Source organism: Nyctereutes procyonoides, unplaced genomic scaffold (genome assembly GCF_905146905.1).
Source record: "Nyctereutes procyonoides isolate TBG_1078 unplaced genomic scaffold, NYPRO_anot_genome, whole genome shotgun sequence".
NCBI lineage: Eukaryota > Metazoa > Chordata > Mammalia > Carnivora > Canidae > Nyctereutes > Nyctereutes procyonoides.
The window spans coordinates 15,661,828-15,793,554 of record NW_026575133.1 but is presented as its reverse complement, the minus strand read 5'-3'; the positions used below and the strand labels follow the sequence as shown (position 1 = coordinate 15,793,554).

At 44.0% G+C, this 131,727-nt stretch overlaps 1 protein-coding gene and 1 long non-coding RNA gene across 7 annotated transcripts; one reads left to right on the top strand and one right to left on the bottom strand.

Moving 5' to 3' along the window:
• The first annotated feature begins 13,400 nt into the window (after positions 1-13,400).
• On the top strand, positions 13,401-75,911 carry GPAM (glycerol-3-phosphate acyltransferase, mitochondrial). Of its 6 annotated transcripts, none has more exons than XM_055346065.1 (23): positions 13,401-13,600; positions 39,518-39,596; positions 39,911-39,935; positions 40,774-40,904; positions 42,024-42,146; positions 45,821-45,894; positions 48,143-48,256; positions 49,944-50,090; positions 51,072-51,168; positions 51,824-51,960; positions 54,243-54,342; positions 54,861-55,073; positions 58,726-58,839; positions 60,126-60,211; positions 61,622-61,737; positions 63,643-63,713; positions 65,270-65,534; positions 66,090-66,232; positions 67,568-67,645; positions 68,280-68,420; positions 69,690-69,879; positions 71,379-71,437; positions 72,120-75,911. In XM_055346065.1, the coding sequence occupies exons 4-23, from the start codon at positions 40,803-40,805 to the stop codon at positions 72,234-72,236; spliced, it is 2,487 nt and encodes an 828-aa protein (XP_055202040.1). In that variant the 5' UTR covers positions 13,401-13,600; positions 39,518-39,596; positions 39,911-39,935; positions 40,774-40,802; the 3' UTR covers positions 72,237-75,911. The 6 variants fall into 6 exon arrangements, with proteins under 6 accessions (XP_055202040.1, XP_055202041.1, XP_055202042.1 ...); XM_055346063.1 differs by lacking the exon at positions 13,401-13,600 and adding an exon at positions 39,066-39,211; XM_055346066.1 differs by lacking the exon at positions 39,911-39,935.
• On the bottom strand, positions 23,083-39,900 carry LOC129523317 (uncharacterized). The gene is made up of 3 exons (XR_008667093.1): positions 39,720-39,900; positions 26,835-26,929; positions 23,083-23,807 (listed from the first exon to the last, which is right to left on the bottom strand). It is a non-coding gene; the product is annotated as an uncharacterized LOC129523317 (long non-coding RNA).
• Positions 75,912-131,727: the final 55,816 nt, after the last annotated feature.

Sequence of the window (131,727 nt, the reverse complement as noted above, 5' to 3'; positions counted from 1 at the left end):
ATCCTCAAGTAAAATACTCTTGTGAAGTGGACAGATGGATGAGTAAGTGAATGCTCAAAGAATGGGCTGTCTGGCTTTGAGGTTGATCCAGTAGGAGAACCCTTTTACCAGATTATTAATTTCCCAGACCTCTGGGATTATGGCCTCTTGCTCTGCAAACTCAGGAGATTTATAGATGGCCTCTTGCTTTCTGGAAGAAAGCAAGAAAAAAAAAAAAAAACCCTTACACCACAAGGCAAAGAGAATGGCTCCTGGGTTGTATGTGGACCGGGCTCCCTGAAAGGCAGAGGATCCATTGGCCACCTTTCTGCTCCCAGCTTCTCCAGCCTCCTGGGAAGAAAAGAGGCCATGAAAGGGCCCTTCCTGTGGCCATATTTGCTAGAAAATAAGGAGCCACGTTTCCCAGCTGACTCCCCGGGAAGGAACAAATACCCTTCTGTGGATCTCTGAGCCTTGGACTTGAGAATCCCCTGAAGAATGTTAAGGGGGTTTAATGTTTCTCAGCAGAAAGTGCTTTAGGAGAAGGGGAAATAGGGACAGAGGGAGGCATTTTCCTGTATCCTTTTTGGTCTTAACAAACAAGGCCTGTTCCCCAGGAGAATGTCTTGTTCTTTTTTTTTTTCTTGGCTGCAATTTTTATCCTCCAAGCCTATTGTCCAGTGTGTCAGTAGTGTATGCCTGAGGGTAGATGGCTGTCTTTTAGGTCCAGGTGGAGAACCACTTGCCTGTGGCTGCTGTGTGTTCCTAAGATTTCTTACTGGGATCAATTTGGAAAATGTCAAAAAACAGAAGGAAAAAAACCGAAAAACTATATTCCCAACACTCAGAGGCAACTCTCTAGGCTTTTGTTTCTCTCATATACATATTATTTGTTTCTCTTCCATGTATTTATGAAAATTTGGAACAGTTCATATACTGCTTTTTCATATGACAGTGTATCGTAAACAACCATGAATGTTCTTTAAGAAAACTTATTTATTTCCTGATTACACGACAATATACTCCTGTTACAGAAAACTCAGAAATGAAATTTAAAAAAAAACTAGCACAGAAAATATATTTTTAAAAACCTATCATTTCACCATTCAAGGATAATCACTATAAAAGGTGTACCTAACTATTCTTTAAAAATATAGTCTTAAAAACATAACTACATTTAAAAGCCTATTCTTAAAAAGATAAATATGGGGTATATCGCACATTCAGTGAGGCCAGGGACATCGTGTCTTATAATATGGCTATTTAAGATTGAATATAGTTCATATATTATAGGTTTAGTGAAACCTATATAATCACCTTCTCCCTTGCCCTTCTCTGCTATGAAGGCTGGAAAGTGAAAAATACCCAGCTTCCCTTGCAGCTAGGGATGGCCATACGTTTTCTTCTGGTCAATGAGATAAAGACAGATACCCAAGGAAAGCTTCTCTTCCCAATTGAAAAATTATTAGCTTAAAAAGAGAAGAGAAGAAGAAGAAGAAGAAGAAGAAGAAGAAGAAGAAGAAGAAGAAGAAGAAGAAGAAGAAGATTTTTGCCATTTCTACTTCCCTTGTTTTGTCTTCTAAAACATGGATATGATGCCTGGGGTGCAGCAGCCATTTTGAAAACAAGAGGATAAAATCCACAAAGGACAGTACAGCAGGGAAATACAAACTGTTGATGATTTTCATAACAACTTCTCCAGCTCTGAGTTGTCTCCCTTTGGAATTCTTACTGAGTGAGAAATATGCCCTGTACTAGTTCAAACTACTTTTTGTGAGTATTTTGTTACTTACAGCTGAATGCCTTTCTAACTGATTTGAGATGCATATGAAACCCAGCATTATTCATGTCTATCCCTTACCATTTTACGCTCTATGTAAAATTACCAAATCTTACATCAGAACTTGGTGGATCTGTTTTGACAGTAATAGGCTTAATCCAACCAAGGACCTATTTCAGATGTTCATTTCAGTGTGAGTTTATAACATCTGGCTATTTTCACTCAATCATTTTTAAAAAGATTGCATGTATGTATGTACTTATTTCAGAAAGAAATAGAGAGAGAGAGCTTGAGCAGGGAGAGAGGCAGAGAGAGAAGGAGAGAGAGAGAATCTCAATAAGACTCTTCACTGAGCATGGAGCGTGACACAGGGCTTGATCACAAGACCCAGGGATCATTACCTGAGCCAAAATTAAGAGTTAGACACTTAACAGCCTGAGCCACCCATGTGTTCCCTCACTCCATCACTTTGATGTAGGTTTATAACTTCTGTTCCTAAACCTTCTTCAGTGACCAACTCACATCTGGAAGTCAAGGTCTGAACTTTATATTTCTACGTATCAACATAATGCAGCATTTTGAGAGTGGTAGACACTCAATCAATATTAGGGGTTTGATTGTCTGTAACTCTGAATTCTTGATTACAGAACATGTAAGAATTTCTGAGACTATTGGTTTAGACAACTTTACAGGATCCACAAACACAAAATGATGCTTGTTTTTTTTAAATGCTAGCAGAATAGTCAAAATGATGCATTTATACTGTTTTGTTTATGGAGTATTTTCAGCTGCCCATCATTCATCATTTCACTATTGTTAGTGAAAACTTATCTCAGCCCAGTGGTAAGATTACCCTTTTGAAAGAGAGGTTGTATTTCAAAAGACCTGGAAATGATTAGTCAGGAGGCTTTGATACTGTTCATATCATCTCATGATTGCAAATGGAATGTGGTCAATTAGTTGCCCTATGCTCAGTGTACCCAGACCCTTGTAATTGAGGGGCTGGTGTGGTGTTCTTGCCTGTTGGAGCAAGGAGCCTCATAGTCAGATAGACAAAGAGGGAAGACAGCAGTATGGTTGTCCAATGAGCCTTTGAAACAAATTGATTCAGAATGTTTGTGGTTTCAAAAGCCACCAGGTACTTGTCATGCAGTTCTCCTTGGTATGTAATTGGTCGTGGTTAGAGTGGGGGCGGGGACCTTGACCTCTGCTTGTCCACTTGCAGCAGCAGGATGAGAACCAACAGCTTAATGAATGTCATCAGCTCATGTCTTCATTTACCTGGCTCAACCCATCTTCTTCAGCTATGGAGATCAGCACAATGCAGAAAAAGTCACTTGAGACCATAGTCTTGTTGGCTTCTGTCCAATGGGTGGCCAGAGGGCCAGAAGCCAAGGACTCTTGGTGAGTGCAGGAGCTTATTGAGCTTTGGCCTCATATCCAATCAGGTGAGTCAATTGAGCAAGAGAAGAACCAGGACAGCCAATGGCTGAGCTCCAGGATGGAGAGATGCCAGAGGAGAAGGTAGAGCATGAGAGAGAGAGAGAGGAGAGAGAGAGAGCTCCAGGTTAGTTGGAAAGAGTAGAACAGAGAAACCATTGAGCTCTTTTATTCTCCTTCATTCTCCAAAGTAATTTTCCCTAAGAAGCAAAATTTCAGATTTAATGGACTGTCCCTTACAAAAATCACATTTATGAAAACACCGTGAAGTCATTTTTCCATGAGGAGACATTAGAAAAAGGTCCACAGGAAGCAAAGGAGGGAGACACTGTGTGGGTTAGGAAAGATAATAGATGTTTACACATAAAGAAATTTGGAGGTTGTTTGGGCCACCATTTGCCTTTACTGATGTGAAGAGGCCAAGAGAAGAAGAGTGGTATGCCCAAGGTTGCATGGGTACAGGGTATAACCTGGCTTCTTTTCACCAGGCCTGGTGATCTTTTCCTATATTCTTTTTTTTTAAATTTTTTTTATTTATTTATGATAGTCACAGATTGAGAGAGAGAGAGGCAGAGACACAGGCAGAGGGAGAAGCAGGCTCCATGCACCAGGAGCCCGATGTGGGACTCGATCCCGGGCTTCCAGGATCACGCCCTGGGCCAAAGGCAGGCGCCAAACTGCTGCGCCACCCAGGGATCCCTCCTATATTCTTTTTGAGTCTCCTTTTATATTTCTAATAGGAAATGACTGTCTATTCACCTCAACCTCTGGGTTCTGACTCCTGTGCTCTGCAAGGCCCTTCTCCATTCCTTTCCCATCATTGGCCCATGAATGACCCTCTTTTTAGGGTCAGACCACCTGGTTGCAGAAGAGTGCATATGACCACACTGGGAATGTGCTGATGCTCAGCAATGTCAGCTTTCTGTCTTCTTCAGCAACCTCTTGCTTCTTGGGTAGAAAAAGCTATCAGGAAGCAACTAGAAACCCAAACTAGATGCTTCGTATGTACTAAACTAAATTGCAAACTGCTTGAAGGCTAGGACTTTCCTTAGTCTCTCCTGTAAATCCAGGGCCTAATATATAATTTGGCACATCATAGGTGTTCAATAAGAATTGTTGAAAAGAAATGAATGAGTGTCCACAGGAAAAATGGAATGATCTTCAGAGTAGTCAGAGGAGGTTCCCAGAGTAGGTGTGCCTAAGCCAGGCTCCAAAAACATGGCTACTGGTAATTCCTTTATTTATTTATTAAATGTACTTAATGAAGCATTTATTGGGCCAGGCATTCTTCTAAGTGGGGAAGGAGTTGCCATTGTTTATGTAGAGGTCAGTTAAGGTTTCATTTATGAAGAGAGAAGTGTGTCCTGTTCTATGAGAGATCACAGTGCCGGGATCCTACTAAGAATCTTCCTGCCCCCAACCCCTTGCTCCCTAGAACATTCTTTTTATTTTATTTCCCTCCATAGACATCCTGGTAGTGAATTGGGCTGGCTGGCTGACACACCTGGGAGGGTGAAATTGTGGAGTGCAAAGGTGTGGCAGTGACAGCTGGGCAACTCAGTGTCCTGATGCTTTGAACCTCAGGCCCCAACTTTCCCTGGAGTCTTTTCTCCAGGAGCCAGTGGCCTTCAGATGGCTTATCCAATGCGGGGCTCTCCTCCAGGATTTTGAAATTGTAGGCAAATTTGTGCCTGTGTAGCAGGAACCTGGATTCTGCATTCTAGATTAGAAGCTTAAATCTGTTCTAGGGCAGCATCCACCTGTTCTGGGAGATATCCCTGGGGACTTCCCTAGGAGGCAGTTGTGAAGTTGGCAAAGTCATCCTAAGGCACATGCTCCAACCTAAGCTTATAAATGTTCTGCTTGATGACACAGAGGACTATGTGCATTCTGTGGAAATGATAATGATATTAACTAGTGTGGGGCTGTCATTTGGATATAAAGAGGTGACCCTGGAGAGTGGGAAAGTTGGGGTGACCACAGTACATGTGCCTTTCCCATGGAGAAGATCCATGGATATCATCAGATTCCAAAATGGGTGGTTGATCCCAAATGGTGGAGTTGACCTATCCAGTGTGTATAAGGGAAGTTGGCTTCTTAGGGGCAGAGATGTACATTGTCAGTCCTATAAAGGAAAAATCAGTCTCCCATGTGTCTCCACTCTCAAAACTCATGACAACACCTCTTCACTTCTGACACACTTCTGTCCCACACATCAATTTGGTGACACCAGCTAGGTGTCCTACAATGTAACTCAGTTCTGATACTCCCTGGTATTATTGTCAGATCCTACTGGTGAAGGGCGCAGTTCCACAACACTACCCTCCTTCTACTTCAGACACCAATCCCAAATTCAAATTATCACCTCTATTTCTGACTGAATGGCTATAAATTAGAGGTTCCCATGACTCCCTCATCTGGTTCAATCAATTTACTAGAGTGGCTTACAGAATTCAGGAAAAACAATTTACTAACTAGATTATAGATTTATTATAAAAGATACAACTCAGAAAGAGCCAAGTGAAAGAGATGTTTAGGGCAAGGTGTGCGGGAAGGGGCAAGAAGCTTCCATACCTTCTCTGAGTCTACTGTTCTACCAGCACCTTGGTGAGATTACCAACCTGGAAGTTCACCCAACCCAGTCCTGTGTTTCTGTGGAAGCCTTATTACATAGGCATGATTGATTAAACCATTAGCTATTGGTGACTGAACTTGAATCTCCAGCCTCTCCTCTCCCCAACCCCCCAACACCCTGGTCTGATTGCGAGGAGGAGCTAAAGTTTCAACCAACTAATGGTGGCTCTCCCAGGCAACCAGTCCACCTCCTAGGGGCTTTCCCCCCAAATACATGTGCGGTGTGGTTGAAAAGGGCTTATTAGGATTAATGAAAGACAACTTTATCTTTCATTGCCTTTTTGCTTCAGAAACTTCAAGGGTTTTAGGAACTCTGTGCCAGAAATGGGGATGAAGACGAAAACATACATTTCTTATAAATCACAGTATCACAAATCCTGTGTAGTTGTATATTTTATAGAAGGCTTTGATCTTTCTGCTGAACAAGTTGAGAGAAAATGTCAAGGTTGTCCTCCCAGAATGCAATGACAAAGCAGCTTCAAGGAGAGGCCAGCCAAAGGAGCACCTGGTGGTGCCCATGTGGGCTCTGCTTTGGACAGACCCTTGCTGAGAGGGCATCTAAGACAGCTGGCAACCCTGTTCCAGCACCTGTGTGGTCCTGCAGGGGAAAGGTGCAGACCTGTCTCATGCCTCCAGCCCAGGGCCAGAGAGCCCAGCCCATCTCCTGCCAGTGGAAAAATAGACATTTGTCTGTGCAAACTAAGATGGTGAAGCCCTACTTTCCATGAGATAGGAATAGGGCAATAGAAAATTCTGACCCAGTTGTTCCCGCTGCAGAAAATCATGATCATTTTGTATGCAATTATTTAATGTATTATTATTTAAATATTGTTTAAATGGCTGGTTTTTAGCTCAGTACCGATACATTTTGCATCGAAGAAGGGCAGTACACATTTTAAAACACTTTTATATATATTGTCATGAAACACTGGCCTCAGTTCTCTCATTTAGGAGTCGTGGGGACTGAACAAGAGTGAGGGAAATGATAGACATGCCAGCTCAGCTTGATCTACAGCCCTGTGTTAAGAAGGATTCTGAGGCCACTGGTGAGTGCTATAGGAAGATGCTTCCTGATTGGTCAACTCTGCCAGGAGTATAGGAGGAAGGTTGTTGGTACCTTAAGCCTCATAATGTTTATTATCTTTTCCAACCATGAGATTCCGTGACTCTAGGGTAAGGGTCAGCAAATTGCAGCCCTTGGACCCAATGCAGTCCACTACAAGTTTTCATCTAAATAAAATTTTGTTGAAACACAATTGCACTGCTTTTTCACACTATCTATGGCAGCTTTTGCCTACATGGCAGCTGAGTAGCTGTGACAGACACCATAAAGCCCACAAAGCCTAAAATATTTACTATTTAGCTCTTTACAGATAGAGCTTGTCAATTTTGTTTTACGGTACTTAAGACATGTTTTAAAAATGTATACATTCAGGGAAGAAGTGTTAACAATGATTAAGTAAGTCAGTTCAATTGATACAGACAACATTTATTTAACACTTCATGAAGCAGGCAGTCTCTGTTCCCAAGGGGCTGGAGAACTGCACAACGGTGTAGAAGGATGAAGAATAAGGTATAAGGAAGGGACAAATAGAAAATGAATAAAGAACGAAAAAGTAAGCGTAGAGCCCAGAGGTAACTTCACACTTGGGGATTGGCTGAGTGGATATACTACATTTCTGGCTGAGCAGAGCATTTACAGGGAAATGAACTTTATTGAAGATTTGGTTTCCTGCTGTGGCACCTGGGAACATCTCCAACTGGGGCCTAGAAATGTCTTTCAACCTTAGGAAGACCTTAGTAGCTTTATTAAGCAAATGAGGCACCCCCATAATGCTGGTCTGAGCCCTGTGAAGGGAGAGGAGGGAGGAAAGAAGAGCCTCAGACGCCATGGCAGCTCCAAGAATGTCTTATCTGGGCTGATGGAGCAACGTTGCATGGGCAGAAAAAGATTGGCTCAGTCCCCTATCATGCCCAGCCATTGACCAACAGGAACCTATGGAAATGTGGCCTTGGCTGAAATGTGTAGTGGATTTTTAGGGGCAGCATCTAGAGGATGTTTGCCAACTATGCTCCTGTAGCAGGTTCTCTTGAAGAGGAGGCTGGGGAGTACATCTCTATGATGCTACAGCATGCATTGTTTGCCTGCACACCCTTGCCAGGGTCTGTGTCAGGCCTGGAAGCTATGGGGATCTAAGGAACATTGTTCCCATCACCAGGGAGCTCATGATCTAACCAGGAAGATCAATTTGCACACCTGGACAAGGGAATGTGCATCAAATCATGGCACAGGCAATAATAAAAGAAGAATGACAGAGCAGTCTGAGATTGGCAGGAACAATGTGTGGTAGTGGTTCGAAGAGGCATCCTTGGAGGAGAGCTTGGAATGTTCTCATTAGGCATTAAGACAGGCGTGTGTGCTGGGTGTTCTGCATCATTTTCAGCCTTGCCCACGCCCACGGGTTGCCTCCACCTATTCAGCATTCACTGAGTATCTAACCAAGTACTAGGCTCCATGCCAGCTACTGTGATTATGTGGGTCCCTGGTCACAAGCAAGCTCATGATATAGAGGGGCCTCACAGACACGGATGAGTCATTCAAAAAAAAATCTACGGAAATATGCGTGGGTTTGTGTGGGATTCCTAATGACTGGAATCCAGCTACTATTCACAGTGAGGCACAAACAATGGGCAATTCCTGGTTTCTGTTCCTAGGGCTTCCAGGGTGGTGTCTGGAGATCTGTGTGGTTATGATGCACCTGGAGACTTCTGATAAAAGAGTGCTCTGACCACACTTTAATGACTCTAGGGAGGCAAGAGAGAGAAACCCACAAGCCACTTGGAGGTTTGGCTGTTACAGTCTATTTAAAAACTTGGTAACTGTAAAAAAGTATTAGTAAGTAAATATATGTGAATATGTATTTTGTTTATGTTATGGGGCAAAAACTGGCAGCCATAGGCTGAATTATCTTGAAAATCTGTGGGGATCTTTTTGGCCTGAACAGTTGCCAAATTTTAAAAAATTTTGGAGGTTTCCATAAAAGTTCATCTTTCCTGTCTCTCATGAAGATAAAGAGCCCTGACAACACAGCCTACATTTTCCATGCAATGTTTGGCTGGAGATGGTAGATGCCCTTAGATGGGTTATGCACCCCCCATTTGACCTCAGCCCCCGCTACACCCTATTAATTACACCTAACCCATTTTTCTCATTTATATTACCTGCCTGGTGCTAAGATGCTTTTGGATTTGTGATACATTGGACAGACTCCCCAATTCAATTGACAAGCGTGTTTGTCTCTGTGTGGTTCTGCCCTTAAGTAGTGCAGACCGAGCCCAAATGGAAAAGGGTTTTTATCTGGCCACGACACAGCCATCAATGGTATGCATCACTGGGCACCTCCATTAACAGAAGTTTGCACAGATCTTCTCTGGGATAAAAGACTCATCCCAGGACCAGGTACTCAGAAAATGCCTGCAGTAGGAAGATTTACCTGGTCACAGGAGCCAATTTCTCTACTTAAGACTATCATCAACCAACTATTTAAGGACAAACTTTGACATAGCCTTAAGGAAATTAAAGCTAAAGCTACTATTCTCTGAAGGCAACAGAACTCATAGAGTCAAAAGCAAGGAAACACACACGCAGATATGTACATAGATATTCTCACAGATATGTATGATATGGATCTAGATGCACATATGTATTAACATACACATGATTTGGGGAATGCCAGAGAAATCACTGAAAGGAGAATGGGAATAAGCGGTAGTTTGTGAGAAACAGAACGGAAATGAAACTAAAAACTCTCTCTCTGTTTTAAAGGGTTATTTATTTATTTGGGAGAGAGAGAGCGCGCACATGCGCACACGTGCGAGCGAGCGCGTGAATGGGCAGAGAGGCAGAGGGAGAGAATCTTCAAGCAGACTCCCCGGTGGTCATGGAGCCTAACTTGGGCTCAATCTCACAACCCATGAGATCACAACCTGAGCTGACACTGAGAGTCAGACACCTAACTGATTGAGCCGCCCAGGTGCCCCTAAGAATAAGAATAAGAGAATAAGAATTCTGTTATGAGTGCTAACATGAAATCACAGGAAGATAGGTTTTGGAGTCAGATGGCCTTAGGTTTAAGTCCCAACTGCACCACATGTTAACTGTGTGACCTCAAGCATTTTAGTTAACTTCTCTGAGCTCTACTATTTCTTTCTCTGAAATGGGTGTACGTATTCCTACCCTTTGGGTTTTCATGGGCCTGGCCTATGGTAGGTGCCAAAAGATACTGTTTCTTTTCACCAAGTTGAACCTACTGCCTTGTTTTGCACCCCGATGCCCAATACTCTCTGGGACTCTGAAGGGGGAGCAGATCTAAAGATACACTTTCCTTTTCCATAAGTGGATCTTATAGCTAGCTCAGAGATATGAGGGACCTGGTACTAGCTTGGGACTGCTTCGTGTTCTTAGAGCATTTTCTAATCAACACTTTCTGGTTTTCCTGGTGCATACTGTATTCTGCGAGTAATGGGCCCAAGGAAACCCATGCAGGTGGCATGATCTGGATGCAATGGGTCAAGATCCAGGAGCCCATGAGATACCTGGCTGGTTCCAGACTTCTGGTACTTTCACACCCCTCTGCCCACTCCATGATTCCTACTCTCAGGTAAGGAGCACTTTGCACCGGAATCTCCACTTCAGAGATGAGCTGTGGCCATGCCCATCACTTGTGCTCTCCTGGCCCACGAGACCGCCCTTCCCCCATGGAGAGTTTTGCCCTCCTGCTCCCAGGAGGATCCCTCATGGGTGGTGCTCACCAGGTCTGTGCTCTTTGGTTGGGGCTGGACCAGTGATAAGAAGCTGGGAGGGCTCTGTACTCTAATACCACACTTGCTATCCCTGGTTAATGTTTTTCTCACATCATTCCACCTGGAGCATCTGTTTGTATTGTTTATCAAACCTTAGGGTTTGGATGAAACATTGCTGGCCACGGGACAAGCTGGGAAAATGGCCAGCCTTTGAACAGGACTCTCCCCACATTCTCTCTGTTACCCTTGGCTCTTCTCTTTCTAGCCATCTTTCACTGCATCTTCAGACTTTCATGTTCCCTAATTCCCTGTGATGCCCAGCACCTTCCTCACCTTGGTCTTCCCTCACCTGCTGTGCCTCCTATGGGTTACCCTTCCTCCCACCTGAACATCCGAGACCTCAACTGCTCTCAGTTAAATGTTAGCAATAGAGCAAGCTGATCTAGCCCGTGTTTGGGAATCACATAACTGCCTTTCAATTGTTCATGTGTGGTTTACTAGGTCTGTGTCCTTAGAAAAAGTATGTAATATTTCTGGGCTGAATGTACACATTTTTAAAATGTGAATACTAACATCTATTTGTTGGTCTAACTGCCATTTTCTCCATAAATAATAGTGAAGTTCTTTTATTTCTTTCTTCTTCTTTCTCGTTGAACTCCACATCCTGGAAGCCAAGGCTGAGTCTGCAAGAGAAGATTAAAGATGTTTTGTGTGTGATGAACTGAAGTAGAAAAAAAGCATAGGACTTAATTCTGGCTTCAATTTTCAGATGGGTGACTTTTGGCAAGTTACTGAAACTTTCTAATTTTTTTTATGGTGTCATCTTTAAAATAATAAAAATAATATCTCCCTCATGCCTATGATTGTGGGGACAATTACACGAGAGGGAATGTGTGACGGTGCTTCTGCATGGTAAAAATCTGTGCAAACATCAGACTCAGTTGCTGTTATGATATTCTAACTTCTGCCTGGAGAGAAGCCCTGTGAAGGCTAGTTCTCGCACCTGCTTTGCTGCCTTCTTGCTTTTCTGCTATGGGGTTGTGAATTTGTGGATAAAGGGGAGTGGAGACTTGTACGTGAATGTCCATGACAGCATTATTCAAAACAACAAAAATGTGGAAACCATACAAATGAACACCAAGCAGTGAATGGATAAACAAATTGCAGTATATTTTCACAATGGAATATTATTAGCAATAAAAAGGAATGGAGCGAACCTTGAAAACATTATGCTAAATGAAAGAGGCCAGTCACAAAAGCCACATAGTATATGATTCCATTTAAATGAAATGTCTAGAATAGGCAAATCCACGGGAGACACCGCGTGGACGAGTGGTTCCCTAGAATGGGTAGAGGTGGGGATGGGGGATGGAGAAAACAGGAAGAGGTTTTTTTCTGGGGTGCCGAAAGGTTATAAAATGGACTCTGCTGATGGCCACACAACTGTGTGAAGATGCTAGAAATTGTTGAATTATATCATTTAAATGGGTGAGTTGTACGTTATGTAAATTATATCTTAAGGAGGCTACTTTATATATAAGTATATATATTTTTGAAGTGGGGATACAACCTTGCTTTTCTTCTTTTTCCCCCTAGTTGGAGCCCTGCAGGGAACCCACTGACTTGAGTCCACTTCTCGTCCATCGTTACTGGTTTTCTGCTGCTCCCTTTGGAGGGGCCAAACTGTCTGTGACAAGTTGCCTTCACTGGCCCCTTCCTTTGGCTTGACTGCACAAAGGACTCTAATGAACTTCTGCCTCCTGTGCTGTAACAGTTTCATGAGGGCAGGGGACTCACCTTGGTGCTCCTTCCCAAGCCCTCTCTGCCATCCCCACCCCAGGGATTACCTCAGTCCCTGATACAGTAGAAGCAAAATAAATCTCTGTTGAACAAATGGTTGATGGAGAGGTTGGAGTGGGGGTAAGGGGAAATGACTGCTAATGGGAAGGGGTTTCTTTCTGATGTCACTTGAAGTGTCCTAAAATTTCAAGTGATGGGTAAGTGTTATTCGCCTAGCAAAAGGGTTCTGAGATTCCTTCATGGAAGAGTTCTACTGTATCAATACCATTATCCATTCTCAGGCCTGTTTAGCTGCCAACACCCACCCTCCTCATGATGCCCCTGTGGCATCATCTCACTGACAGTGTGAGGGGGAGAGTGATTGGGAAGGATGAAGGATATAGAGAAGTTAAAGTCAATGCCAAGGAAGGACCCAAGGAAAGGCATGTAAAGCATCTCCAACATGTGGGAACAAGTCACTAGGGTCTCCATGACTTCTTCAGGGTCGCAGTCAATAAGTTGCTCATCTGGTGCCAAATACACTCACTCCTACTCCCCTACCCTCTCACGACCCAGCCCTGCTCAGCCCCACTCAGGCTTGGTTTCTTAGGAGCAGTGAGAGCTCTCTTGGCATCATGGAAGCATCCAGGCTGGGAGCTGAGTGCCCCCATGTGATTTCTCAGGATACTTAGCTGCAGCCCCTGGGTCGGGCTCCTCTACTGAGAATGAGGCTCCTGAGCTCAAAGCTTCACTCCCAAGTCAGAGAATCCCCACCAGGCAAAGCCAAGATGACACCACTTACAGCATCATTAAATTATAACCAGGCCTGAAACTCACTCCAGAAGCCTGGGTCTGTTTGTCCTTGCGGTGGGAAGGAAGCAGGTGATTGGCTGGCCAAGCTCGGCCTAGCAGGCCTTATCTCTGGCTGGTTATTATTTGATTAAAGAGGCTTCCTCCTCCTGTGGTGTTTCAAAACTGTGCTGGGAGAGGTTTGCTGCTGCCTGGGGAGTTTTTCTGAGGTTACTCCCGAGCACCCAAAGTCCTTCGGTCTGCAGCCATACAGACACCCAGAGAAGCTACAGGCAGGCAGAGGCTATTTTCTGATGAGTCTTCATCAGCTTTGCTAATCAGCTGGTTGAAAATAATCCCTCAAACACTACAGAGTCAAGGATACAGGTATTACAGGTAACTTTTTTTTTTTTTTTTTTTTTTTTTTGCGGGGGAGGTCTAATTTCCTAGAATGTCATAACATTTGAAATGGGGGGGTAGGGTGGAGCTTTGGGGCCCAGAGTGGAAAGCAGGAGAGGCAGAGAAAGTGGAAAAAGAAAGTGCAAGAAAAAAAGACTCAGAATCTTGGAATTCTACAGAAAGGCAAAGCCAAGATGTGAGTTATTTGCAGCTGGAAAGAGGTGTGAGCATGATTGCGACGTATCACTGGCATTTGAGTGTTTTGTTCCCTATGAAGTCCTTCCTGGAGGTCTGTCCCCTCCATTGGCATGTCTGTCATCGTCTCCCACTGACTCAGAACCCCAAAGTTCTGATAGGATTTGGGGCACCATATGAGGAATTCAGTTGCCTTAGCTTGAAACTTACCCGATCTGATTTGCAAATAAGACACGGCCTTTGAAGGTCCTGCTGGGTGACCCCAATCCTTGTGCTGTTGACCACAGAGAAAAGAGTGGGGCCCAGCACTGCATTTATGAGAATTTGTCTCCACTTTGTCAGAGATCTCTGTGTGAAGTACACTGTTCTCATCCCCACCAAGCTCCCAGCTCAGCAGTGTTTTCTGCACTTGGGCTGGTTGGATGGAGGACAAGTCAGAGAACTTCCTCGCTACAGATGCAAACTGAGCTCCATGTGGTGGCGGCAGGGATTGAACCACTTGGAATGAGGACAGAACTGTCCTCTCTAATTGTGAGGTTTGGCTGGACATAGTCAAGAAGGGGAGGATATGATGCAAAATAAGAAAAACATCATTTTATTTTAGCATTAAGTGGAAAAAGAGGCTTTTAAAGTAAGTTGGTATTAAAACTGGGTTTTCCCTCTGCATTTTTCTAATTTTTTTAAAAAAGATTTTATTTTATTTCAGAAAGAGCAGAATGTGAGAGAGCACGAGCTGGAGAGGGGGATGGTGCAGAGGGAGAGGGAGAAGCAGAATCCCTGCTCAGCAGGGAGCCTGATGCCAAACTCGATCCCAGGACCCTGAGATCATGACCTGAGCTGAAGGGAGACGCGTCACCGACTAAACCACCCAGGCGCCCCTTCCTGTGCATTTTAGATTACTGTGTTTCCTCTCTCTAGTCACAGCAGTTGTTTTAACTTCCAAATGTTTCCATCCAGGCTGTTCTAATTTTGAACTCTTTGTACCCGGGTTGTGCTTTGTTGGTCTCAGTGGGATGTAATCGTCACCTTGCCCTGCAAAGCTTCTCCACAGGGTGGTGGGAGGACCCTTCTTCTTGTTGGTGACTCTGTGGCCCCCAGGGAATTATCTCTGCTGGGGACACATTGGATTTCCTGAGACTCTTCAGAGCAATGGTCTGAGTTGCTGATCACAGTAAATCCTGCTTCCCCCTCATAATTTTAAGGGAAATAACAAGAGGGAAGAAAAGCCCAGGGCCGCAGATTTTACCCCCGGAGCTGGACTCTTTCCTGCTCTCTTGGGAGAACTTCTTCCATTTACCATCGTCTAGGTCCTGCTCACCTCTCCGTCCTTCTCCCTCACCGTTTTCCATCCCTGTCCTGCCACACAGACACTTGTTCTTCACACCCACCCCTGCTCCCTGCTCTGGCCAAGTCAACATATTAGTTGCGTCTTTGAGTAAAGCCTCTTGCTCTGGAACTGGGTTAGGGCCCCTTGCACCTCATTGGGCCCTAATTATATTGCCTTAAGATGTCTTGCATCCTTATCCATTGGCTCCCCTACACTGGGAGCTCTGTGGAGCATGGGGTCTTGCTTCCAGCTGGGCCCCCAAGGCCTAGTGGCATGTGACACCCAGTAAACTCTTACTGGTAATAGCAGGTAACACCGATGGAGTGTTTTCTCCCTGTCTGGCCCTGTTCCAACTGCTTTACACTTATTAACTCAATCCTCACAACAAGTCTGTGAGGTGAGTGTCAGCCCATTTAATGGACAAGGGGGCTATATCAAGAAACAAGTTCAGCCCATGTTTCCCCTCCTGTGCTGCCCGCCAATCTGGTGCTGAGTGAGTCCATGAAAACCCAATGAGTGATATCAGGGTAATGAGCAGAACACTAGGCAACTCTCCCATCTGCTCTGTTGACCTGTGTGCCCAGCTGAGCGAATTGCACATGAACCACAGCACAGGTTGTGAGCAAGGCTTTGAGGACATGGTAGCTAAGTGGGCACAGACCCTGACCTGAGTGGGTTTAATTTTAAGTTTTGTCCTCTCTGTCAGGATCTGCTTTCCCTCTCAGCCTCTTGCCTACCTTTGTAGCCAGGTTTAACCACTTATGAGCTCCAAATCAACAATTTGGTCCAGCCTTGAAGGAAGAACTTAAGGAAACATTCACTGGATGCTCAGAGTTGATTAGGGGCTGTACTAAGGGCTCCCTCTGCCCGATCTCATTCATCCTCCTTCTAGGGGTGGGGCGGGGGGAGCGGTTAGCATCATTCTGTATCTTAGAGGAACCAACTAAGGCTAAGAGAATTAACTTGCCCAAGCTGGTAAGTGTGAAAGTCGAGACTCAATTTCTGATGTGTCTAGCCTCAAAGCCAGAACTCTCCCCACATACCAGGGGTTTTCACAAACACTTAGCTTTGGGCTCACTGCCGTCTGGTGATGGGTCCCCTCTGAAATTCCTGTTGGGCAGATATTCCTGTTCCACTGTCTGCCTTCCCAGTTGCTGAGTGGGGCTCTCCTCACTGCTATGTGTGGTCCTCCCCATCATCTTCCCTGCCTAGACCACAATCTAGCATGGGGCTTGACAAGGCCAGGGACTGGCCTTGGGGGCATCTGGATCTAGAGCCTCATAGCCAAAAAAGCCTAAGCCAAGGCCCCCTGGCCTAAGGGAATCTACAAAGTCTGAAAACCTGTGTTAGAAGAGTCGTAAGCCATTGAAGGGCAGGGGGGCAGGATCATTCAGATCCACTGCTGAATTTTGCTTTTTTCCCCACTTGTTATTTACATTGTTTAAACTCTAGTTTCCATCATCTGGAAATAGGTATAATACATCTCTCGTGGGGTTACTTTGCGAATAGAGCTTCTGTTCTCACTGAATGTGCATGTGTGCCTGCCATGTGAGAGACCCTGGGATACAGTGGAGAATCAGGCAGAGGAAACTCTCTTCCCTTTAGAAGTTATAGTCGAATTGGAGGCAATAGGGATTTTTTAAAAAGTCACACAAATAACTAGGCCATTCTTGTTAGTGGTGAGAAAAAGAACAAAGGACCTAATTTGGATGGAGGTGGAGAGCTAGACAGGAAAGACTTCTCTGATGAATCAATTGTATAGAAGCACCTAACATGTCCCCTGGACCAGAATGCAGTAGGTGCTCAGTATGTGTAACCCTGGCCAACCACCTGCAGCTCTCTGGGATTCAGAGGCTGTGAGTATAAAGTATAGCATATAGACTGGATGATTTCCTTTTTTTTTTTTTTAAGATTTTATTTATTTATTCACGAGAGACACAGAGAGAGAGAGAGAGACAGAGAGAGACAGAGACACAGGCAGAGGGAGAAGCAGGCTCCATGCAAGGAGCCTGATGTGGGATCCCGGGTCTCCAGGATCACGCCCTGGGCCAAAGGCAGGCGCTCAACCGCTCAGCCACCCAGGGATCCCCTGGACTGGATGATTCCTAAGACTGAGTTTTCAATCTCTGGTATTTAAAATTCCCTTGATCCACAGCAAGATAGAGTTAGAGTAAAGGAGAATCCCCTGACTTCCTGTCCAGTGCTCTTCTACCCAGTTTTCTCCATGGATGGAGAAAGTCTGAAATCCAAAATCAAGGAAGCCAGGAGGAAGACTTGGGTGATTCTGTCTCCTGGAAGCCTCTTTCTCTAGCACCTCCTTCCACTCCCCAGCTGGAGCCCAGCATCCTCACTCCCCATCCTCGATCCTCCTAGACGGAAATCTCTAAGCCCCTTCCTAGGGACAGAAACAAGTTCTCCATGTCCTTGTCCTCCAGATTCCTACATGTCCAGCTTGAATGATTCACTGGCCTGAGGCAATCCTCTCTGGTGAAATTCCAAGCACAGAGCTGCAAGTTGAGGATTTGGGGATGTGTGCATCGTCTTCCTTGACTGCCCATGAGTGCTCCCAAGGCTACCCCCTCCCCCACCCACTCAACCCCCCCCACCCCACCCTGCCCCGGGAGCACCATGTTCCTTTTGCACTGCACACAGTGTCTTTTGTGAGCTCTCTGGCCAGGGATTTAGTGACAGCCCTTGTGAAGAGCTGGTTAGCATTTTTTCCAGACAAAGCCAGAAGCTCTGAGAGGTGATGGAAAGGCTAAGCTTGCCAAGCGAGATGAAAGGAAATGATTAGTTTCGGGCTCCTGAAAGAATGGTCTTCAATCCTCTCCCACCTTCCCCATGGGGGATCCTGTCCCCTCCACCTCCAGGGGCATATCAACTCTCTACCTCCTCTTCCTTACCTGGGGCCTCACTCTTGCCTTCAGCTGCCTGTTAGCCAATCCCTACCTACTGCTTGCTGGCCAGGATGCATAGTAAAGACCTCCCAGGGACATCAGAGTTTTAGCCAGTGACGCCTAAGGGAGCAATGATGGCAGAGAGACAGGCTATAGGATTGAAACTTCACACAACTGTCTTCACATGAAATCAGGGTTTGAAAACCTTTATTTGGTAGGGGAGTCAAAGAGGACTGGATGGATATTGAGAAAGGCACAAAAATGCTGTGCAATAATACATCATGCCAAGAGCATTTCCAAAGAGACTTTGAATAGCAAGTTGAACCCTGAGGCAAATGCTCCCCAAAGGGTCATAAAAGGAAAGTGGCAGGATATTTGCAATGGAAAGCATACCCTCACCATTCAGTTCCCAGAACTTGAAGTCTTGCTAATCTTACAAGGTGAAGCTGGGTTCTCCAGTCATGAAGAGAATTTCAGCTGTGTAATGGGGCTCTAAGTTAGCATGCTGAGCCAGTGCTAATGAAGATGCTCCATCGTTCCTGAGCTCTCAAGCAACAGGGGGCCAGGAGCCCTCTCCCCACCCCATCCTCTCCTAGCCTCATGCACTTGCTTAGTGAACTTTACATTTGGCCTCCAACACGCCCTACGGGTTTGGCAGGAAGTTTAGCTGAGGTTGGCTCTGTGCATTGAGAGCCTTGACCTCTTGCCAGAAATCAAGTTGGCTAAAAAAAATCTACCCAAAACGAGTTTTAAGAGAAAGCAACATCCATTTCCCCATGAGCTGGACTTTCTCTGCAGGGAGGAGTGGTTGCTGTGGAACTTACGGTGGGGCTGCTTGCTAACAATGTGGATGATGTTTGCTTTGTGTCGATTCCAGATTAAGAGTGCCTATGAGGAGCAAGGGCCTGGGAAAATGCAAAATCTTGGGACTGAAAGCTCTTCTTCAACTCGGCAATGGGAAAACCAAGGGCATCAAGCAGCAGGCAGGAGGCGGTGGCTCCACACTCCAGCCCTGCTTCTGCCCAGGCAGCTCAGGGACACGGGAGAGTTGCTGAACCTTCACTCAGCGGTCCCCTGGCAACTCCCTGGGGCAGTAGCAGTCTTAACCCCCATCGCACTCCCCTTGGGGCTCATTTTAATTATCTTGTGGGATGATGCTCGGGGTGAGCCTGTTGGGTAGGATGGAGGTGAAGCTCCCTATCCACTGCACTAGCCAGAAACAGCATGCATGATTTAGATCATAGAAAATGTGCCCTCTAATTGCCAATCGTGAGGTCGTATAGGTTCATGAAGCAGGACTGCGTGTTCCTGGTGCTTCGCCATCGCTCTTTCGAATGCCCTTTCCCTACACTGTCACCTCTGCCCCCCCCAACTAATTAGTTCCGTGACTCAGGCAACAAGGCACAGCCACTGCTCTTAAGGAACTCAAGCAGAGTGGAAAAGATGGGTAATTAAACAAGCAGTTTAGGGGAGCATTACCACGTGTAGAGAGCCACCATAAAGCAGAGTGGCTTATTCTCAGGGCAACTTCTATCCTTCCACCTCTACTCCTCCCTCCTCCCCGTCCTTGCCCTGAAATGCCTCCTCTGTTCAATCTGGGTCTCAAACATAATTTTTCTCCCAGCAACTCCAGTGACTACTCCCTGTACCCACATTCCAGACTGCAGATGAGTGCTGGTCTATGATGTTTTTCTAATCCATGGGCATTTAAGAGCTAAGGAGAAAGTAGCCAACCTTTAGTACTATGTATTTAGCTGGAGGAACTTCCTTCTGAGAGTCTATCCCTCCTGTTTGTTGGGATGTCAAAACATTCTTTTTTTTTTTTATGAGAGGATGGCATTTGTAGATCATCAATTTATGTTGTGTTTAATTTTAATGTTATGACCAAGAAGAATAAAAAAGTCCACATCCATTGTTTAGTGATAGCTAAACACCCATGATACTCAAGGTCTGGGAAGCACTGCCTAACAAACCGCTTGTCACCAAGGTTAAAACCTACATCCAAACCCAAGTGGGAGCCCCTGGGGTATCTTTCTTAATGTCTGTTTCTCAGTCTGTAGCAGACTGGTGGAGCTGATGTATTCAAATTCTACCCACCTCCCAAAGACACTTAGCTGGCCGTGGAGGCCAAATCCTTAAATAGACACTGCTGTTTTCTTGGCATCCCAAGCTGCTGTATGTTTAATACCTTGAGTATCCAATTTCTGGGCCAAACTCATGAAAATCTAAAGGGGAATTATCTGTCTCAGAAAGTAGTTGCAATGGAAATAAAAGCGGTTCGTACTCAGCGTTATCAGGATGTTTAATTTTTCATTGAAATTGCAAGATAAAAGTTGATCTTCAGAGTTGTGTTAACCCAGATCTCCATCTCCCACTGAGGTGCAGCTTAGAAACTGCTGGAAAAGATGCCCGTACCTTGGCCTGGAATAGCCTTTTAAGGGGTTTCCATCCATCTGCTGAGGTTAGGAAATCTTGGGGTCAAAGGATCTCATCTAGTTAAATTAAATCCCATACTGCATTTGGTTATCCCACCTTTTAGATATGGTAGAGGGCATCAGAAGTCCCCAAGAAGCTTGACAGATAAAAGAAAATGCCCATCAGGCAAGCCAAATCTCAATACTCTATGTGGTAAAATCCAAGTTCTTGGGCTATAGTTGAATGTTTCTGTGTTGAAGGTTATTACAGGGGCACCTGGGTGGCAAAAGTCAGTTGGACAACAACTCTTGGTTTTGGCTCAGCTCATAATCTCAGGGTTGTGAGATTGAGCCCCATGTTGGGCTCTGCACTGAACACCGAGTCTCCTTGAGATTCTCTCTCCCTCTTCCTCTACCCCTTCTGCTTGTGCTCTCTCTCTCTCTAAAATAAATAAATAAATCTTTTAAAATGGGTTATTTAAAATAAATGATTGTTGCTGGGTTTAGATAATTTAGCTGTAAGGAAGATTTTCCTTTACCATTCCGCAATGTTGGTTTTGGTCTGTGATGGCCAATACAAAAGGAGACTCTCATGCTTGGACTGAGTGCTTCTTGAGGTCAAGGATGTACCTTGTGCATGATATTGGTGAACACACTTTTCTTCCTATCTCTCTTCTAGGACCTAACCCATCTCTTGGCATGTAAGATGCCAAAAAATTGTTGCTGGTGATAACAGTAATGCAAATAACTAGTATCTTTTGGAGAGAATCAGTTTCCGGCAATTTCTACCTTGACCTGATACCAACACTTAATCATTAATATTTTAACTTGCCTATTTAATTATTAGAAGAAAATTATTTTTTAAAAATTTTATTTATTCATGAGAGACCAGAGAAAGAGAGAGGCTGAGACACAGGCAGAGGGAGAAGCAGGTTCCATGCAGGGAGCCCGATGTGGGACTCGATCCTGGGTCTCCAGGATCACACCCTGGGCTGAAGGCGGCAGGCACTAAACCACTGAGCCACCAGGGCTGCCCCTAGAAGAAAATTCTTTCCTTGACTTGATAATTACGTTTTGGTTTGCAACACTAAGAAAAAGAAAAAGTGGGGGTGTGCAACTGGTAGGCAACAAAGGCTTCTAGTGAGCACTCTGTGTTCCAAGCGTTGGTCCCTAGTTTTCTGGAATCTGCCCTGGCTGCTTATTCAGGGTATGATCCAGACTGGGGGGCAATAGGCTTGGTCCACTTGAACTTACGTAATTGTATTTGGTTTGCCTGGACTATTTGGCCAGCACATTCTTTTCCACTGAACTCATCCCTCTTGTAGCAGGCAGCCTCTGGCTGGTCAGCAGCTTGAGGTCTGGCAAGAACAATGTAGAAAGCTTAAGCATGTTTCTCATCACAGATTTGCCATCAATCAATTATATGGTCCTGGGCAAGTCATCTATCTGTCACGGTCATGGTTTCTTCATCTGTAAAATATGTTGGAATAGATCAGGATTTCCCACCTTGGCACTATTGACATTATGGGCCAGATAATTTTTTTTTGTTGTGGGGCTGGCTGTCCTGTGCATTGTAGGATGCTTAGCAGCAAACTGGCTTCTACCCACTGGGTGCCAGTAGTATTCTTGTCCTGTTTTGTAACAACTGAAAGTATCTGAAAACATTTCCAAATGTCTCCCTGGGGGCAAAATCATCCCCAGTTGAGAACTATTGGATCAGATTATACTTATCTCAGTTTGAGAAACCACACTGAGTTGTTAATCCATCCTGTTTTATTGAACACCTACTATATACTAGGCACTATATTAGATTTTGTAGCCTAAATATTTTTTACAGACACTCCATAAAGTAAGTGCTACTACTACTTCATGAAAATCTGGGTAAGAGCTAGAATGGTGTCTATTCAGGCATTGAGATAGAATAAAAAAAAGAGAGAATCTCTCTTTGTATTCTTACTAACCTCATCTATAAAACATCAACCTTGCACACTGTTGTCAAGACCTAATGCTTACTGTATATAAAAGGCCTTAGATCATAATAGACATTCAATAATTAAGCTCATTCTCTTTTCTTCCCCACCCCTGAGATAATCAGATCTGCCTGAATTGTTAACTTCATCAGCCTTGCTCTGCCATCTCTAAGAATCTTCCCTTCTTATACCACATGCCCGCTCCCTGATTCCTGGTCAGGCCAATACTGATATGTCTTCTTAAAAATCTCCAACTGTCCATCTGCCTTTCTCTTTCTCTATCATGAATAAATAAATAAAATCTTTAAGAAAAAAAAAACCCTCCAACTGTTTGTTTAAAGGAGAGCCCCCCATCCCAATCTCTTCTATTACCAGATTGTTTATTTGGTCCATTTTGTTTTTTTTTTTGTTTTGTTTTTTTAATAAATTAATTTTTATTGGTGTTCAATTTACCAACATACAGAATAACACCCAGTGCTCATCCCGTCAAGTGTCCCCCTCAGTGCCCGTCACCCATTCACCCCCACCCCCCGCCCTCCTCCCTCTCCACCACCCCTAGTTCATTTCCCAGAGTTAGGAGTCTTTATGTTCTGTCTCCCTTTCTGATATTTCCCACACATTTCTTCTCCCTTCCCTTATATTCCCTTTCATATTTGGTCCATTTTGAAGGAGTTGCCTTTCTCTAGCGAAGAAAAAGATTCTCCAGATCTGGAGAATCACCAGAGATTTGCAGAGGCCATTGTTTCATGTTTGCTTCTGCATGGTGACAATAAGGAACTGAGGAAGGGGGAGCTCATGCTCTGTGACTTATCAGCGTTGCTCTTCGTCTCCTGTCAGATTCTGACCAGGGGCTAGGGCAACATGAAGAAAATGAAGTTCTTGGGGGAAAAAATAGGTTCAGGCTCAAATCCCAGCTCTGTCACTTATTCTTTGTCTCACTTTGGGACATTTATGTTACTACTCTGAACCTCAGCTGTTGTATCTGAGAAGTATGCAATCACTAGGGTCTCTCTGAGAATGAAATGTTAGAATACATGGATGAAATGAATGAATGAAATGTTAGAATATATGGTGTAATCCTAGTAAATATTAAGCACTCAATAGAAATCCACTTTTATTAATACCTATCAATCTAAATAATAACTATAAACAATAATAAATATGACAGGTATTAGATAACAAAAACATGGACTAGACTGGGTGAAAAGATATGTATGAGATTGACTTGTTCTGTTGGTAATGAGAAAACAGGCTCAGACAGGGGAAGGGAAGGGAAGGGAAGGGAAGGGAAGGGAAGGGAAGGGAAGGGAAGGGCGCCCAGGTTAATGGCAGAGCTGGGGCAGATCTTGCATCTGTAGGTTCTCCTTCACATGCTGAGTCTTCCATGCTAGGGCTGCTTTCCTGTGTTAAAGAAACAAAATATTCAATGACACTTGTAAACATGGTATGGCAGATGCTTTAGGACTCTCACCAGAGCATAAGGACCACCATGATGGGGTTTTTACAGTGGGGAACACAGATTGGACTCAACTCCACATACAGCCTGGGCAAGGAGCAGGGTAGCAGTGAGCAGATGGAAAAGTACTAAGAGGGAACAGCAAGGTGGGGGTGGGGGTGGGGGGACTCTGGCTAAACTGACCTAACAGGATTCTTCACTAAAGACAGGCTGGGGTGGTCAGACAACACCTGTGGGATGGTGGAGGCCGAGGAGCCTGATCAGATATGGGAGGTTGGGGACCTGGTGAAACTGATTTAGCAGCGTTCTCGCTAAAACTGGATTTTACAAAGAGGGGCACCGATGGGCTTAGGAGAAGATTCAGGAGAACTAACTAAAGTTTGAATTTTTGTCACTTGCCCAAAATTTAAAACCCAAGTTTGGAAAATTGCATACAAATTGAGGAAAATGTGCCTATTGGTTTAAGCACCACGTGCTGTTTCCACAGGCACTCTTTCTTCAGGGTAAGAGAGAAATGAATATTTGTCTAATGGGTTTCTGATGACCTAGGATTTCCTGAGAGAAAAGCCGAGCAGGAGAGGAGGCCTAACCCCCCAGGGCACCCCAGCCACACTAGCCTGTCCTGATGCACAGCCAAGCGCTATAAAAACGACTGCCTTTGTCCTTCTACGTCCCACCTTCTCAAAGCTCAGCCCTTACCGTCTAGCCCAGGCCCAAGGGACTGGTGAGTTGATCTTTTGCTTTAATGCTGATATTCAGTCTCAAGAGCTCCTATGAATGACCATAAGCACAAATAGTGTGCCCCTTCCCAATGGGCTGGCTCAGAGCTGTGATTCATATCGAATCTTTCATCTCTTGCCAATAACTCATAAGCTTGCTTGAGAAGGAAAGACCAAAGGTTTTAGGCTCGCTATTGAAAAGAATTTTAAGAGTGGCTTGCTACACTTGGTCCTTCAATGTTGACTCTTTGGAGCTTGCTTGCAATGGGAGGTTATGTGGTTCTGTTCAGATGCTGGCATCACGTATACTTCCCATGATGCGAAATCAGGTGTAATTACACTGTGAATGGAACCTTGGTAAAAATGGAATAGCTTAATTGAACTAAACTCTACTGTATTTGTAGATGATGGCCATAATTCAGTCAAGAAGTTGAATCAGTAGAGTCCTGTTTCCTACCAGGACTCTTCTATTCCACCTTTTTTTTTTTCTTTTAACTAAGTTAAAACTTAACTGAAAATGGCCGTCTTTCTTATCTGAAAGGGGCTCACCATGCACAGAGCACATATTTTAATTTTTTCTTTTATCCCCCTCTTTTGTTTAACCCCCTTCTGCCATAGCATATATCAAATAATGATTTAAAGAACAGGTCTGAGACTATGGCCCTTGGGCCAAATCCTATCTACCACTTGTTTTGTAAATAAAGTTTTATGGGCACACAGAGCATCCATTTGTTTATGTATGGTCTATGCCTGTTCTCATACTGCTTCAGAGTTGCATAGTTGTGACAAGGACCATATAGCCTCCAAAGGTTTAAATGTTTACTGGCTGGCCCTTTATAGAAAAAGTGTGCTGACTCCTGATTTAGTGTATGTGTTGGAGTCAAACATGCCTAAATTCAAATCAGATCTTGGTTACTTGCTAGCTTGTAACAAGCTAGCTTTGACGTTGGAAAAGCGCATGACCTCTCTGAAACCTAATCTGTACCATGGGGATAATAGAGAAATACCTACCTTGGAGGGTTGGTGTGAGAATTCAGTGAGATAGTATTTGTAAAAACTACAACCCTGTGCCTGGCACAGAGCAAATGCTAATCCTATGCATTCATTCCTTTAGCTCACAAATGTATAGCTAGTGGTTTCTCTGTGTTAAGCTGGCAGGACGGGAGAGAGGGGTGGCCATGACAGTGATTGACATAGAAGCTCCCTGTTCTCATTATGCTTACATTCTAACAGGGAAGATGGGCAATATAAAGAAAACAAATCACAGATTGTTATCAGATAGTGACACGTGCTATAAATAAAGTAAAATAGGATAGCACAGAAGAAAGTGATGAGGGAGGGAACAGGAAGTTGCTAAATAAGCTAAGACCTAAACATAAGACTGAGTCATGTGCATATCCAGAAAAGGAATGTTCCTAACAGCAGAGACAAATAAGAAATCCCCGAGCCAGGGATGAGCTTGGGATGGTTCAAGAAGAGGGGTGGCCTTGGAGACTGGAGCTGTGATGGAGAGGAGGATGGCAGATGTCCACAGTGGTAACAGCATGTCAACACTTTTGGGCCTTGGGAAGATTTTAGAGGCAGAGGTGCAATCTGAGACCATAATGGAGCAGAAATGAGGTCCTTGGCCTCATTCTCTGACCTTTGTTGTAAATATATTATTCTTCCTCTTTGGTCTCTGGCATTTGTCGCTGTTGGAAACTGGAGATGAGGAGGGGCCTAGGGAGCCCAGGTCAAAGTGGAAGCTTTTGGTTGTAGCAAGCCCATCCCACCACCTGGCTGATCCCAGTCACCTCACTTGGGCTTTTCTCCTTACAGTACCCCTGACTCACCCGAAAGATCTTTTGGCTGATGCCATTACCTCTTTGAAATTTTTCTAATCTTTCTTATCAGGAGCCTTTAATGCTTCTCCAGGCAGAGCACTTAAGGTGAAAACCAGTTAATGTAATCTTAAAACACTCTAATAAATTTCCAGCAACATAAGACCACCAGATAATCATTTTGTCCCTAGGGTCTCTCAGAATTCACAGCCCAGTTCTCATAATTAGCATTTCTTTTGTGTCTGAATCATTGAACAGGCGTGAAGAGCCCCAGTGATAATATTTTGCCTGTTGGAGGTTTTAAAGAAAGCCATAGATATAATCAGTTATTCAAACTGCCTCTAGAGTTGCTAATAATAACAGCCACGCAGTTTCAAAGCCCTGCTGCATACTTAGCTTACTTAAATTCAAAGTCTACCTTTAGTTTACCTACCTTTATCCATTTTGGAAGACTCCTCCTCTTCTTCATTCTTCTTCTTCATCTTCTTCATCATCATCAAAATCCTTTATTGGAAAGTACTTGCCTGGCTAATAGTAATTAATTCTTCCTTTACAATGTGCAAATGTATATTTCTGTCTCATCTTGCTTTAGACATTGTTAAAAGAACAAGATCCCAAATGCGGCTGTCTTCCAAGCCATGCTTTCAAACACTGCTTCTTAATCTGGGGTCCATGAATGACCTCTGGGGGGCGGGGGTGATGAACTCCCTGAAACCAAATGCACACTTTTACATGTACTTTTTCCCCCCTCAGGAGAGAGTCTAGAGTTTCATCAGATTCTCAAAGTGTTCCCCTGACTCCAAGAAATTAGGAACTACTGCTTTCAAGATTTTAGTGACATAATCCATAGGGTAGTCATTGAAGGAAAACTCTATTTGTAATTGGAAAAGAGAAGCTGTTGGGGTTGGAGTTGGGGAAGCCTGGGATTCTGAACTACCACACTGATTGATTATGAACCTAGATCAAATGAAGCCTCCTGGACTAGATGTTTCCCAAGAAACTCTTATGATGATTGCAAACATTGTATTTTGCTTGCTATACACCAGACACTGTCCATCAATGCCTTACATATTTTAACTCTTAATCTTCACAACTCCCATATAAAGCAGATACGATTACTAGTTTTGTTGTATAGATGAGGAAAATGAGACATAGAGAGATTAAAACCATAGATTTAGTTTGTATTTAATATTCCAAGATCCTTCATGGTTCTGGGTAATGTAGTTTGTCAAGCTGTAGTTAGTAGTTGAGAATAATTACCATTTCAGACGTGTCTTAATGGTAGTCATGTTGTAATCTTCAAGCACATGCCTAATTAATAATAGGATTCCTGTAGGTGCCACTTCTGGTTTTGTGAATAGGAACAGATTGCAGGTCATGTGCAGAGGAGAGGCAGCTACTACTCTTTTAATTAGGATTTGTCTAAGCATCACTGTGTTTATAAAATGGGGTTACTAACTATGTAGATAATTTTATTGTTATTATCACTACTAAAAAATTCAGGTCATGTACCTAAGGTATGCGATGACCCTATAGAGCTTTAAGTTGACTAAGTCTTATCTCTGGGAGGTTAAAATTTCATTCATTCCAGGATTTGATTAATTTATGGGGCTTTAGATATAATTCATCTGTTACCTAGATTATATTTTTCAACAATTAATGATCAGGTGACCCAGAATTTATGGACTATCTTCTAAAAACATTATTTATAATTAAGCTAGAGAAAACCAACATTGTGAATATTAAGGGTTTGTTTAAACCCTTCTGTGGCCTATAGTGGTTCCTAGCAATTCTACAATTCATGGATGCATGCTAAATCTACATATGTGTGCCAGTGATTTATGGAGGTAAAGTAGGAACCCTGGACCAGAACCAACAGTCTTTGGAAAAAGTAACTATAGAAAAATTTGATAAAGAGGAAAGCTGTTTAGCCATATCCTAACAGAATTGGAGGTACAGAGGAATGGGTGAGGTGTAAGTCACCCTGAGTGAAGGGTCAAACTCATTGACCTGTGCAATCATTGGTATAACCAAATGGGGCTACCAGAGGGATTGTACCTTGTGACTCTGGATTATGGAAAGCCTATTAAACAATTTCTTACTTTCATGTTAGAGATCATCCTTGTAATCCATTTCAAATATTTTATGGAATAATATGATGACGACCATCAGGAAAGATTTGGTAAAAATCACGGCTAATCATTAATACTATGCTTGTTCCAGTTTTGCTTTATATCAGGTAATTTAGAAAATTGAAAACTGTGTTGATAACAATCTTTGTAAACCTTTCATTTGGGGAAATCTGTAAGTTAAAAGCTAAAGACAGTTTAAGGAGTATGTTTAGAACATCCAAGAGAATACATTTTCTAAAAGAAAATCTTGGAGCTTCTATGTCTCCAAAAGTAATAAGACTAGATGTCTTTAAAAGTATTCTAAAGCTTACTTTGATCTCATTAGAATTCAATGTAGTTCTGCTTCTCTTTGTCCTCTTCATGAAAACTTTTTTCCTTTTAGACAAAAACTGATTCTAAGGAGGAAATAAAAGTAAGTCTATCTCCAGCCACGTCTAGCTATCAAGTATTTTCAAATTCCTTCCTTCAAGTGTCCTGGGCACATGTGTGTTTGCCTCCCAGCCTCTGCTTTGCCTTGTTCTCAATTGCAGATACTCATCCATGGAAGACCATCACCCATTGTGTTACTGGGCACCACTGGAGAACTGGGACCCTATTCTCCTTGGTATTTATGTTGTTCCCTCTCCTCTGACCCAGGGAATGGGAGTGGGAGTGGGGGTGGGGAGCATGAGTAATCTGCTTCCTACTTCTCTGCCAAGCTTGGATACATGCTTCTCAAGACCCATGGAGTCCTGAGCCCCTAAAACTCTATGGTTCATGTATTGCTCCTTGAATGCTTCCACTCTTAAAGTTATACTTGTCTGTGACTATTAATAATTATAATAGCCACTTACACTCTCCTTTATTAAATAATTTATCACATCTTAGACACTCAACAAACATCTGGAACATCTATTTTGTGCAAGGCACTGTTAGGTACTAGGAAATAAAAAAGGAAATGAGAGAGGTCAAGAATTTAAGATGGACAGGTAGATGTTAAATAATAGTTTTATAGTGGAGTCTTTAATTATAATTATGATAGGTCCCATGGGGAAGAAGCACATGACAAGGGGTCTGACAGTCTGAGGATCCACGAAGATTGTCATGAGGAGGTGGGAACTGAGCTGTGTTACGAGGCATGAACCGTAGAGAAAAAAGGGGGTTGTGGTGGGGGCCACTGCCAGCAGAGGAAGCAGTATGTGCAAGAGAAGAGCAGAGCCATCTTTTGTAAGGAAATGAAAGCAAGCCAGTGTGGACAAAGTCAGAGAGAAAGAGCAAGTGGGAGGAGATGAGGGTGGTAAGGCTGGCAAGTGTGGGCTGGGCCAGGGCTTAGAGGCCATGTTGAAGAATTTTTCTTAAAGTCTCTGTCCTAAAAGTCCAAAGCCTTTGTCCTTAAACTGCAAGAACAATAGAAAGGATTTTAATCACTCGTAGTGGGGATCAGGCGGAGAAATGCAGTGTTTGAAATGCTCGGTGTTGCACACTCTGGCTGATGTGTGGGATGTTTGGGAAAGTGGTGGGTGGGAAGCTGACAACCAAGCAGGAGTCTTGGTAGTAAGTTTTGTGCTTCCCAGGGAACATGGTGATGGCCTGCATTAGGAGAGTGCAGGTAGAAGGAAGCAAATGGATGATGGGTTTAAAGCTATTTAGAAGGTTAAATTGCTAGAAGTTGGTGTTGGATTGGATGCAGGAAGAGGTTAAGAATGACTCCTAGGTTCCTGGTGTGCTGAGAGAGTAGGGAATAAGAATAAAGGAGGGCCTTGAGCCAACAAAAGTTGCCAGAAAAAGCACCCAGGTAGGGAGAAAGAAATCCAGGAGAGCATGGGGTTGTGAAAGCCAAGGGAAGGCCCTGCTCCTTCTACTAGAACTTGAAGTTGCTCAGCAAGCCCTCAGTATCTGATAATCTGACATCAGGTTGTGTAATAGTAGACGGGCTCTGGATAAGTCTGGGCACTCACAATCTAGTTCACATTCAGATCCCTCTTCCGGAAGACAAGATGCCTTGTTTCCAGGTAGCATCTCAACTCCAGAAACCACCTTTGACAATACCTTTCAGAAGCCAACAGTGATTTTCAGACAAGTGACCCTAAGCAATATGTAGGAACAAAACTATATGTCTTCAGAAATGCAAACTTTTATGATGTCCTATAGGATAGTCTGGCCTGTCAGAAGCTCCAAAATATTTTCATTCCAGATTGGGAATTTTGTTTTATTCATCCCAACCAGAAGTTTCACTGAGGTTGTTCTGAAGGTCATTAGGGTTGTTCATAAATATTTATCTTGTTTGCAACACATAGTAGGATTATATTTCTTTACCCACTTGCTTTATATAAGGCTTTAGCTAATGCAATGGGAACACAAGCAATGTATGGATTAAGAGCCATTGCACGGTTTATAGTCTGTTCTTGGCCTCAGCAAAAAAGGAAGTCTGTGTCAACAAGGAGCCTCCATCAGTGACTTTTATGAGCAGAGCTTCTATAATAAGCTGCAGTTTACATGTAGCATAGGCAAAAAAAATAAACTTTGTTATCTTAAGACTCTGAAACATTTGTTACTGAATCATAACCTAGCCCATCCTGACTGATACAGAGACACCCTTTCTAGAACAAAGTAACCTTAAGAGTTCATATGAGTTCCAGAGACTTGATGACAAATTCTTTGCCAGGATTTAAGCTCAGAGAATTTGGATCTCTCTTTTCTCTCCAAAAGTCTCTGCAAAAGGAGACTACTAACACTCATAATAATAGATACTGTTTAGTAAATCTTAACCATGTGGCAGGTGCTATGCTAATTATCTTGCACACATTATTCCATATAATCTCAAAATAACCCAATAAGGTAGTGGACATGACCAAATCCACTTTGAAAATGAGAGGCTCAGTGAAGTTAAATATCTTGCCCAGGGTCACACAGCTGGTAAATGGCAGAACCAAGATTGGAACCCAGGATGCCTGGCTCCAAAGTCCTTGCAGAGTTCTCAGACATTCTGCTAGAAGGAATCAGGGTTGGTTCACTGATGCCCTCACTCAGCTCAGTTCTTAAGCCAACCCCATCTGAGTATCTTATCTTTATAGAGTGGGATTTAACATTACAATATGCTTTTCAGACCTGGGACCTGTCCACTCTAACTACCAGGCTCTCATCTAAGCTGGCTGAAAATGTATGTTATGTGTTTGTTCTCTAGAATCAGATAGATCTGAATTCAAATTGAGGTTCTCCCAGGTACTGGATTCACCTAACCTTTCCACATGCCTCAGTTTCTCCATTTGAAAAATGAAGGTAATAATTATTCCTGGCTCATGGGGCTGTGAGGAGGATGGGAACCTTGTTTTTCTGTTTGCTCTCAGATCCATTCTCCATCCTTCTCTGCTCTACTTTATGTCTGGGAGAGAAGTGGTTCCTGCAAACTCATTCCTTAAGCTTCTTTACAGTTTGCTTCAACCAATAGGAGGGTCTTTCAGGTGGAGGGAGGGCAGAAAGTGTCCCTCCCTTTGCCCGGTGGCACCTCCAGCAGTGGCAGCTCTGTGGTTTTGGGTCCTCCTAAGCAGCCCCTCTCTCCTTGGTCCCAGATGTTGCTCAGGTGGCTCTGGCTCCCAGTTCTGTTAAGATCTTACTTTGTTGCTCCAGTCCTAGAGTCCTGATCTGTTGTTGCTAATCTCTGGGCTGCCTCACAGTCCCCTTTTGCTCTTTCAGCTCTCCCAAGACCTTTCTAAGAAGTGTAGGAAAATCACACTTCCGGTGGTCCAGCATAGGCTCTTTTCCAGATTGTCATGGCTGATACAGAGGATTGCTGGAGATAATGCCTATGGATTCCTTGGAGTAGTGCTTAGCACATAAAAAGTACCCAACCAATGGTACCTTACAAAATGTGCTTTCCTCTTACCTAGATTCTTTGCAGTCAGTTTGCCCCAGGCAGGCCCCAGCCTGCATCACAGCTCCTGAGTCATGGCCTCTTCCTTCCACATTGGCCAGGACCAAGAACCCAGGATTCTGTTTGGATTCATCCTTCTCAGAGGCCTGTGAATTCCTCCATGATATTTTAAACACATCTCACAATGTTATTTTTAGTTTTCAAAACTTCTTACTATGGCTTAAAAAGCCCTGCTTTATCTGGCCCCTCTGGCCTTCCAACACCTCCCTCTGCCACTTTCTCACTTGTCCAACTCCTGCCCACACTGCTCACTTGTGTATGCCAGCTCTGTCTTCCCGCAGGGCTTTGGCACACGTAGTCCCCCTTCTTGGAAAGGTCCTCTCTGGGCTCTTATCAGATGAGGTCCTTCTCACACCACAGCCTTGGGGTTGCTGCCTCTTCTGCAGAGAGGCCCTCCTTGACCACCTTCTCTAATGCTGGTCACCTCTTTTGTCCTGTGACAGAGGCTGTTTGGTTCTTCATTGTCCTTTCCATAACTTGTATCCCTCCCAACCTGCCAGAGGCTATTAGACTATTAACCTCACAAGAGCAGGATCTACGTGTGACCTCCCCATATCTTCATCTTGTATCCTCAGTGACTAAAAAGACTGGCATAAAAGGGGCTCTCAGTTAGTATGTTATGAAAGAAAGAATGTTGAAATAATTTCCTGTTGCGGATCCGTAGAAGTCCAATAGTGATCATTTTGGGGGTTCCCCTCTTCTCCCTTATCCTGGCACTTGGGTAGTGCTGAAAGCCTGACAGCCAGTTTCCTTCACGATTGTTCCATGCCCAGGCCCCTTGGTAGGTGAAGCTCCCTTCTCTCTACAACACATTTGGCTACTGGGATCTTCACTGAGGCTCTCAAGAATCTAGACTTCCAGTCCTTTGGGTCCTCCCATAGTGACCCTCCTTCTGCAGACTGGCCACCTCCATGGCCCTGCATGAAGCAATCTCATACAGAATCCAGGACCAGCACCCTCAACATTTAGCCCCTTCTCAGTGCTTGGGCCATGTTGGTCCCTGTCCCCTTCTCAGACAACCTCTTCTCACACAGCCCAGCTTGATTCTACAAGAAAAACAAAAGACCCATTCATGTTTTGTCTTCTTGGTTACCAACCCAATCAATAGTTTTTCATTTTTTGACTTTCAGTAATAAAAAGGCAGTGAATTGCAATTACTCAGCCTCCCTTAAGAGCTTGGGGAATCTCGAGACCTAAACCAAAGAGCCTAGCTACACTCCTGGGAGAAAGGGAAAAAAATACCTTCCATTTCTTAGGAATGAACTAACAGCTATAAAATCAATCAATCAATCAATCAATCAAACCAAACCTCGATTTACGAGCTAATTTCTTAATTACCTTGCTCCACGAGTTATCTGATCCAGTGCCCCAGATCCCTTCTGGAACTGATGCACAGCTAATGGCTGAAAGACAGTCCAGAACCCCACCTAGTTCCTGCTGGCCTGCCTTCTTGGGGGTAGGAGGCAGGGGACTGAGTATTATCAGGTAGCCTATCCTGTAGGAGATGGCAAGGCAGTTCTCCCAGAAGCCTGCCTGCATCCTGTTTAGATTATTGCAATTTATTTATAGCTTCATTACTAATAAGGCAGTTTTGAGTAGAATTGAAGTCCTTATTCTGCCACAAATGTCATAAAAATGAGTCAGAGGTGTTCCATTCTCTTCTGGCCTAACGTACTTTCTAAATGACATGCTCTAAGGCCACTTTCATTGCCATAAACCCCAGCAAGATACACTGGTAGGGATTACTTCATAACTCCTTTTTTTTTTCTTTTCTCCCTACATATTTGAGTCTTTCTAGTGGCTAGAATTGTGGTCAAGATTAAACATGAGTCAGAAAACAAGATCTATGGGATTAAACAGATAGAGATTTAACAAAAATCCAGTGATGTGTGGCTGGTGGTGTTGGGTTTGTCACAGAACAAATGGGGAATATAGTGAAAAAGAAGTAGTATCAGCTGCCTGTTCCCTTTTACTAAGAAAGAAAACCTTCTCTGGAAATCCTTAATTTGATTTTCTCTTAGGTCACATTGCCCAGAACTGAGTCACACGACCATCTTGTCTATAGTTTGTCTTGTTTTTGAAACAAGACATATATATATATGTTATATATAAACATATATATGATATATTTTATTATATATTTCATATATATATTTCATATATATATATGGTAAAGAATTCTAGATTGACAGTTTTTTCTTTGAGTATTTTAAAGATGCTGCTTCCCTGACTTCTTGTTTGCAAATTTCTTATGAGAAATCTGGTGTCATTTTATCTTCCTTCCTTTGCATAATGATGTATCTTTTTCTCTCTGCTTTTAAGATTTTCATTTTATCACTGGTTCTAAGCAATTTAATTATGATGTTCCTTGGTATAGTGTTCTTCATATTTCTATTAGGAGTTTGTTGAGCTTCTTGGATTTGTGAGTTTATAGTTTTTATCAAATTTGGGAAGTTTTCAGCTACTATTTCTTCAACTTTTTTTTTCCTGTCCTCCCTTGACTCCTCCTCATTCCCATATTTCTCCTGTCCTTCACAGACTCCAGTTATGTGTATGTTAAGCTCATTGATACCCTATTTTTGTATATATTAAGGCTTTTTATTCCCTGTGTTTCATTTTGGATAGTTTCTACTGCAATGTTTTCAGGTTCTTTAACCTCTTTTTTTTTTCCCCAGTAATGTCTAATCTGCTCTTCATCCCAAAGAAATGTAGTGGTGTGTGTGTTAAAAATCCCAGACAACGTTTTTATGATTCCTAGGTATTTGCTTTGGGGCTTTTCAAAGATTTTCCATATTTCTACTTCCTTGGCCATATAGAATGTGGCTATTATTATTTTTTAGTGTCCTATGTTACTAATTCTATAATTTCTGTGACTCCATTGATTTAGTTTTCTTTTTATTTATTTATTTAGTATGTTTTTATTGGAGTTCAATTTCCCAACATATAGCAAAATACCCAGTGCTCATCCTGTCAAGTACCCCCCCAGTGCCCATCATCCAGTTATTTTTCTTTTTAAAAATTTGAGAGAGAGAGAGAGAGAGAGAGAGAGAGAGAGAGAGAGAGAGAGAATGGAGGGGGGAGGGGCAGAGAGAGAGGGACAAGCAGACTCCCTGCTGAGCCAGGATCCCATTGTGGGGTTCCATCCCAGGACTCCTGGGATCACGACCTGACCCAAAGGCAGGGGCTTAATTGACTGAGCCACCCAGGGACCCCTCTAAGACTGTTTCAATTGATTGATTTTTCTCCTTATATGGGCCATTTTTTCCTACTTTTTTTTTGTATGCCTGATCATTTTTGATTAGATGCCAGACATTGTGCGTTTTACCTTGTTGGATACTGGATATTTCTGATTTCCTATAAGTACTGTTGTGCTCTGTTTTGGGACACTTTGTTCTTGGAAACAGTTCAATCCTTTTGGGGCTGGCTTTTAAGATTTGTTTGGTAGGACCAGAGTAGCATTTACTCTGTCATTGTTTTTATCTCACTACTGAGACAAGACCTATTGAGCCATGAATTTTTTTTAAAGATTTTATTTATTTATTCATGAGAGAGAGAGAGAGAGAGAGAGAGGCAGAGACACAGGCAGAGAGAAAAGCAGGCTCCATGCAGGAAGCCCGATGCAGGACTCGATCCTGGGTCTCCAGGATCACACCCTGGGCTGAAGGCAGCACTAAACCACTGAGCACCTGGGCTGCCCATAAGCCATGAATTATGAGGTTTCTGATCTGGGTCCCAGGCTCAGGTCCTCTTCCTTGTCCTGTATGATCACTGGGTATCTCTCCACTCTGATTTGTGGGAACAGAAACAATTCCCTGCCCTGTGCAAGCTTTGGTGATTGTTCTCTCTATCTAGGTGGCTCTTACTCTGGGGTAGCTTACACTCACGTGCTAAACAGTTGAAGACTGGAGCAAGATCTTCTGTGGGTCTCCGGAGCTCCCCATTTCACTGTATAGTTCTCTTCTCTCCAGCAATCTACTCCCAGCTCCCACTGTTTCAGCTTCCCGATCTCCCAGTTCTATCTCAACTAAAGGAGACTGTCTAGGTCTTCCTGGCTTCCCTTCTCTGCACTGCTACCTGGCAGCTCTCTTAGGCAGTAAGCAGAGGTAGTCAGAGTGCTCACTGCATGCATCTGCTCTCCCTTATTGACCACTGTTCTGCACTGCTGAATTAATTAATTAATTAATTAATTAATTAAGTTGTTTTAGTAGGAGAGTAAATTTAGTCAATGTTGCTCCATCCTGGCTGGTCAGACTGGATTATATAAATTATTATTGTTCTGTTGATAAAACATATTGTTATGACAACTGTTTTTAAAAACAATTCTCATTATGTAACCTGAAACACTTGTACTGCAATCCACATCTCCTACAAGTACAGGATATTCTTGTGCAATGGGTATTACAGAGGAGTTGCCTACAAATAAACTCTGTGTAAATTAATCTGATTTTCCCCTCTGGATTCCATTTTCATTCCTGCAATGCTCTCTGTACTTAATTTCTCATCACTTTCTCTTTAGTAGTGACTTCAAACCCTGAGACTGTCCTCGGTTTTCTCCTCTCCTTGTTTCTTTCTCTTTTTGGTCAGGGACCAGTAGTCCTTTTTTTTTAAGATTTTATTTATTTATTCATAGACACACACACACACACACACACAGAGAGAGAGAGAGAGAGAGAGAGAGAGAGAGAGAGAGGCAGAGACACAGGCAGAGGGAGAAGCAGGCTCCAAGCAAGGAGCCCGATGTGGGACTCGATCTAGGTCTCCAGGATCGTGCCCTGGGCTGAAGGCAGCGCTAAACCGCTGAGCCACCTGGGCTGCCCAGGGACCAGTAATCTATACACAAAATGTCATGATGTTTTGGGATTAGAATTCATCGTATTCTCATCAATACAGTCCTTGAGTACTTAGGTGTGTGCTTGGAGTTAAGGGGTATGTTGGGTTGAATAAAGGCAGGGTCTTTGGCTTTAAGCAGCTCAATCTTTTTTTTTTTTTAATGCTCCTACAGTTTGGATTGGTTTAAAAGGATATCTCTCCATTTTGAGATGGATTTAGGAATACAAGCAGAAAGTTCAAGAAAAGGAATTCTTGTTTTTCTTCTTGCTCCACAGCTTCAACAGTATTTACTGAGTGTTTGCAATAACAAAGTGTTGTTGTTATTACCTAAGAGATTGAGACAAATCACTGACATTGATAAATTCATAATATTTTGGAAGAACGACACATATTGATAAAGACCGAAGGTGTGGCACCACAGTAAATCTGAGATTTCACAGAAGGGTGTGATTACTGAGGGCAGGAGAGATGAGGGAAGGCTTGGAGATCTAGTTCAGGGAAGAACTATAGAATTTAGGAAAAAGTGGTGTGAGCATGAGAGTATGGGAGCCCATGGCTTAACTAGGGAATAGAGAAGTTGAAGTGGGAGCTCCTCCTGGAGAACAGTGGGGAAAATAGAGCTCTACCAGGGGAGGCCTTATGTGCCAGGCTCAGGCATTTGGACTGTGGAGAGCTCTGGATGGTGTTTGATGGGAGGACATGGAAGATGTGTTTCCAAGAGACCGTTAGGGTTAATGTGCACAGAGGAGATGAGGACTGGTGGCAGAGGTGTGAGAGCAGGGATTTATACCGTCTTAATTATGTCTGTATTCCCATCTGTTGGTTCAAACTTAATGCTTGTTGCTACGCTGCGTGTAAAAGGTTGTCTTTTGCTTTCCAAATTGCTAATATTCTTCATAACCATCGGCCTCGCCAACGGCATGACAAATACCGTGAAGTATTTGCCCCAGGAAGAACTAAAGGTAGGCCAATTTGGACTCCAGCTCTTTCAAAGCCTTATTTCTTTTTCAACTCATTTTATTCCATTGCTTGAGTCCATTCCACTGTGACTCAGCCACTGTCCCAGAAATTACACAACCGGGTCGTTCCCAAACCCCACCTCCCCCAAGCCTGACGACTTGTGTATACGCTTCGAAACCTCACGAAGAGTGAAATAAGTCAATCGGAGAACGACAAACATTATATGGTCTCATTCATTTGGGGAATTAAAAAATAGTGAAAGGGAATAAAGGGGAAAGGAGAAAAAATGAGTGGGAAATGTCAGAGAGGGAGACAGAACATGAGAGACTCCTAACTCTGGGAAAGGAACAAAGGGGTGGTGGAAGGGAGGTGGGGGTGACTGGGTGACGGGCACTGAGGGGGGCACCTGATGGGATGAGCACTGGGTGTTACGCTCTATGTTGGCAATTTGAACTCCAATAAAATATAACTTAAAAAAAAAGAGAGACCTCACGAAGGCTGACCGCACAGGCCTATGGGACCCCCAGAGGCCCGGCGAAGGCTCCCAGCAGGGCCGCGGCAGGTGCAGACCTCCAGCTGCGCGGAAGGGATACAATGTAGCCCTAGGCGCACGTGCACCAGCGCGCAGGCGCGCGCCACACGCTCACGTGACTCGGCGCCTAGGCGGAGTGAGCGTCGGGTTAGGCGCCCCCGCCGCAGCCTTGGCCCCGCCGGGCTCTGTGCGCGCACGCTCGGCGCCGTCGGCACGCGGAGCCCGGGCGCCCCCCCGCCCCCCCCGCCCCCCCCGCCCGGGGCCGGCTGCGCTCACTCGCGGGCGCCCGTTGCGTCATCCCGCCGCGACGTTGCAGCAGCGCCGGCGGAGGCTTGAAGTGCCGGCAGCCGCAGGAGCCCGAGCCGGAGCGGGCGGAGCCGCCGGGCGTGCCCTGCGAGGACGAGCGCGGCCGCGGGAGGCTGCTCGGGCCCGGGGCGCCGCGACAGGTGCGTCGTCGCCCTCCCCGCAGCTCCAGGGGCCCCTCTGACAAGTGGGCCCGGCTCGTGCCGCCCGGGGGTCGGGGGGCTGGGCTGCGGCGGGCGCCCCTGGGGCGGAGGGAGGCTCCCGTGGATGGAGCAGCCTGCGCGCCGGAGAGAGTCGTGGGGGCTCGGGCAGCCCCAGGACACAGGAGGGGGGCGGGGGCTGAGCGCACACCGCGTGCCACGCGCCGTGTAAGGCGCTTTGTGAGTACCGTCCAGCCCTCCCAGCAACTCCAGGAGGTAAGAGCAACTCATCTTGTGCCCATTTTCCAGATGGGGAAACCAAGGCATAGAAGTTACCCAACTTGCTCAAAGTCACACATGTGATCAGCAGTGGGGGATTCGAACTCGGGTATGTTGTGCTTCAGAGCTGACCCTCCTCTCTCTTTCTCTCTCTGTTCTTTTCAAAACCCAGAGCGGGTTCCTCCCCCCCCCCCCCCCCGAGTCTGGCGCCCCCAGATCTTGTTTTACTGACCTTGGATAAACGCTGTAGGGAGGGAGGAGCGTAGCGTGACTTCCTATTGGCACAAGACTCCTTCTCCCCCTCACTACTCTCCCATCCCCGGGGCCAGCAGCGACTTTCTGGGGCGGCAGCGGGGCTCCCCCTGTTGTAGCCACGTCCTGCATCCTGCAAGTGAAACTAATAGCTGATTTTTTTTTTTCCAGAAGCGTGAAGAGCTTTCTGGGCCAGGTGCGTTGCTTTGCTGTTCTCTCAACTGGCCAATTAAGCTAGGTTGATGCGTTACATTGTTAAGGACTACCGGGTGGTTGTGGCAAGGATACAGGTTACCGCAGCAAACCCATCTGGGGAGTGACACTGTTACCCTGGACGTGACCTTTCAGAGTTTTAAGGGAATAATTTAAGGACTGGTGAGAAATAGCCGAGAGCTAAGGCAATTTGAGAATTCTGTTAGGGAGTTTTTGTATTTTAGGTTAATCTCTGTTTTCTTTAGCAGCTCACTGTTCATGAACATTTTCCCTTAGGGTACGAAAAGGCTTATTGAAAAGGGGGAAAGCTTTTAAATCAGGTTATTTCAAGACAGTGTTGGTTTTGACTTAGAGCCCTGTAGGTGTATTAAAAGTGCAAATATTGCATTTAAGGCAAAACAAGAAAACTGGCCGCTTAATTCAAGTGGGAAACTTGAGAGTATGTAAGACCAAAAATTCCCAGCACATAATTTTAAAAAAGTGCTTGTGTGCATACACATAACTTTTATTTAATTAAGTAAGCACATGCCTTCATCCTTCCGGAATTCTTGGTCACGTACCTGAAATAAGCTGTTATTTACCCTTGCACATTCATGGCTATTTTTTTCAGGAAGTCTAAGGACACAAATGTTGATTTAAAAAAAAAATCAGAATAGTTTACTGGAGTTGTTGAGTTTAAACACATCAAAGTCTACCTTTACACATTGACTGAACATGGTAGAAGTACACCAGTAGTTCACTTGGCATCCTATGATGGAACAAAATAATTTGCCACCTGGATTAGTCATTAAATTTAAATGGTGTATTTTTTTTTTTAATAGCACATGATTTGGAAGTTACTCTTTGTGACATGGATGAATCTGCACTGACCCTTGGCACAATAGATGTTTCTTATTTGCCAAATTCATCTGAATACAGTGTGGGTCGATGTAAGCATGCAAATGAGGAATGGGTAAGTTTAATATGGTAAAAATTCAACCTAAAGATGTTTGTTTCAATGTTGTTTATGAAGGAAGCTGGAAGCAACATAATATCAAATAGAAGTTAATAGCCAAAGAAACTGCCTCCAGCTGTTAGAAGATATGTTTATGAAGCCTAATATTTAAACATTCTTACGGTTTTATGTTAATTGGGAAGGGAAAAATTGGGTGGGATATTTAAGCACCGTGGTTATGTTAAAAAGCAAAATATTTTGCATAGAAAAAAAAAACAACTAGGAGTTGTTTTGGATGGTGTCCTATAAGATACTTTCTGTGTCTATTTCCATAATGTAATAATGGATTTTGCAATGGAAATAAAGTTTAAAAAAAATAAAAGCAGGAAATAAATATTAGTATGAATCTCAATTCAAAGGACATGCATTTTCTTGTATTGTTTTTGTTTTGACGTAACGTGGCATGTTTAAAATGTTTCCTGAACACTATCTGCTTTAATATAAAAAATGATGTCAGAGTTTTGGGGCTTTTTGGCTTATTTTTGAGAATACTATATCCATGGGATTTGAGCTACTTACGAACTCAATGAGCAAAATGTTTAGAACAATGAGTAGAATTTGACCCCAATTGGACAGTATGGCTATGATCTAAATTCCAGCCTTTAAACTCTGTTGTCAGGATAAAGGAATGTTATATAAGTTTACCTTGTTTTTTGTTTAAAATATTTTAAGCTGTAAATGACAAGTTACTTGCTGTTTAAGGCTTTGTAGTGGTTTTGTGGGAGTCTGTGATTGGAGAGGGATAAGGTTGATTATTAGCATATGGATCAGGAGTCTGGTTTTGTTCATCCTGGTGTTGTCACAGGCTGCTTAACCTTGTACAACTGTTTTTGAACCTCTGTGCAGTGGACCTTGCTATTACTCTTAGGTGCTTGCTTTTTGCTTGTGTTCCAAGTTTTGTTCCAAGTGTTGATGATGGAGGGGAAGTACCATGAAGGAAAATTACTCTGAGAAACTTACTACCCGAACTAAGTCCTAGGTTTCTCTTCTATCTGAAATATCTTAGTTTTAGAGACCAAGTGGACAAATAGAGTTCTCTTGCCATTCAGACCCTTTTTTTTCATTAACATTTATTAGGCTGAGTGTGGTTTCAGACCTACTGTCTTCAGATCTGCAACCTTAAAATGGAAAGAAAGCCTAATGAGCCGGAAAAGGCCATTTGTTGGAAGATGTTGTTACTCCTGTACTCCCCAGAGCTGGGTAAGAATGTTACTGCTTGTTGACCTTTAATAAACACAGTGAAATTCCAGCTTTGTGTGAATTTTATCATTGGATAGTTTGAATGGACTTAGTTCATTTTTAGAATTTAGGCCCATTTTTTTTTTTTTTTATTTATGATAGTCATACAGAGAGAGAGAGAGGCAGAGACATAGGCAGAGGGAGAAGCAGGCTCCATGCACCGGGAGCCTGACATGGGATTCGATCCCGGGTCTCCAGGATCGCGCCCTGGGCCAAAGGCAGGCGCCAAACCGCTGCGCCACCCAGGGATCCCTAGGCCCATGTTTTTAAACCAAATATTCCAAGTAACGATGTTGACTCAATTTTTCTTTCCATTCATTTTTTTTTTTTTTAGTAAATATTGGTCAAACAGTTGATGATAAGTGATAATTTGGTTCTTTTTTAGTTTTTTTTTTTTTTAAAGATTTATTTATTTGAGAGAGAAAAATGTGTGCCTGAGAGCCTATGAGACGGAGAGCAGTGGGAGGAGGAGGAGGAGCACTTGGAGAAACTGACTTCTTGCTGAGCTCCATTCTGGAGTCATGATGTTAGCTGAAGATGGACTCTTAACTAACTGAGCCACTTAGGTTCCCCAGTTCTTTTTAAGTTTAGCAGGACTTTAGGGGAAGAGTAGATCTTTTAAATTACTCTTTCTAAAGAGTTTAATAGGAACCTTCATATAACTTCTAGATGTTGAACTTTAACTTAATCTTAAAATCCTAGCAAGATGAGCAAGAGATAGCAGGACAGAGTAAAGTTTTAAAGATGTGGCTCTGTCCTACTCTCCTTTTGCTAAGTTTCTGTTGAGGGGGAGGACAGGTAGGGAGGATGGGTATCTGTTGACTATGATAGTGAAGGATGGTTATGAAAATGTTAGGATGGGGTGCCTGAGTGACTCATTCAGATAGACATATGACTCCTGATTTCTGCTCAGGTCATGATCTCAGGGTTGTGAGATCGAGCTCTGCTTCATGCTCTGCTCAGTGTAGTCTTTGGAGTCTGAGATTCTCTCTCTCTCTCCCCCTCAATAAATAAATAAATAAATAAAAATCTTTTAAAACATAAGGGGTGCCTGGGTGGCTCAGTAGGTTAAGCATCTGCTTTTGGCTCAGGTCGTGATCTCAGGGTCCTGGGATCCAGTCCTGTGTCTGGCTCCCTGCTCAAAGGGGAATCTGCTTCTCCCTCTCCCTCTTCTCCTCCCCCCCCCCATTTATGCTCATTCGCACGTGTGCTCACTCTCTCAAATACATAAATAAAATTTTCAAAAAAGTGTTAGGATAAAATTTTATTTTTTAAAAGATTTTATTTATTCGTAAGAGACACACACAGAGAGGCAGAGGCACTGGCAGAGGGAGAAGTAGGCTCCTTGCAAGGAGCCTGATGTGGGACTTGATTTCAGATCCCGGGATCATGTCCTGAGCCGAAGGCAGGCACTCAACCTCTGAGCCACCTAGCATCCCAGGATGAAAATTTTAAATAGAATGTGTATGGGTTTGTTGCTTGCATTTTGGTAAAATAAGCACATCATGCAAAATCTTCCACATTACAGTTTAAGTATTTGAATAATCAGTTGGATGAAAAGCAAGCCTCTGTTGCTAATTTGCTAGAGGGATGAATTAGCACAGGAATGTAAAATCTAATGTGCCTGTGTTCTTGGGCAGTAGAATTACCTTTTATTTATTTTTTATTTTTTATTTTATTTTATTTTATTTTATTTTTTTTTTAATTTTTTAAATTTTATTTAATTTTATTATTTTATTTTTTATTTTATTTTATTTTATTTTATTTTATTTTATTTTATTTTATTTTAATTTTTTTTAGAATTACCTTTTAAAAGGTATGCCTGGTGGATGCCTGGGTGGCTCAGTGGTTGAGCGCCCACCTTCAGCCCAGGGCATGATCCTGGAGTCCCAGGATCGAGTCCCATATTGGGCTCCCCGCATAGTGTCTGCTTCTCCCTCTGCCTGTGTCTCTGCCTCTCTCTCTCTCTCTCTCTCTCTCTCTCTCTCTCTCTGTCTCTCATGAATAAATAAATAAAATCTTTAAAAAAGAAAAAAAGGTATGCCTGTATGTTAAGCTCTCTCTGGGATGGGATAGTTACCAGGATAGAAATTCTGCCTTTTGAGTGCCTTTCATTTATTGACATTGCTTATAATCTGTGTAGAGAGCTAACTGTGCTATGTGAGTTTTCTACTCAGGGTTGTAGATTCTGAGTTGTATAAAGGGATTCACTAATTTGGGAGAGATTTGTGTGGGACCCAGGCAGTTTATGTTCAATATTCTGGTCTGCTCAAGAATATCTTAGTTATAGATACTGTTCCTCTTAAATCACAAGTGCCTTGTTGGAGGAATTTAGTAGTATTGAAGGACCATGATATTTCTAGTCTAGAAGTAAGGCTAGTTCAGATGAATAGGCCAGTTGAAATACAAATTTAAATAAACGGTCATGTGGCTTTGACTTTAATGCATTCTTTTTTTAAAGATTTTTTTGAAAAGAGAGCGAGAGAGAGTGAGCGAGTGCACACGTATGCACAAGCATGAAAAAGGGGCAGAGACAGAAGGAGGGAGAGCCCCAAGCAGATTCTTTGCTGAGCACGGAGCCTCATGGAGCTTGATCCCATGACACAGAAATCAGGGACTGGGCCAAAAACAAGAGTCCAAAGCTCAATTGACTGAGCCACCTAGAGGCCCTGACTCTAATATGTTCTTAAGTCAAGAGATAGTATAGGAAATTATTTGGTGGTGGGAGGGGTGTTTTGGGGAGGCATAGATGAATTGTATAGTAAATAACTGATTTTTGTGCTTAAATACAGAACCTGATGGAGTTGAACATAAAGTTCTTCCTTTGGCATGTTTATTCAAAATAATTTTAAACAGTATTTAAATAGTGATTTTTTGATATTTGTTATCCTTTCTCTGATATCTTGTTTTCCTTATCTCTAAAGAGATTCCACATATTTTTATATTTTCTATCGAAGGTACATTATGCTTTCCCAGCATTTATTTGTGGAATGTTTTCTTTTTGTCCACACTGCTAAAGCTACAGACTCTCTTTTCAGCAGAACTATCTCTGAATTACCCTTTAAGGTTTCCTGTACAGAGTGACATCTAGCCATACACTTTCCAATTAAGTAAACAGTCATTTTAAAGAACTAGAAAGACCATACTTTTTCGAGCAAGATGTAGATTTGAAAATTAAAGTGTCTGTCAGCCTCAATTTTCCTATCTGTAAAATGGGGATAATAATTATTGTGTCAGGATTATTACCAGATTCAGTAATCTAATGATAACTACATGGTACTTAGCATAATATTTTTGCATTTGGAGAACACTGAAATCTCCAGTATTCCTGGCAGTGATTTAACAAGCTTTCAGTAGTTTCAACCCTTGTGGGTTGGAGGTAAGGGAGTGAGGCAGGAAAGGGAGGCACAATTTCCTTTGCAAGGTAGTAGCCTTAGTTCTGAGCTTGTGACCTTCTTTGAAGGCTGACAAGTACTTTTTTTTTTTTCAACAAAACATAAATTTTCTTCATCACTTAGATTTTTGAAGCAATGCTTAACTTTAAACTGAGTTATAAAGGTTATCAAGAAGTAGTAATGTGAGCTCTTCACCAGCAGTCCAGTTGTATACTTACGTCTACATTTTGTTTCATGTAGGATAAATTTTTCAACTCCAGTATCCCATCTTTGGGTTTGCGGAATGTTATTTATATCAATGAAACTCACACAAGGTAAAAAGCAATTTCTTTTATTTCTAATACCTCTCAAAAGAAATACTATAATAATGAATGGATATATTCTAAGAGGAATCTCTTCATCTTTTTTAAAGCTAATAGAATTGAGCTTTGGATACAAGGGGCTTTATCTAAAAACTGGAAGCAGCACAGCCCCCTGAGCAGCCTGTTACTATTACACTTTGTAATGATTTAGTAACTATTTTGGGAGAGTAACTATTTTAAGATTCTCTTAATAGCTTTCTTTTTTTATTTGTATATTGATTTTATATCTGAAGTGTGCCAAAACGATAAAAGATTTGTCTGAGGAAAGAGTTTCAAATGTCTTATCTATTATTATTTTATACTCAAAAATTGAAATCAGCCTAATTTATGGAGTTTTAAAAGATGTGTTCCTGCATTGAGCAAATGTTCTTTGATTTATTAGGTTAAGATTTTCTTTAGAATTCTTCGAGACTTCAGGCACACTGAAGATGGAGATGGGCTGTTAGGCATCCGAGCCAGAGAAAAGAGGCTTTGTTTTATGTGAATCTAGGCTAGGGGGAAGGGAGGGGGAGGGGAAGGTTGTGTGAATGTCTGTGAGGCAGAAGAGAATGGCAGCCAAAAATGCTGCCAGTCCTTACAACTAATTCTAAGAGTAAATGCCTGGAGTGGGTCAGCAAGTAGGTTCAGGTGATGAGACATGCTTGAAATTCTGGGAAAAATTGATCCAAAAAAGTCAAGTACTTAAATTTGAAGGCTTTCTGATGTTACTGCTCATATTTTGGTGATGAGATCATAAGTGAGCTTGACAATACCTGCATATAAAAGTTCTTTTTTTTTTTTTTTAATCGAATCAAAGTCAAGGGATGTATTTTTCCCCATTCCCATGCTATCTTTTTTCTCTGTCTTAAGTTTAAAGGAGAGGGGAGAAATTCTGGCCCACTATTTTTTTTTTCCCTCCCTATTTGACTTAAGGAAAATCTCATAGGGTCTCTTCTTGTTTAAGTAGCCATTTTATGTATAAAGCCAAGGGTTCATTTGTTGTCCTCAGTTGGAGGCAGTTAAGGAAAAAGAAAAAAAAAAAAAGCATATGCTGTACTGACTAGGCAATTGGAAACCAGTCTGTGTGATGAGCTGCCTCTGCAGTTGAGCTGGCTACCTAGCTTTTCTCTGCATGTTACATGGAGCAAAGCCTAGACAGTTTTATAAACACACACACCACCCTCCCTCCCCCCACAACTCAATCCATTGCAAAAGGATTTCATCAGGAACTGGGACTTTGCACATTCTAATAACAGTTCTGAAAGTGCTCACTCAAGGAAGAATTTAGAAGTAAACACTTAACATAGTGGGTCAAGTTTGCAGAGAAATGAGAGGATAGGAGGTAGAAATAGAATATCCGGAAAAAAGGTGAAGGAATGAGTGATTCATCAATAGTTCTTCCTCCAGTTACTTTCCTCAACTGAGGGCTTTTCAAAATTCATGAATTTATATTTGAAATCCATTTGAATGTGCTTATGAGGAAATGATAGTGAGGCATTATATAATCATTACAAATGATTTCAAATCCTTGCATGTGAAGGTTTGTAGCATTCTTATTTTGTGGTCTCTGTCCCCAAAGCCCTAATAAGTAACACATAGTCAGCAACACTGATGGGAATGTGTCCTAGGCCTAAGATATGTCAAATGTCGGGGGTGGGGAAAGGTAAGAATTTCTGGCTTCGTAAGCCCAGTATACAAATGTTCAGACCGTACTTGAGCTATCCTTGACTTTTCTCAACTAGTCAGCCTTGTCAATTCAATATGAGAGTCAGTGATACCTTAGATTAAAAAAAAAAATTAACTTTAATAAAAAATAGCCCTTTGTGTAGAAAAGACTTCCAAACTTTTTCTTTATAGCTCACAGTTAAATATATAGATCTCATTCAACATACTTGCTTTTAACAATGTTTTAATAAAGTAAGACATTTTTATTTCTTTTGTTTTTATATTTGGTTTATTTTTGGCAGAGTAAAAACCAGGCATTTTTTTTTTTTAAACCAAGCATTTTAGTACACAAATTCCAAGTTGAAATTTTAGTTGAGAGTACATGAAAGAAATCTGGAATGAAACTGTCTATGCAAATCATTCTGAACTACTACGGAGAATTTGCTATAGTATGCCACATTTCAGGAATAGATGAAACAAGGGAAACTACTGTATACTTCAATTTTTTTTAGGTCTTCCTAGTCTACTCTCTGCTAAGTCTTTTTTCACATTGCAGGCACCGAGGATGGCTTGCAAGACGTCTTTCTTATGTGCTTTTTATTCAAGAGCGAGATGTCCATAGAGGCATGTTTGCCACCAATGTGGCTGAAAATGTACTGAACAGCAGTAGGTAAGGGTAAGGATACTCTTGTAAGGGGAAGAGGCAGGGATGGGGTGAGGGAGTGGGGGGATCAATTCCTTTATTAACCTTTAGTTTCTCTGGGACTCTGTTTTAAGTGGGATTTCCATTTCCAAATGTTAAATGTTAAACTACAAGGGAAAGCAAGGAAAGGCAGGAAAACAGGTGGTTTTGTGAATAGTAGTCTTGTTTATGCATTAACAATCAAATGGGCTTCTAATATGTGAAAGGTGAGTTAGAATTCAGAGATGCACATACCTAGTTCTGTTTTCTTTAATATGAATATTTGGGACATTATGTTTCCTATCTTATAGCTGAAAGAGAAGTGCATTTGCTATTTCAGTTATTGAGTACGTAGGTACAAATTTTTCTGCTAGAAAATCCTTCCTAGAAATTTTAAGAGAATAAAATTCTGTCCTTGGTCTTAGAAGAGCTTGCTTACAAATGGGAGTGACTTGAACTCAGTGGGGAAATAAATCATTCTCAAGTTTAAGTGTTAGAGTATGGGAGTTTGCAGGAAGGTCAGTCTCTGCTCCACCTCATTGGTGTGGCCCATGTAGATATCTAGCTGGATTTAGGGACCAGAAATCAGAGTGGTTAGAAAGACCGCTTTGAAATGCAGGCCCTATGCTGTGGTTGTTGAGGCCTGAACAGTGGTGGCACATAGTAGGTACTCAGTAAAGAATGAATGAATGAATGAATGAATGAATGAATGAATGAGAAAATAGTTGATCTGGAGATTTAGTTATCTTCTCAATTACTTGTAAAAAACATGCCTGGCCAGATTGAAATGAAGGTATTAAAGGAATAGGCTGAAGGTGCATTAGTGTCCTATGGAATTGATCTTTTGTATTAATGAATTATGGGACTATGTGGGGTTTTGCTGTGTACTAGTATGAAATCAGTAGCAACGGTGGGAGAAAAATGTAATTATTTGAAATTCCTTTGGGTTATTGTGTATTCTGTTTTCTAGGTAAAAACCTTTAAGTATGTTTCATTCCATTGCCTGTTTTGACTAGTAACTAGGATATTAAAAGTGATTTAAGTGTTCCCTAAGTCACATGGAAGATTTACAAAAACTAGGTTAAATCTTACCTCTTACTTTACCACTTATCACTGTGTGTTGTTTTAATCTTGAGCTATGACTTTCTTATATTAGTAAATTGATATGGGAAACACTTGTAAATATTTAAATTCCTCTTTGATCCCTCCTAGAGAGTTCTACATAGAGTTCTAATAAAGTCACAATATAAATGAGTAGTAAAGTCTTCAAGAAGAAAAATCACACTTCACCTTGGCAGGGGGCTTTGGATACCTCTGAATTATATTCCTGAAAGGATAACCTTTCTTTCTCTCCCTCTGCTAGACTGCAACTTTGTATCCCTTGCAGGATACCTGGAACATTCAATTCATGTAGTTGTTAACCCAATGAATTTGAGTTAGATTCTTAAATCTGCCTTCCAGATACCTCAGAGATTCCTTGATTTAGGAGTGTAATATCCTTAATATTTAGTGGGCAGTCAAACAAAACATATCTAATTTGAGCTTACTTTCAGGTTCTATAAGTATATTAAGGAGATTTATAGCTTTTCTTGTGATTTATAGCTGTGATTTAGAAAATACTGAATGCAGAATGTATCCTAGAACCAGTTACATTGTCTTTCTGTTTTAAAATCAGAGTTCAAGAGGCAATTGCAGAAGTGGCTGCTGAATTAAATCCTGATGGTTCTGCTCAGCAGCAATCAAAAGCCATCAGTAAAGTGAAAAAGAAAGCCAAAAGGATCCTTCAAGAAATGGTTGCCACCGTCTCACCAACAATGATCAGGTATTAAAAGTCAAAGCAAAAAGCTTTCCTTCAGAGCCATCCGGTTTTGAGCAAACAGGGACTGAACCATTGGACTTTCCTAGTGCAATGGTTTCCGTCCAAAGGAAGTTTGAGCATGTTCTGATGTTAAAACTAACTCCTTTTTATATTCTTATTCAGCTTCCATAGGAAGTAGCACTGTGGTAGGATTTGAGGTGCCTTGATCTTTGTTAATTGATAGCAACCATTGTACAACAGCTGACATCTCTCTAGACTTGTGTGGTAGATTTCACATATCCATATCTTACAGAGTGTTTTTTTTTTTTTAAAGATTTTATTTATTTATTCATGAGAGACAGAGAGAGAGAGACAGAGAGACAGAGAGGCAGAGACACAGGCAGGCAGAGGGAGAAGCAGGCTCCATGCAGGGAGCCCGACGTGGGACTTGATCCTGGGTCTCCAGGATCACGCCCTGGGCTGAAGGCGGCACTAAATCACTGAGCCACCCAGGCTGCCCCCTCCCTCCCCCTTTTTAAAAAGATTTTATTTATTCATGAGAGACACAGAGGTAGAGACATAGGCAGAGGGAGAAGTAGGCTCCCTGGGGGAGCCTGATGCTGGACTCGATTCCAGGACCCCAGGATCATGAGCAGAGCCAAAGGCAGATGCTCAACCACTGAGCCACCCAGGTGCCCCAAAAGGGAGTAGTTTTGTACAGCATTCTGCTCACCTAAATATTCAGTTGATGATTTGCTTCTAAAGTGTAAAGTATGCTATTTGAGTGAAATGTAAGATTTAGTCTTTAATAAATACATGTATCTATACGTATACATGTAAAAATCAGCTCTTTAATTCAGAAGTTCAGATACAGACATACACACTAAGTTGTTTATGAGCACTTTTAGGTTGTAGGTTCAGAAACTTTAGACAAAAGTCAGTTCTCTCTCAATGTATATATGCACATTTAAATTCCTTTTTTTTTCCTTTTTAAATTTTTTTTAGACTGACAGGATGGGTGTTGCTTAAACTGTTCAACAGCTTCTTTTGGAATATTCAGATCCACAAAGGCCAACTTGAGATGGTTAAAGCTGCAACTGAGGCAAGAATTTGTGTTATCTGTCATTCTGTTATCCCCATGTTTGTGGAGTGATGTTAGAGTCTTTTGTATGGAAATGTTCTCTTGTGTCCTATGTGCATCCAACCCATTTGGAAGATTTCCCCCATGTGAGGTGACCACAGTAGTTGTACATTTGGGGAGGTGTGAGTAAAGGAGGACCTGCCAGTAATATGCTGGATTCCTTTTGTAAGTTACCTTGCAACAACTCTGAAATCAGGTAAAACAATCCGTATTTTTAATGAAGAAATAGAAGTGCAGATAAGGATTTCCCAATCGTGGCTAGTGAGTGACTGCCCACGATTTCAACCCAAGCCAGGCTTGACTCTAAACCCTCTGCTCTTTTGACATGATCAGAGCTGCCTCTCCGAAGGTACATAAAGTCCATTTGAATTCTCGACTGCACTTCTCCTTTCCTAACTCATTGTTACTGTGGTGGTTGTTGCTTTCAGCTGTGGAAGTATTAAATTGGGAGAAATTAGTGGAAAATGTTTTTAAAGAATGAGTCATTGATCAATGAGCATTTGAGTGATTCTAACCAAATATAAAATTGCAATTGTACACAGATCAATGACTCATTGATTTGACATTCACATTTGAATTTTAAATTTGGCTTTTTTTTTTTTTTTTTTTTTACTAGATGAATTTGCCACTTATATTCCTGCCAGTTCACAGATCACATATTGACTATCTCCTGCTGACTTTCATTCTCTTCTGTCATAACATCAAAGCACCATACATTGCTTCAGGCAATAATCTTAACATTCCCATCTTCAGGTAAGACCAGCTTATTTTGAATTTTAGGGTAGTGGAAAGACTGTATGTTGAATATTTTTTCATTATATGTCTTGAAACATGAAACCTGTTATTGTAAAGATGGTATTAGCTTTTTTACTTTCGCTATATAAGTAATGCATGTTTATTGTGAAAATTTGAAAAGTACAAAAAAGCATTAAGATTATTAACCATTATTTCTATGTTTTATGTGGGGTACTTGGTGAACTGTGAATACCTCAACTTCATTGGCAATATTTATCAAATGGTTAAAAGGCCATTAGAAAAATGAGCTAGCATATTGTATAAAGCTTGGCAGTAGGGGAAGGTGGGGTGGGTATGAGGGTTGTGGTGATGGTAGGAAGTACGTAAGAAGAACCATACCTGTTAACTTTGCCCCAATAATTTAGTACTGCTAGAACATGTAATAATTACAGCATGACACGAAAAGTATAAATTAGAGGTTTTTGGGAGAATGCAAGGCATTCCATTCAGAGGAAATAGTATGTGAAGAGGCTGAGAGGTTCAAATGCATGGTATGGTCAGAAGGGCAGGCGATTCAGTGGGATTAGAATATGAGATGCAGTTAAATGGTCAAAGGCCAGAAGTGGTCATTGCATAGGGAGTGAGAGCTAGATCAGAACCAAGAGTTTTTAAGCCAATTGTTTATAGAGTGTATCCTGTAGTTGGGAAGTGGTCAGATTTGCATTTTGGAAAGTCATTCTGGATTAGAGGGATTTAGAACAATTCTGGCTCTATTGTAACCATTGCAATAGTTTAGGCAAAAGGTAATGAAGGCTTAAAATTTGTCGTGGTGCTCTTGGTAAGGAAGGCATAGAGTGGCCACTAAGAGTACTTAGGTGAATTTATAAGATGAAATGCTAGTCCACAGTGGGAGAGGGGGAAATGAGGGAAGAAGCCTCCCAGATATTTACCACCTGGTGACTGGGTAGACAGTAGAGCTGATCACCAATGGGGAATGGGTGAGGAGTAGGTTTAGTTGGTTTAGGACATTGAAGGCTCAAATTTCAAAGCATAGAGCATCTCTGAGGTCAGCTCTGAGCAGTCGGGAATAGAACGAGGATGGATTCACAGTAATTGGTGGGGGAGTGCACTGGCAGATTGTGCATGTAAGGAAGGTCTCACAAAGTGGCAGTGTGATTACCTTTGTGTGCTGTGAAGTTTTACCCTCAGTCCGAGGAGCTCCTTCTTAATCCTTTGCTCAAAGTTCTATGGCTGACCAGACTCATGTGAATGGCTGAAGGGAGGCCATTCATTCATGTGTCAGTTGATACTTACCCAGCTATGTTTTAGATAAGAGTGAAGAAGGTAACATAGTCCTTGCCTTCAAATAGCTCTGTAGTTTTGCTCTCAGAGGATATTGAAAATGTATGTTGATATTGATATTAATATCACTCTATTTGAAAAGGGGGATGCTCTGAGTTTGGAAAGGTTGACTTAAGTATTACAAAATTTCATTTTAATGTCAGAATCCATCAGTGTCATAGAAAGAACCATAGGGTTGAGAAAAGAATCGTTTTATCCCCCTGTAAGGGTACATGAAGCACATTTTTGTTTCATGTTTTGGGAAAATGGTTATGCTTGGTTTTGGTTTGATAAGATTATCCTTGTCTTACTGAGGCACTCTCTAAGCAGTACTTTCTTTTTTAAAAAAGATTTTATTTGAGAGAGATTGCACACAAGCAGGGGAAGGGGCAAAGGGAGAGGGAGAAGCAGACTAAGCAGGGAGCCTGACATGGGGCTCAGTCCTAGGACCCTGGGATCATGACCTGAGCTGAAGGCAGATGCTTACCAACTGAGGGACCTAGGTGTCCCTAAGCAGTACTTTCCGAGAACATTTGCCCAAAGAGCTTCTGCCACATCACATTCATTTTGTAGTAAATGTGCCAAAGGTAGATTTCAGGATATCTAACAGTCAATGTCCTGAGATCTTTGACAGTTTTAAGATTTATCAGTATTTCATCATCCTCTTTAAATCTATAACACCATCTTTGCAGGGTAATATATTGTACAAACTTCTTTTAGTTTGGAACAGATGTTATTAGAGCTTCAGTACATGAAGTGATATTCTAAAGGCTGACAAATGATGCAAATGATGGAAACATGTCAATAACATGGAAAATGGAAAAAGGCTTATGTTTTCACTGTCAGCTCAAACAACACATGTGGTTTATATTCATGTGGCATATGTTTTGAAGTAACCTAGAATTTGTGTATCCTTACGTTTTTCTTTATAAATAACTAATGCATTCCTTAATTTGCAGTACCTTGATCCATAAGCTTGGAGGCTTTTTCATACGACGGAGGCTGGATGAGACGCCAGATGGACGGAAGGATATTCTTTATAGAGCTTTGCTCCATGGGGTATGTACATTCGCTCATTCTTTTTTTTTTTTTTTTTAAAAAGGTTTTATTTATTTATTCATGAGAGATACAGGGAGAGAGAGAGGCAGAGACACAGGCAGAGGGAGAAGCAGGCTCCATGCAGGGAGCTGGACATGGGACCTGATCCCGGGTCTCCAGGATCACACCCTGGGCCAAAGGCAGCACTAAACCACTGAGCCACCTGGGCTGCCCACGTTCTCTCATTCTTAAAGCCCTTATCGTAGTTGTCACAGTAGAAGGAAAAAGAGACTTGATTGAGATTTAAAAAATTGTCTGAGAAATTATTTAAGTGGTTACTGTTTGGATATGGGGCTGATGATTATTTCTGTTATCACCAAAATAGAGCATTGGAGGAGCTGGCTTGCTGCTATTCATGAGTAAAATATTTTGTCAGTAGTGAAGTTACAGGTTTCTGTTTGTTTTAAGATTTAATTGGGTAAGCTTCATCTAAGTTGGGTGGTCTTGAATTCACATTTTACATTCTCCTTCCATTCCAGCATATAGTTGAGCTACTTCGACAGCAGCAATTCTTAGAGATTTTTCTGGAAGGCACACGCTCTAGGAGTGGAAAAACGTCCTGTGCTCGGGCAGGACTTTTGTCAGTTGTGGTAGATACTCTGTCTACTAATACTATCCCAGACATCTTGATAATACCTGTTGGAATCTCCTATGATCGTATTATTGAAGGTCACTACAATGGCGAACAACTGGTAAGAGGCCTGCTTACCCAAAAGTGTTCTTCACTGTCAACTCTTTTGCTTTTAGATACAAGCTTTTGGAATCAATTAGGAATTTTTTTGCTATTATTTTATTTAAAGCACTGTGGGAGACATGGTAGTGTGGTCATACTGAGTAGCTCTTATCTTTTGTGTCAGTCTGATTGGTAGTGCTGACCTGCTGTTTCCCTGCACTTGGAGGGACTGACATGGTTAGATTTTCAGTGCTGGCCATGACTGTGGAATTGGGAAAGGCAAGAGCACTTGGCACTGAGTTGCCATCTCTACCACGGAGGGTTAAATGTAGTTCTCCCCAGGGTTTATGGTTTTTGTGTGGGTTTTAAGTTCAGCCCGAAGGAGTGGTGGGATCACATCGAAAAAGCAACTGTGAACTCATTTGATAAGTGGCAGTAATTTTTTAGTAAACTTTTTATTGAAGTAAGTGTAATATTTGGAGAAGAATGCACAATCAGAAGCATGTAGGTTGAATGATTGCAAAGTGATCACACTCGTGTAACTGGTATGCACAGCAAGGAACAGTATGATCATGCCCCTAGGAACTGCCCCCCGCCCACCATGCCCCTGTCATCACTGTCCTCTCAGGGGTAACCACTTATCTGCTTATAGAACAGATTAATTTTGCCTATTTTTGAACTCTTACGTAAATGAAATTATGTAATATATGGATGATCTTTTGCTTCTGGTTTTCTTTGCTCAAGCAGGCATTTGTGAGATGCATCCGTGTTGTTGTGTTTAGCCATGTTCCATGATCTGTTGAAAAGCAATTTGGTTTCTGGTTTTTGACTATGGTCAATCTTGTAGATTTCTCTTGATGACCATGTATATGCATTTTGTTGGGTATGTACCTACAAGTGGAATTGCTGGGTCATTAGGTATATGTATGTTTGGCTTTAGCAGATAATGCCAGTTTTCCAGATTGCTTTTATCGACTTACCCCCATTATGAGAATTCCAGAGGGATTTTGTTTTGCTCTGATTTAGTGTAGAAGTCTTGGATAAAGTATTGGTTTTGAGCTTAACTGCCCCTAAAATGCCAGAAGTTCAAGGATATTAGATAATTAGAGGTTTTATTACTTTTTTAAAGATTTTATTTATTTATTTGACAGAGCGCACAAACAGGCAGAGTGGTAGGCAGAGGCAGAAGGAGAGGGAGAAGCAGGCTCCTGGCTGAGCAGGGAGCCTGACTCTGGACTTGATCCCAAGACCATGACCTGAGCCGAAGACAGATGTTTAACTGACTGAGCCACCCAGGCACCCCGATAATTAGAGGCTTTAAAGATGAAGTGACAGACCGGATTATCATCTGTGTTCCTCTTAGGAGACCCTTCCTTGAATTGGTCTGTGTTGAATATGTACACCAGTCACCCTGTTTCATGAGGCCATATCTGTATCCTGTGTCCGTTAGAGGCCATCATTGTGCCCTATGTATATTAATATTCAGTAAATGTTACTAAATGAATAATTGGATTAAAGGCCACTGTGGGGCTAGATTTGGCATTCACTTGCCTAATATTGGATATGTGGGCTCTGGTGATCATCAGGCTTCATATAAATGGCACCTGACCTATTTTTATCTGAGAACTGCAGAACAGTTCTCCAGCCTGTTGCATAATTTTTATCCTTCGTTAGTTTGCAATGGTATTTTTTCTTTTTTGTGTGTTTTAAATTTCAATTCCAGTATAATTAACATAGTATTATATTAGTTTCAGGTGTACAGAATGGTGATTCAGCAGTTCTGTACCTTCCTTAGTGCTCATTATGTTAAGTGTACTCTTAATCCCCTTTATCTATTTCTCCCATCCCCCCCCCCACCTATCTCCCCTCTGGCAACCATCTGTTCTGTGTAGTTGAGGATCTGTTTGTTTCTTTGCCTCTCCTTCTCGCTCTTTTCCTTTTGTTCATTTATTTTGTTTCTTAAATTCCACATGTGAGTGAAATCATATGTATTTCTCTGGTTTATTTTGCTTATAATTATACTCTATAGTATAATTATAAGCTACATCCTTGTTGCAAATGGCAAGATTTCATTTCTTTTTTATGGCTGAATGACATTCTATTATGTATATATGCTGCATCTTCTTTCTCCATTCAGCAGTCTATAGGGATTTAGGCTGCTTCCATACTTTGGCTGTTGTAAATAATGCTGCAATAAACATTAGGGTGCATCTATCCTTTTGAATTAGTGCTTTTGTATTTTGGGGTAAGTTCCCAGTAGTGTGTGATTATGGGATTGTAGGCTAATTCTGTGTTTAATTTTTTGAGGAACCTCCAATGGCTGCACAAGTTTGCATTCCCATCACCAGTACATGAGGGTTCTTTTATCTCCACATCGTTGACAAAAGTTGTTTCTCGTTTTGTTGCTAGCCATTCTGACAGGTGTGATACCTCATTGCAGTTTTGATTTGAACTTCCTGATGATGTGTTGTTGGCATCTGCATGTCTTCTTTGGAGAACTATCTGTTCATATCTTCTGCCATTTTTTTTTTTTTTAAGGATTGATTCATTTATTTGAGAGAGAGAATGTATGTACCCCTACAGGGGGGAGGGGAAGGGGCAGAGGGAGAGGGAAAAAGAATCAAGTAGACTCTGTGCTGAGCCTGGAGCCTGATGAAGGGCTTGATCGTATGATCCTGAGATCATGACTTGAGCCAAAACTAAGAGTTGGATGTTCAATGGACTGTGCCACCTAGGCATCTCTGCCCATTTTTAATTTTTTTTCTGTTTTTGGTGTTGAGTTGTTTAAGTTCTTTTATACATTTTGAATATTAACCCTTTATCTCATATGTCATTTTGCAAATATCTTCTTCCATGTAGTAGGTTGTCATTTAGTTTTGTTCAGTGTTTCCTTTGCTGTGCAGAAACTTTTTTACTTTCACATAGCCCTAATAGTTTATTTTTGTCTTTATTTACCTTGTCTTGAGACCTGTCTAGAAAAATATTGGTATGAACAGTGACAGAGAAATTATTGCCTGTGCTCTCCTCAAGGATTTTTATCATTTCAGGTCTCACGTTTAGTTCTTTAATGCATTTTGAGTTTATTTTTTGTGTATTTTTTTGTGTATGGTGTAAGAAAGAGATCCAGTTTTAATTATTTTGCAAGTAGTTGTCCGGTTTTCCCAGCACAATTTGTTGAAGACAGTTTTTTTTACCATTGCATATTCTTGCTTCCTTTGTTGAAGATTAATTGACCATATAATTATGGGTTTATTTCTGGACACTCTATTTTGTTCATCTATGTGTCTGTTTTTGTGCCAGTACCATATTTTGCAGAGGTGTTTTTGTGAGTGGTGTAAACAGTGTGCTAAATGAATTAGTGTTCTGGTTTTCACTGACCAAACTGTCTCTCCCCATAAAAGGATTACGTCTTTTTGTGTCTTTGCATGCTAAGCATTTATGACAGGTCTCAGTCAATGAACACTTTTCCTTCTTTATCCAATGTTGTCTCTTTTAATACAAACATCTAGTTTCCATAAAAAAAAAAATGGTGGGCACCTGGGCTCAGTTGATTTAAGTGTCCGAGTAATAAGTGAATGAATGAATGAATGAATGAATGGCATTTTTTGGGTAACAGAATACCTTGTTAGCTTTATTTCTTACCATGCTGTTCTTTCAAAATTGGCATTCAGGGAAAACCTAAGAAGAATGAGAGCCTTTGGAGCGTAGCTAGAGGAGTTATCAGAATGTTACGAAAAAACTATGGATGTGTCAGAGTGGATTTTGCACAACCATTTTCCTTAAAGGTGAGTATTTATTGGAACGAAGCAGTATTAAAGTGCTGGCATAGCTCTGTGTCAGAAGATGTGGGCTTTGGTTCTGTCTCTGCTGCCTCCTCTCTCTCTGACCTTGGTATCTTCTCTTATAAAATGAGGGCTATGTCAAAATTGGCATTTCCTAAATTTTCCCACCCAAGTGTGCCTATTGACAAAGGACAGTAAATGTCTATCTCTGGGCGATGCCAGCATCAACATTTTTTGCTATTGTTTCTTTCATAGTTCATGAGAACTATGCACATTGATATACATTGGTATCTTATAGTATGTTTTAAAATTGTCTTTAGAGGAAATTTTTTCAAAACCTACCCCTAAAACCTGGGTAAAATCGACAGTCTAGGACCATGTTCTGTTCTACTGAGTGGAATGCAGCATGCATACTATCAAAGGCATGGTACCGTTTGTGTAGAAGCCTGGTGCTGGCGGGTCCCTGAGGTCCTGGCAGTTTTACTTTCCTGAGATCACTGAAATCAGTCCAGGAGAAGGGAGAAGAACGAGTAAGGGAATCGGGAGCCCAGGGACAAGGAGCAGAGGCCTCCTTTTCTTTTTCGTAGTTTTTCTTTAAAGATTCTGACTGTGGTGCTAGGTGCTTTCTGGCCTTATGTTGCTTTCAAGAATCTTGTCCTTTCTTAACCACTTTATCCTCTTCAAAATTATTGTACAGCTTCTCTATACTGTTAGGATTTGCTTTTGGATTAAGGTTCTTTTGAATATTATGTGACTTTCAGGTTGTCAGATTTCCTTTAAAAAGCAGGGTTGTGTTGATTATCATTATGATTATTATCACTATCCTTATGATAACACAACCATGATTTTTAAAAGCATGGTTATAAGCATTATATTTTTAAATATAATATTGGGAATGTCAGATAGTTTTGTGTAGATATGAGAAAAGTTCTTGGTAGGGCATGCAACTCTTGATCTCAGAGTTGGGAGTTCAAGCCCCACATTGGGTGTGGAGCCTACTTAAAAAAATTTTTTTTAACTAAAAAATATGTAATTTTGCTTAAGCATTCATTGTCCCATCCTTTGTATCATCAGTCCTTAGATTTCATGCTTGCCAACATTGTAGGTGTCGTTCTACATTTTCGAAGGTAGTTAGGATATAGAAAGTACTTCTCCTACTCTGTAGCATGGCTCATTTTATAAACCACTCCCTTTTTATTTTTTGAAGATTGAATTATATTTTATATAGGCTTATGTAAGCAAGAACAATGGAAGTTAATGATTGTATTGTATTCCCTCCCCACCCCCAGGAATATTTAGAAAGCCAAAGTCAGAAACCTTTATCTGCTCCACTTTCTCTAGAGCAAGCATTGTTACCAGCTATACTTCCTTTAAGGTAAGATTTGTGGACATTTTTTATACTACCTAAACTATCAGATAATCTGTTACTTCTGGCATTGTACAGAAAGATAGATTTTTTTCTTTTTGTTACAATTTGCTTGTTTGTACAACGTTTATTTTCCCTGGAGTTAATTATAGCTTAAATTTGTCAATGTTTACTTCTTTATGCACTAAACTCAAACTCATCCCCAAATTCTTCTAAAGAATTTTTTTAAATAATAAATTTATTTTTTATTGGTGTTCAATTTGCCAATATACAGAATAACACCCAGTGCTCATCCCGTCAAGTGCCCCCCTCAGTGCCCGTCACCCATTCACCCCCACCCCCCGCCCTCCTCCCCTTCCACCACCCCCAGTTCACTTCCCAGAGTTAGGAGTCTTTATGTTCTGTCTCCCTTTCTGACATTTCCCACACATTTCTTCTCCTTTCCCTTCCATTCCCTTTCACTATTATTTATATTCCCCAAATGAATGAGAACATATACTGTTTGTCCTTCTCCGACTGACTTACTTCACTCAGCATAATACCCTCCAGTTCCATCCACGTCGAAGCAAATGGCGGGTATTTGTCGTTTCTAATGGTTGAGGAATAGTCCATTGTATACATAGACCACATCTTCTTTATCCATTCATCTTTCGATGGACACCGAGGCTCCTTCCACAGTTTGGCTATTGTGGACATTGCTGCTAGAAACATCGGGGTGCAGGTGTCCCGGCGTTTCATTGCATCTGTATCTTTGGGGTAAATCCCCAGCAGTGCAATTGTTGGGTCGTAGGGCGGGTATGAAGAATGAGCACATTCTCATTTTCACATCCTCACTTTGGGTAATTCTCTTGGTCTGTTAAAGGATAGTGAAGTAACGCATTTTCATATCAGTCTGGAGGCTTTTGATTATTTGTGTTCTAACATCTTTTTGATTGTGTGAATCAGGTATGAGTTCTTACTTGATTTATACTTTTGAATGTTGGAACTGAATTCCATAGTAGCATAGGTTATGTGTATTGTACCTAAGTGCAGTGTATAGAAGAGTTCCTAGTAGATTTTCTAGAATTTAAGTTGAATCGTAACTTAGCAAAATTAAATATTAAGCCCTTCCCTTAATGTGTTCAATTTTAGAAATGTCTTAAAATGAGGTATCTTGCTTTTTTCAGCCAGTGGATTTTGGAAGTGATGTATCAATAGATTATCTAGTCATGACTCAATAAAATCTTTTGGTCAGGAGAGTATACTACATATATAAATATAGTAAGGCATATTGTGGAGGGAAACAATGCATATAAATCTATTTGTGATTTAAATTTACATTATAGAGTAATTGAAAGTATTTAAGACATTTATGCCTTAGTTTTGGATAGTTTGGTTATAAAAGAGCTTGTAGAGTCTAATTAAAACAATTCTTTTCAGACCCAGTGATGCTGCTGATGAAGGTGCAGACACATCCATCGATGAGTCCAGAAATGTAACCGATGAATCCTTCCGAAGAAGGCTGATTGCAAATCTGGCTGAGCACATTCTCTTCAGTAAGTACAGTACCAAACCCTTTAATTCTGCAGTTGAGACCCAGCGTGGGGCAGGGCGCACCACACTGATTTTGGAACCTGCTGTAGTTAGGTTCTGCTTCTGGTGCCATTACCTACTACATAGGTGGTGATGGCAAGTTATTAGAAGGTGATGCTTTGGGGATTTGAAATAATCGGGTAAAACATCACACACAGTGCCTGATAATTAGTAGGTGCTCATATGATGAGTCTTATGCTTTTTACAAATGAGTACTGTCACAATGATTTATTGCCTCTTTTGTTCATGAATTTGTTTCTTTGAACTAATTAGTAGTATATTGCATGTGGGTTTATAGTTGCATGTCCCTTTCCCCTGCTGACCCCATGATCATTTTTATCCAGCAAATATTGAGGGACTGTCGTGTGTGCATACAGCTTTGTTTCAGCCATGGGGGATACAAATGGAATAATTAGCAGTTCTGCATGAGCTTATGCTCTTCTTGGTGGCATAGCCGTGCACACGTAATTCAAGTGGATGTGAGCCAGAGCAGAGTGAGTTGAATGCAGAATTAACCGTCTCTGAGTCCCAAATGACAGTGTGTATCATGTGGTATAGTCTGCTTTAAAATCCTGTGGCAGTGGCAGTGGTAGTGGTGAGGTCCCTTGGTGCACAGCCCAGTTGGGCTCTCCTTGTTATTCTCTGAGCCTCACTCCCAGTGAGGCCAGACTCTCAGCACTTCCTGGCAACACCAGTGTGGGGGCTTCCTCACCTCCTCTCGCTCCTGCCACTCCAGCTGCTCCTGCTCTTGCTTCACCCAAGGTCGGGGTATTCTTTCTTATGCACCTCTATTTGCGTCTCTTTCTTGTTTAAATTCTGATGCTAGAAATAATTCACCTATAATGCGGAAAAGTTGGAAGATAAATAAAAAATCCCGTAGATAACCAGGGGTGTTGCTGTGTAGTCTCTAAAAATGTTTTGTATTGCACTGTTTTGCATTTATAACACAAATATTTATTCATGTTTTTTAAAAACTATGAATATTCTTTTTAATGGCTATAAATGTGGTAGTTGGTACTTTTTTTTTGTTTTTCAAATGCTAGAGACAGCACTGACTGTGAGTGAAGTATTCGTGAATTCCTTATCATCTCAGAAAACTCACAGTGTGTTTGTTTCGGATTATTCCATAGATGTTCTCATATTTGATTTATGTAATTATTTCCTACAAATTCTGAGTATTGGGTTATGGACTATGGTCATTCTCAAATATATTTTTGCCCTCTCCCTCCATATCTCTACCTGGCAGGTGGGTCATTTCCTCCTCAGCCCAATGAGCGAGGCAGCATTTTCATCTTACCAATGAGGAAGCTACGGCACGGGGGTTGAAGTAATTTCCCCCCAAGTTATGAAATTAGTTTTAGAAATTAGATTTTAGTCCAGATTATCTGACTTCAAATCTACTACCCCTTCTCCCACTGCACATCTGTTTTACTGTGATGGTGAATCTGCCTGCAAGAGGAAGGCTGTAGTGGTGCAGCTACTAGAACAGTAGAGATGCAGCTACTAGAGTACTAAGTCAAACTCAAAAGTGGGAGACCCTGTAGAACTGCCAAAACGGCTTCTGCTTTGGGTCTTGGTATTTCCATAAAGGTGTCTCTCGGTCATTCAGTAACTAAATTCCACTGGCCTGTTTGGAAAGTGGAGCTGTCTTAGGCCGGATTCTGTTACATCATCATAGTGATCTCTACTGAGGATCTGTTGGCCAGAGCATGGTGTAATGCTGTAATTTCCCTTTGGTAAATTATAGTGACAGGAAACATAGAGGTATTTATAGTTTTAAATCCTCCTATTTAAGGTTTAGGTACTTTTTAGAGACTTTCAGTGGTATTAAAAAAAAGGGACCCTAAAGCTTTGTGTTTGCCTTCCAGCTGCTAGCAAGTCCTGTGCCATTATGTCAACACACATCGTGGCCTGCCTGCTCCTCTACAGACACAGGCAGGTATGTCTGCAGTGTCACCTGCAGTTAAGGGGAAGCAGAGGATGCCGTGTCTGCTGTTTAAATACTTGTTTGCTAATAAGTGTGGCCTGATCCTGGCTTGTGCTTCTGAGATAACCAGTAAAATAAGCTAAGCACTCTGCCCACAGGAGCTTATAGATCTGATGGAGGAAGAAGTCTATGTTAAAAAAAAAAAAAATCTCAGAGACTGCGTAATACAGATGACAGTAGGACACTCTTTGAGTAATATAGTTCACGTAAATAAGGCATATTGCATGGACATGCAGTAAGTGTTCTGACAACTATTTGACTTAAATTAGGGTCACATTCCCTTCATGCACTTGTCTAAGTACTGTGATGGAAAAGACCACATCTGTTCCACTTAACACCAAACATAGTGCCTACGTGTGTGTATGTGTATATATATTGTAAGCACCAAATAAGTAGTTGTCAGATAGATAGATAAATAAATATTTATTTATTATTTTTAAAGAATTTATTTATTCATGAGAAACAGAGAGAGAGAGGCAGAGACACAGGCAGAGGGAGAAGCAGGCTTCATGTAGGGAGCCTGATGTGGGACTCGATCCCGGGTCTCCAGGATAATGCTCTGGGCCAAAGGCAGTGCTAAACCGCTAAGCCACCCGGACTGCCCCAGATAAATATTTAAAATGAGGGCGCCTTAGTAGCTTAGTTGTTAAGCGTCTGCTTTTGCCTCAGGTCATGATTCCAGAGTCCTAGGATTGAGCCCCATGATGGGCTACCTGCATAGCAAGGAGTCTTCTCCATCTCCCTCTACTCCCCCCTGCTCGTGCTGTCTCTCACTCCCTCTCTCTTAAATAAACAAAATGTTAAAAAAAAAAAAATACAATAAGGGCAGCCCGGGTGGCTCAGTGGTTTAGCGCTGCCTTCAGTCCAGGTTGTGATCTTGGAGACCCGGGATCAAGTCCCATGTCAGGCTTCCAGCATGAAGCCTGCTTCTCCCTCTGCCTGTGTCTCTGCCTCTCTCTCTCTGTGTCTCTCATGAATAAATAAATAAAATCTTTAATTAAAAAAATACAATAAAATGAGGGAAAGTGGGGCACCTAGGTGGCTCAGTCAGTTACGTGTCAGCCTTTGGCTCAGGTCATGATCCCGGGGTCTGGGGATCAAGCCCTGCATTGGGCTTCCTGCTCAGTGGGAAATCTGTTTGTCCCTCTTCCACTCCTGCTCTCCCTGCTTGTGTTCTCTCGTGCTCTCAAATAATAAAATTGTTAAATAAAATGAGGGGAATAATTGCTAAAACATAAGCACTTCTTACTTTTAGATGGCTGCTTCTCCCCTTTGTGATCATATCATGTGTTGTGACCAGAGCATTTTCTGGATGTATCTTGACTTTCTGGAGGACCAGCTTTTTCACCAGTATTTTGATATCCTGTGCCCTGATATTCTGGCCACTATATGACCAACAGTGGGCTACAGGAAAGCCAAGGCAAGAAATAAAATCCTTGGACTGGCCTCTTGGCCTTTTGGGAAGCAGTTTTCCACTGTTGTGAGACCATTTCTGTCTTTTTCTTTAGGGAATTGATCTCTCCACATTGGTGGAGGACTTCTTTGTGATGAAGGAGGAAGTCCTGGCTCGTGATTTTGACCTGGGCTTCTCAGGAAACTCAGAAGATGTAGTCATGCACGCCATACAGCTGCTTGGAAATTGCGTCACGATCACCCACACTAGTAGGAATGATGAGTTTTTTATTACTCCCAGCACAACTGTCCCATCAGTCTTTGAACTCAACTTCTACAGCAACGGAGTGCTCCATGTCTTCATCATGGAGGCCATCATAGGTACGGCTTGCCCTGAAATGGCTTCGTGGAAGCTGAAAGGGCCTAAAGCACATGGTGGTGTCTGTTGATTTGGATGGTAGCCCCTTGCTGGAAGGGATGTGTTGCTGTACTTTTAGTTTTCAAATTATGTAATCTGCTAAATCACTGTAACTTATTTTTACATTTATTTATGGATGAGTTGTTACTGAATCACTGTTTGCATAGTGTTACACTTATTACTAAGGAGGAGAGGGAAGGTATTTTGCTATCAGAAGCTGAAAATCTGAGTGAGAAGTCCACATGGCAGTGAAGTGAGTGTAGGGGATCCAGAGGGAACAGAGAAGGAGAGCAGGAGGGATTGAAGCCCCTGAGAAAGATGTTGGATGGCATTGGAATCACATGGAATTGTGAGGAGTGAATCCTGCAGGGATTTACTTACATTTTTCCCCAGTGAATGCAAACTGTTATTTCTGATTTGTTCATGATCTATTAAGGTAATTCAAGTTTTCTGAGCCGGTTGAAGTTTTCCTTGGAACTGTAAGGCTGCCGGCTTCATTGATGTTTTCCTTTCCTTAGCCTGCAGCCTTTACGCAGTTCTGAACAAGAGAGGCACAGGAGGGCCTTCAGGTACATCCCCCAGCCTGGTCAGCCAGGAACAGCTGGTGCGGAAGGCTGCCAGCCTCTGCTGTCTTCTCTCTAACGAAGGCACCATATCCCTCGTAAGTGAAGACTTTTTAGTGTTGCCTCTTCTCTTTTCCTTGAGAACTTTAATGCAAACATAAGCCACCTTTGTTCTCGCAGAGAATGTTTGGTCTGTTATTGAAGCTTTACATTCTACTCCTGGGTGTCAGTGACCCTCGGGCCAGTATGTTGTTTACTATCTTTGTTTGCCATTGGGGTCACTGCTCCAGTGAACCCTTCATGTAGTTATAAGGCATGATAGGACAGATTACTCAACATTCTCCATCAGATGGATCCCAAGTGACTGAGCTCTTATTGTACATAAGGCACTGGGTTAGAGGCTTGTAAATAATTAACACGCCCAGAAGATAAGAGCCAGAAAGTCTTAAAAATCATCTGTTCAACCCCTTGTCATTTTACAAATGGGAAACCTAAGTCTCTGCAGGGCTGCTGAGCATTTGTTACATTCAGTTACCATTAAACATCCATAATGAGGCATACATATTAAGCAATAGAATCTTGTTTCTCAGAATCATCAACAATTCATATTCTATTTGAAGTCTTGCACTCTCTCTCACTTATTTGAATGTGTCCTGGGACATTTATGAGTATGTGTATTGTGAGTACAGTGATCTTTGCATATGGTATATTGTCATCCTGTTGTGGAATCTGTTTTGCATGAACTTTGAGGGACAGGGTGGGATGGGATGGGGTGGATAAAGCTCCCAAGATTGACTTTGTCCTTTTCCTGGGTCATTTTTGAATGACTTGAATAGCATGTTTCCTCTTCCACCACCTTTACGTACGTGTGTTTACTGTAAGGTAGCATTTGCAGAGAAGTTGTCTTATGAAGGAAAAGAAAGACTTTAGGGGCCTGATGAGCAACCCTTCTGAGAGTTGCCCCACTGTGGGAGGAGACAGTTTCAGGGCATCTGTGCAGGTGGTGCCGGTGCCACACTGGGTGCTCTACCAGATACAGAACAAGGGCTCTTCTTGAACATTGCCCTTGACCATGGAGGGTGGGCCTCAGGAATCTTAGGACTTGCCCAATGGAGTAAGTTGGTTGATATGGAAGCATTTAGCAGTTACTTTGTGCAGTGTTTTCTGTCTTTAAAAAAGGTCAGTGATGGGGTACCTGGTTGGCTCAGTTGGGTTAAGCATCTGCCTTCAGCTCAGGTCATGATCCCGGGGTCCTGGGATTGAGCCCTGGTGTCAGGCTCCCGCTCAGTGGGAAATCTGCTTCTCCCTCTCTCTCTCTCTCTCGCTGTCCTCCCCCCTGCACTGGTGTTCTCTGTGTCTCTCAAATAAATAAAATCTTAAAAAAAAAATTTTAAGAAGGTCAGTGACATTATTTAAATGCCTTTTCTTTTCAGCCTTGCCAGACATTTTACCAAATTTGCCATGAAACAGTAGGAAGGTTTATCCAGTATGGCATTCTCGTTGTGGCAGAGGTAAGAAGAATGGCTTTCCTTTATTTGCCTTTATTTAATTTCTGGCTCTTCCTTATCTTTTCTACCAGTTATTTTAACCAGTGTTACAACCAATGATTTTAGCCAATAATTACATCTTGATATATATATAGTCAAGTCCACATGAACAGGAAAGAATAGGGAGAGCGAACATCTTTTGGGATTGTTTTTAATATTTTGGTTTCTTTTGTGTAACTGGTGTCTAGAACATACCTTGACTTGACTCAGTGACACCCGAAAGTGTTCATTCCAAGATGAGATGTGTCTCATATCCATGTGCTTGTAGCTTGCACACACGCATTTTTCTCTTTTGAGATTTTAATTTTTGTACTGGGTATAGCAGGTATGGCCTGGGAAAGTAGATATCAGTTTAGGGGAGGTCAGGGTATTTTTATTTGCTCTACCTGGTAGCTTCCCCTGCTACCTCTTTCTTTCCTTCTTTCCCTCCCCACTGTCTCCCGAGTGACTGTTTGGAGCGGGAGGTGGGCTGATGCTGTAGGGGCTAACAGAGGGGAGTTGGGAGGCCCGGGCGAGAGGATGCTGGTCTGACATCCAGCCACGCAGATGTCTGTGTGCCCACGCATGTTTGTTTGCTGTTTGCTATCTTTTGGCATAGCAAGATGACCAGGAAGATATCAGTCCCAGTCTTGCTGAGCAGCAGTGGGACAAGAAGCTTCCTGAGCCTTTGTCTTGGAGAAGTGATGAAGAAGATGAAGACAGTGATTTTGGTGAGGAGCAGCGAGATTGCTACCTGAAGGTACTTCGGTGAAGAATTCTGGTGGACGTTATAGTGAGGAGCTGAGGTTTATGTTGCCCCTAGTCAATGAGGTTCTTAGCAACTGGGACTCTGCTGACTTACCCACATTTCTGGTACCCACAAACCAGCTGTGGTCCTTGCTGCCTAGTAAAGACACTCAAATGTTCGCGGTGAGCAAATACCCCCCAGTTGCTCAGTTTGGGTGCAGATAATGGAAAAGGAAACAAAATTTGGGAAGATGAGCACGAGTGAGACCCTTCCCGACCCTCTCATCAAAATGCACAGGGAGCAAAGCTTTTTTTCCAACACCTTCACTTCCTCCCGTAGAGGGGGACAGTGTTCGGTCTTCCGCAAAGCCAGCAGCGCTGGACCAGGTGGTAGAGGGAGTAGGTCTCAGCTGCCACACAGCCCGTGGCTCTGAGTCATGCTCAGTCTTGTCAAGCCTCCCCAAATTTCATATGTTGAGCTCTTTGCCTTCAATCAAAACAAATCCCATCACGGGAAACTTCAGATTTATGAAAGATTGATTGTCCCTGATTTGTAATATTATGTTAATGACCCATTTTTTCTGAATATCTTAAATGGATTACTCAGTAACACCCCTAATTTACACAAACACACAGAGATTCAGGAGGTGTCACTTCTGGAAAGTCCACCTGAGCTTTAGAAGTTTCTGCATTTTGGGTATTATCATCATTAAGATGGGGCAGTGATCTTGCTGCCACACTGCAGAGGGGCTTAGCTGAATGTACCTGTTTTGGGGGGTACAGTGAGAGCCCCCTCTGCCACCCAGCACCCCATCAGCACTACTGTCACTCCCCACTGTCCCGGGATATGGGCCAAAGGCCATGTGGGGTAGCAGGAAGTGAGGGCTGGGGAGGATTGAGGTGACCTTGGTGGTCTTGCCATGTGCCCTCTTTCACACTGGAGTGAAACCCTGCAGGGTCTGGCCTCAGGACCAGCTATGTTCAGTGATGACGATATGTTGTAACTCTGTCATTCAGGTATCCCAGTTTCTTCTAGGGAGCTGTGTAGGGAGTGCAAACCTCAAATACTATAGAAAGCAGTGACTCCCAATAAAAGAGCCCATTTCAAAGCCACAGTCCCTTTTGAGCAGAGGGTCTGTGCCCCTGGAGCGGCCAGCTGTTTCTGTGAAGGGGCCAGAAGAGGCTGCCCGCTCCACTTCTGCCTCTGAGGAGGTTGCTGTGTCACAGGCTCGTTTCTTCTGTCCCTGCTCCATGACTTCATCTCCCACCCTCGCACTCCCAGGTGAGCCAGTCCAAGGAGCACCAGCAGTTCATCACCTTCCTCCAGCGGCTGCTCGGGCCTTTGCTCGAGGCCTACAGCTCGGCTGCCATCTTCATCCACAACTTCAGCGGGCCTGTCCCGGAGCCTGAGTATCTGCAGAAGTTGCACAAGTACTTGATCACCAGGACGGAGAGAAGTGTTGCTGTCTATGGTATGTAGGGCTCTACTTTGGTGTCTTTTAAAAGTTAGGCCTTTTTATTTCTATTTATTTATTTATCTATTTATTTATTTATTTATTTATTTATTTATTTATTTATTTATTTATTCATTCATTCATTCATTCATTCATGAGAGACAGAGAGAGAGAAGCAGAGACACAGGCAGAGGGAGAAGCAGGCTCCATGCAGGGAGCCCGACATGGGACTCAGTCCCGGGTGTCCAGGATCAGGCCCTGGGCTGAAGGCAGGTGCTAAACCGCTGAGCCACCCAGGGATCCCCAAAAGTTAGGCCTTTTTTGATCACAGGAATCTGCTAATGGTAGACAAAAGGGAAAAAATGCAAACTTATCCTGACCTCTAACTTCCTAGATTGCTATTATTATCTGTGTGGGGATGTTACATAAATGGAATGATACAGGTACTGTCCTGTGTGGCTTCCTTCACTTAACATTGTAAGTGAGAGCATACATGATAGCACAGGTGGTTGTTTGGTTATTATTGTTGTTGCTGTATAGTCCTCCCCGGCAGAAACATTTACTATGTTTCATTTATTTCCATCATTGACGGAGAGTTGGGTTGTCTGCACCTTGGAGATACGGTGACTAGTACTACTGGGAACATGTTTGAACACTGGGCAAACATATGCCCTCATTTACACCAGGCTGCATCTAGGAATAGAGTTGCCTGTCACAGCTTCTGAGGGTACTGTGGCTGGTCCTGGGGTGATGTGCCAGTTTGCACGCCTGCAGTGATGTGTTTCCGGTGCTCCCCATCCAGCCACTGCTTAGTAGAGTCCATGTTTATGGGAGTGTGACTAGGGTGGGAGTAGTGTTTTATACAGTGATGGCTTAGGACTGAAACTGCTTGGAATCAATACTTTTTAGAGGCAGAAGGGACCTAGAGGTAATTTCTCTCTAGACTTATATCTCTCTCTCCCTCCCTCTCCCCATAGTCTTATAGACCTATATAGTTATAGATTTATCTCTATCTAGATAGATATCTAGAGATCGAGTACTCACTTTATAGATGAGGAAACTATCGTAGGTCACACAGCTAGTTCATGGGCACACCTGGATTCAGAACTCTTTTTCTGACCTCTAGATTTGTGCTCTTTCTCACTCCACTGGTATGGGAACATCTGTGCATCACTGTGCAGATTAACAGAATTTCTCCCCACTGTCTTGTTTACTTCTCTCAAAAAACCCTTCAAGATGGATGTTATAGGTATTTCTCCTTCTTTTCCTTTCTTTCTCGTTTCCTTTCCTCCCTCTTTCTTGCTCTTTTTGCCTTAAAAGATGACAGAATGGGTTTAAAGAAACGGCAAATCCTTTGAGACCTCACAGGTTGCCAGTAGCAGAAATGGAGCTCGAGCCCGGTCTGCTGACTTGCTCACACCCTCTCCAGGGCCTCCCACACTTTCATACTGTGGATGTTGGGGTTTTTGAGTTTGTTAGGATTGAACTTTTGACAAGGTCTTATCCTTTCTCTACAGCGGAGAGTGCCACTTACTGCCTTGTGAAGAATGCTGTGAAAATGTTTAAGGATATTGGGGTGAGTACCCACCGCTTATGGTATGAAGGCATGTGTTAACTTCTCTTTCTGCTCAGCTCTGGTCTGTTTGAGCCACCTGCATCTGGGGTGGGCCCTGAGAAAAGCAGGTTGTGCTGGACTAGTCATGACCACATTTCTGGGGATTGGGAGGGGGACAGGTATGTTAAAAGTGCCCATCAGTACAGATTTATTCTAATGTTCTAGAATTGCCCTGGCTTTCATTTTTATCCCAAGACCATTTATATATAACTGGTGGCAGTGTGTTTCAAGATGCTACTACAAGTTTTGACAGGGATGTTAGTTATGCCATATGATTTTCAGTTACTGGGTTTTTACCAGTATTGCCAGACATACCCTCCAGCGTACTTACCTTCCTTCATGTGTCATATGGGACATGAGTTCCATGGAGGTACTAATGGCATTTGTAAGGAACTATTTGTGACTATCCTAACATAGATTTTAAAGTACAGTGTACTGATTGGACTCTACCCCAAAGAACACGACACCTACATCCATAACCTCTCCACCCCATACTTGTGAAAACCCGTAGTACATTTACTTAAAGGCAAGATACAGTTTTATATGCCTTTGTGCCTTTTGGGGTCTAGAACAGAGGTCAGGGTTGGTAATAGGAATGTCTCTTTTTTTTTAGGTTTGTCTTTAATTTAAACTTTCTCTCTAGGTTTTCAAAGAGACCAAACAAAAGAGAGTGTCTGTTTTAGAACTCAGCAGCACGTTTCTACCTCAACGCAACCGGCAAAAACTCCTAGAATACATTCTGAGTTTTGTGGTGCTGTAGGTAACTCCTGGCACCTCTGGCAAGTTAAGGGCATGGGACGAGTCCCTGGTAGGCTCCAGCTTCTGGCTTGAGAGTTGAAGGTGCCAGCGTGTGGTCAGGCCTGACCTGTCCTAATCTGACGTGCTGGAAGACAAGTGCCTTCCCCTCCGTGGGTCTGTGCTTATCCCTACTCCGAGATGACACAGCAGCCTCCGCTTGCAACTCATCATCAATAGATGACAAAATTAAATCTCAAAAAATTATTTTGGAGTTTATATTAAAAGATTTACCTTTTAAGTATAGGACTAAACTACTGTGATGGGCACAAAAATGTAGATTCGTTCTAGAACTGAATCTTGTATACTTAATACTGTCGGATAATTTGTCGGTATACTTTCTGATTAATGGTTAATACTTCCTTTAAACATAATTGAGTCATTCATTCACTGTTGATTTTTTTTTTTTTCAGTTTTTGTCAATAGTAGCTAAGTCTTAAAGGGGACACCTTTCATCCCAAAGTGCTTTACAAATAATGGGCTGATCTTTATCACACCCAGGTATCACTGTGCTGTCCTTCGCAGTCAGATTTAGAAAGTTTTTTAAAAGCTACCTGAAAACACAATATTAGTTTATGTCAGAAATAGAGCTAATGTGATCAAACTGTTACCATCAGGAGGTAAATTTGGCTGGCAAAATTCAAGGTGAACTTGGCCAGAACACTGACTTTGAACTTTTGCTCATGTAAAAAAAGTGCCATTGAGTTTTAAATGACCAGCAAGGATTTAGGAACGAGTCCTGTTTTATGTCTGTACCCCTTCCCACCCTCGGGTGGCACCCGCCTGTCACAGGTGCAGCTCTTTCTTGGAGATTCTCCAACCAAATAGCAGTTGTCCTAACCTGATTAGCTTGGCCTGAGAGACTGTTTTAGGGTAAAGTGCTGTGGTGATAGGCTGCTGCCCCGGGGCTCATGTACCTTGTACAGATTGTGCACTGCATCCAGTCCAGGTGACTGGTGCCCACTCAAGTCGTGTGGTGTACAACCTGTGCCATATATGTCGTAGCCCTATTGACTAGTCAGCGGTTCGAGGCATGTATGGATTTTTAGCTATGAGGAAAAACCATGGTTTTTAAAAAATGTATGTGGGTTACATGCCTACACCCTGATGCCACATAGTGGCAAATTGTCATGAAAAATTGTCTGTTCATAATGGGTAGGTGCCTTTTTATGAGCAGGGAGCATAACTGTGCATTGTAATTATGGTGATTTCATAAAGATCATGTGATATGAAAATATTTTCTAGCATCTTACTGTTCTTTCTCTCCACGGTATTATGGAATTAGGAATTTTTCTTGAAGAATATTGCATATAGTCTTTGAATTAGAAAGTACTGAGAATTTAGTTTGTACTTTTATAAGCTTGGACTTTAAACACTAATTGTATCGTCCTCTGTGTGTGTCAGGAGAGGGAAGGGTACCGATCGGTACTTCATGTTGTATGAAATATCTCCTTTGAAACTCATAGCAATAATGCTGTGCTGTGGTGATCTTTTTCCAGTCTTCTCAAATTCCGTGTGTAGGTTATATTTGTTCTTGATAGGAACTCATGTACCCTTAAGCCATTGTCAGTGTTGTAGCGGCTCTGGTGTGGAGCGGGGTCTCCACCTTGTAGCACTCCGTTTGACTAACGGGGACAGAGGAGCACTTCTGTGGACTGGAGCTGTGCCTGTGGAGGAACACCCAGGGAGACTTACTAATCCCCACGGGCGTTCCTTTTCTCGACTGGCCGTCATCGCACTAGTCTCGCTCATTCTCCCTCTAAATCATAGATCAAGGATCGCTCAGATTCTCTCAGTTACCTGGGAAGTCAAGGTTGGGAGTGACTTTGAGTGGAGTCTGCTGCCCTACCTGAGACTTCTGCTAAGAGCCACTGCTGTGCTGCCTGAGCAGGGAACAGTGGCTCCTCTGGCTTTATTTTCCTTTTCAGTTGGTTTGTTTTCTGGAAATATAATCAGATGCTTTGAGGAATGCGATGTATGATTTGCTAGCTCTCTCGCAACTTAACTCACTGTGAGAATAAATATGCATGCTTTTTGTAATTAACTGGTGCTTTGAAAACCTTTTTTAAGGAAGAATAATCTCAACCAAAGTTATGCTCATCCAGACAAGCTGACCCTGAGTTAATTTTAGCACAACTCATTCTTCAGTGCCTCATTACTGAAAAAAACATACATCATCACAGTAAGGCTTCCAGGTAGCACTGTTTTTGCTTAAAGATTTATTTTCACTGTTTTCCAAAAGCAAATGGCTTCCATGTAAGATTAAACAAACTAGGTGCTTGTAAATAATTTATTACAGTTTACTCTCCTGCATTTCTCTAACACTGAAATGCATGCCCTCCAGGGGAAGACTGTGAGTCAAATTAAAAAACAAACAAAGTCCAATAATAAGCAATATGAATCTGCACGCTTTCCAACTGAGAATGTCCTAAGTGATTTCAGAAAGAGGAAGGAATTTTTTTCTCCCTTAAATTTCAAGAAAAAACAAAGGGAAGGAATTTGTGTGCAACATGGAGAACTAGTAACAGAGAAAGTACTCCCGAGTCTTTCTTCTCAGACCTGTTCAGTCTCTCAAAGTCACGAGGACGAGTGGAGAAAATACATCAGGGATTGCCATGAATGTAAACTCAGATTGTGAAGCTTCCAGGCACCTGAAGGGGCAAAGCATTTCCTATGGTTCTCCATGTGATCTCAGTGCTCTGTGAGATGTTCATAGGCGTTTTGTAGAAGAAGTGTTGGTGATAAAATAAATGTGGATCCTCTTTTTTTTTTTTTAAAGAAACTCCCATTGTGCACTAGCGTGGTGAGGGCTCAGGATATGCGAGTCCCAAGCCTGTTTAACCCAGCATTTCCAAACCGTTGTGACCCTCTTTTCCCCTAGGCACCCCTATGAACCTCTCACTAATATGCCATGGAAAACATTTTGGGAACCACTACATTAGGTAGTTCTTTAAGGGGACAAAACAGAATGAGAAGGCAGGGAGGCAGAGTTTGCATGCATTGTGTATAGTCACGTTCTAGTTAGTGGGTGTATGTTTTCTCCCCTGGAGACAATAAGCACAGAAAACTAATATAGGCGGTCAGAGCTCTTTCCTTTGATGGAGAGATTGGCCGTCAATGATCCTGGGTTTTCCCCCCGAAAGTAGCAAAACTAACACAAGGATTAACTGGGGTAAATAATTAAGATTTTAATTCAGATCTAGAAGAAAATAATGCACAACTGAATGCAGATTTTTATCCACAGGTAGTTCTAGTGTTTAGAAATGATAAGATCTATCATTGAAGTTTCTAAGACTTAATTTGGATGTAAATCTGTTTTTTAAAACACTCTTTTTAGGAACTTGAGACTTGGCATCTGGTGTTCTAGTTTAATACAAACTAATGATTGCATTTGAAAGAATTTTGACTTTATTTCTAAACATCTAAAGCTCTGAAATGCCTTGATGGAAGGTGTTATTTTCCTGTTGTACAAAGAAATGTTAAATTGTTGTAAAAAGAATTACTATAAAGTACTGTGAAATAATACTATGTGATTTTGTGAGCGAAACTTATTTGGAAACGTTGATTGATTTTTATGCCTGTTAATGTATTGTAAGAAGCACAGAAGTGTAGTTTTCTTTTAATAAACCAAAAAAATGAATACATTCTTGATGTCTTGCATTTGTAGTTAAAAGTTCCTGACATAATTCATTATACAGTTGTTCTTGTTTGATTTTATATAGCACTTTATTAAAATGCTTATAGGAAATGATCTTACATAAATTTATGAGCCTGCATGCAGTGCATGGTTTTATTACGGACCCAGAACTCTCCCAACTGCGATCAAGCATTTGCTCTCCTTAGTAAATATTCACATCACAGAGATAGACTTTGAGTTTCTGTAAAGATCCCTTTAAACTGGGTGCTTCTGTCATATTTTTATGTACTGAAGTGTTTGGTTTTTTTTCCCAGTAGTTCATAATATTTGCTCAAAGAATATTAGTTGACTTTTTTGACAAGGCAAGTATTTTCTTATAGCACATTTTTCTGTGGATCCTTCACAATCACTCCATTGCAGCCTTTCCAGGAGCATGCCCTTTGGAAAGGGAGCAAACACGTGCCTGGCCATGCTGTCCCTGTCCTTTGGGCACACGACATGGCTGTGAACCTGACATTCAAGGCCGTCTCCTCTGTTCTCCACCAGACCCTCTATCCGAATGTTGTACTCTGCCCTCTGTGATTTGGTCGGGTTGTTGCCAGGACTGTGCCCTTGCCCTTTGATGCATTCATTCTTTCTCTGCATTAGCAGCTCTCTCGCTGCAGCCAAGTGTGACCTTCCCTCTATCATACAAAATTCCATTTTTTACAACCACTCACTCTAAGTGGATGTTAGTTTTGAAGGCTAATCTCTAGATCTTCAGTTCTGCACCCACTCATTTTAGTCTGTTTATTCCCTTTTGTACCACCTAGTCTGTCTCCTACACACATATCTAGTAAAATTCTAATGTCCCTCCTTGGCAAATAGATGTTTTTGTAATGTTGTCCACCACAGCATCCGCACTGTCCATACCGCAGCCTGACCCCTCATTGAGATGCTACTTTTGCTCTTCAAGTGTCCTTGGCCCTCTGGTCTTCTCTCTCCTTCAGAACTCCACCCTCTCCAACTCTTCCTTGCCTCCCACCCTTTATCAGATGGTCCAGGCATTGTTGCTGGAGCCTCTGAGTATTAAGAAGCCAATTTTGTCTGAAATTTGTATTTTTTCAATATGAAAGTACCCAATTTTTATATGTTGGTACAACAAAGTATGTGGATCGTGTGTACTGCCTTGCTGGCCATTTCTGTCTTGTCAGCTGCCAGTTCATGCCTTCTGATTTTGGAGAAAGCAGCTATGAAAACACCAGTTCTAGATGCCCCTTCCAGGAGCCAGAAAAGGTTCTGTTGTTGGGGAAAGGTTGATCTTGCTCATCTGAGTTAGGCAGGGATGAAGTGTCAAAGCAAGGCTTTGATGAGGACCACTGGGTAATGTTTAACCAGGCAGGCAATGGGCAATTGAGTCAGCCTTTGATGTTGGGCTCACTGCTGTGCCCACATCAAGGAAAGTGTACATCAAAACAAGCCAGTGTTGCCACTGCCAGTGGCTCTGGTGTTCCTGCCAAAGCTACTTCTGACAGGAAATGGTTAGAATAGGTGCACAAGCTCAATTTCCAAACTTCTGGGAAAACATCTTGCCACCTTCACATTGCAGGTCAGTTGAAAATTAGAAGGAAAAGAGCCCATACAGACTCCTGCAGACACCTGTTGGAAGTCCTTAATTTACATAGCCAAGATACAGAATGTAGAAGAAGTGAGGGGTCTACATAAGACAATAGCAGATATAGATAACCTTTCCTCGGGACGCCCAGGTGGCTCAGCGGTTTAGGGCCTGCCTTCGGCCTGGGGTGTGATCCTGGAGCCCCGGGGTCGAGTCCCGCGTCGGGCTCCCTGCATGGAGCCTGCTTCTCCCTCTGCCTGTGTCTCTGCCCCTCTCTCTCTCTGTGTCTCTCACGAATAAATAAATTTTAAAAAAATCTTAAAAATAACTTGCTTCCACCTGCTTCCTTTTGGGTTCTTTATTGGTGGGCCCATCTGATACCTAGATTCCCATTTGCCTGCCATAGTCCCTTTGTGATTATTAATAATGCCCTTTTTGGCTCTCAGAAGAGTCTAGGTGAGTAATAGATTATATGGTCACTGTATCCATGGGACATCCATCTGCCAGTCAGTGACAGGATCCCACTAGAGTTGAGAAAGGCGCTTCTTTTTGGGCGTACCATTAGTTTATTATAAAAGAGACACAAATTATTTACATGATAAAAGATTTCACAACTTCCCTGGAATGGGCAGCTTCACTGGATGCCATTTCAATAATGGTTTACTTTAGTCTACATGGTCTCTGAGAACGTCACCATCTCTATTCAGTGTCACGTAGAACTACTTTGGTGTCTCCATATTCTGGGCAAAGAACTATACCTACAACTTTCACACTCACTGGTTGAATCTCTCCCACTTTTTCCTTTAGAATCTGATCCATCTGCTACTACTGTTGCTTGCAGTATTTTTCCTTGAGATTTTTCTGGAAGCGTAATGCCTCCTTTGGTTACAGTTTTGGCTACACTCTTTCAACTAAAACTTGGTCAAAGAGGGGAAGAAACTTTCTAAACACTGTCCCACCAAGACTGGCCACTGTTGTTAGTACTCTACTACTTTCTTCTTTTTTTTTTTTCTCAAATACACTCGGGGGTTTACCACCTGAGAACTTTAACCATCTTCAAATTTACTTGTAAGGAAATGTTTATAATTGAACTGATCTGAGCACTTATGGAGAGACTGTGGAGAAACAGCCCGGGAGTTCTCCAAGGAATCTCTCAATTTTTCAGAGCTCCATTAAGTCCATCTCTTCTAGTACTTTTGGAGGGTTTGAGGCCAAATGAATATGCTTCATTATTTCTCTATGGTTCAAAGGGTGAGCAAAATATCCCTGTTTCTATTTGTATGATCCTAGGCATGCATGGTGGGTGGAGAAGAGAGCTACCAGTCTCTTTTTACCTAATAAGGAAAAACCAGAACAACATGGGGCCTGTGATGAGGATTTCAAGGAGGGACTGAATATGGCTGTTCTCTGTTGATCAGTGGTTTTCAAGAAGATCACCAGACAAGTAGCATCAGCACCACTTGGGAACTTGTTGGAAAAACAAATACTTTTGGCTCCACCCCAGTGCCCAGCAATCTGTTTTGACAAACTCTCATTGATTCATAGGGTTTGAGAACCCCTGCTTTAGATACACAGCCTTGGCAAAAATTGGGAGTTTCACTTTGTACTCAGGAAATGGAAACAAGGGACAGAGATGGGTAATAAATACCCTTTCCAAAATGGGTTCTCAGGGAAGCATGAAAGCCATCAAGTCAGCTTGTCCAAACTGGGCTATGGGATAATGGGCCTTGGCCCCTCTATGCATGTTGGGGTGTATCTACCTTGGGCAATGGTGATACTGAGCCTTGTCATTGCTCAGCCATCTCTGCAGGTGAGGGCAGGCATACCTTCTGCCTTGTGTGACTTGTCATCTGGGGGATTCTCAGCACTCAATTTATCCAAAGGAAGGCTTGTCCAAGTTTTGTTCTGTGTGCAAATTTTATACAGCCCTTCAAATCAGTATTTATTGTTTTTCATAATAAGTGTTCTCCATTGTTTTGCTGGAGCCAATAAACTTTCTTCTCGTTTCACTTTGTCATGTCGTTTTCCAAGTTTCACACTAAGTGCAGGAATCACCTTGACATTACTGCAGGGCCTTTGGGTCATTTCACTTACTGGTTTGCATTCCATGTGGCTGGTGGTCAGATGATGTCATTTCTGTTCCAGATTCTTCCATCACCTTCCTGTGTGAGCACTCCAGAGGAGGGCAACTTCCTCCTCTGGAAAATGGGGCTGAATGCTGGGTGACTCCTCATTTCCCTTTCAGAACTAAACTTTTCTGTCCTCAATCGGAAGCAGAGAAGAGCAAATCCCACCCAAGTGCAACATTTCCAATTCACAAAACACTTCCACATTCATTCCACCTAAGGTCTTCTTCGAGAATGCATTGTGAGGGTGTCCCTGTGCACTGAGGAGATGTGACTCACTCAGAGGATTTTGCACAAGCCCTCTCCCACCATGCTTCTTGCACACAGTGAGGCAGGAGGAGAGCCTCTGAGAATGAAGATGGCTCGAGTTGGCTACACGTATTGTGTATTTGTTATGGTGCAGAGCCAAAACTCAGCAGTGATTGCCATACATGTCGGAGGTTATTGAAAGAACATGATCTCCAGTTGACCTGCAGGCTGAACTGGGGCAATGGGAGGCTCCTTCCCCTCTTGCTGTCCCCTCCTTTGTCTCTGGAAAGTACATTTCCCCTACTATTGCCACCCGAGCAGCCATCTCAAGGATGTAGCATTGAGAGGAAAAGGTGTTGTTCAGATTGTCTGGAGGGCTTCTGTGAACCCAGTGAAGGTCTCTATGTGAGCTTTTAAGATTCCCACAGGTGAGTGTAGAGATCTCCCATTCTTGCCATTGCCCAGGACAAGCCTCCTAAGTTCCCTTGCTTGTTGAAGGCGGCCACCTACCAATCTGGAGTGCTCTGCCTCTTTCTTCGGTGTCTCCTGGCCTGTAGTATACAAGGGCCAGTGTGCAAACGGATCCTATGAAAGTACTTTTAGGATCCTGTATGTCAAGAGCCATGCGGATCCCTTGGTGGTGGTTCTCAGGACCCTCAGAGGTAAGCAATGTAAGCACTTAGTCCAGGTCGTGTTGCCAGCAGGCTGTGGGACCGGTTTTCAAATGCGATCCTCAGCACTGTGTTTTTCAAATGCTCCTGAGGGCACTCAGCCTCCCTGGCCAGTCCATGTCTAGAAGAGAGAACTAATAACACTGAAAGCGTATCTGCAGATGGCATTTATTTGGGAGGCGTTTTGAGCACCGGGCAGGCTTTGGTTGGGCTCACTGTGAAGTCTTCTGCTGTGTTCACCAGGTTGGAAAAGTCACTGTCTCTGATGCAGAGAGGAGGTGGCGTTTCCACCCTGCCCTCCCCCAGCACAGCCTGCAGCCCTGGCCCCTCCGTCTGGGGTCAGGAGACATCCCCTCCCCTATGGAATCAATCACTTCTAAATCTGACTCCTGGGCCAGTAATGATATCAACAGGGTCAGAGCTACGTAATGCTATAAGGCTCAAAAACCACAAGTCATTTTTCATGGAGAGTTTGTTTCTATCCGAATTGGGCAGTTGTATGAAATCTGCTCGGTGGGAGCCTTCTGGCCTCATTAACTTTTCCCCCACTGACCTTCCCGCTCACGGTAGGCACTAAGCAGGCAAATTAATTTGGAACGACTATCTCAGATGGGGAGTGGAACACAGCCATTGTTTTTGATCAAGGAGGAAACTTAATTTTTATTGGCAGCAGCCTTCCATTGAGGTCATTCTCAATGAAAATTCTTTGCGCTCTCTCATCTGTTGTCCCGGGAAGGTCAGCATCAGCTGCTGTTTTAATTCAATTTTATTAACAACTAAATCTTGCCACTGCCCAAGGAATAGTTTTACATAAATTAAGGTGAAGTGTAAAGGTGGAAAGAGTACTTGTCAGAAAGGGCATTCGGATTTCAAGACCCTGGAAGGGGCCAGAATGGGCCAGACACCCAATACAGGGTTTCTATAACAAAGAGGACCCGCCAGCATACCGAGACGGATGACACCAAGAACCAGACACGTTCCCGAAAAGATGTGAGGAAATCAACTTAAAAATTACAAAATAATTTGCAAGGATGAAACGCTTTGCTATGTGAAGTAACCCCCTGGCAAGGCCTTTAGTGATATAAAGTTCAGCAAATCTGCAAATTAGAGTCAGTGACCATTTATATCAATCTGGGCAAACGGTTTCTCCCATTTGCCAACTCCAGCAAAGGGTCACAGCCCCATGCCTATCATGGGGAAGCAAGATGGGCCAGAGGACGATGCTTTGCAAGTATAATTCATTCTCTCAGTGTCATGAATGGGGTCTTCTGGAGGCAGAGTTCTTGTAGAGATTCTGTAGGACTCTGCCTATACCCTCCTGGCCACCCGGGGGTCATCCCCGAATGTTCCGGCACCCCTTGTCTGCCTGTATCTTCCTGCTGAGGGCAATCTCTGACTGGGAAGTGTGAGGGCCCACAGAGCAAGCCAGAAGTGCTGGGGTGTTAACATCCCAAGAGTGACCCTCAACCAAGAAGGGGTGGGAACCAGAAGATAAGAGGTTGACTTTTTTGCCCCTCATGGGAACAATTCAGAGGATTTCCAGTGGGCTTAACCTCCACTGACCATGGCAGTGACCACTCATTATACTTTTCTCTTGGCTTTCTCTCTTCCCTGTCTCCCTTTGCCCATCCCTTGCTGGTGCTTCCTGGTGTCAGCTCACACGTAAATGACTTGTAGACCAGTTCTTGTCTCAGGAGCTGCTCTTAGGGGAGCCCAGACTAAGACAGCCATCATGACTACATGTCGTTGGCTAGATGCTGAGCTACAAGGCAATGTGAAGAGTGTTTCCAAAGACTGGTGAATCCGACTAACCAATGCGTTGGCATACCAGCGAGTGGAGCAATTAGAGAACCTGACGTTGCTAGTTCCCAGTTTGAGATCCGTGTTCAGAGATGGTGATGAGGAATGATCTATAAACATTGCCCTGCCTCTTTTGCTGCTTGCCAGTGAGAAAGATCAACAAGGTGCTTGGAGAGATCAGAACTCAGGGTGGCAAATGTTCGGGGAGTGTTACTGTTATCTGCAGCCAACACTGACAGAGTTTAATAGGCAGGGGACAGGATACAAAGTGCAAAGTGTGGCACTCACCCTGGAGCAGCTCCCTGTCTCCTAGAAGACACAGGACTTTTCCCAAGAAAAGTTACTTGGAGGCAAATGCAGGAGCTGCTGTGGGAGGTTGAGTGGTAGTGCCCGAGGGGGTCGCTGGCAGAGTCAGTCTTCAACTGGGTCTGGAAGGAAAGGTGAGAATCAGGCGGTGGGAACAGGAATCCTTGTAAAATCTCACTTGATAATTAAATTTCACAGAACTATGAAGTTGCTCACGTGCAAGGCCCATGCCCATGGGTCACCTGTGGGCTTAATTCATCCCGCAGACCCGCCTAGCTTGGTAACTGTGAAGTGCCAAACAAATGGAGTCAATGTTCAAGGTATCAAAAGATTTCTAAATTCTGAAATACTGGCTTTTGTTGAGATTACTAGAAGATCTCTCAGCACTGGGTCTGCATTCCAGTGGGTTGAACAATGGGTTGAAGTGAATAGAGGCCATCTACTTATTTTTTAATTCTTATTTTATTTTTATTCATTTTTTATTGGAGTTCAATTTGCCAACATATAGCATAACACCCAGTGCTCATCCCATCAAGCGGAATAGAGGCCATTTAGATGAGGCCTGTGGCTTTTAGTTTGCTATAGCTCCCCCCCTGCCAACCTGATTGTCCCCTGACCAAGGGTCAGGGGTCACTGTGGCCAATGGTCAGGGGTCACTGAATCACAGTGTTTGCAGTTTTAAAATTTTTCCCCCTCAATACTGAGTAATGCCTCTAAATGCATGTCTTTACTTAAAATGACAAAAAGAAAGCCATCTGAATGTGCAGATGGGAAATTTATTTTTTTCAGGGGAGAATAAAATGGTACATATTGAGCATGAACTAACTGCCAGTCGCTGAGCTAACAGCTTTCCAGGCATAGCCAGCCCCTCCCCATTTTACAGATGAAGAAGTGGAGGCTTGAATGTCTCCAGAAACATCTCAAGCTTCTTAAGGGAAACATGGCCCTGCCCTGGTGCTCGAACCTCTGCTCTTTCCACCAAGCCCCAGGGCTTCCTTGACCGTGAGCGTCTTCCTGAGTGCCTGACTTTCACAGTCTGGGTGTGGTAAGTCCCCAGGGTCACCACATTCGGGGGTGGGTTAGGGGTGAGGGTGGTGGGAGGGAGATCAGGGTGATACACCCAGAATGGGGCCTTATGGTCACCCCTTAGGTTTGAAGCCTGCCTCCCAGGACCCACACGTCTGCCTCAGGACTTAATCCCGCCCACTCAGGGCCACAGAGGTATTTCAAGAGGGGAAGTGAGGGCTGGTATTGAGTGTGACAGATGGGCCAATCCCAAATCTGGGGCCTCTGGATGAGGAAAAGAAGGCCATGACCAGGAAGTCATGAGTTACTCCACGTTCATGGCTTTCTTCACATCTCTTGAACTGCCAACAGAGTTTTGAACAGGTAGGGTCCCACCCAGGAGTCTGGGGGCTTCTTGGTTCACGGTCTTCCTGCCATGACTGCTCCTGAGGTGTCCACAGCTTTGTGATTCAGTCAGCACCTAGAATCTGCCCAGGCTCCCTGGGTTCAAGTCTCAGCTTCCTACTCAGGAGCCCAGAGACCTCCCACCTGTTCCTTGATTCCCCCTCTCCACCCATAGGGGATGCTGTGAAATAATGCAGCTTCAGGAAGCAGTTAGCACCAAGTCTGGCACCTAGAAAATGTTTTCTGTTAGCTCGGGGGAGCCTGGGTGGCTCAGTCGGTTAGGCGTCTGCCTTCAGCTCAGGTCATGATCCCAGGGTCCTGGGATGGAGCACTGAGTTGGGCCCCCTGCCTCTTCCTCTGCCGCTCCCTGCTTGTGCTCTCTCTCTCTCTCTCTCTCTCTCTCTCTCTCAGTCAAATAAATAAAATCTTAAAAAATAATAAATGCTAATTCTGTAAAGGATGTGTCCCTTTCCAGATGACTCGGAAACTTTCCCCGGGACCCTTGGCTTTATCTACTTGCATCTGCCCACTCTCTCCCTCAGCCGGGGACCTCGGGAGCACTCTACGCAGATGATCTATGCCAGCCCCAGTGACAGAGGCAGCGTGTTCAGGAAGAGTGGTCTGTGCTTCCCAAGCGCCCTCAGCCTTCCTGAGGTCCCGGGTCTGGGGGCCCCGGAATCCGGCCCCACCTGGACCAGGATGCAGCACGTTCCAGCTCTGTCCACGAGGTGGTGCTAGAACCTCACCTAGGGCTCCGGGGCCCGGGATTAGCCGCCAGGGCCGCAGGTGGGACCTCAGGGCGGATCCTCCAAGTGGAGGAAAGGGGAGGGCAGAGACAGCCCCGGGCCGGTGGGATATGAGGGGCGGCCTCGCTCCCGGTCTCCCTTTGCCTCTCTCCTGTCTGCTGTCCCACAGGACAAGGATGTGGATGGGTGAGGCCCGAGGGAGACGGGGCACCGCCGCCTTGGCCTTATGTCTGTAGCTGAGTCTCTGCTCGTCCTCTGTGTTGGGTCAGGCTCTGGCCCCTCTGTCACTCTCTCTGGTCCCCCTGTGGGTTTTCCAGGAGCCTTTCTGCTCCTCTGCTAACACCTCCCAGAGCCCTCCGAGACCGCCTGCCCTGTCCTTGCCCTCACCTCCAGCATAGTCAAGCCCAACCACTCGAGCCACCCCTGCTCTGTGCCTTCGCTTCTGCAGCCTTGCCACCACCTCTGCACCGTCAGATCTTATCTTTTCCCCTTGGGTGCCCTGGAATGAGTGTTCCTTCTTCCCAAACCTCGTTGCATCTCTCCTATGGCACTGGACACTTTCAACCACTCCACTGAGCACCTTCTTTGTGCAATGGGGTGCTGGGGATACAATGGTGAACGACCCTGGCATCCCGGACCTCACGGAGCTTATGTTCCAGGTGCTGAGTTAGGTCTAAAAGGAGTGAGTGGGAGTGTCAATAAAGCACAGACGAGGATGTGTGCAGTGAACCAAGCTAATGGGGTGCTGTGAGAGAACGTCACTGTGGGGTGTAGACTGGGGGAGTCTTCTCTGAGCAAGTGGACAGCTAAGCTGAGAGCCTTATGGCTGACAAGAGCCAGCTTTGCAAGGGGGCTCAGGAGTGGGGTGCTCCTGCCCAGGGGACACCACGAGGAGGGCTCGAGGACGGGAAGGTACTGGGCTGTAGAGAGGAGGGATGAAGGCTGGAGCCCAGCACCGGAGCACAAGGCAGGAAGTCACCGAAGGGAAATCAATAGAATTTAGACCTTTTTGAGGGTACTGTTGCTGCTTGGTGTGCAGTGGCCTGGGGGAGGGAAGGAAACCACACCGCACCGAGGATGATGGTATCTGGGACATGGTGGGGAGGAGCTGGGGAAGCAGGCCCATTGGGGTATGCTCTAGAGATTGACAGGCAGCTCTTCCCTATCACAAAGGGATGGGGTCTCCTGTCAAGTCGAATACCAACTCTGTTGGCTTGGGCTGGGGTGGAGGGGACATAGCCTCCTGGAGTACTGAGAGGGAGGTGTTCTGGGAAGCGAAGGGTGGCATGATGGAGACGCCAGCTCTGGGATGGGTGCAAAGGGGCAGTGTGGCCTGGACCATCGACTTGACATTTGATTCGTAGACTCAAAACTTCCAGAAGGCACTTCCAGAAGTGCTTGATGAATTGTGTCCCAGAAAGCATTTTCTGGGGGGGGGGGTTCCCTTGGGCAAAGCAAGCAGCAAGGGTTGATACTGTTGGGGTCATGGGTGCCAATGGGGCTGGAGCAGTGTCCCCTTCGCTGCCTGCCACCAGCCAAGGAATGTTTGCGGTGGCTGCAGAGAGTGAGGGGCCAGGCTCGGCATCTCTTTCGGCCTTTGCTCTGTGCTCCCCGGGGGCTCAGCCCAGTTGGCCCTCAACGCTACTGCGTAAGCAGTGGGCTCCAGGCCCCTGGTGTTCTCCCTTTGTGGCGCCACCTGCATGCTTCTTCCCCTGGGGAGAGTCAGTGCTCTAGGAATCGTGTAGTCCAGACTGCCCTGCAGAAGGGGACAGTGGGTGCCTCCCACGCTGCCCAGGAACACTTCCTGGACGCCTGCATCATACCCCAACTTCACTCCTCACCAAGCTTTTGCTGGCTGTAAACTGCCTTCCTGTTGAGAAGGCCTGTTGGGCGTTGTTTACGGTAATTTTGCACCTTCCTAAAACTGCGATCCACCGAGCAAGCTGGCGATGGTGGGAGCGAGGACGGGGAACTTTGCATCTGGGATCTGCGGGAAGGTGGCAATCGCGGCGGAGGGGACGGGGGAGGGACTGGAAGCCCCAAGGGCAGTGTCCCAGCTGCACAGTGCTGTGGCCCTGCCTCTGGGAGGGGGACTGTCCTCCCCGCTGCAGGGAAGGGGCCGCGGCACTTGCGCCGCTAGAGGGCACCAGCACCCTGCAGCGGGGGCTTGCAAGGCCCGCTGGTAGGGGTGAGATTTGGGGTGTCTCAGGGACCTCAGGATGGAAATACTGTAGTGCCTGGACCTGCTGCCTGGCATGCCCTGCACCCCCTCCTCCGCTCTGGTGCTCAAACGTGGCTGCTGCTTCCTTGGGCCTCCCGCAGCCCAGCAGGGGCCCCACTATTGGCTGGGGAGCCCTAGAGTGGGGACCCCTGGCCAGGACCACCTCTCGGGGGCTTTGGCTGCTGTGGTGGACACTAGCAGGGCTCCGCAAGTTAGCTCCTGTGAGTGTAGTCGGATCTGCCTGTCCAGGATCCTGTGGTGCCTCCGTCCTCCTCCCTGCAGGGTGAGATTCCCCGGGGAGCCCCTGCCCCAGGCCTGTCTGTCCTTCTGTCCTACGGCCGAGCTGGGTGCTGCACTCAGTTGGAGCTCATCTGATGCACTAGACCTGTGCATCTCCTGGAGGCCGGCTCCCGGTGCACCGCCTGGGGTGGTGGCAAGGCCCTGGCAGACGATGCGAGGGTGAGAAGGTGGTGTGGCCGGGGCTCAGATGCAGCTGAAGGGCTGGGGACACTGGGGCGGGAGGAGGGCCCGGCGGCGGGGGGGGGGGACCTTAGGGGGCGGGTGGGACCACAGCACCTACAGGAGGACGGAGAGCCGGAGGAGGTGGGGAGGGCAGTGAGCTGCCCTCGACAGCAAGGAGGAGGACTCAGACAGGCCGGGAGGACTATGGGATGAGAAGGTTTGGCCCGGTGGCCACCCTGGCTTGCCACTGTTGGAGAACCAACCCTTGGAGCCGGCTCTGCTTCTGACTTCCAAAACTGTTTCCTCCAGGCTGCTCTGGGCCAGGAAAACACCAAGGAGGGTGTTTAACCACAGGGCAGGGCTCCCTGGAGGGCGCGGGCAGAGCCACGGTCCTGCGCTGCTGGGGCCTGCGTGTCCCACGGGACCACTGATGTCCCGACAGCTGCGGGCACAGATGCTGCGTGTGCAGAGGTCTCCCTGGGTGGCTCTTGCCACCAGCGCCTCTGAACATTGCCAGCCCGGGTACGGGGCATGCAGAAAGTTCTTGGGCCCCCAGGCCTTAGCCGTGTGGGCTGTGGGCATGCCGGACAGGCTGCGTGTTCTCCTCCCAGCTTCTACTCCGGCAGCTGGAGGATGCTGCTTCTGTGCTAATCTCCAGCAGCCATTTCTCAGGGCTTGAAACTAAACCCTCCCTGTGTATAGGGCTTGTCTGAAATGTTAATATATTTGATTTCAAATGTCACTGGGGGATGACTATCATCATCAAGAGAGCCTTAGCGATGGACATTGTCCAGGGCTCGGGCACTTTGTGCAGAGTGTGTGTGGAACACGAGGGAGTCTAAGGAAGGGAAGGCCTGTGGCTTGGAGGTAGCAGGCATGCTTCTGAAGGCCAGGGTGGGTAGAGCGCTGGCATTATCTATGCAGGTTCACCACACACCAGGAGGTGGTGGGCCCTGGCCGGATTGCCATTCATTCTGTAGTGCAGTGTGACAGTCAGTGGGACTTTCTTGGAGGAGAGGCTCAGAGAGGTTTAGATTCTTGCCCAGGGCCACACAGGAAAGCAGAGACAGACAAGGCTCCGGAAGCAGATCTCTGCTTCTAGATCTTCAGGGTTCTTTCTTCACAAAGGCTTGTTGGTTTCATTTGTTCACTTGGTCAAATAACCTTCACTGGGTGCTTACTGCATGCTAGGTGCTGAGGACAGCTTGGGGACAGGCCATTACCACGTAAGGTTGGCGGGTACACACTGTGGCAGGCCCAGGCTGGGTGGCATGGTGGCTCAGAAGAGGGATTCACCTTGGCTGAGTTGGGTGAACAGCCAGGCTTCTTAGAGGACGTGAAAAATAGTTGAACTCTGATGGAGGGTAGTCCAGGAGTGTGATACCCCATTGAGAATGTCCCAGGAGAAACAGAGACGAACCACCAACTAAAGGACAAATAAATAGCAGAAATTAAGTGACATGTTGGAGCTCTCACTAGACTCTAGTACCTGCGAGCAGGAATCAGTACCCCTGAGACGAGTGGCTCTGGGGGAGCTGGAGTGGCCAGGGGCCCCCAACTGGTCAGTGGCAGGGCTGTGAATCTACTGGCCAGAGGCCTTTTGTTTTCCTTTTTTAAAAAATAAAAAATTCTGTTCATCACGGGAAATTTCAAACACACGCAACAGTGGGGAGAAGCACATAACAAAGCCCCACACTCACGTCAGCCGGCTTCAATAATTGCCAAGTTTGGGCCAATTCTGTTCTGTCTGTTTCCTCCCTGCTCCCTCCACCTCCAGATGATTTCAAAGCAAATCCCTGACATCAGATCATTTTATCCATAAATATTTCAGCAGGCAGCTCTGAAGGATAATGATTCTTTAAAAAACATAATCACAATAGCATTATCACACCTAAAAACAGCAGTCGTTCTCGTCGATGTTCAACATTCAACTGCCTCAATTTTTTTTTTTTTTTTACCAGTTGGTTTGTTCAAGTCAGGAGCCAAGCAAGAGCCACACTTTGCAAGCAGTTAGGCCTTTTAAGTTTCTCTTGAGCTGTACATTTTCTTTCCCCCACCACGTGCCTGCCTTGCAACGCATTTGTTAAGACATCTCGTGCATTGTTGTGTGGTTTCCCACACCTGGCTCTTGCCGTTGGCATCCTCAGGGGTCCGTATGCATGTTCCTCTGTCCCCTGTATTTCCTGTAATCTGGAGGTCTGGTACTTGGAGCTGGAGGCTTGATCCCATTCAGGTGCATTTTTTGCATCTCTGGCATTCTTCAAGCACAAAATCAAAAGGCGGCCTGCCAAGCAACCTGTGTGTGTGTGTGCATGTGTGTGCCGGTGTGTGTGCACACATGTATATCCACCTGTGCACTACTTTCTTTCCCCTTTGGCCACGACCTGGTAGCCACTGCTTTCCACTGTTCACAGGCTCCTCTCAAAGTTGCAAAATTGCTTCAAGGCACCTGCCAGAGAGAAAGCCAGAAGCCACAGGAAGTACCCCCTTCTCAAAGCCAGTCCCTGGGATGCTGCCTCAAAAATGCCTTCTTCAGTGGGAACAGAATTCTTTGTGGTGTCTGCACACTAGATTCCTCCTGCTGCCTCCTTCCCTTGCTCGTATTTTGACATCGGGTCCTGAGCATCCAGCCTTCTCTTCCCGCGCCCCCCCATCATTCAGTGCCAGCTCTTTGCCAAAGCTGATGAGTTAGATGTGAGCCTCTGGTTCTGGCCCGAAGGTCCTGGGGGCTGGTGTGCCACACTGGCATAATGCTGAAGTGACAGCAGTGACCCCAACGCCCAGACTGCCCTGGAAATAGGAGGGGGGCAGGGGAAAGGTCAGGAGTGTGGGTCTGCTCTCTGCCGCTCCTGCAGGATGGAAAGCCCTACACAAGCCAAAGACGGAGACTGGAGGGGACAGCTGCAAGTGGAGACAGTGGCCTCATGCTCACTTGGGATTCCTGTCCTGGCAGCAGAACTGTGTGCTCTGTGAGCCACCCACCAACGTGGCAATTAGGGAAGAAATATGTCATTTCATACCCTCACAGTGTGTCTGGTTCAGTGGCCAAACGACAGGGAGAAATTCTTAATCCCTCTCCTTTGTCCCCCACATCCCATCCATGGCCAATGGTGTCAACTCAACCTCCAAGACAGATTTAGAATTCATCCTCTTATCTCCATCTCTCAGCCCAGCCCCAGCCCCAGCCCCATCCCCACCCCACCCACTGCTCCTCAGACTCTTACTTTCCCTCATTCTCACCCTAATCCATCCCTCCCACAGCAGCCAGAGTCAGAGATATGACACATAAAGCCTATCATATCCACCCCCGGCCTAAAATCCTGTAGTGGATTGACTAGTTTCCCCAAAACTCACATCGACCTGGGATCTCACAATGTGACCTTACTTGGAAATAGATTCTTTGCATGGGTGATTAAGATGAGGTCCTGCTGGAGGAAGGTGGGCCTTAAACCCAATGACTGGTGTCCTCAGAAGAAGAGGAGAGGACACAGAGAGGAAGGCCACGTGAAGACAGGCAGATTGGAGTGATGCATACAAGCCGGGGGATGCCAAGGTTTCTTCTAGAGCCATCGAAGGGAGCATGGCCCTGCCAACACCTAGAGTTCAGATCGTACCCTCCAGAACTGTGAGAGAATAAATGTGAGTGGTTTTAAGCTGCTCAGTTGGTGGTACTTCGTTATTGCAGCCCCAGGGGACTGATACAAACCCGTAATAAGTGGCATTCAAAATTGTAGCTAGAATAAGGTGGCCCATCGTGTCCTGCTGCTCTGGGCACGCCACCTGTTCCACCTGTCCTCTTGATCATCCCACAGGCTTCCCTTCAAATGCCTGTTCCCAGAGCAGCCTTCCCAGAACACCCTCCTCCTCCTGACCCAGTGCTCATCAACATTAGGCATCTGTCCGTCTCTCTCAGATTGTTCTCTTGTAACTTCCTTCATGGCACTTGTTCCAAGTGGTAATTTTAAATAGGCTGTGATGTCGTCCCCTTACCAGATTGATAGACATGCATGTCTTTTTGTCCTTTGTCCCTGGCTCTTCACCCTGGGTCTGGCACACTGTAGGTGCTTCGTAAATATTTGCCAAATAAATGAACCCAACATACACACGTGAAAATGTTTCATGGGATGAGGCTGAGAAGAGGGTCAGTCAGTGAGGCATGGAGAGGAGGGGAGGTCAGAAATGACCCAACCCACGGTCCCTGGGTAGGACATACTGAGGAAGGCGGGTCAGGGCCAAGCATCGGTGTTTCATTGTGAACTCGGTGGTGGCGGTGGTGTGGAGGGGTGCCACAAGTTTGCCACTATGTGCCGGATTCCTCTGCCAAAAGGACAGAATTTGGCTCTGCCTGCTAGTGAGGTGTGCCCTGCATCTGAGCGGGAAAGGCCTTTTGGCTCTCTGTGCTGTGAGTTATGGGTCCCAGACAGAGGGCAAGTGCTCATGATTTACACGAGCCACAGACCCCTTGGGGCAGCGACTGTGGTCAATGACATCACCCGATGGAGGAGATTTATGGCAGAGGGAAGACACCAGAGCATCCGGGAGCAGCTGCTCCAACTCCCACGTTTACAGATGGGTCCACCGAGGCCACGAGAAGGCCTGTGATTTGCTCAGGGTCAAAGGTGGGCATCCTCCCTAGGGCAGGCCTGGAAGGGCAGGGCAGGGCAAGGCAGCACTGGAATCCAGGTGTCTCTGGACATTTCCGGACTCTCCTGAGGACTTTCCTCAGGAAAACAGTCAAAACCAAGCAGATAACAGCCCCCACCCCCACCCCAGCTGCTGGCTGGGAGGCTGGCATTTAAGTCACTTGATCTGGCCCAGCTCCTACTTAAAGATAATAAAAGTGACAGTTCTACTTTATTTAAAAGTTAAGCTTTTTAGGGGCATCTGGGTGGCTCAGTCAGTGAAGTGTCTGCTTTCAGTTCAGATCATGATCTCGGGGTCCTGCGATGGAGCCCTGTGTTGGGCTCCCTGCTCAGTGGGGAGCCTGCTTCTCCCTCTCCCGCTGCCCCTCCCCCTACTCGTGCTCTTTTGCTTACTCTCAAATAAATGAATAAATAAAATCTTTACAAGTTAATCTTTTGTTTGTTTGTTTTTTAAAGATTATTTATTTATTTATTCATGAAAGACACACAGAGAGAAAGGCAGAGACGTAGGCAGAGGGAGAAGCAGGCTCCAAGCAGGGAGCCCGATGTGAGACTTGATCCTGAGACTGCGGATCATGCCCTGAGCCAGGGGCAGGTGCTCAACTGCTGAGCCACCAGGCGTCCCCAAGTTAAGCTTTTTAAAACTTCCCAGTTTTTCCACTGATGGAGCCCGTGCTGAGAGGTCACAGCTATCCCTCTGCAGCCTCTGCCTTCACTGCCCTTCCGATCCTTTGATGTCTGGGAGCCTGAGACAGATGTGGGTGGAGGGGGCCAAGTGCGGCAGGCACAGAGGAGGCCTGCAGCCTCATTCACCTCGCCTGATTTCTTCTGAGACTGCCCACCCCATCCAATTGGGGTCTAGAGCCTGGCTTTGTGCTGGGCACACAGTGGTGCCTAATTAAGGTGGATGGACAGATGCAAGGAAATAGCCAGGGATGGCTTGAGAGCCTGCAGCTCAGATGATGCTTGTGACTCGCCCCGCCCTCTGCGTCATCGTAGACTTCCTTACTGACAGACACGTGGCCTCTCAGGGCTAAGCCTGGGAGCCCATCTGCACCCCCCTGCTAAGTCAGAACCCCGTTAATCATTCTTGACTCTTTTCCTTTCTCCCTGGCATGTGCCATATATCTGCAAGAGCCATGGGCTTGATCTCTACAGGGTGTCTCTGAGACCCCTCTGCTCTCATTGCCACGGTCACCGCCTCAGCACAACCCAGCTCGGCCCAGCTCGGCCCAGCTCCCTGAGAGACGCCTTTCCTTCAGTCCCTGCTGCCACCCTTGTCGCCCGTATAGCTCCTGGCGCTCATACAAGGGGTGAGGCTCCTAAGATGAAACACACTCAAATCATGGTAACTCTCTGCTTAAAACTGTCACTGGCCTTCTGCTGCACTTGCAGTGAAGTTTTGACTACTTGGTTGGCCCACAGGGAGGCCTGCACATGAGGGGACCCCCTGCCCGTGCTGACAGCCCCTTTGGCACCCCACCAGCACTGCCTGCTCGGCTTGGCTCATAGCCCGCCCAAGCCCTGGGTTCCCTCTACTGGGAGGCTCTTTTCTCTTGCATTCCATGGCTGGCGGCTCCTCACCCTTTCAGCCTTAGTACGTGTGACTCTGTTAGGGACGGTCCCTCTACCTCCCCCTCATCATGCTCAGGGGCCACCAAGCTATATGGGCTGATTTCATACATGAGGCTCATTGGAACACAGCCCCCCCACCTGTTCCATTACCTATTTGGCTGCCTTGGGGTTAGAGGGGCAGAGCCAAGAGGTTGAGACACAGGCCGTATGGTCCAGAAAGCATAAAATAGTTACCATCTGGCCCTTTTAAGAAAAAAACAAAAACAAACAACTTGCTGACTCCCGTTCTAGCTCAGACTTTTGTTTGCTTTTTTATTGTCACTTTTCGCATACAAGAATCAATCTATATATTTTCTTGTTAGCTTTTGTTTTGGTCTATCTTCCAATAAAAGTTTAAATTCCCTGAGTGTAGGGGTGTTATATGAGATAGGTGACACCTGTACACCTGGTCTGCATGGGGATGTTACAGGAAGCATTCAATTATTATCTGACCCAAATAAAAAAGAATAAAGATGTTGTTCAATGTTTCCTAGGACTAATCAAGTAATAATTACTGGTCAGATTTATATTTTTGGATTATGTTGAGCCTACTTGCTCCAAACACATGTACATACCCCCGAGTGGGGCAGATGAATGTCGAGTGTGCATTAATGGCACTCTCGCCCACCCGCACACAGACTCTTCTATTTCTCTTCCTGGATAATCTTTGAGAATGAATTGTCTACAAAGGGTGAAAAATGGGTAAAACATTTCCCCTGCCAGGAGTAAACAGGACAGAGGATAGACAACAGACTGGTTTCTGGAAGAATGAGACTGAGCCCAGCATCATGTTCTGGTCTTGATGCCATGAACTTGTTATGAATGGCTTCAATTTCTTTGGAAGTAGGTAGATTATCGGGTATAGCTAGCTAACCATGAGAGCATGTTTTCTCTGTGCCATGGTGTCTTTATCTTAAAAATAGTCTCTGAAGAGTACAGATTACTATTTAGTTGTGTGGGGCTCTTGTGTTAGATTCCCCATGTGTGACCAGGTTATTTTGACTCACAGCCAGACCCACTGGATTAAAGGGAGAGTGGATTTTCTCCCACATCTCATATTGTTGATGCTAACTTCTGGTTCGGGTGTTCCCATTTGCTCTGTATCTTTGGGCAAGACGCCGCACGTGCCTGAGCCTCTCTCTTAACCCGTGGTAGGATCATATTTAAAAAATATTAACTGATTGTTATTCCTTTTTCTTTCTTGTCTCTTCCATCCATCAGTGGGAGTCCTGTCTTTCTCCATACGTCTCCCTGTGAGAGCAGAAAGGAGAAGAGAAAATTCTCTCTTCCTTGCTTTTGAGTTTCAGTAGCCTAGGAAGGACTCATCTCAGAGGAAAAGACATAAAATCCAGACTTTCTTTCCATCCCTGTCTCCGACCAGAAAAAGACTCTCAGCGCTGCAGGCAGGGAGGCACCCTGGAAGGGATGCAGGACAGGAGTTGACATGGAGAGACCCCATGGGGGCTTGGCTTTCTGCTCCCCAGGCTGAGCCCTGCAGATGGAGCAATTTCCAGATGTGTCTGAGGGCAGAGGAGACCTGAGTCTGTCTTCCACAGAGGCAGCAGGACCTCAGGGGGAAACGGCATCCTAAAGTCTTGATAAAGAATTCCTTGATTGCCTCAGTTTATCCCCATCCTAAAATAAAAAAGTAGCAGATTATTCCAGAAGGGTCATGAGGCCAACAGGGGCCTGGGAAGCGGCGTGGGGGTGGGGGTGGGTGGGAAGGGGATGACAGTAGTGACCTGCAAGGGCAGATGATGTCATCACCCTTCTCCCCCCACCCCACCGCAGCTTTGTGTCGACCTTCCTGAAACTTCTGTGCAAACTCGTGGCAAAAGGAGGATGGACCTGAATCCGCCCGTGTGATTCCCCTACCCCAAACAGGCAAAGAGTATTTTCACCCCTGGCTGATACACATCTGAGGTTGGGCTTAAAAATGGGGACAAAATTTGGTAGGGGGTTTTAAACCCATGAGAAGTTTGGCTTGACATTAAAACGCAGACAGGGAGAAGGGGAGAGAGGGAAAGAGTGGGAGCCGGGAGGGAGATTGAAAAATGAATCCCCCAGCCTCCAGCAGCCCAGCTGGTAGGCAGCAGATGGGAGAAGGATGATGTGCAGCTCAGGTGGTGTTAACAAGGCTGATAGCAACCATGGGAAGCCACCTGCAGCTGGCTTTGCGGAAAATCTGGCTCCCGAGCAAGGGGCTTTGAGTAATCCATCTCGGGAGCCACGGAGCCATGAACTTGTTAAGCGGTAGCCACCGGAGCCCTGATCAGCTCACCCTCAGCTGCTAATGGTGGTGGAAACTCTGCCCGGGGAGGCCAGATGGTGCAAACGGCGCCGTGGTCCCGCGGGCCCACCGCAGCGCGCACTGCCCTGATGCCTGGGTGGCAGCTCCTGGGTCAGCCGAACTCGTGGTGCGGGCCCCCCAGGGCATGGACAGGTGCGGCTGTTCACTTGGGAACCCTGTTTTCTTCCTGCCGATGTCCACTTTCCTCCGACCAGCATCTGCTTCCCTGCTCCGGTGGGCCCTGGAGCTCCTGCTCACTTCCCTCTGTGAGGGTCGGGCTGGTCCTGATGAGGGTTGAGGCTGCTGCGAGCCCAAGGGACGGAGGGTGGAGCAGAGTGGATGCCGGGGCTCTGGCTCTACCCCGATCTGTGGGACTCTGGGCAGTGACTCAAAGCGGTTTATTATAATTTTTTAAAGATTTTATTTATTTATTCATGAGACACACAGAGAGAAGCAGAGGCACAGGCAGAGGGAGCAGCAGGCTCCATGTGGGGAGCCCAATACAGGACTCGATCCCAGGACCCCGGGATCATACCCTGAGCTGAAGGCGGGCGTTCAACCACAGAGCTGCCCCGGTGCCCCTGACTCAAAGCCCTTTAAACCTCATCCCTTCCCTTGTCAAAGGGAATAGATACAGGGATAAAACGGGTAATGTGAACAGAGTACTTAGGTCAGTACCTGGCACCTAGTACCCAGTACCTACTCAGTAAGTATAACAAGAAGACCACAACCAGCCACAACCAACCACACGCATGCAAGGCTTGCACAGCTCATGATACAGTAATGGCCTCTGGGACACTGGCACAGCACAGAGTCCCCACAGCACAGGGGCCGGGTGCTCGCTTTCCTTGTGGGACTGTCACTCTCCCAGACCTGGGTAATCGTGTCTTATCTGTTTCCCTTACTCCTCCTAGGATGTGCTTACTTTCCTCCTTCCCGGGACAGGCCTTGGGAGAGTCCCAGTTGCATGTGAGGATGGGAGCAGACTCTTTCCAGGAGGAATTGTATCAGAGGGCTCCCTTTCCCGCAACCTTGCCTGTCTGAGCTCCCCGGTTTCCAATCACTGTAACTATCTGAGATTAGATGGGAACGAACTGAAAAACGAACTTTCAGGGGGGCCATTGGCACTGGATTAGCTCCAAAGCTGTTAGACTGTTGTGAGTAATAAACATTTTGGTGATGAACTTCTGACCATGCACTCATGGAACATCCATTCCTCATAGACGCCCTTCACTGCAGAGGCGGTGCATGTGGTGGGAAGGGACTGCCCTTGGAATCGGGAAGTGAAAGTCCCCGGTTGTGCTTGAGAACTTAGTTCCTCTCCCTGTGGCTCCACTTCCTTACCTGTATAACCTGAGAAGTTTAGATCGGATGAACCCTAGAGTAAAATCGCTTTTTTAAAGCTTCCACACCACCAAGATTTAGAGTGAGTAGCTCAGAGTGGCCATGACCAATCAGTTGCCTTTGGTTTTTAAAATTAGTTTCTCTGGGAACAAACTTTGGTGAATGATGATGCTTGGGGATCCTGTGGGAGGGAGATGTTGGGAAATGACCCTGGGTTGACACAGTTTTCATGAGAATAATTTTCCATTCCGAGGATGCTCTGGACAGGATTAATCATGTCTTTCTAAGTAGTTCTTGACCTTGGCTTTTCATTAGAGTTATCTGGGGAGATTTTTTAAAATTTCAGTGTTCAGACCACACCTCTGAATAATCACAACAGAGTCTTTGGCGGGAGGATGAGGCCTCAGTACTCTGTAAAAATTGCCCACGTGCTTTCATTGTGTGAGTGAGGTTGAGAATCACCGTGCAAGAATAGGAAATTTTCAAACTTTCATGTGGACATGAATCACTAGGGATTTTGCCAAAAGGCAGATTTAGATTTAGATTCAGTAGGGCTGTAGTGGGACCTAGGGTCTAACAAGCTCCTAGGTGATAAGTGCTGCTGGTTGCAGGACCACACACACTTTGTGTAGTAGGACTTGGTAGGCTGATAGGCCTGACTCTACTGTCAGAAACTGTGAGTTCCTGAGAAGCTAAGGCTGCAGGCAGTCATGTGGTAAACTTCTCTCCCCATCCCCATCAGCAGAATGAGACTGGAAACTATGGGCATCCTCATCTGGCTAATAATTTGGCTTCTCTTCAAATGGATAGTCTTTATTTATTTATTTTTTTGGATAGTCTTTAGATATTTGTTCAACTTTTTTTTTTAGTAGGCGTGGCATGAGTATTGGCAAATTGGCAAGGGTTTTTAAAAATTGTGACGCGAATGTTCAGTTTGCCCCAAGGAGTGTGGGCATTTTGTTTCTTTCAGAGCTGCACAGCATCTAATGCTTCTTCATGTGCTTTGGGAATGATCCATGGTGCACCATTCATGGACATTGGTGTAGCAGCTTGGGGGGGATCTGGGCCTTAGTTTGGAAAATAAGGTGCTTCAGCCTAAAACTTTGACTCAAGCAAGGCTGTGGCTCAAAGACACAAGAACAGTGAGAGTTGATCAACAAGAGTGGGTGTACCCAGGTCTCAGGGTGGTGGTGACAACAATGGTGACCCACGTTTAGCAGTGTCCACAGTTGTTGCTGGCTGGGCCATGACTGTGGTTTGCCCTGGGCTAGGATTCTGGCCTTCCAGTGTTGCTTGGTGCCAGGTATGGCCTGGAGCTACTCAATAGCCTTTCATTAAATGTATTTTCTGCCTAAATCAGCTTGCTTTCTATGGTGTGAACTCAAGATTCCTGATTGATACAGAGGGTTGTTGCTGGATTAAATGAGACAATCCATGCAGAGTTCTACCCAAAGCATAGGAAATAGTTATGTTGATGGAGAAGGAGAAGAAGAAGGTATGGGGGAAGGGGAGGAGGAGGAGGAGAGAACAAGCAGAGGAAGCTGAGAGGGACAATACTGAGGGGACTTGCTTTCAGTAGAGCGGTCAGAAAGACCCCTCTGAGGATATGCCATAGAAGTACAGACCTGAAAAATGAAAAGACAGCCTCTGGGCAAAATTAGGACCTGTGTGGTTTGTCTTGGGGGTGGAGTGTCCAGCTCCTTGGATGGTTCCCCTCGTGCAGGCTCAAGGCTCACTACATTCATCTGCCCGGCTGTGGAGGTCTTTCTTCAGAAGACATTCCTATTAGTCAATATAGGGTAGGCTACCCTGTGCCAACCAATACTCCCTGAATCTCAGGGACTTAACACGGTAGATGTCAGTCTAGCAACTCTCCAGGACAGCTGCTCTTCAGGCATAACTCAGCGATTCTGGCTGCTTTGATCCTGTGGTGCCATCAGCTCTTCATAAGGCTTCTTGGTCACTGTGGCAAGAGATAAGAGGTAGAGGGCCAAACACCAGCTCTTGAGTCTTTCAGATGCAGCCCGTGGATAGGACTGGCTGTATAGCCTCACTTAGATGCAAGAGGGCTGGGAGCACACGGAGTGTAAGGAGCATGCCCAGTTCTGCCACAAGCCCTCATCGAATCTAGTTGAGTTCCTTCCCTTGAAGGAAGGCATGAAAGGCCACCATGTTCTATTTGTTGCTGTATCTTGGTTAAAACTCATCATAACCATAGGAGACTAAAAACTGATACTATCTCCACTATAATAGGAAGAAACAGAGGCTTAGAGAGTGAATTACTGGGGCCTTGTGGCTGTGAATGTTAAGAATCCAGGTCCATGTGGTTGTGAGTGTGTATATTATGTTGGTGTAGGCATATAGGAATTTATTTATGTCAGTAGGGAGTCTAAGGCTTCAGACACAGCTGGATCTAGGGTCTTCATGGTGTCATCAGGACTCACTTATTCTCTTGGTTGTACTTTCTGCTGGGTTGGTGGGCTTCTTAGTGCACTGGCCCCAGCGGCTTTAGGTATGCACCTTCTCAGTTTCAAATATAGTTAAAAATAAGGGAGCTTTTCCTTCTGAGAGGTCCCAACTCCAAGTACCAGGATTGAGTGTCTTTGGTGTAGCCAGGGTCATGCTGATTGGATAACTGTGGCTGAAGAGATGAGCTATGATCCTGAGCTATGTGCCCACCTCTAGAGCCAGGGATGGAGTGGTTCACTTCCATCAGCCTGAAGGAAAAATCATGGTTCTGTTATCTGGAGAAGAATAAATAGGTGTTGTACAGGCAAACCAGGAAACCAAAAAAGGAGGCATTTATTTCAAAGAATTTCAGTAATGTGTGTGAATTTTTATAGCTATTAAGCAGCAGCTACAGAATTTTCACAAAGGCCCAGGGTTCCCCCAGGTGCTGCTCTAGAACCGTGTGAACTGTCATATGACCTCCCAGTTGCACAGTCACTCTGGTGGAGCCAAAATCTCTCCAGTGGCAGGAAAAGATTCCTGCTGACCTATTTCACTTTTGCAGAATGTTTATGTGGAGTGAAATGTGCTTTCTTCTTGTTAGGGGGAAAAGAGTTCAGTCCAAATGTTCCCTTCCATTGGGGATGACAACAGGATAATCTTGGCTCTAGGCATGGGATGCAAGGAAGGCATGGAAGAAATTGAGGAGATCATTATGGAGGAGAGGGCAGAGGATGTGGATATTCTTGAGGCCCTGAGATTTACAGCATGTCAGTGTCTCCTGCCTGTGCCCAGTATTTGAGGCTCCAAGACTCACTTTGAGTCCAGACTGTGGTCAGGAAGGCTGTTTGACACAGGGAGGTGTGAACAGAAACAGAGCGTAGTCCTCCATCCCCCTTATATATACACTCGATCCACTAACATTATATATGACTTTGATTCATGTGGCTTTGTCCGTAGGTATATGGGTACACCCTCCTTGCAGAGGCTCCTCTTCCCTCTTCCCAAATTTAAAAATCCCTTGAGGGTAGGGACTGCGATTTCTATTTCCAGCAAGCTATGGGCTGCTTTAGAGATGCCATTTCTGAAAGCTCCTTGAATAAATAGGCCTGGAGTGGGGGAAAGAAGTAGGTGTCGGGCCCTATCTGTGTGCAACAAGACTGAATGAGTATGTATGTATGTAATTGTGTCTGTGTACATGTTGTGTATGTGTGAGTGTGTCTATACGTGTCCCTGTGTGCATGTGTGTATCTATTTCTCTGTGTATATTATTACATGTCTGTCTATGTATGTATGTCTCTGCGTATGTATGTGTGTCTGTTGTGTATATATGAGTATCCTGTGTGTACATATATGTGTGTATCTGTGTCTGCGTATATGTTGTGTATGTCATATATATGTGTGTCTTTGTGTGCATGTATGTATCTCTGTGTGCATGTGTGTCTCTGTGTGTATGTGTCCATTGTGCATATGTGAGTATTCTTTGTGTATGTGCATGTGTACGTATGTTTGCATATGTGTGGATTCATGTGTGGATGATTCTCTGCGGGCAGCTGTTCTGTGTCCTGTGGGATGTTAAGCAGCATCCCTGGCTTTTACCCACTAGATGTTGGTAGCAACCCCCAACCCCCGCTTTGCACAATCAAAAATGTCTCCAGACACTATCAGTTGTCTCCTGGGGTAAAATTGCCCCTGGTTGAGAACCACAGCCATAGACAGTGCTTCCGCTTGGGACCTGCAGTCACACACTCCAATCAACACAAACAGGTTGTTAGAAGAGAGCAGTTCACATCACCTCTGATGCGAAGATGCCTCTGAATGAAGCCACCCCATGTGGTGGGCTGTCTTTTGATCCTGATGGTAGCCTGAGAGAGAGGCAAGTCTCCTCTGGAGGATTCCTTGAGGGTGGGTGGGAGGAGTGTTCACCATAGCAGCACCAAACTCACATCCTCGTGTGACAGGGAGGTCCACTAACTTCCCCCAACTCCTGAGAGGCCACTTGGACATCATGAGCTATAGGAGCCACCAGGTTCTTTGTCATGTTGGAGAGTCAGTGTCCCAATAACTGATGTTTTTTGAGCACTTGCTTTCTGCAGAGCTCTGTGCTGAGTGCTTTGCATAGATGATCATTTTTGATCTTCCCAGCAACCTTATGATGTGGCTTCTATTACTATTCCTATTAAACAAATGAGAAAAATGTGTGTTAAATCATGTGTCCAAATGGTTGACCTGGGATTTAAACATGGACAATGTGACTCTAGAGACCACCCTGTATTTTTTTTATTAAATTTCGATTTAGAGAAAGTGAGTCGGAAAAATTATAGAGACCACACTGTAAATCACTGTGCTGCATATATATTCATGTCTCTCCCCGTTTCCTGAAAAAATACACCCTAGTTCTGTCCAAATGCCAGAAAAATATAATTTTAGGTGAAAACAAATTATAATAAGCATTAAGGGATATTTTGTGAGCAAATTTTAATAAGCATTAAGAGATACTTTTTGAGCTAAGCTTCCCTGACAGGGGACCAGGATACCTCAGCCTGGGAAGTGTTTTGCTCCCTGGGGAGCAGCATAAGAATTAAATCTCACCTGGGGCGTGTGTCCAGGTGTTTCCTTTGTCCATGTTGCTGCTTGTGGAAAAGTTTTGGAGTGCCAGGGAGTGCAGAGGGGCAGTGGGCGAGGTGGGGGCGAAGGTGAGGGCCAGAGGACACTGAATGGGGCTCAAACCCAGACCAACCTCCCCACTGGGAGGTTTTAGGCAAAATTCTTTGTGAATTTTTACAAACGTCATCAGCAAGCCCCACGGGATAATAGGAGCTTTGGGTTGGAAGGTGCTGGGAGGATTCCCACTGTGCCTGGCTTTATTCCCTAAAGATTGACAAGTAGGGGAAAAGCAGAAGTATCATTTAGAATGGTTTTGCTTCTGCTAATGAGCACATTGCTAGAATAGTTAAAAACCCCTTAATTTAGATTTGGATTGGAAATAGAGAAAAGCAGGGAGAAGTAGAGCAGAAGGCGAGTGTGCCTGCAGAGCACCTGTGAGCTGGGGATGCCTCATGAACTGCTGCCAGACTATGATCAGTGTGTCAAGGTTATTTGTCTGGTAGCTGAAGATGTTGAGTAGGTTGTGTTAAAGGAGCAGGATGGTGAGTAGAGTGGGTCCTGTGCTATCTTGGGACAGGATACAAATTCTTACGAGAGAAAGGAAAGAGGCCTTCATCATTAAGGGCAAGTCAGTGGGGAAGACAGTTGGCATGTTTAGTGGACCATGAGAGTGATTATTAGCCTTATCTGTACGTAGGGAGAGTATGGTCAAGGCACAAGCAGGCGTGTTCAGATAGTAGCCCCGGTGCTGAAGGGGATCCACGGGAGTAGGATGGTGATTGTAGAAAAAAAACTCTAAGTCATGTGCCCATTGGGACTTTTGTTTGCAAGTAACAGAAACTCGATTTAAACTGATTTAAGCAAAACACAATGCAGGAAACAAGAGTGAGTGTGTGTGTGTGTGTGTGTGTGTGTGTGTATGTGTATGTAGGGGAAGGGCATTAATTAACCTAATGGAAAATTCTGGAGGCAATTCATTTCTGGCACAGGGTGTCAGCAAGCTCAAAGGTTATCAATAGTGTTCTGTTTCTCTTTGGCTTTTGACAATACTTTCCTCTACTGGCCACTCCCACAGGCAGGTTCTCTGCAGGATGGCCCCAAGCGTGCCTCCCTTCACATCCTTAGAACGAAAAGTCCTCTGCTTCTTATTGGTCCAAGCTAATGTTCTGACTTTAGTCTCAGTGATCAGTCCTGGGTTCTGGGCTTCTCTCAGCTCAGGGGTTTAGGCCAGCCCCCCCACCCCCACCGCCCAACCCAAACTGGAAGGCCTGGGAGTAAAGGAGAGGCCTCACTCAAAGCACAAGTGGGGAGGTGGGGGGTGAGGGTGAGTGGTGTGGGGGGGCAATTCACGGACTCTTGATGGATTCAGATGCACACCTTGAGCTCTTTCATTCCACATGGAACCCTGAGCTACAGCCACACACTTATCATGTGGGGGTCACACCAAGTATTCCTATACCCCAGTTTCCCATCTGTTCTATAATAAGCTTGCTGGTGATTTGATTTCATTGATAGTCACATCCTAACTGGTGATTTTTTTTTTTTTTAGATTTTATTTATTTATTCATGAGTGACACACAGAGAGAAAGAGAGCTAGACAGAGGGAGAAGCAGGCTCCCTGTAGGGAGCCTGTTGTGGGACTTAATCCCAGGACCCCAGCATCACACCCTGAGCCAAAGGCAGATGGTCAACCACTGAGCCACCCTGGCATCCCCTAACTGGTGATGTTTGATTAAAAAGATAGTAAGCACCAGAGTTGGGCTCACTGATAAATACCACACAAAGTCATGGAGGTGAGCGTAAAATATCGCTTTCTTTCTTTCTTTCTTTTTTTTTTTTTTAATGTCTTGGCATGCCCTCTAAGCCTTCCATTGCCCAACCCAGTGGTTTTTTGATTTCCTGTACTACAGGCTGCCTCACACAGACCTCAGGACCAGGGCCCTACCTTGGCCTTCTGCCTTTTACCTTGCCATGCCTGCTTCCCTGCAGTGAGGCCACCAGTGGGAGAAGAGGGAGATAGCTCACTAACATTGAGTATATCTAAGAGTGGCCAAGACCATAGCCGTGATGACAGCTGATTTGCAGTCCAAGAAGCTTCTGATTGAAAGGCTTAGGACAGCCTTTCTGCTTTGGGGGTTACAACCTTGGAGCCTCTTCTTGTGGTCTAATCATTGGTCCAAAGCCCCTTTGGGATCAAAGCAAGGTCATGAAGGGGCTTTGTGCAAGCCCCTCTCAAACTCCAACCAGATTTTACTGCAAGCAAGTCAGCAAGACCACATGCTGCTCTGCCTCAAATTCTCATTTATTTTATCAGATTATGACATTTTTCCTCATGAGATCATCCACACAAGTGCATGACTGGAACCAAGGGGGTGGTGCCTGCTTAGCAAAGCCTCAGCTGGAGCATCCCTGCTTGCTGGAACTTGAATGGAACTCCTGATTTTCTTCTCTCTAGAAGCCCAAGAACATAATTTTCCATCTACAGTTCATCTTGACTACATTTTCCATTGTTTCCCCTAGAATCACTGATGGGACTTTCAGGTTCTATTGATATTATAGAGACCTTATAGATTCCTTGGCTTTCTAGTATGGTTTATGTTTTTAAAAGATAGTTTTTATTTTGATGTAGGGGGAAAAAGTTTGAATCATGTCCTCGAACTTTAAGCTTCAAAAAGCCGCGGACATCATTAGCCATGAGGGAAATATAAATCAGGACCTAGATGCCACTTAATAATCACTAGAATGGCAGTTAGAAAAAAAGATAGACAGTAACAAGTGTTGGCAAGGACTTAGAGAAAGTAGAACCCTCAAACACTTCTGGTGGGAACTTAAAATGGTGCAATGATTTGGAAAATAGTCTTGTTGTTCCTCAAAAGGTAAAACATAGAGTTATCATGTGTCTCAGCAATTCTACTCTAGGTTAATATATTTAAGAGAAATAAAGACATGTCAACACAGATATTTGTATGTGACTGATCATAGCAACTTTATTCGTAATAGGCAAAAATTAAAAACAACCCAAATGTTTATCAACTAACAATGGCGAAACAAAATGTGGATGAATGTTAAAAATATTATGCTTAAGTGAGAGAAGTTTATTGCAAAAGACTACATACTGTATAATCTCATTTCCATGGGGTTTCTTTGTAGGGTGATGAAAGGTTCTGGTATTAGATGGTGGCAGTGGTTGCACAACTCAGTGAATTTACCCAAAACTATTGAATTGTACATTTTATTTATTTTTATTATTTTTAAAGATTTAATTTATTTATATGACTAAGAGAGCAGAGAGAGAGAGAGAGAGAACAAGCAGAGGGAACTACAGCTGGAGAGAGAGAAGCAGACTCCCACTAAATAGGGAACCCAATGAGGGGCTCTATCCTAGGACCCTGATGTCATGACCTGAGTCCAAGCCTCACACACACAGAGCCACCCAGGTGCCCCTGAACTGCATATTTTAAGTGGGTGAATTGTATCATATTTGAATTATACCTCAAATATATATAATATATTTATAATATTTATATTTATAATCTATAATATAGATTATAAATATTATAATATAATATAATTATATATAATATAATATAATTATATATTATATATACAGTACTAATTCATGACAATTCTTGTTAGTGAGCAGAAAGATGGAAAATTCTCAATTTCAAGAACATGTAAGTAAATATTAACTTTGTTGGGGTTGTTGCACAAGACCATTTTTGCTGTGGGAGATAGGCAGCGCCTTCTGATTATGGAGGAACGGGGAACACCTCACAGCTCCAAGTGAAAGGGGACAGGTGAGACTCTTAAAGCAAGTACTATTTCATGTTCACTTAAGAATGGAAAAAGTTCAATTTATAAGAGCAATTCAAAGTGTTTTATTAATCTTAGGTCTCTCTTAGAGTGATGACTTTCTCGGGAGCTCTGTTTTCTCCATGCTGTGCTGTCTTTGGATTTAGCATTAGGGTCAGACCTAGAGGGGCACTTCAGGGGCTGGTCCAGGGAGACCAGAGGGAGTTTCTTTTCAGTGGAGTCAGAGTCCATGTCCCTAGCTAACCAAGAGGATGATACTGGAGCCACAGTGGGCTATAAGCAACTCGATGATAGAGATTGGGTCCCTGACAACTGGATATCCTTAGGACCCAGCATTTGATCTGACACACAGTAGGCATTTTGTATTATTTTCTTGCATCTTAAATGTTGACTGGAATGCAGTGGGCAATGCAGACACAGGCCCTTACAGAAATAGTAAGGGAGACGTTAATCAAATAATCACATACGGATGCAATTATAAACTGTGAAGTACCTTAAGGAGAAAGCATGCAGGGGCATGTAGAATTATTGATGACCGAATGTCCACATGACACCCTTGTAAACTTTGCCTCTGGCACACTTTAGGTCTCTCTAAACAGATGTGTTTAGACAGGAGAAATTAGTTCACTCTAGCTGTCATCAGGGCTCAGATGGTCAGGGCTAATTTGCTCAGAGGAAAACTGTTTATACCAGCTAGCCTCCTTGTTGAAGGAGGGAAGGGCAAGTGCATAGGACTGCCTTGGGAACCATCTTGCAGGGTGCCCGTTGGTATCCTGGGCCACCATTCAGGGACTGAACACCTCTGGGAAGCCAGAACTGGTTCTGGCTTGAGGAGGAGGAGAGGAGGAGACTCTGGTCCCCCTTGAGGAGGAAGAGAGGAGGAGACTCTGTGCTGCCCCAATGTGGTGAAAGTGCATGTCCTCTGCTGCTGCCTCCCCTGGTTCTGGTCCAGAGCACCCTCCACACTGCCCATCAGACAACTCATGGTGTCCTTCACCATTGCTTATGACCCTTATTGTTCTGATATGTGCTTGTTGTAAGGAGTTCTGACCTTACATCCATCAGCCTATTGGATGTGGCTCTACTTAGAAGCCCCGTAGAAACGGGAACTTAAAGTATCTGAAAATGAACTTATGCCTCTCTTCTTCTATACTCTTTGAGCTGATAAAGGGCATCATCATTCAGTTTCCTCCTCTCCCTCTGCCCAGGGCTAAGCGATCACATTCCTATGCACCACGACTCTATGACTCTATGTATTTTACTGAATTTATCCTCTCTTTCTCCACCCAATACTGTTTGTCAGTAATTAAGTTGTTTGTTCAGGAAACATATACAGAGTATATAGGCCTGTTGCTTTATTAAAAGGTTATTAGTTGATTTGCTATTTGTTGGGGGTAATTGTTCTTGTCCAGAGGGAAGGCTTTCCTTAATGTAAGGAACATTGTCCTACTTGGTTGGAAATGGGCCCCTTGTAGGAACATTACCAGTTCTTTGCTTCATTGAGCTGTAAATAAAATGTAAACAAAATGACCCCACCATTTTCTGATGGAGTTGTAAATTTAAACAGAAAAAGACAAAAGACTTCCTTGTCTGGAAATAATAGTGTATACCTTCTGTAAATGCCATCTGCATCTATCTTTGAGTTTAGAGGAAAGCATTTTAAAGGTAAATCAAACGGTGTAAATGCACATCTTGCAGAAATCCATAATTAAATTGAGTTTTCCTGATTAGTGCTTTATGCCACAATTTGCCATATAAATCCTAAATGCCTTGTGTACCACTCACTATTAATCAATTGATTGGTTAAAAAATTATAAAGAAGCAATTCTTATGAAATATTTATTATGTTTTTTCTTATCTGGAAAAGATTTATTATTTCATTTGTGATATTACAATCTATGTTCCTAACAGTGATTTGACCCTTTTTAATCCTCAAGTCTGTGTGTCATCTGAATGGAAAAGATGGGTAGTGAAATTTATTTTGCTAGAGGTGTTTGGCCTTTGAGAGATCATTGGATTACTAAAGGTATCCTATTGTTTTGATTTTACAAACAGCTGGAATTAAAGAATAAGAATCGGTCCTTCCTTTGGTGAAAATATTTCAAATTTCTCAGTGTCTCCATTGCTTGGGTACTATCTGTTGCTCTGATTGTTTCCATTAATCTTAGATATCTAGTGTTGCAGAATTGTAAAATGGTAGCTCAGTATAATATTTTGAAATCATGCTCAAATAGAAGCTTCTGGAAAGGTTCACAATCTATTTTAATCTTTGATGTACAAAGCTGGAGATTCTTGGAGCTGTCTTTGGCCCTTCCCCCACCTTTTTTTCTATAAGCAATACCAAAGGGACTATTGGTCACCTCTCATTCATTTTGCTGGTGGCCTTGACCAGGAGCAACAGTCATGAATTCTACTGAGACACGCTATATTTCCCAGGTGTCTCTAGTAAATAGTGCTCCATGCGTGGTGAACCAAAGTAAATGAATTATCTTCTGGCACAAAGCTGACGGCATGGAACGAGTTTTGTTTTCTTGAGTTATCCATCTTGTCTGGCTTAATAAGTTGTGTTGAAATTCTTCTCACTTCCGTCTTTTTTAGTTTAAAATTTGTGGGTTTTAATGAGGGTGGTACTTAGAATAGTTGATAATATGATGTGTAATTATCTCTGTCACATTCACTTAGGTTTAAGCACCTATTTTCGTCCATAATGGGGTGAGTCAGCAGAAGACCGTGCCCTTTGCTTGAGAGTCCTACGTTAAATAATTTCGCATTTACTTCATAAATTATTTGTAATTCCAGGCAACCTTGAAACTACAAACTTCAGAAAAGAATCCCATTCCTATTCCCCTTGAAATTACTTGAAAAACTAGCATCTCTCCACATGACCACAGAGTCTGCTGTTGGGTTGAATTTTTCTTTTTCTCTCTTTTACCATTGCTTTATTGTGTTATGTAAATGTAATTTCTGCCTTAGCATTTGCATCCATTAATTATAGCAGATCTTTGGCATTTGTAGATTTCCAAACTCTTGGGATTGACTATATTCTAGAGACCCTGTAGTTATTTGTGGTTTTACAGAAGTAAGAATTAGAATTGTATCTAGTATAGGCTGGTAAGCTAGAGACAGGTCCTTTGCTAATAAATACACTTGACTGACCCCAAACTTTGGCATGGGATCACTCTTCCATCATGGAAGGTTCCAGCTGCCTCTGGGCAATGTAATCTTTACTCATCCTACCTTAGAGATTTATGGACTACATTACACACTATAGGGATATATGTGGACTTGGGGTTTGTGATCCTTTAGAATATTGTTTCTCAAGCTTTTAAATAATTGCTGATTCCTCGGAAACATCCCTAGAAATTCTGGTTCATTGTTCTGAGGTGGGGCCTGAAGATGTGTATTTTTAAAAAGCTCCTTAGGCAATTCTCATGTGCAAACAGAGTTGGGGGCCAATGAACTAGCAGACACTTGGATCCTTCATAAATCCCAAGTTCTACTTTAAAAAACTTGACTGGTTTCCCACTGCTATCAAGAGTAAGACCAACCCCTTAAATGTCTCCTAAACCAAAGTTCCTCAGGATCTGGACTCTGCATTCCTACCTCAGTCTCTTCTGGTGCCACTTTCATCTTTTTTGTACATCTTTCAGCATCTGGTATGCATCCCATCCTTCTTTCCATGGTCTTCAGATATGCTCTTTCCTTTGCTGGAAAGTGCTTTTCACCTCCCTGCCCTGGTGAACTCCTATGCATCCTACAGACCTTAGCCCAAGCACATTTCCTCAGTGACACCCCTACTAACCCTCTTTCCCCACCATTGCTCACCCTCTCACTTCCTTTCAGTGCTTATACTTGTGATTTGGGTGATTCTTTGCCTTGTGCTCATCTCCCCAACAATGCTCCATGAGGGCAGGACCATGTTTTCTTTTCTCTAGACCCCTCTTCCCAGCATGATGCTTGCATGGAGTTGGAGTTGAAGACATTCATTGAGTGAATGAATATAAAGTTTTCAGCATTCTTCATCTGTCATATTGACTATCCCACCATCAGGAGAGAAGGGGATTCGTCCATTTAGAACTAAATGAAGTCCATTCACTGCTGATTAAATACTGTTCAGAATGTTGTTTTAAGCCAGGGTTTCCCAGTCTAGGCACTCAACATTTTGAGTTAGATACTTTGTTGTGGGGGCTGTCCTGTGTATGGAGGACTTTAAGCCACATCTCTGACCTCTACTTGCTAGAGAGCAGTAGAGCCCCTTCCCCAAATTGTGCCAAACAAGAATGTCTACAGACACTGACAAATGTCCCCTGGGGTCCAAAATCAACCTTCGGTGTTCTAGGCAGAGAGACCAGGGTCAGAAGTTACCCTGACTGCCAATGGTGGACCCCAACACAATGATCAGTTGTCCTTTGAACTGCTGGGGAAGGAGGAACTTGGTCATTGCTCAGCTCATCATGAACTAATAGCTGGAAATAAAAAAGAAAGGGAAAAGAAGAGTTTGATAATGTCGAGTCCTACTAGAGAGCTTTCTTCTATGTGCCCCTGACAATTGTGGATCTAAGATAAAGAAAAATAAGGGTGATAGCAATTGATAAGGAGTCATTTTTGTGGGCCGCCAGATCCTTGTAATGAAATCTGAGGCATTGGTGTTGTGCATGAGGGAAGTGTGCTTCCCCTCGCACCGCCAAACCTTCCCCAGACACAGTCCCTGCTTCTGTCTTTTTGACAATGTCTGGTTCCTCTGGGGTTTTCTGCTTAACTGATTCCCAGATTTGTCTAGTCACCAAAATAATAGGAGAGCCTTCTAGAAGTAGACATGCCCAGCCTCTCCCGTAGAGATTCTGAATCAGGACAGGAATCTGAACTTGTGAGGGGTTCCCTCAGTGGCATGGATAATCCTCTCCATTTGGAAACTGCTCCCCTGAACCATAGGAGCTGCCTGGAGCCAGGCCTTGAGCAGCCTAACTGGCCAGCATAGGTGAGTGAGTACCTGGGAGTCAGGGTCTATGCTAAAGATTCAGGGTTTGGGGAGATGGGCCAGCATTCTGTAAAAAGGTGGGAGGAAATAAGTGGTGCTTCTATGGAACTAGTAGCACATGGCCTACCTGATGTAGGGAAGGACTGAAGTGAATAATCAGGGATAATATCCATGGCACCAGAGAACTCAAAGCCTTTATTACTGAAATCCATTTGGCTGCCAAGAGGGGTTCTCATTTTCAGTCTTCCTGCTTCCTTCCCTTTTTCTCTCTTAATGATATAAAGCTTCCAGCATTTTCTTAGTATTTTTTATTTAGGGGAAAATGTGAGAAAGATGATCTAAGTGTTTTGCTACAGGCAACATTTCCCTTTATTCTGAAAGCTTTGAGAAGTCTAGGAACTGCTTGCCAGACAGCATTCTGCTGGAGCTGGACCACTCAGGGCAGTGAGAGTGGGTGCGGGGGTGTGCGCAGGGGCTCCTGGGCCTTTCCACTTTACCCAGAATTTCCACATGGTCCAAGAAGGGAGAGGGCAGGGTGGGGGCAAGAGCTCGTGTTCTCAGTGAGCGACTGAGTTTATGCAGTCAGATTTTCTTCACATATTCCAAGTAGCACTTACAGGCTGTGTAACCAGTTCAATTTGTAAGAATCTGTTTAAAAGATGTCAACACACACATCCCCCCACCAAAAAAAAAAAAAAAGAAAAGAAATTAAAAAAAAAAAAACAAAACCATATCTCTCAGGGAAGGACTTAGTCATGTTTCTTATTGCAGACAATTTGGAGGAACAGGGTTTGGATTACAGGACATGAGTGCAATACAAATGTAATTGTTTGGAGGTAATTCGAAGAAAAATGAAGTGGGCTTGTACTGGGAGTTCAAGGACATCAAACAGTCTTTATATGATGGGGTTTTGGGTGAAAGCTCTCTCAGAAATTATAGTCTGAGTCCTGAGCTGTCAATCCAGGGACTGGGTCCTTCGTTACAGGTGAACTCCCAGCTCTCTAAGGAGAAAGCAGCTATTCTAAAAATTCTTCACCATTCAGAGGCCTCTCTTGCCCTTCTATGTAAGTGGGTACTTTATTTCTTAGCACACAGTACAAAATCCCGGGGATGTTGTTTGTGATATTGTTGGTGTGTGAGGTTTCATAATGATAGTGTTTAGTTAGGATGAAATGAGACAGCCTTTAAAAAGATTTGCATGACATACTTCACTCAGCATAATACCCTCCGGTTCCAACCACGTCGAAGCAAATGGTGGGTATTTGTCATTTCTAATGGCTGAGTAATATTCCATTATATACATAAACCACATCTTCTTTATCCATTCATCTATCAGTGGACACCGAGGCTCCTTCCACAGTTTGGCTATTATGGACATTGCTGCTATAAACATCGGGGTGTAGGTGTCCTGCCATTTCACTGCATCTGTATCTTTGGGGTAATTCTGCTGAGTGAAGTGAGTCAATTGGAGAAGGATAAACATTATATGGTCTCATTCATTTGGGGAATATAAAAATAGTGAAAGGGAATAAAGAGGAAAGGATAGAAAATGAGTGGGGAATATCAGAGAGGGTGATGGAACATGAGAGACTCCTAACTCTGGGAAACGAACTAGGGGTGGTGGAAGGGGAGGTGGGTGGGGGGTGGGGGTGACTGGGTGATGGGCACTGAGGGGTGCACTTGACGGGATAAGTACTGGGTGTTATGCTATATGTTGCAAATGGAACTCCAATAAAAACATATACAAAAAAAAAGTTAAAAAAAATTTGCGTGTTTTCAGGATGCCCGGGTGGCTCAGTGGTTTAGCACCTGCCTTCAGCCCGGGGTGTGATCCTGGAGTCCCGAGATCGAGTCCTGTATCGGGCCTGCATTGGGTTCCCTGCGTGGAGCCTGCTTCTCCCTCTGCCTGTGTCTCTTCCTCTGTGTCTCTCATGAATAAATAAAATCCTTAAAAAAAAAAAGATTTGCATATTTCCCCCTTCTGTTAGCTCCTGTTTGGGGAATGGCTGACTAAGGTGTAAATTATTGCTTATTGATGTGCCATTGAGCATATGTTTGCATAATAACTAGGAGGTTTAACTTGGAAGGAAAATACCTGGGGAGCTCAAACCAGAACCACAGAATCTGGACACCTGGGAGCATGAGCAGCTACTTGATTATGTCGCCCAAGTCCACACTGCCTGGGCTCCAGTCCAGTCCCAGCACTTTTAGCTGTGGTAGATTAATGGCTTCCCCAATCACTGCCCTCTGCAATGTGTCTTTGCTCCTCCCATGAAGCAGTAGATCCGGGCTAGGCTGTGACCTGCTCCAGCCAACAGAATGCAAGGGAAATGATACTGCGCCAACCCCAAGCCTCGACCTGAAGAGTACTTCCACATTTCCACATTTACTTGGATTAAATTTTAAATTTTCTTTTTTTTTTTAAGATTTTATTTATTTACTCATGAGACACACACACACACACACACACACACACGCACACACACACACAGGCAGAGGCACAGGCAGAGGGAGAAGCAGGCTCCATGCAGGAAGCCCAATGCAGGCCCGATACAGGACTTGATCTCGGGACTCCAGGATCACGCCCTGGGCCGAAGGCAAGCACTTAACCGCTGAGCCACCCAGGGATCCTCTCCACATTTACTTGGAATGCTGCTTCTGCCCTGGGAGCAGGCCAGAGCCAGCCTGCTGGGGTGTGAGAGACCACGTGGAGGCTCATGGAGGCCCCTCAGCCAACAGCCAGCCGACAGCCAGCAACAGAGATGCCTAGAAACCTCCAGAAGCATCACGCACAGTTGATGGCAAAGCAGAAGGAACAGAGCCAAGAGGAGAAAAAAATGCATAGCAGAGCCTAGTTTGCATTTTGAGGGAGTTTTGGGGATTTTGGTAACACGGATAGAACAGCTATATTAGTGATATGATGGTGATGTGCTGCTCAATGCTTCTGTATCAATATGGGAACAGTAATGTGACCTCGGAGCAGTGCTCATGACAGCTGTGCACAGTGCCCTGTACGCACTGAGTGGTGATGGGTGTCAGTCACTATCCTCCCAGACAGATGGACAATAAGGCTCAACCCCAGCTTATTTAGGGGTAGATGGCTGGAGAGAGCTTCGACATCCATGCTCTTCTGTGCAAGAGAGGAAATAGGGCTCGGTGTATGGAAGCCAGGGCTTTCTCCCCCAGTTTTGGGAAAGCAGGAAGAGGGAAGGAAGCACCTCTAATCTTTGGAGGGAAGTCTGGCCCGGTTCCCGGAGGTGGTGGGGTGTGTGTGATCAGGGGTGGGGGCCGCTCCAGGTCCTGGCTGTTGGCTCTCTGCAGCCCAGATTCTGCTTTCATGTGCTGAACAGATTTGGAGCATTCAGTAGCAAGCAAAGCAATTATTTATTTTATGGAACTGGATATTTCAAAGTAAGCGGACACCAGACAGGTGTTTATTCTATGTCGGAGGGTGGTGGTGTTGGCGAATCTCACTCTCTCAGCCTTTCAGGGCCCTAGAAAGAACCTGGTCAGATCTCACTGGGATGGCTGCCCAGGCCTGGGAAGTGCAAGCAGTGGGCACTGAGATACAAAGTAGCCAGGCGGGTCTCAGGATGCAAAGGACGTACCAAGCCCTGAAGGACACCGATGTCCTCAAGTGGAGAGCCGCTCCTGACCCCTGTTCCCAGGCCCCTGTTCCCAGTCACTGCTAATCTTCTTCTGAGATGCAGCTTGATTTTTACTCCGTGAGGAAATGTACCTCTAAAGAGATGAGCCCATGTTATCTGCTTTAGAGATTGTTTTCCAATTACGGAAGAGCCAGGCCTCTTGTTTGCATGCCAGGCCTCATGTTTGCTTGCTGCTGATGAGGCCATCAAGGATCAGAGAGATGTAACCTCAGGAAGGTGAAACTCTGATGGTGGTCTGTCACTCTGACTGGATGTTAGAATCACCCGAGAGCTGAAAAAAAGTGATGTCTGGGCCACACCACAGTCTGATGAAGCCAGAACCTCTGGGGGTGGAACTACGACGCTGCAATGTTTCAGATGCTCCCCATCCTTTACTACTGTGCAGCCAGAGTTGACAGTTGCCAACGTGAATGGCAGGCCATTTTCAAATTATTTTCAAATAATAAAAAGAAGAGAGTGGTTGCAGAGTTGATTAATATATGGCTCAATTATTTCAAGAACTCATGTTATTTTCCCATTTCTTCTCTGTCATCTTCACCATGCTGGCTTGGCCTTGGCTTCCTGGTTGCAAAATGGCAGCCATGGTGCCATGCATTACCTCATCACCCTCGTTACGTCTTGAGACGTCAAAGGGATGACTTCTACACACACACACACACACACACACACACACACACCCGTGAACAAAGCCCTTCTCAGAATTTCCTGGTCCACAATAATGTCACATGCCCAGGCCTAAATCAATCTCTGGCCAGGTAAATAAAACCATTATAATCTGCTGAGATCAATTGATGACTCACCCTCCTGTGGCTGGAGAGGTAGCCACTTACTCTGACCACGTGGCCAAGTGGAGAGTGAACTGCAAACCACGTTGGGACTTTGCCAGGATGAGATGAGGGGGTAGGAGTGGCTGGTGGATAGTATATGGCAGGATAGGGCAGGCTGTGCTATGGTGACAAGTCAACCCCAGCATCCCCGTGGCTTAGCAAGACAGTGCTGACTTCACAATCACAAAGTCTGGCACTGGCTAGGAGAAATTCTCCATCTGGTGCCTTGGATCCATGCTCCCTTGCTCCTCCATCTCGTGAGGCACCCATCTCATCAAGGTTGCTAAAACAAGGAAAGGAGGAGTAGCAGAGGCATTTATTTTAACTCTCAACCCAGAAGCGACACACTTGGCTTCTGCTCATTGTCTATGGACCGTAACTACTCAGTTGGCCCTGACTCAACTGTAAGGGAGTCTGGGAAGTGTTGGGGGACACATGGAGAATTTCATGAGCACGAACTGTCTTGGGCATAGCAGGCAACTAAATCAGAAGTAGAGGCAGAAAATGTAAATTGAGTTCAGAGGAACTTGGGTGTTGGGTTAAACATGCATGTTGGTTGCATGTCCAGCTTTTGCTTCCAATCTTGTTGGACTCCCACTGTCTATACCACAAAGATGGAATACGCCACTGCATTAGTGAGGTTTTTGTTTATCACTTTGTAAAGAGGTTCTGAGTACCTCAGAGGCAGGAAATACATAAATATTTGGTGTCATTACCATGCTGTTTGATGGCCCTGGAAGCTCCAGTCATTGCTCAGTTGTGTGTTTGCATCCTGACATGGCAAAAAGTGATAATACTTACATTTAGAGAGAAAAATGATGTTCTTCAGCCTTGCTCGGCTGTGGTTCAGTAGCCCTAAGGACTCCTTTCTCAACACAATTAGTCATTTCCCCCTAAGTCCTTGAGTTATTTTTCAGAGAGCCATTATACTGACTCATTTGCTTTTCCAGGAGAAGATGTGTCATGTTCGTTCATGGATGCAAGTGTGTTTGCACCAAATATGGGGCTGTGGATTGATTTTGGAGGTCTAGAAGTTTTGATAGAAACATCTTGATTAAAAGAAACTATAAACTTTCCCAGAGCAAAAAAGATGACTTATCATCTTCTTAGAACCTAGCATGGTCCTGGGTTTACAATATGAGCGCTATAAACCTCATTTAGTAGGAAAGAGGTGAAATGTTTAATTTTAGGGTGGGAATGTGCTCAATTCCTAGAGGATTTTTGGTAATGTACAAAAAAGGTCAATTTTACTTTGTCAGCATGTGGATTATCTAGATTTCTGGTCTCTTTTCGGCAGAGTATTTATCTCAGGATGGCTTCTTTCTCCTAGGCTGACATCACACCATAGCAGTTTACAGATGCTCAAAAAATACCACGTATTCTAAAACAATGTTGCAACACTTAGCTGAAGGTCATGGATCTGGCAACATCAGCCATCAGAACATAGCTAAGACCCAGAAGTAAACAACGAGAGACCTCTGGAGCAGATGGAAGGTGTAAGAAAACTCTTAAATTTCCTATCAGAGTTCCTTAGTTTCTTACTCACAGTCCAGTGATTCCCTCTGTGACCAAAGTTCTGAAGGAAATGGTCATATGGCCTCCTAGAATTGGATAGCAGAAGTCAATAGAGGCCTGGTGAAGGAAGTCATGATTTCCATGCAATGGACAGCAGTCTTTTAGAATAATATAAATCTATCTTGATTAGCACAGAAATATGTCCACTATCTGTTGTCGAGGAACAAGGCGGTTTATAGAACAGCAGGTACAGTTGTCCTTTGGTTAGAGAGAGAGTGGGTGTGCACTGGGTACTTATTACAGCAGTGAATTAGATAGACCTGGCCCCTCCTCTGGGCAGCTTAAAATTGTGGCAGAAAGAGTCAGTAGTGATTGCATTATTGCAGGGTGAACAGTACTGTGATTGGTGCTAGAAGGGAGAGCCAACAACCCTAGCCCTGGGGAGTCAGGGAGGCCTCCCTGGAGGAAATTACATCCAGTAATTAGAAGATTATACTGTATTATTGCAGTGTACTTACTGTATTTATTGCATGACATATCATCAATGACAGGATTAAATAAAAATTAATTATAATGAAGGGTGCCTGGGTGGCTCAGTCAGTTAAGCATCTGACTCTTGATTTCAGCCTAAGTCATGATCTCCTGGTCGTGGGATTGAGCCTCACAATGGGCTACATGCTCAGCGAAGAGTTTTGCTTGAGATTCTCTGTCTCTCTCTCTTTGCCCCCTTCTCTGTTCATGTGCGCTCTCTCTCTAAAATAAATAAGTAAATCTCCGAAAAAATTAATTATAGATAATGATAATAATAAGAAGAATATCTAAGTTAGGACCCCGAAGAAGGTCAAAGGCAGGTGTTTAGAGAAAATTCTTTCGGATGAAGGGACTGTTTGTTGGAAAGGCTTCAGAGGAGCCCGGTTGGAGGAAGTAACCAAAGCTCAGCCTGGCTTGCAGGTTTAAAAATGGTAAACTAGTACTTTGGAGTGTTGAAATTTGGAATTTTATTTACTTTCTTCTTTGCGCATAATCTATATTTTTTGAATATGTATAATGAGCACATTTTATTTTCCAATGGGAAAAGTGTATAAATTTATTTTTCTTTTGAAAATTAAAAAAGACTTTTTTGTTATTTGGAACATTTATTAGGTGGTTCAGAGCTTGTGTTCTGCAAATGGCATGTAAATCTTACTGAAGCACCATGAATTGAATATAATGAGGAAATTATTATATTATCCAAGGCTTTATTTAGATTGCCAAGGAAAGATGATTCTCTGCATCACGTGTTATTTTGAATTGTCCACAGAAATCCATTTTAATATCAAGAACCCTGGGAAGGACCAGGAGTATGGATTCGTTCTGCCTTTTTCCTTTTGTGAAATTACAAGATATAAATTATTCTTCAAAGATCTTTTTTCCTCCTTTAGTGGAAGCATATGAGTTCTAGGGATTCATGGGGGCCCCTGGGTCCCAAGCCTCTCCCTCCCTTTTTTTTTTTAAAGATTTTAATTTATTTATTCATGAGAGACACACAGAAAGAGGCAGAGACACAGGCAGAGGGACAAGCAGGCTCCCTGTGGGGAGCCTGATGCGGAATTCGATCCCAGGATCCCGGGATCACGACCTGAGCTGAAGGCAGATACTCAACCACTGAGTGACCCAGGTGCCCCTGGTTCCCAAGCCCTTAAGGGACAAGTGTTACTGAACTCCCCTTTCACTTCTTCCCAATAGTGGGGACAGCTCCAGGCCCTTGGTCACCAAAGACTGACCAGGCTTGTTGTGTCCTGCCTGAATGATGGTGAGGTGGGAGTTGGGTGAGCCTGGGTTATAGATGGAAAGTGCCTTTGTGTGTCCTGTTGGCTTGGCAGCCATCCTAGATGCATCCAAAAGAACCAGAACATTATCTGGAGACTGTAGTGTCTGCATGTCATGTATGAGCACAATTCACCTGAATCAACTTCTGTCTTCTTGCTCTGTGATCTATATTTTTTTAAATATTTAATTAATTTGTTTGACAGAGAGAGGGAGAGAGAGAGAGAGAGCGCACAAGCAAGGGGAGGGGCAAAGGGAGAGTGAGAAGCAGGCTCCCTGCAGAGTGGGGAGTCTGGCTGTGGGGCTCGATCCCAAGATCCCAAGATCATGACCTGAGCCAAAGGCAGACACTTAACTGACTGATCCACCCAGGCACCCCTCTCCCCCCCCCCTTTTTTTTTATAAGATTTCTATGAATCAACTCCTCCTGTATTCTTTTTCTGTGACCTATTCTACAATCCACGGACAGTGAGCAGATACAGTATGGTCGGACTGAGTGAATATTGAGGAATGATAAGGTGCTGTGGGAGTATGTGGGGAGGGGAACCTAATGCAGATCAGTGTGGTCAGTGAAAGCCTCTTCCTGGGGGAGCAGATGGCTCAGAGGAGGCATGAAACTGAGTAAGAGTGAGCCACAAGGAAAGGGAGAGAAAGTGGCTAGCTGGGATCCAGCGTGTGCTACAGACAGGGGGTGCTAAGCAGAAGGCCAGTGAGGTGAGAAGAGGTCAGCTCCTGAAGTAACTTCTCTACTGCATTCAGAAATTTGGATTCTTTCCAAGGCCAGTGGGGAACTGGAAATAACATGGTCAGATCTGCATTTCAGAATTTCCGTTCTGATTCCAGGGGGACAGGAGACTGGGGGAGGCTTGGGGCTTCTTGGGGAGCTGGTAACAGATTGGGAGTGATAATGTGGCCTAACCCCGAAGGTGAAGGCTCAAGTCACTCCAAAGGCAGAGGCTCAGCCACTCAGGCATCCCCAACTTTCATTTGTTTGTTCCTTTCTCCCGAGGAATTGAGATTAATTCAAACAGATGGGATTTATTTTTCAAGAGTGAGTGGTTGAGGGTTGAGCAGCCCTAGGGCTTGGGATGGTGCTGGATGCAGGATAATCAAGACAGTTTCATACTAAGAAGAACAAGCACGAAACAGCTGCTGAGGTCCCATCACCCCTATTCTTGTGCTGGGTTTCCAGCCGTCAGGTGCTGGTTGTTCTGGGGCTGTAGGGTAACTGCAGGGGCCCTGGGATCCACTTATGCCTCAAGCATCACCTCTAGCCTGCGTAAACACATGTTGGGTACACAGGTACAAATCTTCAAATTTGCATGATAAATACAAGTTCATTTATAAGTGTAATACATTCAGAGTAGTTTCCTTTGTAAATGTTTTCCATCCAACAAAGTGAAAAGCATAATCACCTCTAGGTGGGGTTCTGGCAAGTATTTTGTCATTAACCAATATCCTCACCCATAAAGGCTGCCAAGCACCATTGTGGAGGGAAGGATGAGACTGCCCCCATGTATCTCCTGGCCCTGATTGATCACCAGCTACAGAGTTGGATCCAACCCAAATAGGTGGTTTTAGGGTGGACTTCCATGAAGAACAGGAACATGGTGGGTGGATTTAACCCCAGTTCGAATGACTTGTTTGTTTTAATTCTTCTTGCCTCATTTTCTTGTCCAGCTTTGACGTTTCCTTGGTCCTTGCAAATGATTGTCCTTACAGCCAGCATATGGTGACTTCGCCTAACCAGGCCTTCAGCTAGAATGGCAGTCATCCGGATACAATTTCACAGCAAGCCCTTAAAATCTCCTGATTTGATTTGATGATGATATTAACAACCGTAACTAACACAAAAACACTGTGAATAACAAGAAGCTTGACATTTATGGAGCCTTTGAAAACGAGCCTTTGCCAAGCCACCCCAGTCTCTCCTGCAGGGGCTAAGCGTGCAGATTAAGTGCAGATGGTGCTGCCGGTGTTCCGGGAAGCAAGACAGGTATGGAGGGGAAAGCAAACACAGCTCTGTCTCGGAGCAAACCTGCAGGACTTTGCATACCCCAGGGCAGTGCCTCTCAGTAGTAGCCAACTGTTAGAAGCACTTTGGGAATTTTGAAAATAGAGGTGCCCAGGCCCCAGTGAGGCCAAACCCAATTAGAATCTCTGGAGTGGGGCGTGAACATCAGAATTTTAGGGCTCACCCTCATGGGCATTGGTGCTCCCAATGGCTTCTGAAAACCAGACTGAAGGGTCTCACTCCCAGAGCATCTGATTCAGTAGGTGTGGGTGGTGCCTGAGAATACGCATCTCTAACAAGTTCTTGGGTGATGCTGTTGCTGCTGTGTGTCCCATTACGTCAAGCTCCTAGGACACCAGGGTCTCTGTGAGTCTACAACCCCATTCTGTGGGGGGCCGGTCTCAAGTCTTTCCTTCCATTGAATCTGGAAGAACTTTGAAGATAGATCAAATCAGGAGCCTGTTTTCCTTGGAAAGCCCTTGCTCCAGGAGCAAATTTATGAAGTCATGAATGGCTTGATGTACAAGTGAGGCACGATCCTTCATGGCTTATGTTAGATGATGTGACCAGATGCCCATGATTATTTTCCTACATGAACTCCACTGCATAACTTCACCTTACAGTGCTTATGTGGGCAAGTACAAATGTAGCTCTAGTGTTGGGCTGGCTCTCCTTTGGCCACAGATGTTTCTATCCTTTCAGTTGTCACCCGAAGCTGGGTTTAAGGGATGGGACTATGGGACTGTTTTTTAAGGATCATAGCTGCCACAGTGCCTATTGCTTCATCTAGCCATGGGGATCAGACTGGGACCAGGCTAGATCTGCTCCCTGAGTATGGACAGGCACCAGATGTGGTTTCTGGAAGATATGTCGGTAACTATGAGGTGGTTCTGCTGACTGTCAGCACCAGAGAGGGCCATTCCAGAGTGTTGGGGTGGAACAGAGTGATGAGGAACTAAGGGAGGATGTCATGTTTGGAGATCGACAGAGACGGCCCCAGAGAAGTACAGGGTTCTCTGTCATTGGGTGGGGATCTCTAGCAGAACTCAGAAGACCCGATGTGTTTAGGGTCGAACTTTCATCCTTTGGGAAGAGAGGTCCGAGGCAGGAACTGAGGCATGAAGCATGAGACCAGGTTCTTTTTTTTTTTTTTTTTAATTTTTATTTGTTTATGATAGTCACACACACACACACACACAGAGAGAGAGAGAGAGAGAGAGAGAGAGAGAGAGAGAGAGGCAGAGAGAGACACAGGCAGAGGGAGAAGCAGGCTCCATGCACTGGGAGCCCGACGTGGGATTTGATCCCGGGTCTCCAGGATCGCGCCCTGGGCCAAAGGCAGGCGCCAAACCGCTGCGCCACCCAGGGATCCCGAGACCAGGTTCTATGAATGAGGAACTGGGTTTTAGGAATAAGACAGATGTCGGGTTACTCAAATTGGGTTCAGAGTTGGGGTCCGAGTCCCATAAAGTGGGTAAATATGATGCTTGAGTTGACCAAGAGCCTTTAGCATTTTTTTTCCCCAACAGGCTTGTTTCAAGAGAACAGGCAAGGTGGAACCTTACTCAGAGGCCAGCTGGCCCCCATTCTGGAGGGAGATGTTTTATAGAGGTTTGATATCATCAAGGTCTGGGGCAAACTTTCCCACATGGAGCCTTATAGTATTTCTCTTACCTAAGCCCCAGTCAGTTCAGTTGCGTTAAAATGCTTGGATGAAACCTCACATCACTGCCTGAATGTCCTTTAGTAGATCATGCTAGAATATGCTTGCACAGGTGGTGAGTATACACTTCCAATCTCATGTCCTACAGTGAGGGAGATGTGCCCTGCACAGAGGGAGTGGATGATGATGATGATGATGATGATGATTAACTTCCTGAGGATGTTCCCATAGAAATGGGTTTGGTAGGTGAGAACAGTTACTGTATTTGTTTACATAAAAGGTTTCCCCAAATTTCTTTCTCCGGAAACAGACTTTGTCCTTATGGCTAGAGGGTGGTCCTGTGAGCGAGGCATGACTGATTATAATCAACCATGATTAATCTAAGGGATGACCAGGTAACCATTGCAAGAGCAATTAGAGTCCTTCTCTGCTACTGATAGATGAACATGAAGAAGAAACTTGTCTCTCCTTCTGTTGGGTTGGCTAAGTTGACTTTGCTGACAGCCATGCTCCATCATGGAGAAATGGCCTGCCAGGAACAAAAAAGCCCAAACTGATATGTAAGGTGTGGGGCAGAAGGAAAAGATACACAGGCCCTGCGCATGCCCAGTGGCGTGGAATGTCTGGATCTGGTTCTTGCATCTTTTTCTTCCACTTTTTTGAGTGTTATTTCTGATGATGAAGGCCGGTAGTACATTCTCCCCTATATTTTATTGAGTTTGCTTAATAACTGAGTCCCAATTTAATGGAGTGTGAACTGGAAATCTCAGAGGATAGATAAGGAGCCCAGAGAACTAAAGGCAGAAGTTAGAAAACGTTTCCAAAGAGCTGTCCTGGAGGGATGAGCTACTGAGAAAGCACCTCTGCAAGGAAAGCACCACTTATGATGCTGAATTAGAAACCCAGAGAACAGAATCCTGGTCCTGCTCTGCCACTGGATGGTTACATGACTGGCAGTTTCTTCCTCTGTAAACTAAGGGGTGGGAGAGCTAGATTTTATCACTGTCCATTCCAGGTCTGGCTAACAAAGCTGTTTACGTTCCTGAGAGGGTCCCTTATCGACGCACCCCAATCCTGATGCTGAATGCTCCTCCCATAGCCTCTCCAAAGCACAGCACGAATGGAATGAACTCTCCTCGACAATGCTAGTATCTTTGGCTCATTTAGCCTTGTGCAGGTCAATAACATTTTTGAAACCCATCAAACCTTGGAAAGTACAGCGTGTTGAAATGAAGTGATTTAATTAGCCTTTAGAAGCTAATAAAATACATTTTATTTTAGTGACACAGTTTATCTTTTGGAGATACAGCTGGATGAGGACATGGAATGGGGTGAGAAGTGATTTGTGCCAGAAGCCTAGATGTGTATATATACATTACAAGAGAAAACAGGGCCAGCACTGAACATGTTTACATGCTGTGTCTTTTTAAGCCAGGATTGTGCTGGAAGCACTTGTATTTGCCTTGAAATTAGGCCATAAGATTGCTGAGAGCAGACGCTTGATTTCCTGGAAATGTGTGTTTTCCGGGCTTGCAAGACAGTGGGGATGGGCAGGCACGTGTCTTAGCCACCAGGGCTGGGCTGTGGGCTTCCTGTCTGAGACCACCCACACTCCCAGTTATTCCAGACCCCTGCACTTTGATGTTGGCATTTTGAGCACATGCTGTCACTGCAAAAGGGAACATTAGTGAGACACATTTTCCTGTCTACTGCATGCGTCTTCATTACGAAGATGAAAGCTGGGTGCTCAAGTGTGAGAGCACGTGTGCATACCCTTCACATCCATTACCCTTGCCCCCTTCCACTATGCCTACCCTATATCCTGATCAAGCCACATGCACCCCAGAAGAAGTGATCTGTAGGGAAGGGACAAATTTCTGTTTTTGTTTTCCATGTTGGGACTCCAAGGGAGTTGGGACTGCCACATTGTGAAGTGGAGACAGCCTAGAGAGACAAGGAGAGAGGGAGGAGGTCGGCGAACCTGTGGTGGGCAGAGAGAATGAAGAACGAAGGAGCAGTGAGGACACAGGCAAGAGGCTGTCAGCCTGCAAGATGAGCCAGGTTATTTCTAACTTCGCAAAGCCAACAGCTGAGAGCTTCAAGATGCAGTTGTTCCTGTTTTCCATCATTAAACAATGTACCACAGAGAAATTTCCATTTAAAATACAATTAGCCAGGACATGAACCTATTTTGGTCCTGCAAATGCTCCTCCTGACTTAGCGATGGTCAAGAAAATTCCACAAGGTCCCTTTGAGGATTGAGGGTTGGATAATATGGGAAAGGAAAATTTTGATTTCTTATTTCCAACATGGTAGTTTAACCATCTTATTTGTTCTAGGTCTCCTTCACTAAGCACTTCACCAACCTTCCTTATTTTCTTTTATGACAAAACCTATTCCTAACCTCTGCTCACGTGGGATCCCTGGGAAACTGACACTTGTACATAATTACATGGGTGCCCAGGCCACCTCAAACAATAATCTTGGGTGTATAATCTTCCATTGGGTGTGGATGGGGAGAAACGAGCAGTTTCCTCCCCTAAAGGATGAGACAGGAGGGTTTATATTAGGACAAGAGGGATTCATATAGGACACTGGGAATTCAAATTTAACTCATTTTACAAAATAGAAATCCTTCAAATCCAATTAGGAACTCAGGAAATTGTGGATTTGCTAATCTCACATTTTCTATAAGATTTATTACAAAAGACGCAGTTCTGTGTGACACTTTTTTCTACCTCTGACCTTCATCCCAGAGGCAACTGCAATTAGTTCTTTACTGGTTTCTCTCTCCAATTACTTTCACATTTCTAAAAATCATACAAATATACTGTTATTATTGATTGTTCAATGTTAGATATTATCTACTGACTTTTGCCACTGAAGATAATTATTGATTCAAGACCATTTTAATTTGCCTCATATGTTCCCAAGAAGGTTTGCCCAAGTCATATTGCAATTATATGAGTCCTGTTTTAAAGGGTATTAGTGGAGGTATCATCAACATTGTCAAAAACAAAACATTTTTTAATTTCATCCATTTAACATGTTTTATTGAGCACCTATGGTATGCCAGTAAAGTGGCACATAGTTCAATGTATGGACTCACACAAAAATGAATCCAACAGACACTGTCCTTTCTCTGGTAAAGGTTACTGTCTAGTGGGGAAGATAGATATCCATCAAATAATCCCACTCTGGAATTTCACTGGCTAGCTGTGTGCCTATATTCACATTACCAAACCTCTCCAGGCTCAAGTGCAATGCTGTTGTGAGGGTTAAATGAGATGATGCATGGAGAAGGCTTCACACAGCGAGTGAACCTCTGTAAGCTCTTGATTAAGTTGAGCTCATATTATTTTCATTATTACTAGTTGTGAAGGAAAATGAATAGCATTCTGAGAAATTATAAGGGTGTGTGCATGCATGTGCATGCACGTGTCTGTGTGTGTGTGTGTGTGTGCAAGATGAGACTCTCCTAGTTTGAGAATCACCTACTTGGGTAGGAATATAGTGGTTGCTGAAGGAGTTTGGTTGGATGTTTAAAAGAAACTTTTCTTACAGAGAGCAACTACTGTTTGATTTATTGTTTGTGTAAATTGTGATTTATCATGGAACATGTTTACTTGTATCTGCATCTGGAAGTTGAGCCAATTCCTCCAATGACCATGAGAAATTGTAAGTCAAAAGAGATGTAGACCCGTAACATTAAATTTTATGGGTTAGAGCAATGTGGCTATTTGTTTTTGTTTTAAAGATTTTATTTATTTACTTATGAGACACAGAAAGAGAGAGAGAGACAGAGAGAGAGAGGCAGAGACACAGGCAGAGGGAGAAGCAGGCTCCATGCAGGGAGCCCAACATGGGAGTCAATCCCGGGTCTCCAGGATCATGGCCTGGACTAAACTGCTGAGCCACCCGGGCTGCCCACAATGTGGCTATTTGGAAAAATAATCAAGACTGCAGAAAGAGGAAAATAGAAGGGTTGGCATGGAGATGTTTTACAGGAGTCAAACTTCAAGGTAAAATATTATAAATCATTTCAGGGCGGGAGGAGACAAAGAGTATCCATTCAATAGAAGGAAAGGAGTTATCTGATTTCAAGTCCACTGCAATGAGAAAACAGGCTATTGACTAAGATCTGAGCTAGTAGACCAACCAAAAGTGTGAATAAAGGAAAAGATCATAGGAGATCAGTCAGGATCTCAGGGGATAAAAACTTTTGGCAGAAGAGTGAAGTCCAAAGGATCATGAGAATGGAGGGAAGGGGTATAGGAGAGGTAGAGAATGCATGTTTTGTTTGCAATTAATGGAGACACGAAGAGTATTGATTTGTAGAAATGTTCCTGGTTTGTTCCATATAAACATGGAAATATCTTCTAAATATAAAATATAAGCAAATAACTCTGGGATATAGGTGCCCTGTCTTTGCATTTTCTTAGAAGGAGAAATATGTGAAGCAATAAGAGATCGGAAGGAACTTACTAGAAGAGGACTAAGAAGTGAGGCATTAGCGATCCCATGCCCTGCCTCCCCCATCTTCCTTCTTGGTGTGACAGGAAAGTGGCTTGGTGATTATTTTATATATATTTTAAATGTGACAATCATGGCTACTCTTCTTAAACCTTCTTCTGGGCCATACATATCCTTTTGCATAAACTTTGCCAAGGCTGTGATCTCTCAGAGTAAATTTCTTGGCAAATATAAGTGATACAGCTTGAAAAGCAAGGGAATGATTCACATGCAATTCAGGATAGCAGTTCCTTCTGGGGGAAAAAAAAGAGAAAGGAGAGGGAGAGAGAGAGAGAAGTATGCGAGAAGAAGGGCCAGGAGCAAATGGGTTGGGCTCTCTACAGAGATGTTTTGGCTCCCTCCCTGGCAAACCTTTAGTCCCAGAGGAGCTATTTTCAACTTATTGTAGAAAATGACCTGAGTTCCTTCAAAACTTCTATGGATTGGCTATGGATTGGCTATTGATGTGATTTCCCAGGAGAGGCTTTTTGTTTTTTTTTGTCTTTCCAATCTTGTCTCACATACAGTAATTAAGCTATCAAAGCCCAAATCTGGATCATTAAGCCACTAGCTTTAGATCTCATTGGTGTTGCTCCAGTGCCTGGAATGTATTTGGGGTAAGGGTATGAAGTCTCGGGTTCCAGTTCTGTCCTCTCCCAGAAACAAGGATGGCCAAGGGCCAAGACCCTGGTCTCTAGAGTCAGAGAATTTAGGGTTCAAATCCCAGCTGAACTACTTCCTGAGTTGTCACTGGAGCAATTAACCTCTCAGATCCTGATTTAACTCATTTGTACAATAGGCACGATGATTATCGTGGCCTCGAGGAGTCTTCAGAGAATTAGGAATAGGGATGCTCAATGTTGCTATGAGTAAGAATCATAGCCACTGATATCTGGTCTTGCTTGTGAAGCATTAAGCATTAACCATCATGAAATAACCAGTTCCTGATAGGACTCAATATGACTTAGCATAATGACACACTTTGTGAAAAGCAGTTCAATTACAGTCAATTTGGGGCATATCCAATTATTTTCATAGCAGCTCAATTACTACCTGTGATTTGGGGTATCCACCCATACAACCTTTATTTAGGCCCCCTTTCTACAGCCATGTGATACTTATGGCTTGTATTTTTTGATGAATAGTGCTCTTATTGCATCTCAGTTTCAGCTGTGAAATTTAGAATGGATTTCCTATACAGGTCGAGCCTATGTTTTAAGTCAGGCTGTTTCAAACACATCCTCCAATTTTGTGGGTAATCAGTCTAGTAGTTTCTCATCTGATTTAATAACAGGTATATATAGAAACCCAATTCTCATCCAAAGGATGAGATAGACCGCAACGGTACATCTGCATCCATCTTTGTCATTCTCAGGGCTTTAAGATCCCTTAAAAAAGGGGATTCTATTTTATTCATGTTTAGGTTCCCAGCGCCTAGTATGGAGATGTCTTGACTTAAATTATTTGGTTATTTATCCAACAAGGCATATTCAGTGCCAGGTGAGTGCAGGATTCTGGGCTCTGACCCTGAGCAAGAGAGATGGGAGCCCACAATCTAGGAAGAGAGTGAGACATTAAACGGTTAGACAAACGATTAATGACTATTAATGGACACTGAAGGAAAGGACATAGTTGTCATGAAACAACATGGAGAGCTGACAATGGTGGGATATTTCAGGCTTGGGGGTCTGGGGGCTGGAAGAATTGCCAGGTGAGCCCAACGACAGAGTGTTCTCCTGCTCTGAGATGGATTCATGGGGACTCCTGTGACCTGCCTGGGCTAGATACCTCTGAAGGCCAACTTTTCAGCTAATGTCTATAGCCTAGGTGAAAATAAGGTGGAGTTTCTTCCATGCAACATGTTTAAAGTGCCTACTGCGTGTCTTGGGCTTTCCTCTATTTTGCCTTCATTAAGCCCAAACCAGTGTACTTAGTATAAGCCATATTTACACTTGAAGGTTCAGAAAAATTATGCAAGTTCAGTGTGTTTGGGGTCATACTTACACCTGAAGGTTCAGAAATCTCAGTTTCCCATAGGCGATACATGACCGATCCTGGAAAATATCTTGTCTTCTGATTTCAAGCAGTCTTTTGTTTACAGTGCTCTTCTCTTCTTTAAAAGATTTTCTTAGTTACAGCACTTTTTCCTCAAGCAAAGCCCAATATATAAGCCTGTCAGAAGAAAGCTGCCCTGGTCTAACTGGGGACGGAGGGTCAGGTCACCACCTGCTAGGCTTTCCTTTGTCCCCGAGACAGCTTCTAAATTGGAGGACCTATGACTGTGTAAGGCTCGGGTTTAAAACCATGCCTCCGCACCATACTGTACTTCTCAGCTCACAAAAGCCCGAAACTTAGATACTATTGGATAAGCACAATTAGATGCCAACAGTTATTAGAGTTTCATGATCGTAAGGGAGACCTCTCTAAACCCAGGTAATAAGCAATTCCTGTTAAATATTCATGAGTGTTAATATTGGCCAGGTCTTTCTAATCTCAGGCTCATTTGGATTTTCACCTGTGATGCTTTTATGTAAACAAGGAAGCTGAAATGGTCATGGAGGAGTGTTTTGCCTCCAGCAGGTGCAAAGTGTTTGTTGATTTGATTTCCCAGGTTAGCCCTGAAGGAGGAAGTATTTGAGTACCTACTATGCAGATCACACTCTTCCCACCAGAATTAGCAAAGATGTAGGCTACTTGGGCCCTTGAAGACGTCACAATCCAGTTGCAGAACATGTGTGCTGAAACAATTAGACAGCCCTACAAATTGGCAAGTCATCAAGTGCTAAATCATATATTGCAGCTACTGGTGCTATGAGAGGTCAGAAAAGAAAGAGATTAATGAGAGGGAAATGGAGTGATAGAGGTTAACTGTAGAGCCAAGTGGTCCTCTTGATAAATTGGGTCTTGATAAATTGGTAGGAATTAGAAAAGAGAGGGCACTTAAGGCAGGGCAGCTACACGTGGAGTAAAGACTTGGAGGTAGGAATTGACAGGGGGGGAATTTGAGTGATTGGAGAACCTGGAAGTTGTGTAATGGGAAATAACTTTCGGGGGTCATTTGGGAAATTAGTAAACTAGATATATGTCTTAATGCAGGACACAATCACAGGAACTCAAGAGAGCAAAAGGAATCAGAGCTCTCATGACTGGGTCTCTGCTCCCTCAGAGCAGAGGGAGTAGAACTGAGGTATATGAAGCCGGACAGAGCACCTATTGCTTGATCTTATGGACAATAGGAGCCATTATAGGTTCTGTGAGGGGGAGTCGTATTTTGGAAAGATTGCTCTCCAGCATGCTTTTGAGAGATTGGAGGGGTACTTGCCTCCCTTTAGCACACATTCCAAGTCTTCTGATGCTTGTAGGCTCCCAACGATGACCTAACTTGGGATTGGTTTTGTGAATTTCTCCATAAAATTGCTTCCAGTTAGTTTCAGCTCCAAATAAACTGCAATGTTAATCCAAATGCTCTTATGAACAATAATTTGGTAGAGTTAATGAAGTGCTAACAATGAAACATGAAGAACCTCACTCAAGTAAACTGTTAGGAACTGTGATGTCCCTCTAATAGTATCCTTGCATTGACATTTTTGCAAACACAGAAAATACATTCAACAGATCCAACTGTTCTATCAGGCAAGCACCAAGCCTGACGCTGTAACAATGCTGCCATTTGTGTATCGATTTCTGTGAATCAAGAACTGAAGTATTGCCTCCCTCTTCACATTTATTTTATGACCTGCATGTTAGGTCTTCACATTTCTGAGAGAAGGCAGGCTGGGTCCCTCCGACCAAAGTGCAGGGAAGGATTGGAAACTAGACATTGATTTGCTGTTTCAGAATTAGCCAATCACTGTGTTTAAATGGTGATGATGATATATACCACTTATCAAACTTCCAGCATTCAATGAGTAAAACCATTTACATATTCATTCAATCTACAAAATGATGGCTTTTTTTTATGGGAGAAGGAGCCAATGCAATGGCTAGTATTTATTGGAAAGAAGAAACTTTACAGCATATTTTGAGTAAATTAGTGCAAAGGCTCAGTGGGCCAACTGGTGGGGCACCAGCTTGTAATGGGTTCCACAGCTAGGGCATCGCTGGGCCTCGCCTTTGTGCAGCCAAAACCAGATGACAGTACTATTGTCCTCTTCACAGATGCAGCCCACTATTCGCTTGTTGGTGATAGACGGGACTAAATTAGGGTCTTCTTTGGTGCCTGCACCTGCCTTTGGGGCTAGAATATTGTATGGGCCCAGTCCCTTCCGTGCAGCCAAATCTACTCACGATGGAGTCATCGTGTATATGTTTTTGTTACCTCTGTTTTCTAAGTGTGGCGACTGGGGCTTGGAAATTAACCGACTCACTAGTACACAGATAGGAAATGGTGGAACTATGGATATGAATCTACATCTTCGTGACCAGATTCTATTCTTTTAGCTTCTTCCTTATCCTGCTTCTCCATGTTGATGAGGAAGATTGAGATGATAAT

Excerpts from the sequence above, each read along its gene's own strand:
- GPAM (XM_055346067.1), top strand. The coding sequence starts at position 40,803 with ATGGATGAATCTGCACTGACCCTTGGCACAATAGATGTTTCTTATTTG. Across the intron at positions 60,212-61,621 it reads CCAGCTATACTTCCTTTAAG|ACCCAGTGATGCTGCTGATG; the intron begins GTAAGATTTGTG and ends AATTCTTTTCAG. Across the intron at positions 63,714-65,269 it reads TCCTCTACAGACACAGGCAG|GGAATTGATCTCTCCACATT; the intron begins GTATGTCTGCAG and ends CTTTTTCTTTAG.